The sequence below is a fragment of the Dendropsophus ebraccatus genome, chromosome 3 (genome assembly GCF_027789765.1).
Source record: "Dendropsophus ebraccatus isolate aDenEbr1 chromosome 3, aDenEbr1.pat, whole genome shotgun sequence".
Lineage (NCBI taxonomy): Eukaryota > Metazoa > Chordata > Amphibia > Anura > Hylidae > Dendropsophus > Dendropsophus ebraccatus.
Window position 1 is genome coordinate 10,642,590 of NC_091456.1, and position 144,179 is coordinate 10,786,768.

Genomic DNA, 144,179 nt, shown 5'->3' on the forward strand with positions numbered 1-144,179 from the left:
CGGTATATACATGTATGTGGGGCCCCTACACCCCGGTATATACATGTATGTGGGGCCCCTACACCCCGGTATATACATGTATGTGGGGCCCTTACACCCCGGTATATACATGTATGTGTGGCCGGGCCCCGGTATATCTGTGTGTGGGGCCCCTACACCCCGGTATATCTGTGTGTGGGGCCCCTACACCCCGGTATATACATGTATGTGTGGCCGGGCACCGGTATATCTGTGTGTGGGGCCCCTACACCCCGGTATATACATGTATGTGTGGCCGGGCCCCGGTATATCTGTGTGTGGGGCCCCTACACCCCGGTATATACATGTATGTGTGGCCGGGCCCCGGTATATCTGTGTGTGGGGCCCCTACACCCCGGTATATCTGTGTGTGGGGCCCCTACACCCCCGTATACACCTGCACACCGCAGTCACCACCAACTCTCTGAAAGTTTTGAGCGAAGTACACTCATATGAGCAGGTGGGCGTGTCTGCATTGACCACGTGATGCTACTGGCAGCCAATGGCGTGCGTCCGTCTCGCTCCCTCAGCTGCCGCCTGTAGGGAAGGGTGAGAGCTCGCGCAGTGCCGGCGGCGTGCGGACGGGTGACGGGTCCCGGTGCTCATGGACTAATCTACAGCAAACATGACCCAACAACCCAACGGGACCGTCAGTAATGGCATCCGGGAGCCGGACAAGAAGGGCGACAGCAAGGCCAAGAAGGAGGTCAAGATCGTCATCGTGGGAGATGGAGGCTGCGGCAAAACTTCTCTGCTCATGGTCTATGCCAAGGGCTCCTTCCCTGAGGTGAGTGCCGCACAGTGTGACCTGTTACCTGGACTCTAGAAGACGCAGTGTTGTGTAGGGTGTAGTGCACACTGAGAGAAAGACGCAGCTGACAGATACAGGATGTGTGTGGTGTCTGTATACAGGGGGAGTATATATATATCCTACCATTATACAGGGGGAGTATATATATATATATATATATATATATATATCTATCTATATATATATATATATATATATATATATATATATATATATATATATATATATATATATATATATATATCCTACCATTATACAGGGGGAGTATATATATATATATATATATATATATATATATATATATATATATATATATCCTACCATTATACAGGGGGAGTATATATATATATATATATATATATATCTATCTATCTATCTATCTATCTATCTATCTATATATATATATATATCCTACCATTATACAGGGGGAGTATATATATATATATATATATATATATATATATATATATATATATATATATATATATATCCTACCATTATACAGGGGGAGTATATATATATATATCCTACCATTATACAGGGGGAGTATATATATATATATCCTACCATTATACAGGGGGAGTATATATATATATATATATATCCTACCATTATACGGTGTGTGTGTGTGGTGTCTGTATATGAATATACATGTACATCTGTGAGTATATATCCTACCATTATACAGGGGGAGTATATATATATATATATATATATATATATATATATATATATATATCCTACCATTATACAGGGGGAGTATATATATATATCCTACCATTATACAGGGAGAGTGTGTATATATATATATCCTACCATTATACGGTGTGTGTGTGGTGTCTGTATATGAGTATACATGTACATCTGTGAGTATATATCCTACCATCATACCACTCTATGAGGAGACTCCGGGTGTGTATAGTGTCTGTATACAGGGGAAGTTTATATCCCACCATTCTACCTCTCTATAAGGAGACATAGGGTGTGTATGGTGTCTGTATACATGTATATATCCCACCATTATATCTCTCTATAAGAAGACTCTGGTTTCCGGCTTTCTTGCAGTCTTCTTGTCATTCTTCTTCTTCTTTGTTGGAGGGTTTTAGAGGGTCACGTGACTGGGTGCTTCCTTTATACCAGGGCAAGAAGTAGTCACCCTAAAAGTGGCGACCAGTGGTCTGTTTCCTATTGATATCGCACATTGCCAGGCTGGAGATTCAGGGCTGGTAACGCTGTCCCCCCCCCCCCCCCCCCTTCCTTATCCTGTGGCATCTCCAGCTGTTCCAGAACCACAGCCCCCATCATGGGTGTAGTAGTTGTAGAATAGCAGCAGAGCCCAAAGGGAGGCATGCTGGGATGTGTAGTTTTGCCACAGGTTGAAGAATAAGCACTATCCTAGTAAAGGAGTAGATCAGAGATGGGGAACCTTCAGACCCCCAACGGTTGCAAAACTACAATTCCCATCGTGTTTTGTAACAGCTGGGGGGTCTGAGTTTGACAGCCCTGAGATAGATGCTTCACACACCCACTGCTGTATTTTCGTATGATTGCCAGAAGCCCGGTACATAGAGAGACTGCTAGGGCTAGTGTTAGACAAAGCTGTCAAAATGTTCAGGTTTGGCAACATTATCCAAACACAAACCCTTAGCATTTGATCCCCCGTGGCTGGAGAAGTTGGATGCCACCCCCCCTAGGATTGGCAGGAAAATAGAAGTACAACCTGTGGCGGCATCCAACTTCTGCAGCCGCCCGGAATCAAGTGCTGAGGGTTTGTGTTTGGATATTGTTGCCAAACCTGAACAATTTCAATAAGGGGTCTTAAAGGTGTACTCCGCGTGGGAGGGCTTTCTTTTTCTAGGGCCGGGGAGGGGGTAGAAAACAACGACATCAACTCAAAAGATGCTATCTACCAACAAGCTGGAATTTTCCCACTCCTCGGCTGAACGCTCACACTAAGGGCACTATTACACGCAACCATAATCGGCCCTATCCGGCCGATTATTGTTCTGTATAATAAACACAACCATCAGCCGATGATCGTTGATATAGGTTTGGACCTATAATTGTCGGCCACCAACCACGCACTGCTACGTGTAATAGCGGTGCGCGGGCAGCGATTTGCAAAGTAAATACATTACCTATCCATGGTCCAGGGCTCCTCCCCGGGTCCCGCGCGCTGCAGTTTCAAAGCGGCCTACCTTAGCCGACAGGCCACTTAGCCAATCACAGGCTGGGACCGTTGTTCCTGGCTTTGGCTTCAAATCTTTGGCAGATAATCTGTCGCTGCCAGACAAGTTAAAGGGGTTCTCCAGTGCTACAAAAACATGGCCACTTTCTTTCAGAGACAACACGACTCTTGTCTCCAGTTCAGGTGCTGTCTCCGGCAGAAAGTGGCCATATTTTTGTAGTGCTGGATAACCCCTTTAATCTCAGAAGTGGAGGTGAGGTTGTTCAGCCGGGGACCAGAGATGGCGTCGGAGGACACTGGGGGAGGGCAAAAAGGTAAGAATAGACTTTTTATGTTCACCCTAAGGGCAGTAACATATTAAAAGTTTAAAATCAGCAGAATACCCCTTTAAGCCTGTGTGTTTCCATATCTTCATGGTTTATGAACAAATTAAGGTTTTCCAGCTTATACATTTACATGTCTCCATATTCAGATACCAGTTATCACCTCTAGCAGACATACAGGAACACTGGGAGCTTATAGAGAATCCCACTTGTTGATCCTATCCTAATTCCCATCAGTATAGAATACAATAGAAGAACTGACACCAGAATAAACTTATTGATTCATTGCTGCTGCTTTTTTTCCCCAAGACCATTGTACTTGGAACATAAGATCTATATGATAACCTTGTTCTTAATTGAACGTATTAAGCTCTTTTTTTTTTTTTTGGACTATCCCTATTAAAATTAACAGATTCAGAAACTGCAATCCTTAAAGTGACACTGTCACCCCCTTTTTGCATTGTGACATCTCTACACAGGTGTAAAGGGTAAGTTTTTAGCGTTTTTCATACCTTATTTCATATCATACGTCATGGTGCTTGTTCAAGTAAAAAGTGTCCTTTTGTCAACTGCTCCGCTGGCCCCGCCCCCTTGACGTCATTAGTTGGCCAACGTGAAGGGGGTGGGGTCTAGACCTTTTGGCCAGTCTGTTCCAATGGCCGGTGAGGGGCGGGGCCAACTGTGGCATTGTGGGCGGGGCTAAGTGGCGCTAAAGCCGCAATGCCACGCCCATTTAACGCAATCTGCAGTTGATAAAAGATGACTTTTTACTTGAACAAGCACCATGACGTATGATATAAAATAAGGTATGAAAAACGCTAAATTTACCCATTACAACCGTGTAGAGATGTCAGAATGCAAAAAGGAGGTGACAGTGTCACTTTAAATATTGCACTCATAAATAAACACATTAATTGGTGCCCATGTATTAACTGTAGAAGCCCTGCTGGTCTAAAGGAACAGTGTCATAGAAGGGCGGGGGGTTTTCTCACACTGGGGGCGGGCCGGTCTGCCTCCAATGCTTCTTTTTTCCATGTAAAAAACTTAACGCGAATGTACTGCTGGTACATTTGTTTGGGGCGAATGGGGTGAAATTCTGCGGCGAAACTCTCCGCTTGCTTCAGTGTCAGACCGCATCTCTATGGGAGGGCTCGCGTGCCTCCGCTCAAAGAATTGACATGTCAATGAGCAGAGGCGCGCGAGCCCTCCCATAGAGATGCGGTCTGACACTGAAGCAAACGGAGAGGGTTCTGCCATGGAATTCCGCCCCATTGTTTATTTATTTATTTTTATTTATATTATAGGAAAAGGGGGTGATTCAGACTTTTAATAGGGGAGGGGATTATTTATTAAACTTTTTTTTTTTTTTCTTTTTTTTTTTTACCACAAACTTTAACTTTTAGTCCCTCTGTGGGACATTTATTACTGCTCTGATCTTTCATAGAGATCAGTGTGGTATGATTGATTAGATCATTGCTGTATTACCCTGGGCTGCTACAGACCAGATCTATGGATTACCGAGCGGGGATCATCGTCATTCTGACGCTGAGGCCCAGATCGGTAAGAAGAAGAGATCTCCCTTTCCGCGATCGCATCACGGAGGGTAGATTCCACACACACACTAGACACCAGGGACAGGGGGACACAAGCCATTTAAAGAAGCAGTTCACAAAAAACTACGCCTGATTCGGACGATTATCGCTCTGTGGAATAGAGAGAACGATAAGCCAATGATCGTGTCATCGGCTGGTCGTTCATTTAGGTTCAGACCTAAAATCATCGTTCACCACCAGCGCATCGCTACAGTGGAATAGCGGTGCGCGCCGGCGACCGACTATCTCAGCAGCATCATACATTACCTGTCCGGGCTGCAGGTCTTCTTCCTCCCGGTCCCGCACAGCAGCAGCTTCGGAGCGGGGCTGTCTGAACTGACAGACTGTTTAGCCAATCCCTGGCCAGAACCGCCGCTGAGTGGTCTGTCAGTTCAGACAGCCCCGCTCCGAAGCTGCTGAGGCGCAGGACCGGGAGGAAGAAGACCTGCAGCCCGGACAGGTAATGTATGAAACAAGGGCTGCAAGGACATCGGTAACAATGCCCCTGCAGCCCTCGCTAACTATCATTGGGGCCGTGGAATAGGCCCAGTAAACGAGCGCCGATCTGTGATCGTTGATGAGCCCTGCTCGGCCCGTGCAATAGGACCCTTAGATTAGAAAAAAACTGCTGATATCTCCCTGCAGCCGCCCACCTCATCTTGCTGTTCTTGTTTTCTTTGTAGGTCCCGCTTTTTTGGAGGACTTAAAGGGAACCAGTCATCATGAAAATGCTTTCTAGGCTATTGCCATCATGTTATAGAGCAGGAGGAGCTGAGCAGATTAATATATATCTCTATTGGAAAATATTTAGTATAACATGTAATTTATAGACTGAAATCTTCTGTTCTTTCCAAGCTAAAGAGTCCAGGCCACTGAGTGACTCCGCCCACTAGACTCCTTAACACAATGAGCAGGGATTTCACTCAACATGTTACAAGTTATACTAAATCTTTTCCTGCAAAGATATATATAAATCTGCTCAGCTCCTCCTGCTGTATATCATGATGGCGATAAATTAGATAGTTTTGTTTTGGTGACCGGTTCGCTTTAAATCCAAACAAAATATGTAAATGAGCTCATTAGGAGCACTAGAGGCGTTCCTCGGCTCCAAAGTGCCTCTTTAGACCGGCATGCTTCTGCATAATTGAATATGTATAGGTAGGTGTGACCTAAGAAGGTAGTGGGCGGGCTGAGAAACGCCCCAAGTTATTAAAGGGGTAGTGAGGTGGTAAGCAATTATTCACAAAATAACACACATTACAAAGTTATACAACTTTGTAGTGTATGTTATGTTAGTGAATGGCCCCCTTCCCTGTGTCCCCCCCCCCCCCCTGAAAGTGTAGTGCTCTATACATTGTCACAAGATAGCGGACGGGGGTCGACGCAAATCAGGTGAGTATAGAGCACCACACTTCCAGGTCTAGTGTGGGTGGGGGGAACACGGGGAAGGGGGCCATTCACTAACATAACATACATTATAAAGTTGTATAACTTTGTAATGTGAGTTATTTAGTGAATAATTGCTTACCGCCGCACTACCTTTAACTCAAGTCATGCATACATAAATTTTTTTTTTTTTTTTTTTTTTTTAAAGTATAGCGCTGTTGGGCAGCACTACATGTATAACTGCCCCTTCCTCCCACAGTATTCAGAGACATAGGTGTCCTATATGATGTATATAAGAAGGGAGAGGAATACAGGCAGTATGCGGCTTTATACGTAGTGTCTGGGTGATGGGCTGGAGCGGTCAGAGGGCATGGCCGCATATTCTGTGTGTGGGGTCTCGTCAGTCTGTGGTTTCCTCTGATGCTCGGGTCATTCTGCATCCTGTTAACTTGGCCAACAGACGTAGTGTCTAAGGCTGAGAATTCAGATCATGAGACTCGCCAAGATGGAGACCAAGCAGTCGCTGTGTACTTCTCAGCTAAATGTTGTAACTAGGGATGAGGGAATTTACAGTGCTGGCAAAGCAAATCTCTTCGCTGCGCTCATCTGTCTTCTTTTGAACTCCGTGCCGCTCTGATCCGGGTGCATGGGAAAGCTGGATACAATCCAGGCACCCGGATTGAAGTGGCATGAAGTTCAAAAGCAGCTGTCTCCTCTATCTATCTCTCTTGAAAAGATGGTGTGAAGGCTACTTTTCCTATCCCTTCCTAACATAATACGTAGAAGGAGTGATGATATATAATATAAGGGGCTATGTTTTCATTCTAGTCAATCATAGATGTAGAACAGAGAACATAATGGCAGTGATTGGACCAGACCCATTAATTTTAATAGGTCCTGTTGTGTTATAGTGTTGCACTATTCATAATCGACAGAATCTGTAACACAGGCTTCTCCTCCAAGCCTTATGGTACTTTTACACGGAGCGATAATTCGCACGATTAACGATTTTGAATGAACAATGTTTTTTTCATAACGATCGGCGTTTACACGGAATGATACATCGTACGAAAAAATCGTTTTGCGATCACTTAAGCCTATCTCACACATAGGTGAATTCGTTGAAAGAATATTTACACGGAATGATCTGCGATTTTTTTGCAAACGATCAACGACGATTTGAGAAGTTGTTAAAAGATCAAAATGAACGATTTCTCGCTCGTCGCTTGATCCGTTCGCTGCGTTTACATGTACGATTATCGATCGAATTAGACCGTTATCGTGCAAATTCGAACGATAAATCGTTCCGTTTAAAACCACCATTAGAATGAACAATGTTTTTTTTTCATAACTATCAGCGTTTACACGGAACGATACAGCGCAAGGAAAAATCGTTTTGCGATCGCTTAAGCCTATAGGTGAAATCGTTGAAAGACTGTTTACACTGAACGATCTGCAAATTTTTTGCGAACGATCAAGGAAGATTTGAAAACTTGTTGAAAAATCAAAATGAACGATTTCTCGCTCATCCCTTGATCGTTCGCTGCATTTACACGTACGATTATCGTTTGAATTCGTTATCGTACAAATTCGAACAATAAATCTTTCCATGTAAAAGGACCATTAGGGCCCTATTCCATGGGACAATTATCGTTCGGATAATCGTTAAATCGCTCGGAACCAAGCGATAATTGTTCGGTTGAAAAGCAGTTAACGATTAAACGACAAACGAGAAATTGTTCGCTCGATAAGAACTGGATCTATTGTTATCCTTGCTCGTTCGCATGGAATAAGTCGTCGTTCCGTTGTTCACAGTAGCGACAAACACAATAGAGACGACAAGACGACCGCAAGAACGATCATAAGTAAAGATCCTCGTTCCGTGTAAATAGATGAACGATTTCAGGTCGTTTGAGATTGTTTATTGTTAACGATTATGCGATTGATAATCGTCCCGTGGAATAGCGCCCTTAGAGAACATTCACATGTCCGCCAATTTGCGGACGTTATGGACGGGGAAGGAATGTCATGGATTTGTTCCCTGCCCGCCATGATGTGTCAGGATCAGCCGACAGCGGGGAAACTGTTTGATTCAGAGCCGCGGCAATTCAATGAGCTTCCCCGCTGCCGGCATGATACTGCATGCCGGGCAGGGCACAAATTCCCTGTAAGTAACGTCCGCAAATTTGCAGACGTGTGAATGCCCCCTAAACACCAGGCTGGGTGGTCACATGAAATATTTTAGGTGCATTGACCTTTGAGAATTCAGCCTCGTGGGCTCCCATCACCTACATAAACAGAGGATTACCCTGTGGATTTTGTGCATGCCCTGCGTACTCTCCCGGCCGTTCAGCCAACTTTTATTTTATTACATGCTATAACTTCACCCATAGTTTCTAAAATTCCTCCATCTGGTAGCTGCAGTGATATTATAGTGCACATTGCATGACATGCAAAGAGTTAAACAGGGCACGGCCTCTTACTAGCTGTAAGGCACTGCCGAACACTTACAGAATTACTGGTATTTGGGAGAAGACTGCAATTTAGCCGTCCTCTTTTCCATCCCCAGGAATGTGGTAAATATACATCTCCAGCGGTGTAGGTTTAGCGTCACGCTACATTCTGCACATGTCACGCTGCAGGTTGGTCAGAGGCGTGTGCACCCAGACATTGGGTACAGAGACTCCGAGACCCAGGGCACAGAGCTCCCAGCTGGTCAGGATGGCAGAGGAGGCTTCTGTGCTCAGGGTTATTATGTGCCATGTACGTTATGTACTAGGCGACTGCTCCGGCTTTCATATTTCGCAGCGGGGCAGATAATTGTGGGTTCCTTTTCGTGTCAGCTGGAGCCGCAAATATAATCCTTTCCTCTGACTCCGCGGCTCGCTTTTCATTCCACGTGTGTGGGTTCGCCTTTCCTGAATGCACAGTACTGTGTTTGAGGATTACATAAATGCTAACATATGCTTTTTATTTGTATAATAAAAATTTTCTCTATTTAAAGAAGTACTCCGTCGAAAATCTTTATCTTTCAAATCAACTTGTTTTAGAACGTTATATAGATTTCTAATTTCTTTCTATTTAAAAATCTCCAGTCTTCCATTACTTATCAGCTGCTGTATGTCCTGCAGGAAGTGGTGTATTCTCTCCAGTGTGACACAGTGCTCTCTGCTGCCACCTCTGTCCAGAGCAGCAGCAGCAAATCCCCATAGAAAACCTCTCCTGCTCTGGAACAGACGCTGGAATACGCCTTTAGGGTGCGTTCACACCTACAGGATCTGCAGCAGATTTGATGCTGTGTTCAGTTACTTAAATGAAATCTGCTGCAGAAAATCCGCTGCAGATCCTGTAGGTGTGAACGCACCATTAACAAAAATAAATGCAGGTAGGTTTCAGGGTTATCTAATACACAGCCTTTGGCTGTCCAAGCATGATGGTATTTGTAGTTTTGCAACAGCTGGAGGGCCGGAAGTTTGACACCCCTGATGTAGTAAATCAGTAGGACCATTGGTGGCTGGGTGTCGCAACTGCAAAACGATGAGTAAGACAAGGGATGTTTGAGCCTGCCGCCTTTCTGATAATGCAGGCTCATTGTCTGAGAACAATACAGGCTGGTGTCTGACATATTTGCATGCACACCTACTCACATACATTATGGTTTCAGACCATTAGGAAGCAAAGTGCAACGTTGGTAGAGATAAGATTCTTACCGCACCTTTTACTCGCTTTTTCCCCCCCTTGGGTGATGGAGCTTTCAGTATCTTATACTAATAAGAATTTTAAGAATGCAAATGTTTGAGTTCTCATTGTCCTATTGTCTGGTGGAGTCACTTCACCTCTATACACCGCGGCTCAGGAAGCAGGTTGTTGTTGTTGTTGGTATATTCTGCATACTGCACTGGAGTTGTGCGGCCGGTTTGAGTGACAAGAACTTTTATTTGAGAATACAAATAATGAACTTTCCGACTTGCAGGTCTTGTTGTACGACCCAAATAAGCTGCTGATGCTTCTAATAGTGGACTTGGTAAGTGCTGTAATGGAGGATGGACAGTTTGACAGTGTGTGTTAGCACTTGCCAGGCCCATCCTGTGATCTACTGTAGTTTCCCATAGATTGTTCTACTTCTCAGTGACACTGAAAGGACTTTTTGAACATGTGGGGATTTTTATTTTTTTTTATTTTTTTTTTGTCTTTATTAAATTGTCGCTGTCATAACTTTTTTAAAATCTAAATCAGCAGAGATGTGATACAAAGCAAGTTAACAATTTTTGCATTTTTATTTAATTTTTTTTTTTTTTTTTTTTTTAGTTCTCATGCTTTATTACAAAGCTAGAATATGCAAAAAAGGGGTCCGTGGAGCCTCAGTTACGAGTCTCAAAACATGGGAATAGCCAGATATCCTTCTCTCCAGAGAAGGAAGCCCATTGCCAAGGGGTGCCTCCTAGTGGGGAGAGCACCAAACCACCCTGATACGTAGTCTCTCAGGTCCTCACTCTGTTGCGAGCTTTGGGACCTAAATAGGGAAACACCAGGGTGGCCCCTGCGAGTCAAAGTCTAACTCTGTGGCGAGTATAACGACATAAGACAAGGGTTACCAAGGCTAGGCATCCATCCACAGACTGCAGTTTTGGGGTATTTGCCCCTTGTCAGTGTGGAGTAGGATTCTGGCTACCGGGGGCAATGAAAAATAGACCAACAAAACACAACAATCATTGCCCCAGTAGCCAGAATCCTACTCCACACTGACAAGGGGCAAATACCCCAAAACTGCAGTCTGTGGATGGATGCCTAGCCTTGGTAACCCTTGTCTTATGTCTTTATACTCGCCACAGAGTTAGACTTTGACTCACAGGGGCCACCCTGGTGTTTCCCTATTTAGGTCCCAAAGCTCGCAACAGAGTGAGGACCTGAGGGACTACGTATCAGGGTGGTTTGGTGCTCTCCCCACTAGGAGGCACCCCTTAGCGATGGGCTTCCTTCTCTGGAGAGAGGGATATCTGCCTATTCCCGTGTTTTGAGACTCGTAACTGAGGCTCCACGGACCCCTTTTTTGCATATTCAAATTTTGTATGGGACACTCAATGGAGACTCGTAAAGGAGTACTCCATTGGAATTTTTCACTGTTTTCCCTGAGTTCAGTGATTGTTGTGTTTTGTTGGTTTATTACAAAGCTATACTTGTATCCAGGTCCAGTCTCCTAAAGGCTGCTATATAACAGCAATACTTACTGTATCCAGGTCCAGTCTCCTGAAGGCAGCTATATAACAGCAATACTTACTGTATCCAGGTCCAGTCTCCTGAAGGCAGCTATATCGAAAAACAGTTTAAATCTTTGTGGTACTGTACTTAAAGAGAAGTCCCACCATAGTTAAAAAGATGATGTGCGAACTTAATAAGAGCATACTTACCCATCACCTTGTCCCCGCAGCTCTGATTTACCGATTCCTGCCAGCTGCTGGTCTTCTGGTGGTAATGTCGCAGGTGGGTGAGCTGGCGACATAACATCCCCAGCTGCTGGCAGAGAATGACGTCTGGGACCTTACAGCGGCGGGTGAGAGCAGCCCAGTGGGGACTGGTAAGTATAATTACTTTATTACGTTCCCGCACTCCCCCCATTTTTATTTTTTATTTTTTTTAAAAACTTTAACAGACTGGCACAGCGCCGGGATGCCAGTGCTGCGGTCCTCTTTTTGAACTGCTGCCTGGTTCCCACTCATGGTGCCAGTGTATTACCGAGCACCGGCTGGGCATGAAGCACTGGGGGTGGGCCTGCCGGCCCCTAGTATGATTATCTCCCCTCCCCTCTGTGACGCGGCTCCATTGATTCTAATGGAGCCGCATCACAGAGGGGAGGGGCTTTAGTCACACTGAGGGCCCCCCCACAGTGCTTCATGCCCAGCCGGTGCTCGGTAATAGACTGGCACCGTGCCTGGGGACCACAGCAGGTGCACCCACATGTTGGTACCGGTCTGTTTATGTTAAAACAAAACAAAAAAGAAGCGATAAACTAGTTCACTATTTGCCTTTATCTACTTGCATATAACTGGGTCAGTTTCAGACGTTCACCGAAATAATGTGAACTAACTTTGGCCGTGAAAATCCAAACATCAGATAGATTATTCTTCCTTATTTTTGCCTCCTGGACATATTCTTGGCATAGAAATCTTCCCTTCCCTGCCAGTGATTGTTGTATATCAGATGCAGAGGCATTGCTTTAGTATTGTGTATGGAAGCTTTGGTGGTGAGAGGTGACACTGCATCTGACATGACCGATATCTTCAATGTCATCGACTGTCGTAATAATACAGTAGAATCTGAGGAGGAAGCGAGCTGTTCCTTCCCCTTAACTTAGACATTGGCAATGATCTATCAGTACTCGTTCTAGCTAGAAAACACACACACACACATATATATATATATATATATATATATATATATATATATATATATATATATATATATATATATATATAATATGTATAGGCAAAGAGGACTACTGAATCTTCAGCTCTATGCTGGCACTATAGGTTACATTACTTTTGTGTGATATTAGTTTTACATAGTTCTCTTCTAACACCTAATGCCACAAAGTATAGGGAACTTCCTGTGACTGCGGGTTGCAGAGCTGTGACCACAGACATTAGCTCTTCATATGCCGCCTGCACAGATGTGTACAGAGATGCTTGTACTGTATGTAGGCAGCCGCTCTGCTCGCCTTCCCACGCCCTAGACAATATTTGTAGAGCAACCAGAAATGTCAGTAAAGAAATTTAGAGGTACTCCGGCAAAAAAAAAAAAAGAAGTTCTAATCGACTGGTGTCAGAAAAGTTACACAGATTTGTAATTTATATATATTTAAAGCGAATGTACCATCAGGTACATTTGCTTTAATTTGACCGGCGGATAGATCGGCGCTGGCGCAAGGAAGCCGGTGCCACGGTCCATTTTTTGAACCACGGCCAGGTTCTTGTGTACGGAGCCGTTCTATCCACGGGTAGCGGGCTGGGGCTGAAGCACTGGAGGCGGTCCAGCCCACCCCCCGGTAGGAGGAAACCCCCGCCTCTCTATGATGCGGCTCCATTGATTCTAACGCAGGCAATTCTTCCCACTGGGGGCGGGCCAGCCCCGCCTCCAGTGCTTAAGCCCCGGCGCGGTACCTGTGGATAGAACGGCACGTACACAGGAACCGGGCTGTGGTTCAAAAAATGGACCGTGGCACTGGCTTTCCCGCGCCAATCTATCCGTGGGTCAAATTAAAGCGAATGTACCATCATGTCTTCCAGTACTTATCAGCTGCTGTATGTCCTGTAGAAGGTGGTTTATTCTCTCCAGTCTGGCACAGTGCTCTCTGCTTCCACCTTTGACCATGTCAGGAACTGTCCAGAGCAGAAGAGGTTTTCTATGGGGATTTGCTGCTGCTCTGGAAAGTTCCTGACATGGACAGAGGTGGCAGCAGAGACCACTGTGTCAGACTGGAGAGAATACACCACTTCCTGCAGGACATACAGCAGCTGATAATTACGGGAAGACTATAGATTTTTTTTAATTGAAGTAAATTCTGAATCTGTGTAACTTTCTGACACCAGTTAATTTAAAAGAAAAAAAAATAGCCGGAGTACCCCTTTAAGGCAGTATCATAGCAGTTAGTGGGAGTATTCCCTGATCAGTAAGCAGCTTCTATCTGGCTATTTCTCATGCTGTTGGTTGAGTCCCCAGTCTTGGCTTTCACCGGCTGCGGCTTTGACCTAATTGCTAGCGCCTGCTTGGTCAGATGGGAATTAAACTAACGAAATTTCTCCATTGAAGGTTTTTTCACACAAAGCTTATTCTGTCTTCTCCTCAGAAGTGGCAGCGGAAGCGCTGGTGGCCTTTAGAGTTGGTTTCTTTGTCAGTGCCGTTGGCTCGTGGTGTCTTGTACATGACTGCAGTAAGGGCAATCTGTCGGTGTGAGCGTTGCTTATGAGCCTTCCAATTATTTGTACAGCATTATGGAAATGTCTTGTTTGTTCCGCTGAATGTTTCCTGGACTGAACGTTCCCTGTGCCTCCGGTCTGGTTCTCATCATGTCAGACAAAAGCACCCCGAGTCTACCATCCAGTGCCCACTTTAATGTATTACTGTTGCTGCCTTATATTGTTGCGCACACAGGTCACACCACAATGGGAGAATGGTAGGATGTATGTGTAACAGAGCAGCTTCAGAAGCGTTTTGTTCTCTTAATCTTTTCTTTTAAATCAACTACTGCCTGAGATTTGTAATTTACTTCTATTAAAAAAAAAATCTTCAGTCTTCCAGTACTTATCAGCTGCTGTATGTCCAGCAGGAAGTGGTGTATTTTCTCCAGTCTGACACAGTGCTCTCTGCTGCCACCTCTGTCCATGTCAGGAACTGTCCAGAGCAGGAGAGGTTTTCTATGGGGATTTGCTCCTGCTCTGGACAGTTCCTGACATGGACAGAGGTGGCAGCAGAGAGCACTGTGTCAGACCTGAAAGAATGCACCTGCAGCTGATAGATAGTATAACAGGTGATGATTCCAGCACTCCAAAGATATTAAAATTCTAAAATTCTTCTTTAAATATCCATGTTAGAAGCAAAAATAGTGCAGCTTATGTTGTCTATGCAGATATACTCGTTTCGCACATGCGTGCTTAGTTATGATCAAGATTAAACACGCAAGCGCGAAACATGTTGATCTGCATAGACAACATGAACTGTACTATTTTTTGCTTCTAACATGGATATTTAATAAAGAATTTTAGAATTTTAATATCTTTGGAGTGCTGGAATCATCACCTGTTACACTAAATCTGTGGAATCCGTTCACCCTCTCTGAATATACTGTACCTCCTGCCATCTAAGAGGTGAGCTGACTGCAATGTACTTTATCTCTGTTAGTGGAAGTAGTAAATGATTTGAATTTTTTTTTTTTTTTTTTTTGTGAACTATCCCTTTAACAGAAAAAAAGACACCAGTTTTTCTTGTTTGGAAACTTTTGCTGTATATGTTAAATAGCGTTGGGAGCTGAACCTGTGCTGTAGATTTAGAAAAAAGAGGGAAACAAGCCAAGAGAATGTAAAAAGTCAAAAATAATAATAATTGCGTTTCAGCCTCATAAATTCATTTTCTTTCTCGCCTTCTCTCTTTACCTGCGATAGAAGATAGAAGAACCTAGGTATGCTCGGTGGAGAATAAATAGAAGAAATACCTAAGGAAATATTTCACACAAGTTTTTGTGTAGGAGGGAAAAATATAAACTGCTCGGTGGAGAATGAGTAGATTTTATTATTTTTTTTTTTTCCCTCCTACACCAAAACGCTGTGTAGAAGGTGTTGCGGGAGGTTCCCCGATCAGTATCAAGACCTTCTTCTTCTCTCCGGCGTACTTGAAAGGACTTGAAAACCTTCTCTTCAGTCCAAAACAAACCTAGAAATGTTACGTGTGTGTTTGCTTATAGAAGAACAAAACAACACGGGAATCGGCAAGTGTTGGAGCGTCTTGTCTGCTTAGGCTCAGTTCACACCAGCGTTTTACCGCTCGACCCGGCTCCATTTCTCTTTTCCATTTTGATAATCGAGAAACTGGACTTAGCCGATCTGTCAAACTCCCCATTCATTTCAATAGATATTTGTGTTCAGTTTGCATGAAATCTTTTAAATTTTTTTGGAAATGATGAAATGAATGGAAAGTACACAACATTTTTTTGTTTGTTTTTTACATTTATAGGGTTTATTCCCACGTCCGGTATTTTATGGATGCTATGGACAGGGAAGCCCTATAGTGGAGTGTCATTACAATGCCTGTCGAGGAAGCATTACACTACAGTGCTTCCCCATCCTTAAAATATGGGATGCAGTATTAAAGAGGAACTCCACGGAAAATATTTTTCTTTCATACAACAGGTTTCAAAAAGTGATGTAGATTTGTAATTTACTTCTATTTAAAAATCTCAAGTCTTCCCATTCTTATCAGCTGCAGAATTTGTTGTTGTATTTTCAGTGTGACACATTGCTCTCTGTCCGAGACAGGAAGTCGCCCATCCTCTTGCTGCCGATGCGCCGTTCCCGTTCGCAGCAGCCGGCTGTCAGCTTAAGCTTAAAAACTGGGTACATCACGTACCCGACTCCACCAGCTGAAACGCCACGGCCTGGCTGTGCAATCGCCGACTCAGCCAGTCACTGATTGGTTGGTCGGGCATTTAGCTGGGGTCGTGATATCGCAGCTTGTCTCGCTGCAGGACCCTGGCTGCTGTTAACCAGACCCAGAACCAGCGCATTGGAGACATAAGAACGGGTGAGCTCAGTTCTTTATTATTTTCCTGCCCCCACCAGCCTGCCGTTTTTGTCCTTCCATGGGACTTCTCCTTTAGGGTGCGTTCACACATACAGGATCTGCAGCAGATTTGATGCTCTGTTCAGTTATTTAGATCAAATCTGCTGTGATACGATGTGTGTGAAGCTACCCTTGAAGTGATCCTATCGCCCCATTTCTGTATGGGGGCTTCCCTACACGGCTGTAAAGCCTAAATTCTGCAGTTTTCATATCTTGCTTTACTATAGATTTCATGTTGCGTGGTCCTGTGAAAAATGCTTTTAATTGCCGTTTGATTGTGCTACCTGAGCGGAGCTTCATGGCCGTAGTGCCACTTAGCCCCGCCCATAACGCACCACAGGCTTTGCCCCTCCGTGACGTCATCGATGTGTAGGCCCTGCCCCCTCGGCCATTGGAACAGGCCAGCCTAGAGGTCTAGGCCCCACCCTCTCTAGGTCGGCCCATTCCAATGGCCACTGAAGGGTGGGGATTAGGGGGTTGACATCACAGAGGGGTGGGGCCTGTGGCACTGATGTGGGTGAGGCTAAGTGGTGCTATGGCTGTAAAGCCCCGCCCAGGTAGCGCAATCCAACAGCGTTAAAAAGCAGATTTCAGTGGACCAAGCACCAAGAAATCTATAATGAAAACTGCTGAATTTAGGCTTTACAGCTGTGTAGAGAGAGCGAGACGGTGACAATGTTGCTTTAAGGCCTCGTGCACATGGCCGATCTATGGCTCAGGTTTGTATTGTCCTATGAAGGTGTATGAAGCCTTTACAGTACCTTCCCCTGTCTGATTTCATACAGAGACGTACATATTTTATGTATCAGATAGACAAATAAATGGCTTCATATATAAGTGTGTGTGTATGTATGTATGTATGTATGTATGTATGTATATATATATATATTATATTATATTATATATATATATATATATATATATATATATATAATATAATATAATCTATATAAAATATTAGCTGAAGCAAGGGAAATAACCAGGAATATTCCGGAATAATACATGTGTATGACCTACAGCTCTAGAAGGTGCAACGCCCTAAAGCCGCTGGGCTGTTAGAAAAGCTGCTAATGCGTAACCTGTCACTTGACATGGACACAACAACATGAAAACACGTCTTGGTAGTAATCATATTTTCTCCAGTAACTTGATATTTGGTTTGGCCTAGAAACACATTGATTGAGTTAGTGTGTGCGGAATGGAGACAAACGCTGCTATTCTCTAAGGGTGCCTTCACACAGAGAGATTTATCTGACAGATTTTTGAAGCCAAAGCCAGGAACAGACGCTAAACAGAGATCAGGTCATAAAGGAAAGACTGAGATTTCGCCTCTTTTCAAATCCATCCTTGGCTTTGGCTTCAAAAAACTGTCAGATAAATCTCTTTGTAAAGGCACTGTAAGCAATGTCCAGTACCTGCTGTGCACAAGGCTTTGGGTGTCACAGCATTCAACTGTATGAGAATCCTGAGGATGCCCATACAGGTTAAAGGGACGCAAGCAGGTGGCTTAAACTTTGATACTGACCCCCGTGCTCATGTCCCCGATTGGCAGCTGCAGGTAGACAGAACATACTGTTTTTAGATTACCTGCCTATGGGCTGTCTCTCCTCTTGTAGATTAGCTACAGAAGAAAGAGTTAGTTATTTTAAGCTTTATTATTCCTACTTACTGCTTTCATGTTTTTTGTTTTTTGTTTTTTTTTTTTGTTTTTAAATGTTAATTTAATATATTTTAATATATTTTGTTGTTTTTTAACAGCAATATGCCCCATCTGTCTTTGAAAAGTACACCACAAGCATCACAATTGGAAACAAGGAAATCTGTCTGCACTTGTACGATACAGCAGGTAACTATTGTTTTTTTTAATTTTATCTTTCAGACTTATAGTATTTCATAGAATAAAAAAGGAAATTAACTTTTACAATATCCAACATCCCTTGTTTACACCTATTCATACCCTAAAGAGAGAGTTTATACTATAAGGATATGTTCACACAACGTATTATAAAAAGAACGGCCATTGTTTTCACTTTACACCATGGCCGTTATTTTCATAATAAAATGATTTGCATTGAAGTCAATGCAAAAAACAGCCGTTAATGAAACAGTTTATTAAACAACAGAGAAGCGCTTCATTATCTCTGCAATCCGCTTATCAGTCGGCTGCCTTATAACTGACTGACGCTCCTTCCCGGGTGCTCTGAAAACCAGGATCCAGTCCTAGGAAACTGGGAGAAGTTTCCCAGGACTGGACCTAGCTTTTCCCAGCACCCGGGAAGGAGCGGTAGTCTGTGATAAGGCAGCCGACTGATAAGCGGATTGCAGAGATAATGAAGCGCTTCTCCAAATTTTTTTTTTTTTTTTTTGCTGTAGATTCGCTTATCTCTATGCGCAACCCTCATCAAGCTGCCATTTTCCCTTACTCTATAGTTATAGTTGATTGTGGTGAAGATGCCTGCCTCTGCTTCAGGATAAATTCACACGGGCGGATCCGCAGCGGATTTTAAGCTGCGAATTCACAGCACAATCCGCTGCGGATCCTATGGTAATGAGTTTCAATGAGGATACATACTCGCAGCGGGATTTACTGCTAGTATGTATGTGACAGCGCCATTAACCACCACCTGCCGGGGCATACTTTACCTCTTCCCTGCTCCGGCTTGCTTCGGGGGCTTCTGCGTTTTCACGTCCCGTTCAGCCAATAAGTGCATTGCCCCGCCGCAGCCACTGATTGGCTGAACGGGACATGAAGACGCGGGAGCCCCTGAAGCAAGCCGGAGCAGGGAAGAGGTAAAGTATGCTCCCGGCAGGTGGTGGTTAATGGCGCTGTCACATACTTACTAGCAGCGGGATGTAAATCCCGCTGCATGTATCCTCATTGAAAGTCATTGCCATATGATCCGCAGTATAAAATCTGCTGCGGGTCCGCCTGTGTAAATTTACCCTTATGCTACTAATAGTTCATAAAGAATTAAGCTAATTACAAAGTGACCCTTCCCTGACTGCCTACTGAGCTGGTGCCACCGCTGGTTAGATAGTAGTAAACACATTCAGAACATACCTTGTGTTGCCTATTTCTATTTTATTTTTTTTGTCTGTACGCTTTTCACTCCTGTTGTAAAAAATGTTATCTATGTTCCTCAAGTCAGGATGATTACAACAATAGGCAACTTTATTAACTTTAATTTTATTTGACTGCTTTAACCCTTTAAGGACGGGGCCAATTTTTGCTTTTGCACTTTCGTGTTTTTCAAAGGCCGTGGTACTTTCATTTTTTGACCCACATGAGCCCTTTATTTTTTGTGCCACTAATTGTACTTTGCAATATCTTTTGCATTAAATATGCAGCGAAACCGGAAAAATTACTTGCGTGGTGAAATGAGAGAATTTTTATATATATACAGGGTTTTGTGTTTACGATGTTCTTCCTATGAAAAACTGACATGTTATCTATGTTCCTCAGGTTGATACAATTACAATGATGCAGCTGCATTTAACTGTCTTAATTGGTGATCGTCTGCGCCCGTTAATAGCCGCAGGAGTGGACACATGTCGTACGGGTATGGCATGTGTCCTTAAGGGGTTAAAAAAAAATAAATGCTGCAATTTTAAACAGATTTTTTTTATTACCGTCCTAAGGCCTTGTTTACACTATGTATTTTTTTTTTTATTAAACAATGGACGTTGTTGTTAATGGCAACAATGGCTGTTGGTAAATCACAGCGGCCGATTGTATTTACCCCTATGGAAACCCGGCCGGAGTGTATACACACTGTATACACTGCGGCCGAGATTCCATGCGGCCGCACAGAAAACATGTCGCATGACTATTTTTTGCGCCTGCTATTCATTGAATAGTGGACGCACAAAATAGACTGCGCAGACAATGTAAAGTGCAGCTCCCAGCCGTACTTTATATTATCTGCTATGACTTATTGGAGTGTGGGAACGCTTGAATGTGCCCATATTCCAGTTAAAAAGATGTGATGTTAACCTGGCCAGTACTGCTGTAGCGGCCGGGTTGAACATCTCAGACAGCGGCCGTTCTGTGACAGGGCCTTAAACGGCTGCTGTTATGCCATGTGTGAACATGGCCCTTATAACGCTTTTATTTTTTGATCTAAAGGGGTATTTGAGGTAGTTTTTTGTGCAATGACCTGCACTTTTTATCGGTAGCTTGCTTCTTTTGTATATGCGACTTTTTGGTCACTTTTACTCCGATTTATCTGGATGTGACAGCGGCGTGGTACAGAGAGGGCTCACGATGTCTGACGGACATGCCTCTATCTACTTAGGACTGATTATCTGACATTATCCTGGAAGGACCAATACCAAGTTTAGGGGTGAGTTCCATCTGGTGTAGCAGCTCCTAGTGGGTAGTTAGGGCTAAACAGGAATACCCCCCTCCTGCAATTGGGCCGTATCCTATTATTTTATTGTTTCTGTTTATATATACTCTTCTATGGTGGTTTTTTTCACATGTGAATACACCTATTACTTGGACCATACTAAGTCTGTCTACCACGCATGTCATTCCTTGAAGTATTCTATGTTTGTACTAGACAAGTGGAGACATTTTCTCCTATCATTGTTTCTATATCCACCTACAAAGAATGTGTGTGTGTTATGGAGCCATAGACGGTGGCAGTATGCCGAAATGTGGTGGTAATGTAGCAAGGAACAGACCTGTTTTGTAAAGAGGCGCAGAGTTTAATATAAGATATACAGATATATACATTGCTGTGAAGATGTGTCAAGAATGTGTAACCTAAGGGAGCCTGCTGTCTCTAATATACAGCAGCACTGGTGGCCGGGGTTCTGCAGAAGCTCAAAATTCATCAAACGTGTCTCCTCCTCAATTTCAAAATAGGGTCAATAATCACCTACGACTTTCCACCCTACTGCCAGAAAAATGCTAAAGAAACCTCCACCACCTCCTAACTACAATAGCTGGAACTACCAGAAAATATACATTTGTTCTTGTTGGTCATTAATGTGCGTTGATCTGATGCCGATTTTAAAAAAATAAAACAAACAGAAAATATATACATAGTTCGATAGTCGTTGGTTACGAATGAGGAATTACAGCGAACGATTAACAATGATTTTAGGTTCAGCTCAAAAGATGCCATCAACGACGCACAAACGATTTTTTGCCCGTTGTCTGCATTCACATGAAACTATTATAATCAAACTTTGAATGAGCAACTATTTTTCACACAATAATCATCCCGTGTAATTGTAAAATAATAATAAACATTATCACCCTGATTCTTTTATTTCTTAATTTCACTTTTTGTACATTGTTATGGGGGCGGCCAGATCGCCTGTGCTGCTAACAGCATTAAGTGACATGCTTTACAGCAAGACTCATGGACATAGACGACAATAGACAGACTCTGCCCCTTTGAGATGAATGTGAAACATTACTGAGCACGCTCTGTGACATGTGAAGAGGTCATTCCACAGAGAGCTGCTACTGTCTCCTCTATCTACTGGTGTCACATGACGCTGCATCGCTGTACAGATCACTTTACAGCAGCCTCCTCTTATCACCACAGACACAACAGAAAGTCAGCTTAGTTTTAGCCCTAGTGGTGAGAATGAGAACTGCAAGATATCAAGATTAATTTATGATATAGATTTGAAAATAAAAAATGTACAAAAATTATTTAAAAATGTTAACATAAAAACATAAATTAAGCAATAGGTCATTTTCTGATGACACTGTCCCTTTAATGTTCTGATTGGTGAGCCATGTTGGTAATTGAGGGATATTGAGCTCTCATCAGTCCCAACAAACTAGGGGTGTAGGGAAGTGGAGAATACTGGAATGAAGCAGTGTATTCACATTACCATATAGTACCAGCACTACAGACTAGAGAGCAGTTTCAGTGCTGCTTCTTGGATATTTATTACTACATTTGGTTGTCTGTGTAAGGGTACTATTACACGGAACGATAATCGGCCCTATCCGGCCAATTATCGTTCTGTGTAATAAAAACAATGATCAGCCGATGATCGTTGACATCGGCTAATCGTTGATATAATTGTCGGCCACCGACCGCGCACCGCTACGTGTAATATCGGTGCGCAGCCGGCGACTGACAATTTGCAAAAGAATACATTACCTATCCATGGTCTAGAGCTCCTCCTGCTCCTCTTCTCCCCTGGGTCCCGCGCGCTGCAGCTTCAGAGCGGCCTGTCTTAGCTGACAGGCCGCTCAGCCAATCACAGGCTGGGAACACCGCAGGCAGAGATTGGCTGAGTGGCCTGTCAGCTAAGACAGACCGCTCTGAAGCTGCAGCGTGCGGGACCCAGGGGAGAAGAGGAGCAGGAGGAGCCCTGGACACGGCATAGGTAATGTATACTACCAGTTTAGCAAGGGCTGCAAAGACATCGGTAAAGATGTCCCTGCAGCCCTTGTTAAACGATTATCAGGCCGTGTAATAGGCCCAGTAAACGAGCACCGATCGGCGCTCGTTTACATTTATTATCGGGCCTCTATCGCCCCATCTAATAGTACCCTAAGTAATGTTATATTCATGTAGCCGACTGTCAGCGTCGTATTTCCTGCTGATCTTTACTTTCTGACTAGACTCGTCTGGTTGCTACTTCTGGCAAGATATTTCCTGGAATTAGAGGATATAACAATACAGGCACTATAACTAGCAAGTGTGTGTGTGTGTGTATAGAGTAACTTGGTTTAAGAGCTCACAGTTTTGAAAAATTATGACTTGGTTTATAAGCATTGCTGCTCCCTGTACTGGGGGGGGGGAAATGTGAGTGGGGGAGGGGCAGGGTCTGCATAGTGGGGTCTACAGCCCTGTACTCTGACCCAGGAAGTCTCCCTCACCTTCCAAATTATAGCAGATTCACTTCAGGCTGGGGCTTACATCAGAGGACAGGACTGTGGAGGTAATCTCTCCATAGCTGTAACCCCTCTCTCCCCGGACAGAGTGCTGCATGTATGTGCCCACATCTGCCCTGCTCATTCCTTCCTGCTCCCTGTCCGCCCCTTGTGTTTCCCATCCTCTCCATTACTGTACAGTAACTTATAATATCACAGATTCTGCTTTTTTTATAATAAATAACATATAATATATATATGTTATATATGTTATGAATATGAACGGGATGATTATAGTCTACAGTCTGAAATGTACGCTTAGCCCATATCTCTATGCGGTAAAGCCTACATGGATTACCAGACAGATGTTACCGTTCTGTACATTTTATTTTCTACGTCTGTTTTAAGCTTCTCATAGTTTACCTTGAATGGGAAAAAATAATCCGGTACAGTAAATGGGTCTCATCAGGAACATGGCTAAAGTAAAACTGTCCAGAACAACCACAAAGGCTTAGAATGCTAAAGAAAAGGGCTAGCTGCCGAACCAGAGAAGAGTGTGAAACTGTTGCCGGTGATGAGATGGTCACCGCTCAGACGTCATATTAGCTGGGCTGTCGGATGTGCGAATGATCACTATAGGTTCCAGTAGGTTCTTCCTATGTCTTCCTATACTCATACATCTTCCTATGTGTAATGATTCAGTAAGGCTAGGTTCACATCATGATTTTGCAATCCATCTTACGGTATCCGTTTTGCAAAACGTACAGAAAAACGTAATGAGCCATATTTTTGTGTACGTTTCAAAATGGATCCCTTATGTTTTTTTTTTTCTATAATGTAAGTCAGTGGAAAACAGATGGCAGACAACAGCATCTGTTTTAACCATCCGTTTTTGCATTGTTTTTTTTTTTCATAGAGCGGATACATTTTCCTCTTCCCGTCAGTAATCTGTATATATACGTTCCTACTGCACATACCCTGTGCAATAGGAATGTATAAATACGTTCCTGTACTGACTGGGTTATTGATGTGAGCAGGAGCGCTGCAGGGATAGCGATGCTGCTCACATCAGTGTCTGGGGCCGAAGGTAATGAGAATCAGCTGCGATCCCGCAGCTGCGTCTAATTAACCCCTTAAACGCTGTAATCTACAGCGATCGCGGCGTTTAAGGTGCTCAGTGATAGATCAAGCATCTGTCACTGAGTGATCAGGACCCCCGCAGCCGTGCTGGGGGGATCCTGATCGCATGTGCTGACAGGCGGGGGTAAGCTCCTTACCTCTGTCCTGTCGGATCGGCGATCTATGTGTAGAGTCTGCTCTCAGGCAGGCTCTATACATAGATCGCCGATAACACTGATCTATGCTATGCCATAGCATAGCATAGATCAGTATATGCAATCTAATGGTTGCATATTTTACTGTGAATAAAAGTGTAAAAAAAAAAAAGTACTAAAAAAGTTTTATAAAAGTATTAAAAAAACCTAACCCCCCCCCCCCAATAAAAGTTTAAAAGACCCCCTTGCCCATTATAAAAATAAAAAAGAAAATAAACATATTACATATCGTAGTGTGCGAAATTGTCCGATCTATTAAAATATAACATTATTGTTCCCGCACAGTGAACGGTGTAAACAGGGAAAAACGCTCCAGGATTGCTGATTTTATTAAGTTATATATCACAAAAATTTATAAAAACAATCAGAATTTTTCTGTGACACCAATATGAAATGAAAAAAAACTAGAGATCATGGCGCAAAAAATGACACCTCAACCCATGGGCCCAGTAGGTGGAAAAATAAAAGCTCTATGGCTCTTAGAAGGCGAAGAGGAACATTGCATTAATCTGACCCGGACTTTTGTGCATCAAAGGGCTCTGTCTTGAAGGGGTTAAACAGATAGCAAAATCGTGATGTGAACCAGGCCTAATACACAGGTTATTTGGAAATCTAAGCTCCCCACCAGGCACCGTGCAGATGGAACATTACAACCACCATACTATAGTTCATACTTTAGGTTAGATATTGCTTTGTGGTGTTGTAGTTACTATGTAACAGCTCTAACACTAGTATATCTGCTTATTTTACACCACGAGGTAACCTTACATGTGGAATCCCTCTGAGGCTGACAGCACACAGACCGACATTACATAGCAGTATGCATCTGCTTCTGCTACAGGAAGTATATGGTCAGCGTGATGCGTGTGGCAAGTTCTTGCAAAATGTTCATTGCAACTCCTGTAAATAGTGAAGAATCCGCTTTACACTGTGAGGCCAGCATAGGCGGATTAATACATATAATGGTTCAATAAAGCATAAATACCATCTTGTATAGGACTGGACACTATATGTAATCTTCAAATTTGCTATGACTTTCGATTTTCTTCTATCTCTCAGGACTTCCGGTGATCTTGGATAGAAAAGTGCTGAACCAGCACTGTGCCCCATCTTTGGTTTTCCATACAGTGACCATCCTGGCAGCCTGTTAGGGAGGAAACTGCAACACTGCTCCATTGAAGTATATGGGAATATGCTGTAGTCCAGAGCTCGGCTAATTCCATCGACCCCCATAGACCAGGGATGGGGAACTTTCGGCCGTCCAGCTGTTTCAAAACTACAATTCCCATCATGCCTGGACAGCCAAAGCTTCGCTTTGGCTGTCCAGGCATGATGGGAATTGTAGTTTTGCAACAGCTGGAGGGCAAAAGGTTCCCCATCCCTGCCATAGAGCTTGAATAGAGCAGCATATTTCATGCTTGACTGCTACCCTATAAACTTTCGTGAGCTCTAGACATACTCTTCTAGTAGCCGTTGGTCCCAGTAGTGATGCTATACAGCCTCCACAGTTGGGTAGTACATGTGTATACCTTGACATTCTATCAGAAAGGTATTCTGATATACACCATGGCCATAGGCTTTATAAGGCCAGTTGTAGTCTGCTTGTGAGTGTTTGGTCTGTCTCACACAGATGTAGGTTTTCTCAATGGGACATAAATGTCGTAGACTGCTTTTATTACCAGCAGAAGCTTCTCGGACACAGATCAGACAGGTTTGACTGCCCATGCTGACCCCTGTCTGCTGGCGCAAGTCTAGTAAACTAGGGAAGAAGGCGCTGGTCTAGTGAATAATTTTTATTTTTATTTTTGCAAATTTCTGAGCAAAAATACTGTGTGTGAACATAGCCTTAAGCCGTTTCTTTGTATATCTTTGTATACCGATCCTTAGGCAGATCATTCAGGCTGCCCTTTGAAGTCGGTGGCGGTCTGCTGCGACCACTCCTATGGCTAGTAGCGATGTGCTGCAGACCATCGCCTTTAACATAGTCCTAAGACCACGATCAGCTGATATTGTGCATGTTGGCTGATCGTTCCCATTCAACATGTGCTATTACACTAAACGATTCTCGTACTGAATAGTCGGTAATTGTCCAAGTAATGCTGCGTTTACACGGAACGATTGTCGTTCGAATTTGCACGAAACGATCGAATTCGAACAATAATCGTACAAGTAAACGATCAAACGACGAGCGAGAAATTGTTCATTTTGATCTTCGAACATGTTCTCAAATCGTCGTTTCGCAAAAAATTCGCAAATCGTTCCATGTAAACAGTCGTTCACCGATTTTACCTATGTGCGAGATAGGCTTAAGCGATCGCAAAACGAATTTTCCATACGATATATCGTTCTGTCTAAACGCTGATCGTTATAAAAAAAAACATCGTTACTTTGAAATCAATAATCGTACTGCGGAAATCAGGATATGCGTTTTTTCTTGGATTATTGCCATCTTTTTCTCCTCATTGTGACATAACTCGCCATGGCCGTACGATTGGTTATGAGGATTTTGATGGGAATGGATCATTGTATTATATGGATTATGATCTGTTGTGTTGTAGTGGTAATTGTATATAATACAGCAGTGTTACATGACAAAGGAGCCACCACCCTTTCCTATATTCCCCATGCTGCGTCTTAAGGAGGAGCTGGTCTGCATATTTACAACCTCTCATGTACGTGCCTTGTCACAGATTTACGGACTTTCATTAGACACTTAGAAAAAGCGTGCGTCTTCTTTTCCGTAGTAATCGTGATGCAGATGAATCAGTTCCTCAAGGTTGTCTTCCTGTTCCTTTATGTAGGTGTGAAATCTGTATTAGCCACCAACAAAGTAGTAAAAGGTGGTGGGAAAGGTCTCACTCCCGAGGTGCCGCCTGCAGCTACACCGCCTACAAGGAATGCATGTCAGCAGAAACACGGCGAGCGCATGTCCAGCAATCCAGCCTGTCATCACCTGACTGTAATGGAGATGTCATGCTTCCTGGTAGAGAAAAGCAAAATATATCCCCTCAATTAGGAAAGAATTTTATTTTTCATGGCTACATATGGATACACAGTATGAAGAAAAGTATTGGGACATACTACTTTAAAGGGAACCTGTAGTCAAACAACCACAAAAATTCCACACCCCGACATTTGCATTAAAGTGTCACTGTCGTTTGAATTTTTATTTTTATTTTTTGTAGAAATCAATAGTACAGGTAATTTTAAGAAACTTTGTAATTGGGTTTATTAGCTGAAAAAAGCATTTTTATCATGAAAAAGCAGTTTGAAGCTCTACCCCCCCTGTCTTCATTGTTCTCTTTGGAGAGGGGAGGGGTTGAGGGAGATGAGGCACCAAAACAGGACAACAAAGAGTTAATTTACAGCTACATCACCGGGCTATCTCATCTGAAGTCAGTACTGACCTCTGAATAGCGGCTTTCACACAGGTCCCACTGTGTAATCCTTTGTTCTCTGCTGGCAACTAATCTCCCTCCTCCCCTCTCCATAGGTTACACAGGGCCCGACTGATGTAAGAGAGTTGCGATTTCCTGATAATGAGCAGTAAATGAGAGAGAGGAAGGGGGGGGGGGATCTGGGTAAAGTATTTCTGAATGCAGATAATGGCAGATTTGTCTAATAAACCCAATTACAAAGTTTCTTAAAATCACCTGGACTATTGATTTCTGCAAAAAAAAACAGTGACACTTCGCTGTCATGATCGTATTTCAAAATGTTGGAAGACCACGATTGTGCGTGTCAGCTGATCATGGTCTTTTAACGTGCGCTATTACACCTAACAATTATCGGATGTTTAATAGTTCGGTGTAATAGGACCTTTAATCTGGAAAAGTCTTATCTACATTCCTGCCAGACGAATCCATGTATATGGCATGGGTTTCTATCACAAAGCACAATGCCAAGCTTCACGTACACTGGTATAAAGCACACTGTTAGTACTGGACTCTGGAGTAGTGGACATGAATCACTTTTCTCTCGGTTTGGTGGGAACATTACCAGTACTACAGTCATAGCCAAAAGTTTTGAGAATGATACAAATATTAATTTTTACAAAGTCTACTGCTTCAGGTTTCAAAATGGCAATTTGCATATACTCCAGAATGTTATAAAGAGTCATCAGCTTAACAGCAATTACTTGCAAAGTCAATATTTGCCTAGAAAATGAACTTTATCCCCCAAAACACATTTCAACATCATTGCAGCCCTGCCTTAAAAGGACCAGCTAACATTGTTTCAGTGATTGCTCCATTAACACAGGTGTGGGTGTTGGTGAGGACAGGGCTGGAGATCAATCTGTCATGATTAAGTAAGAATGACACCACTGGACACTTTAAAAGGAGGCTGGTGCTTGGCATCATTGTTTCTCTTCTGTTAACCATGGTTATCTCTAAAGAAACACGTGCAGCCATCATTGCACTGCACAAAAATGTCCTAACAGGGAAGAGTATCGCAGCTAGAAAGATTGCACCTCAGTCAACAATCTATCGCATCATCAAGAACTTCAAGGAAAGAGGTTCCATTGTTGCCAAAAAGGCTCCAGGGCACCCAAGAAAGACCAGCAAGCGCCAGGACCGTCTCATAAAAATGTTTCAGCTGCGGGATCAGGCTACCAGCAGTGCAGAGCTTGCTCAGGAATGGCAGCAGGCAGGTGTGAGTGCACCTGCACTGTGAGACTGTGGAGACTCTTGGAGCAAGGCCTGGTCTCAAGGAGGGCAGCAAAGAAGCCACTTCTCTCCAGAAAAAACATCAGGGACAGACTGATATTCTGCAAAAGGTACAGGGAGAAGACTGCTGAGGACTGGGGTAAAGTCAAAACAGCTTGAGAAGACGAGGTGTCTCATGCCAACTGTAAAGCATCCTGAAACCATTAATGTGTGGGGTTGCTTCTCCGCCAAGGGAATCGGCTCTCTCACAGTCTTGCCTAAAAACACAGCCATGAATAAAGAATGGTACCAGAATGTCCTCCAAGAGCAACTTCTCCCAACCGTCCAAGAGCAGTTTGGAGATCAACAATGCCTTTTCCAGCATGATGGAGCACCTTGCCATAAAGCAAAGGTGATAACTAAATGGCTCAGGGAACAAAACATAGAGATTTTGGGTCCATGGCCCGGAAACCCCCCAGATCTTAATCTTATTGAGAACTTGTGGTCAATCATCAAGAGACGGGTGGACAGACAAAAAACAACAAATTCTGACAAAATGCAAGCATTGATTGTGCAAGAATGGACTGCTATCAGTCAGGATTTGGCCCAGAAGTTGATTGAGAGCAGCCGGGGAGAATTGCAGAGGTCCTGAAGAAGGATCAACACTGCAAATATTGACTCCCTGCAGTAACTCATTCTTACTGTCAATATAAGCTTTTGTTACTCATAATATGATTGCAATTATATTTCTGTAAGTGATAAAAACATCTGACAAACACACATAAAAACCAGAGGGCAGCAGATCATGTGAAAATATAATATTTGTGTCATTCTCAAAACTTTTGGCCATGACTGTATTGTACCAATGGATGGCCAACTCCATGTTAATGCCTACGGATCCAAAAGCCCCTCTTGGTTTACAGTGTAGGTGTCTCAATACTTTTACACATGGTGTGTATGACCTGGATGCAGAAACGTCCTAGTTTTCATCTAGGCACAATCTTTTTTTTTTTTTTTTTTTTTTCTTCTCCCCACCATATTTTCACTTCACTAACTTGTTGTTATTCAGACTGTAAGTGTTTGGGTATAAGTAGTGCTTAAAATTCCTCTACATCTGTGAAGCAAGAACCTTGAAGGACACTGTGCACCAGAGTTGTAATTACACAAGCCCAGTCAGGGTGGGGGGATATGTAACCTGCCATTAGCCGTGAACTATGCTGAAGGCCGTGTGGGTGCACAAAGGACACCACCTGGAACAAAATTTTTGCAAATAGTCATTTAGCAAACTGGCCTCCTCCTGATATGCCGCTTATTCCCTCCCGTTGTTAAATGAAAAAAAAAATCCCTCAACTTATAATGGCCTCAAGATATAATATTTTTAACATACAATGTTCCTTTTTAGACCATCATAATTTGAGACCAGACACAACAGACGGTAAGGATCTGCGGCACATGTAAAAAACTAAATGATGACCAATGAAAGTGACCATTTTGCTGGTAAAATACCAGTATTTGTGAAGTGCAAGCACTGGTTGGCAGTTGAGTATACCCTCCCTACAGTACAATGTGATACTACATGTCCTGTACTGCTGTGTGTGGTATCTCCTCTCTACAATATAGTGTGATACTACATGTCCTGTACTGCTGTATGTGTCTAGTATCTCCTCTCTACAGTATAGTGTGATACTACAAATACCAGACACACACAGCAGTACAGGACTTGTAGGATCACACTATACTGTAGAGAGGAGATACCAGACACACACAGCAGTACAGGACATGTAGTATCACACTTTACTGTAGAGAGGAGATACCAGACACACACAGCAGTACAGGAAATATAGTATCACACTGTACTGTAGAGAGGAGATACCAGACACACACAGCAGTACAGGAAATATAGTATCACACTATACTGTAGAGAGGAGATACCAGACACATACAGCAGTACAGGACATGTAGGATCACACTATACTGTAGAGAGGAGATACCAGACACACACAGCAGTACAGGACATGTAGGATCACACTATACTGTAGGGAGGAGATACCAGACACACACAGCAGTACAGGACATGTAGGATCACACTATACTGTAGGGAGGAGATACCAGACACACAGCAGTACAGGACATGTAGGATCACACTATACTGTAGGGAGGAGATACCAGACACACACAGCAGTACAGGACATGTAGGATCACACTATACTGTAGGGAGGAGATACCAGACACACACAGCAGTACAGGACATGTAGGATCACACTATACTGTAGAGAGGAGATACCAGACACACACAGCAGTACAGGACATGTAGTATCACACTGTACTGTAGAGAGGAGACACACACAGCAGTACAGGACATGTAGTATCACACTATACTGTAGGTAGGAGATACTAGACACACACAGCAGTACAGGACATGTAGGATCACACTATACTGTAGAGAGGAGATACCAGACACACACAGCAGTACAGGACATGTAGGATCACACTATACTGTAGAGAGGAGATACCAGACACACACAGCAGTACAGGACATGTAGGATCACACTATACTGTAGGGAGGAGATACCAGACACACACAGCAGTACAGGACATGTAGGATCACACTATACTGTAGAGAGGAGATACCAGACACACACAGCAGTACAGGACATGTAGTATCACACTGTACTGTAGAGAGGAGACACACACAGCAGTACAGGACATGTAGTATCACACTATACTGTAGGTAGGAGATACTAGACACACACAGAAGTACAGGACATGTAGTATCTCCTCCCTACAGTATAGTGTGATACTATGTGTCCTGTACTGCTGTGTGTGTCTGGTATCTCCTCTCTATAGTACAGTATGATACTACATGTCCTGTACTGCTGTGTGTGTCTAGTATCTTCTTTATACTGTATAGTGTGATACTACATTTCCTGTACTGCTGTGTGTCTGGTATCTCCTCTCTACAGTATAGTGTGATACTACATGTCCTGTACTGCTGTATGTGTCTGGTATCTCCTCTCTACAGTATAGTGTGATACTACATGTCCTGTACTGCTGTGTGTGTCTGATATCAGCTTTCTACAGTATAGTGTGATACTACATGTCCTGTACTGCTGTGTGTCTGGTATCTCCTCTCTACAATATAGTGTGATACTACATGTCCTGTACTGCTGTATGTGTCTAGTATCTCCTCTACAGTATAGTGTGATACTACATGTCCTGTACTGCTCTTTACCTGTGCCAGGATGAGTTGCTCTTTTGGGCACCAGGTGAGGGCGGCTTCATTTTATTTTTCTGTGAGCCTGTGTGATCTGTACAGAACCCTGAAAATGCTCCCCCTGCTCAAACCAGCACATGTCCAGGCCCATTTGAAGGTAGTCGGTGACCATGTAGATGATCCAGAGGAAGCATGAGAGGTTATGTGGTCTGATGAGACCTTTTTCGTATCAACTCTTGCCATGTTTGGAGGCAGAAGGATGAGTACAAACCCAAAAACCAGGTCCAAACCATATAGCATGGAGATGGATACATCATACTTTGGGGGGAGCTGAAAGTCAGTGTCCCCCAGTGACAGCCCCGCACTTAATCCCTGCTGCAGTGTCTGCAAACCTGGTCAAGAATTACAGGAAACGTACAGATGCCTTTATGCTTTACACTCACGCTGTAAACCACTCAAACGAAAAAACAAACTTATTACTCATCAGTTTTTACGACAAAGACCAGCATCTTCCCAGGACCTTGCTTTTAGTGTGGATTAGTCCTATGTATAACCTTCAGAGTTAGGCTAGGGTCATGCTGCTTTTTTGCTGTCCATTTAATGTACAGTGGTACCTTGGTTTAAGAGCGTTATGCAAGAAGAGCTCACAGTTTTTCAAAATTGTAACTTAGTTTAAGAGCTCCTTGTACTGGGCGAAAGGCGGAGTGGGGGAGGGGCATGGTCTGCATAGTGGTGTCTACAGCTCTGTACCCTAACCCAGGAAGTCTCCATCATCTTCCAAATCATGGCAGATCCACTTCTTTTCTAATTCATGCTCCCTGCAGTCTTTGTCAACCCTTGTTTTTCACATCCTCTCCCTTCCTGCTATAATGTGCCTGCACTCACACTCGGCTATACACACTGCTGCTATAATGTACCTGCACTCACACTCGGCTATACACACTGCTGCTATAATGGGCCTGCACTCACACTCGGCTATACACACTGCTGCTATAATGTGCCTGCACTCACTCTGCTATACACCCTGCTGCTATAATGTGCCTGCACTCATACTCTGCTATACACACTGCTGCTATAATGTGCCTGCACTCACACTCGGCTATACACACTGCTGCTATAATGTGCCTGCACTCACACTCGGCTATACACACTGCTGCTATAATGTGCCTGCACTCACACTCTGCTATACACACTGCTGCTATAATGGGCCTGCACTCACACGCGGCTATACACACTGCTGCTATAATGGGCCTGCACTCACACTCGGCTATACACACTGCTGCTATAATGTGCCTGCACTCACACTCTGCTCTACACACTGCTGCTATAATGTGCCTGCACTCACTCGGCTATACACCCTGCTGCTGTAATGTGCCTTCACTCACACTCGGCTATACACACTGCTGCTATAATGTGCCTGCACTCACACTCAGCTATACACACTGCTGCTATAATGTACAGTAACTAATAATATATTCAGCTGTTTCTCATTGTTTGTTTCATCTGTTCTACATGTTGTTCAGAATAAAAATCATATTTGGGACGTTTGCAACCAATTGCCTGCAAGTCAGTGATTTCTTATCGGAAAATTTGCTTTGTTTTAAGAGTGGATTTAGATTACAAGCGCAGTCTTGGAAACCATATGTGGAGTCAGAAAAGAATATTCCCTTTTTAGTATAGGGCAATTTACTGTGTTGAGTGATAAACTTTGTACAGTGCTGTAGAATATGTTGGTGCTATATAAATAGCACCCCCCTCCCCCCAATCAGCCATATCAACTATGTAAAGGGGAATTCTGGCCAAAATGAAGCAGGGGCTGCAGGCAGGTGCAGGGGGGAACAAAATAAAGAAGCTCTACTGTCCCGTCCCCTGCCCCCCACAGGGCCGCATCACAGGCTCACTGACCGCCACCGGATATAATTGTCTCCTGGGTTCTGGTGCCGCCACAGCCGGGAAGAAAATTCACGACCAGGCTGATGGATCACCCACTCAACCAGTCAGTAACTGCACAGGTATCCCTCCCAGTGACTGGCTGAGCGGGCGATCCATCAGCCTGGTCGTGACGTCTTTGGAGCCGATCGTTCGTTCTCATACCAATTGTTATTTTCGTGCTCACACACGAGCTTCAGAACAAGCGAAAAGAGAACAAAAAAGAACATTGATGTATTCTGCCTTATGGGCCTATCTTATATACTATATCTGTTACACAGCAATAAAATACCCAGGTCCTAATGAGAGAGTCCATTATAGACCTCTTCTGTGCACTGGTATATCATTGAGTTGTGTGCAGGGAGAGCCGCCTGCACTGTGCAATGTCTTATCAGCCGTCTTCTCTTCTGTTACAGGACAGGAAGATTACGACAGACTACGTCCTCTTTCTTATCAAGATGTAAATTTGGTTTTAATCTGCTTTGATGTTACAAATCCTACAAGTTTCGACAATGTTTTAATAAAGGTAAGGCTCCAGACCACCGCCTCTTAGGCCAGTGTGCAGATGTTATGGCCGTTCTTCTGCAGCAGGGACACTCCAGACAAGGACTTATAACGAGAACTCCTAAACATTGTCAAAGATTGGGGGGGGGAGGGGGGGGTCTGCTTAATTTCCAGGAACAGCGCCCCTTGTGTCTATAGGTTGTCCGATATTGCAGCTTAGCCTCTATTAGATTAGAGTCTGTGATTGAAACCAGTACTTAAAGGGAACCTGACAGGAGATGTATCCGGAACAAACCATAGGAAACCGAGCAGCTGAGACCGGCTCCCTGACTAGAAGCAACTGTGACTAATGGTCCTTCTACACGGAACGATTTATCGTTCGAATTTGCACGATAACTATCGAATTCGAACGATAATCGTACGTGTAAACGCAGCGAACGATCAAGCGACGATCTTTCAACATGTTCTCAAATAATCATTGATCGTTTTCAAAAATTTTGCAGATCATTCAGTGTAAACATTCTTTCAACGATTTCACCTATGTGTGAGAGAGGCTTAAGCGATCGCAAAACGATTTTTCCGTACGATGTATCTATCCGTCTAAACGCTGATCGTTATATAAAAAACATTGTTCAGTCAAAATCGTTAATCGTGCGATCGGGCGAATTATCGCTCCGTGTAAAAGTACCATTAGGGTACTATTACACGGAACGATAATTGGTCCGATTCGGCCGATTATCGCTCCATGTAATAAATACAACGATCAGCCGATGACAACGATGATTGGCTGATCGTTGATATAGGTTTGGACCTATTTTCGTCGGGCGCCGACCGCGCCCCGTTACGCGTTATAGCGGTGTGCGGCCGGCGACTGACGATATACATTACCTATCCACGTTCCAGGGCTGCTCCTGCGGTCTTCTCCCCGGGTCCTGTGCGCTCTGGTTTAAGAGTGGCCTGTCAGCTGACAGCCTGATCAGCCAATCACAGGCCGCGGCGGTCAGCTGATAGGCCACTCTGAAGTTAGAGTGTGCGAGACTCGGGGAGAAGCGGACCGCAGCAGCAGCCCTGGAACGTGGATAGGTAATGTATATAGTTAAGCAAGGGCTGCAAGGACATCGGTAACGATGTCCCTGCAGCCCTTGTTTAACGATTATCGGGCCGTGTAATAGGTCCAGTAAACGAGTGACGATCTAGCAGATAGCTGCTTGTTTACAGGTATTATCAAACCCCCATCAGCCCGTGTAATACCAGGGTAAGGGTCCATTTACACAGACAGATTATCTGCCAAAGATTTGAAGCCAAAGATTTGAATCTTTCAAATCAACTGGTACCCCAGATTTGTAATTTACTTATCTTAGAAAATACCCAGTCTTCCAGTACTTATCAGCTGCTGTATGTCCTGCAGGAAGTGGTGTATCCTTCCTAATCGCACACAGTGCTCTCTGCTGCCACCTCTGTCCATGTCAGGAACTTTCCAGAGCAGTAGAAAATCCCCATAGAAAAGCTTTTTTGCCCTCCAGACTGGAAAGCATACACCACATCCTTCAGGATATACAGCAGCTGATAAGTACTGGAAGATTTGAGATGTTTAAATAGAAATAAATTACAAATCTCTAGCACCAGTTGATATAAAATAAAATAAAAAAAATTGGTCAACAACCCCTTTAATAGTGCATACCCGGTAAGATATTAGTGGCTGCCCTCTTGACAATCAGGAAATGAGGTAGAATATAGATATACTATGGCCCTATACAACTAGGTGAAATACAAATGGTTTATTTTTAGATAACTTACAGAAGAAAGATCCTCAAGGGTTATCACTAATTGTATAGCTGCAAGAATATTCTGCTTATCATGGTACATGGTGATAAGTAGCAGGAAGAATATAGGGTGTGTATGGAGACTTTGGTATGGTATGCAGACTGCTAGAAGCACAAGGGTCAGACACTGCACGCTATCTATATTAAGCATACCGATATAAATGGATGACTGAATTATTTTAACTAGCGCTGGGCGATTAATCAAATTTGATTAATTTTCCCAGAATTTTAGAATCGATTTGATTTTTTGTGAAAATTGTAAATTCGATTTTCACAAAAAAAAAATCATTGCGGCGCGGGGCAGACGGCTGAACAGTCTGGAGAGGGGTGGTGAAGAGACGGTGTGCGGCTGGCATACGGGGAGTCCCGAGAGATGCAGCACGGGCGTCCTACAGGAGCTGCTGACCTGCCCCTGCCCCTTACACACAGCGTCCTGCTCCCCGGTCTGTGGAGGAGACAGCAGGGACTGCAGGGTGATCACTGTGGGTCCTGGAGCTGTATAGCGGGATCGGATCCCGCTGTACAGCTCCAGTAATTGCCCTATCCTGCATTCCCTGCTGCCTCCTCCAGAGACTGGGGAACCTGTGTGCCGGGATGAGAGGAGGAGGGCTATGTGCACTCCTGCCCCAGTCACCCCCAGTCTGCCCCAGTCACCCTCTCAGTCACCCCCAGTCTGCCCCAGTCACAGGGGGAGCACTGGTCAGTAGGATGCTGTTCATACTGCTTGTACAGACTGGCTGTTCAAGCAAGAGGAACGCCGGTGGTAGAAACTGGTGGTAGAAAGTTTTATATAGACCCGCTGCAGTTGGGAGTTATAGCCATGAAACACACCTGCCTCTGCATGCTTTACAACAGGCCGCCTAATGGCAGGAGTTGGCTCGATTATATTTCCATGGAGCCTGACTTCTGTAATCAGTCAGATTGTTGCCACACACTTTCTTAAAGTGACACTGTCCCCCCCTTTGTGCATTCTGACATCTCTACACAGGTGTTAAGGGTAAATTTAGCGTTTTTCATACCTTATTTCATATCCTACGTCATGGTTTGTTCAATTAAAAAGTGTCCTTTTATCAACTGCAGATTGTATTAAGTGGGCGTGGCCTCACAGCAGTATCACCACTTAGCCCCACCCCCTTGACGCCCATTGGTTGGCCGAAGTTAAAGGGGGTGGGGTCTACACCTTTCAGCCAGCCTGTTCCAATGGCCGGGGAGGGGTTGGGGCCAACGGTGCCGTTGTGGGCGGGACTAAGTGGTGCTAATGCCACAAGGCCACGCCCACTTAATACAATCTGCAGTTGATAAAAGGACACTTTTTTACTTGAACAAACACCATGACGTATGATATGAAATAAGGTATGAAAACCGCTAAATTTACCCTTTACACCTGTGTAGAGATGTCAGAATGCACAAAGGGGGGGACAGTGTCACTTTAACAATGGCAATTTTCATTTTTTGCGCTTTCGCTTTTTCTACTTTGTTTAAAAGGCCATTGCGCTTGCATTTTTTCACCCAGAGACCAACATGAGCCCTTATTTTTGCAATACCAATTGAACTTTGCAATGACAGGCATTATTTTTCCATAAAATTTGCTGCGAAACGGGAAAAAAATCATTTGCGCTGTCAAATTGAAAAAAAAAAGGAATTTGTTCTCATTTCAGGAAGTTTCGTATTTACGCCGTTCGCCTTATGGTAAAACTGACTTGTTATGCATGTTCCTCAAGTTTTTCCGATTACAACGATATGTAACATGTATAACTTTTATATTTGACGGCTTTAAAAAAATTAAAACCTTTTTATATAAACTAAATGTGTTTAAAATCGCTCCATTCCCAGGCTTATAGCGCTTTTATCCTTTGGTCTATGGGGCTGTGTCAGGTGTCATTTTTTGCGCCATGATGTGTTCTTTCTATCGGTACCTTTTTTGCACATATGCGACTTTTTGATCACTTTTTATTGTTTTCTTTATTTGATGCAACCAAAAATGCACAATTTTGCAGTTTGGAATTTTATTGCGCTCACACCATTTACTGTGCGAGATCAGGAGTGTGATGATTTAATAGTTCGGACAATTACGCACGCGGCGATACTAAATATGTTTGTATGTTTGTTTATTTATATTTATAAAATTGGGCTTTTATTAGGGGAGGGGATTTTTATTAATAAAACCACCATTGTAATCAGTTATACATTGCTTTGGCCTGCTGCAGGCCATAGCAATGTATTGCTGAGCCGGGATCAGCGTCATTGCAACGCTGAGGCCCGGCCCGGCCCGAAGCATGGACTCACCCCCCCCCCCCTTCCTCTTCCCTCGCGGGGGGGGGGGAGGAGGAGGAGGAGGAGGGGGGGAGGAGATCCGTCCCACTAGACACCAGGGACATGAAGTATAAAGCATTTCAGTGCAGCTGTGAGGTTTGACAGCTGCAATGAAATGCTTAATTAGCCGTCGTGGCGACAGGACCCGCGCTGGCTAATAGAGGCGGGACCCCTCTCTGAACTCCCCCTGCACCACCAGGTACGTCATGGGATGCTAAGGGGTTTAACTCATGATTGTAGTGAGTTTTAGGAATGGGTTCTGGTGTTATCCTAAAGTATAACTTTCAAAACCTAAATCAGCAAGGGATGTGATATAAAGCAAATTTGATATTTACATTTTTTCTTCTTTGTTATAAAGCATGAGAACTAAGCTATACTTGCTTGTATCCAGGTCCAGTCTCCTGAAGCTTTTTAGTCTTGTGTTGGTTGAAAAAAAGAGACTAAGCACATGAAGTCCCAGTCAGTACAGAGAGTCCCGGCTCAATATGTCCATCAATCACATGACTGCCTTTTCTGTGAGCGCAGATGACCTGGGAAACATGGGACTTCCTTTGCTTGGTCTCTTCTTTATTTTACTTTTTTTCTCAAAGACCACAGGACTACAAAGCTTCAGGAGACTGGACCTGGATACAGTGAGTATAGCTGTTATATAGCAGCCTTCAGGAGACTGGACCTGGATACAGTAAGTACAGCCGTTATATAGCTGCCTTCAGGAGACTGGACCTGGATACAGTAAGTATAGCTGCCTTCAGGAGACTGGACCTGGATACAGTAAGTATAGCTGTTATATAGCAGCCTTCAGGAGACTGGACCTGGATACAGTAAGTATAGCTGTTATATAGCTGCCTTCAGGAGACTGGACCTGGATACAGTAAGTATAGCTGTTAATTAGCTGCCTTCAGGAGACTGGACCTGGATACAGTAAGTATAGCTGTTATATAGCAGCCTTCAGGAGACTGGACCTGGATACAGTAAGTACAGCCGTTATATAGCTGCCTTCAGGAGACTGGACCTGGATACAGTAAGTATAGCTGCCTTCAGGAGACTGGACCTGGATACAGTAAGTATAGCTGTTATATAGCAGCCTTCAGGAGACTGGACCTGGATACAGTAAGTATAGCTGTTATATAGCTGCCTTCAGGAGACTGGACCTGGATACAGTAAGTATAGCTGTTATATAGCTGCCTTCAGGAGACTGGACCTGGATACAGTAAGTACATCTGTTATATAATAGCCTTCATGAGACTGGACCTGGATACAGTAAGTACATCTGTTATATAATAGCCTTCAGGAGACTGGACCTGGATACAGTAAGTACAGCTGTTATATAGCTGCCTTCAGAGGACTGGGCCTGGATACAGTAAGTATAGCTGTTATATAGCTGCCTTCAGGGGACTGGACCTGGATACAGTAAGTATAGCTGTTATATAGCTGCCTTCAGGGGACTGGACCTGGATACAGTAAGTATCGCTGTTATATAGCTGCCATCAGGTGACTGGACCTGGATACAGTAAGTATAGCTTTGATATAAAGCATGAGAACTAAAAGAAAATGACTGTTAATTGCAAGACCGCTTTATATCACATCCCCTGATGATTGAAAGATTTTGAACTTTCTGACAACGGACACTTTAACTAATGACACGTCTGTCAAGGTGAGACAAACCTCTTTGATTGATACATGTATGCTGCTGTATGAATAACATTCCCTGAGGCTGCACATTACTGGATGAGGTTGTATCACTATATCATGTTGCCCCATCTGGGAGTGATGGCTTCCTGGCGTCCATCTACCTTTTTAAAGGCAAGGTGAAGGACATGTCAAATGGTAATACAAACGACACTACTGCTTTATGGTAGTCAGACTCAAGATTTAGGAATGATGGAATATGTCCTGTGTCTCGCAGTGGTTTCCTGAAGTAAATCACTTCTGTCGCGGAGTGCCCATTGTGCTGATTGGATGTAAGACAGACCTGCGTATGGATAAAGAGCGATTGCGCAAGCTGAAGACATCACAACAGGAACCAATCACATATTTCCAGGTAATACTCTATGGCGTTCTCACCTGTACCTGTAATACATGGATTAGGAACACTTCATGATGATACAGTTGTAGGATAAAGTAATTAAACCCTTAAGAACTGTCTGAATCCAACACTAATATAATGTATCTGATTGTTATCCAAGTGTGTAGACTCTGTACAATCTAATAGCAGGCAAACAGTGGCATCATTAATCTCTTATCGAGCACAGTGAGTAAACATCCACAGTGCATAGAGAAAGAAAGTGAAATCTTACATCTAATAACCTGTAGGTCACCCTGTGACAAAACTTACCATTGCCAATGTGCTTAACCTTGCAGACAAATTGTGGACAATATTTTGAAAGTCCTTAAGTCAATTTTTTCCTCACATCTCTTGAGACCTTTAAGGGGTTATCAATCGTTAAAAAAACATGGACACTTTCTTCCAGAGACAGCACCACTCTTGTCTCCAGTTAGGCTGTAGGTTGTGCTATTCAGTTCTATTGAAATAAATGAAGCTTAATTGCAAACTGCACATGAACTGGAGACAAGAGTTGTGTTGTCTCTGGAAGCCTTCCTCTTGAGGATGGAACGCATGGGGGCTCTTCTCCATCCACCCCTTTGAGGGCTGGTCTATGTGATATAGCATTATTCTTTAAAGGAGAAGTCCAGCGAAAATTTTTATTAAAGTATTGTATTTACCCACAAAAGTTATAAAAATCCCCAATATACACGTACTACGGGAAATTCTTATATAGTGCTTTTTTTCCCTGCACTTACTACTGCATCAAGGCTTCACTTCCTGGATAACATGGCGATGTCACTTCCTGGATAACATGGCGATGTCACTTCCTGGATAACATGGCGATGTCACTTCCTGGATAACATGGTGACGTCACGATCTGACTCCCAGAGCTGTGCAGGCTGTGGCTGCTGGAGAGGATGATGGCAGAGGGATGCTCAGTGTCCCCCTGCCATCATTCTCTCCAGCAGCCGCAGCTCGCACAGCTCTGGGAGTCGGGGCGTGACGTGACCATGGTATCCGGGAAGTGACGTGACCATGGTATCCGGGAAGTGACGTGACCATGGTATCCGGGAAGTGACGTGAAGCCTTGATGCAGTAGTAAGTGCAGGGAAAAAAGCACTTTATAAGCATTTCCCGTAATAAGTGTATATTGGGGATTTGTATAACTTTTTGGGGCAATACAATACTTTAAAGGGGTACTCCTTAATTTCTCCACAATTGTGTACAAAACTAGCGAACGTGTGAATGTAGCCTTAGTTTTTGCAAACATGGCTACTTATGACCAATACTAACATAAAGCATGAACAAACACTTTAACTGGGTTCACACTATGTATATTTGAGGCTGTATTTGGTCCTCATGTCAGGTCCTCATAGCAACCAAAACCAGGAGTGGATTGAAAACAAGAAAGGCTCTGTTCACATAATGTTGTAATTGAGTGGATGGCCGCCATTTAACAGTAAATAACGGCCATTATTTCAATATAACAGCCGTTGTTTTAAAATAACAGCACATATTTGCCATTAAATGGCGGCCATCCACTCAATTACAACATTATGTGAACAGAGCCTTTCTGTGTTTTCAATCCACTCCTTGTTTTGATTGCTATACAGCCTCAAACATACAGCCTCAAATATACATAGTGTGAACCCAGCCTAAAGGGGTACTCCAGCGGTGGGGCACTTTTTTGCTGGTACCGGGGAGGAGGTGGCTGAGGGAAAAGTCATCCACTCACCTCTCTGGTTCCAGCGGCGGGTCCTGCATTGCGGCGCTCCGGTTCCCGGGCGCTTCCGGGTGTCTGACGCGGGCCTGAGACGTGACGTCTCAGGTCCGCTCAGCCAGTCGATAAAGGAGGCGAGATATGTTTCAAGTCCGGTCAGATCCCGCCTCTGTCACTGACTGGCTGAGCAGACCTGAGACGTATCGTCTCAGGCCCGCGTCAGACACCAGGAAGCAACCGGGGACCAGAGCGCTGCGATGTGGGACCTGCTGCTGGAACCGGGGAGGTGAGTGGACATCTTTTCCCTCAGCCACCTCCTCCCCGGTCCCCCCCCCCTGCTGGAGTACCCCTTTAACAAACTTTTTTTTTTTACCAGATTTCTCCTTTAACTATATACTTTTTTATATTTCGTGATTCTCCTAATTTCTCATTATTTATAATTTTGCATTTTGCCTTCTCATTACTTTGAGAAAAAAGAAAATATTAGTTTTTTGCACCTGCATATTCCTTTTGTGATCTTTTCACATATAATATTGGTGTAGTACTATTGCACTATGCTTGGTATCATGTTACTAGGGTGACCTATAGGGAGCTCCTTATTTATTTCTCTGTTGGGGTGGTTGGTGCACGTTGAACCATAAAAGGCTCTGTACATGGATTCTGTTTGGTTTTTAGTGTGTTGACATGTCTTTGTATTGGGTGGTAACTAGAGATGAGTGAACCTGGAGCATGCTGGAGTCCTTCCGACCCCGAACGTTCGGCATTTGATTAGCGGTGGCTGCTGAAGTTGGATAAAGCCCTAAGGCTATGTGGAAATCATGGATATAGTCATTGGCTGTATCCATGTTTTCCAGACAACCTTAGAGCTTTATCCAAGATCAGCAGCCACCGCTAATCAAATACCGAAAGTTCGGATTCGGACGGATTCGAACCCGGTTCGCTCATCTCTAGTGGTAATGCTTAATAAAGGTTATCTGTATACTTTTAAATTTATTTCTGAGGTGCAGTCTGTTATTCCAAGCTCTGCTTCTTATTCTTCCTGTGCGGTGTCTTTGAGCTTAGGGCCTAGCACTCGCATGTTTTGAATATTGTGGTGCCTGCAAGGTTTTCTGTTAATAGCTATAGCGCGCTGAGGATGAGGGTAAGTTTCTTACTTCCATCCTGTGTACCGTTTACGTTTGACTCCTAATCGCACGGAAACCGTGACAAGGATGGAGGAAAGAAGCTGCCCTTCCTCCACCTGCGCTGTAGGGAGATATCACCAAGTTAGGCTCCCTATAAGCAGCGGTCAGTTGCAGGCTCTCATGGCCGGGGCTGTAATATTATTTTTCTCCCATGTATGTGTATGTAACTTACTACAAATATCTGGTAGAAAGAATTTGCAACTTGCGGTTTCCTGTAGTAATTGCAGCAACCAGCCGCTTGTGTCGCTTCAAGACGAGAAGAGAACTGAATCCCGACCCTTTATACAGCACTCGCACTGGATTATGGGAGTTAAAATCTCTTTAATTTTTCTAAGCTCTCTTATCTACAGTGTGTGCTGTAAAACACATAAAAAATTATCATATAATAATGTAGAAATCCCAAACCTTGCCAGCCAATAGCACGAGTGAGATATAAAAAATATATTACACTAAATTAATATAAAAATACTGACTTTTTTTTGTGTTCACATGTGATGTGAACATGGTCTTATTATAAAGCTTAAAGGGTTTGCGCACCAAAAAATTTTTTCTTTCAAATTAACTGGTGTCAGAAAGTGCTGTAGATTTGTAGTTAATTTTTATATAAAAAAAAAAAATCTCAAGTCTTCCAGTAATCCACTAATCAGCTGCTGTTTGTCCTGCAGGAAGTGGTGTTCTCTCTCCAGTCTGACACAGCGCTCTCTGCTGCCACCTCTGTCCATGTCAGGAACTGTCCAGAGCAGGAGAGGTTTTCTATCGGGATTTGCTGCTGCTCTGGACAGTTCCTGACATGGACAGAGGTGGCAGCAGAGAGTGCTGTGTCAGACTGGAGAGAATGCACCACTTCCTGCAGGACATACAGCAGCTGAGAATACTGGAAGACTGGAGATTTTTTTTATAGAAGTAAATGACAAATCTCTGGCACTTTCTGCACAAGTTGATTTGAAAGATTTTTTTTTTTTGTGAACTACCCCTTTAAGTCAGATTTTTCAGTTTATTAAAATCTGGGAGTTCAGGGAGGGTTTACTGCCATAGTTATAGAACAATGGCTGCCTTGATAGGAACATGTATGAGCACTATAACAGGTAAGCACACTCTTCACCTGAGGTAACATGATGATTTACCCAGATAGAGGATGCATAGGATGTGAAGGAAATGTCATGGGTGCGTCATAAATGAGGTCGTCGCAGACTTTGTGCTGGATGCTAAACTCCTAAGAATGTAGAGAATAATTTCTGCTAATGTGTGAGGAAGGTTATTGTCATAAATTCTACAGATTTATTTGCTAAATTTTAAGGGAGAACTATGACCCTATGGTGTGTGTATATGTATGTGTGTGTGTGTGTGTGTGTGTGTGTGTGTGTATATGTATATATATATGTGTATATATAATATAAATATAGGCAATCTGTCAGAACTGGATGATGTATTCATGCAGGGAGACTCACCGACCCGGTTTACATTAGTGGCCGGTGGCTCTTCATGTAGGTATACATCGGCAGCTGGTCTAAGGGGGAGACAAATTGTGATGTGATACTCCAGAGAGAAAAAAATAACTGGTGTCAGAAAGTTATACAGATTTGTACATTACTCCTATTTAAACATCTCCAGCCTTCCAGTACTTATCAGCTGCTGTATGTCCTGCAGAAAGTGGTGTATTCTTTCCAGTCTGACACAGTGCTCTCTGCTGCCACCTCTGTCCATGTCAGGAACTGTCCAGAGCAGCAGAAAATCCCCAAAGAAAACCTCTCCTGCTCTGGACAGTTCCTGACATGGACAGAGGTGGCAGCAGAGATCACTGTGTCAGACTGGAGAGAATACACCACTTCCTGCAGGACATACAGCAGCTGATAAGTACTGGAAGACTTGAGATTTAAGAAGTAATTTACAAATTTATATAATTCACTGACACCAGTTGATTCCCCCCCCCCCCCCCCCCCCCCTTCATTACAGAATCCCTTTAAGTCCACAAATGACAGTTGCATGCATTGGTGGTGGTAAAGCACACAAGGAATAAGATCTTATGGGCTTGATTCAGCTGCCCCAACCTGAAGTATGGAAAATTAGATCAGTTTCACAGAAGTGTAACACTGGCACAAAGCCTGACCACAGGGCTAATGCATCTTGTGTCTGTAATGAATTATGATGCAGGGAGATCCTTAACAGCTAGAGCTCTTTGCTACTGAACTGACAAGGCTGTGTCAGTACAGTTGCATAGATCTTTAGCTGTGTCATTGCTTACTGAATTATAATGAATTATGATGTAGGGAGTTTCTTAAAGTGGCTTTCCAATTAAAACTTGTTCCCTATGCTTAGGAAGAGATCACTAGATCAGCCCCTCGTTTTGATAACAGCTGTGGGTACAACACATGACCCGCAGCTCTGTTCACGGAAGTCAGCTCCTCCACAATCTCTTCCTGTGGATAAGGGGACAACTGAGTTTTAATCAGAGTACCCCTTTAAGAGTTGAAACGTTCAGTCCGTTGTATACGGTCAGCTTACGGATCGCATATTTTAGACATGTGAATGTGGCCTAAGTCTTCCATTGGCAAAGCAGTGCAAGCACACATAAAGAATTATCACATCATAGACCATGACTGATGGACAGGAGCGAACCTCGAGTATGCTGTGGTTGGATGCAACGCTAAGGCTGCCTGGAAGACGGTGATACAGCCATAGGCCATAGGCCGTATTCCAGTTTTCCAGGACTCCCCAGGGCTGCATTTAACTACTTCAGCCACCGCTAATCAAATGCCTCAAGTTCGAAGGTCACTCATCTCTACTGATAACCATTTTTCTCAGAAAATAATAAAAATATATATTTTCTGTCTTGGACAGTCACATATATTGAATGAACAACCATGGTGACGTCTCTCTTTCTATTTTTAAAGGGTGAAGCCACATGTAAGAGTATACAAGCGGAGGAGTACCTGGAGTGTTCAGCAAAGTTTCAGGAGAACGTGGAGAATGTTTTTAGAGAAGCCACAATGATCGCTCTGAATGGTATGAAAAAGGAGCAGAGGATGAGGAGGAAAAAGAAGAGCTGCCTGCTCCTCTAAGCCGCTGGCTCATGGCGGACTTACACAATGTTTTACTGTCTGGACTGCGCTTTATAATGGACCTGGACTGTTTTATTGTATATAGAGACCATTTTACTTGTACTTTGGCTGATTCTAAAATTATGTATGTGGAATCGCTCTCTACTCGGACTGTGAAGTCGCTTTCCACCATCAACGTGAACTCCATGCCAGAGCTTACTATTTATCTCGATGGACAAGAAAAAAAAAAATACATGATCAGGTAGTTCTCTAGCACAACAGCCATAATGCATCAGTTCTCAGCTTGGGATGCTGGTGTTACGATTTTTTAGGTGTACCACAACTCCCAGAAAAGTATGGTTCACAGTAAGGGTATGTTCACACTACGGAATGTGCGCAGAGATGTCAGATTCCACCGTGCGGCCTCCACTTAAATTTCCACCCGTCTCATAGACTCAGATATTTCCCGGTGAATTACGCCGTCCGCCCGAAGAATGGACATCCGGCTTGAAGTCTGTGTGGATTCCGTAGTGTGAACATAACCTTATGAAGGCTTCAGCTTGTTACAGAGAGAAAATAAAAATTGTCTTTATGTGACGCTAGAATGAGCACCTTGAAGATGAGGGCACTTTAAGATCAGAGGTTGTGGATATCTAATAAATGTGCATAGGCGTTTTTAATTTTTTGTTTTTAAATTAAGTATAAAATACCGCCCTGCCAGTCATGTGGTGCAATGCTTGAAGCCAGAACCTGGTGCTGAAAAAAATTGCTATGAAAACTAAAGGCGAGTGTGGTGGATCTTCTGCTACTTATTAAGATGATACGTTATTAGAGATAAGCAAATTTATAGTAAGGAAGCGCTTCTTCATTATCTCTGTAGTCCGCTCATCAGCCGGCTGCCTTATAGCTCACTGCCGCTCCTCCCCGGGTGCTGGGAAAAGCTGGATCCAGTCCTTAGAAACTTCTCAGTTACCCAGGACTGGATCCAGCTTTTCCCAGCATCGGGGGTGGAGCGGCACAATGGCAGCAGCTGATGAGCCGATTGCAGAGATAACAAGCGGTTTTGCTTTATTATTGTAAATTTGCTCATCTTTACTATTAACATGGCAAAAATGCTTTTTTTTCCCTCTCTCTCTCTCTTCAATTGGTAATGCTACCAAGCTTCACAGTCTGTAATAAATGAGGGAGTCCAAATTCACTGACTCATTACTTGATGCTTCAAGCGTAAGGACACTGTTACGTGCCGTGTCTAGTGCATCTGTTAAAGGGGTATTCTGATTGGGCAATGCCCTGGGAGGGTGAAAAGTTACATCCACTTACCTCCCTGGCCAGGGGCTGGCTGGCAAATTTTAGCCTGGGGGGCAAGCACACAGCACTGGCCCATGAGTAGCCGCCTCGCGGCCCATCCTTCAAGGACCACTCTAGGCCCTCACTTATTACGCTCCCCACATCAGTGCAGGGAAGGTAGATGCCACCCACTCCAATACTTTCTCCAGTAGCACTGTTCTCACACTTCGGATAACACATTCAGCCCTTCCAGTCATTTGTAAACAGGGAATTCCTACTGCTCGCTGTGACGGGGTCGGGGATCTCTTTACTGTATAAGTATATGGGATGGCTCAGCGCTGACCCGGAACCATCCCATAGACTTACATTGACAAGGTGACTTCTGGCCCCTTCACACAGAGCAGTAGGAATTCCCTGTCACAAATGACCAGAAGGGAAGGAGACGTTACCCGAATTGTTGGAACATCGCCGCTGGCAGAAGTACAGGTCCGGGGTGCCATCTACCGTCCCTGCACTGATGTGGGGAGGGTAATAATAGGTAAGGGCTGGAGTGTTACTTAAAGGGAACCAATTAGCACAATTGTGGTGATATGGTTTTCAGCTGCACAGTATAGATATACTATGCAGCTCCCCGAGGCTACCAGCCACTGAGTATAAGATGGTGGGAAAGCTGGGTGACCTCCATCTTACTGAGTATAAGATTGTGGGAAAGCTGGGTGACCATAATATACTGAGTATAAAATGGTGGGAAAGCTGGGTGACCATATTATACTGAGTGAAAGATATTGGGGAAGCTGGGTGACCTCCATTTTACTGACTACAAGATGCTGGGAAAGCTGGGTGACCTCCAACATACTGACTACTATATAATATGCTCCAAAATACCCTACAAAATGTGTATATTGTTCTGTATGAGTGTATATTGTTCTGTATGAGTGCGTATTGTTCTGTATGGGTGTATATTGCACTGTATGGTTCTGTATGGGTGTATATTGCACTGTATGGTTCTGTATGGGTGTATATTGTACTGTATGGTTCTGTATGGGTGTGTATTGTTCTGTATGGGTGTATATTGCACTGTATAGTTCTGTATGGGTGTGTATTGTTCTGTATGGGTGTATATTGCACTGTATAGTTCTGTATGGGTGTATATTGTTCTGTATGAGTGCGTATTGTTCTGTATGGGTGTATATTGCACTGTATGGTTCTGTATGGGTGTATATTGTACTGTATGGTTCTGTATGGGTGTATATTGTTCTGTATGGGTGTATATTGCACTGTATGGTTCTGTATGGGTGTATATTGCACTGTATGGTTCTGTATGGGTGTATATTGTTCTGTATGGGTGTATATTGCACTGTATGGTTCTGTATGGGTGTATATTGTACTGTATGGTTCTGTATGGGTGTGTATTGTTCTGTATGGGTGTATATTGCACTGTATGGTTCTGTATGGGTGTATATTGTTCTGTATGGTTCTGTATGGGTGTGTATTGTTCTGTATGGGTGTATATTGCACTGTATGGTTCTGTATGGGTGTATATTGTACTGTATGGTTCTGTATGGGTGTATATTGTTCTGTATGGGTATATATTGCACTGTATGGTTCTGTATGGGTGTATATTGCACTGTATGGTTCTGTATGGGTGTATATTGTTCTGTATGGGTGTATATTGCACTGTATGGTTCTGTATGGGTGTATATTGTACTGTATGGTTCTGTATGGGTGTGTATTGTTCTGTATGGGTGTATATTGCACTGTATGGTTCTGTATGGGTGTATATTGTTCTGTATGGTTCTGTATGGGTGTGTATTGTTCTGTATGGGTGTATATTGCACTGTATGGTTCTGTATGGGTGTATATTGTTCTGTATGGGTGTGTATTGTTCTGTATGGGTGTATATTGCACTGTATGGTTCTGTATGGGTGCGTATTGTTCTGTATGGGTGTATATTGTTCTGTATGGGTGTATATTGTTCTGTACAGGTGTATATTGTTCTGTATGGGTGCGTATTGTTCTGTATGGGTGTATATTGTTCTGTATGGGTGTATATTGTTCTGTATGAGTGTATATTGTTCTGTATGGGTGTATATTGTTCTGTATAGGTGTATATTGTTCTGTATGGGTGTATATTGTTCTGTATGGTTCTGTACAGGTGTATATTGTTCTGTATAGGTGTATATTGTTCTGTATGGGTGTATATTGTTCTGTATGGGTGTATATTGTTCTGTATGGGTGTATATTGTTCTGTATGGTTCTGTACAGGTGTATATTGTTCTGTATAGGTGTATATTGTTCTGTATGGGTGTATATTGTTCTGTATGGGTGTATATTGTTCTGTATAGGTGTATATTGTTCTGTATGGTTCTGTACAGGTGTATATTGTTCTGTATAGGTGTATATTGTTCTGTATGGGTGTATATTGTTCTGTATGGGTGTATATTGTTCTGTATGGGTCTGTACAGGTGTATATTGTTCTGTATAGGTGTATATTGTTCTGTATTGTTCTGTACAGGTGTATATTGTTCTGTATGGGTGTATATTGTACTGTATGTTCTGTATGGGTGTATATGGTTCTGTATGAGTGTAAATTGTTCTGTATGGGTGTATATTGTTCTGTATGGGTGTATATTGTTCTGTATAGGTGTATATTGTTCTGTATTGTTCTGTATGAGTGCGTATTGTTCTGTATGGGTGCGTATTGTTCTGTATGGGTGCGTATTGTTCTGTATGGGTGCGTATTGTTCTGTATGGGTGCGTATTGTTCTGTATGGGTGCGTATTGTTCTGTATGGTGCGTATTGTTCTGTATGGGTGCGTATTGTTCTGTATGGGTGCGTATTGTTCTGTATGGGTGCGTATTGTTCTGTATGGGTGCGTATTGTTCTGTATAGGTGTATATTGTTCTGTATGGTTCTGTATGAGTGCGTATTGTTCTGTATGGGTGTATATTGTTCTGTATGAGTGCGGATTGTTCTGTATGGGTGTATATTGCACTGTATGGTTCTGTATGGGTGTGTATTGTTCTGTATGGGTGCGTATTGTTCTGTATGGGTGCGTATTGTTCTGTATGGGTGCGTATTGTTCTGTATGGGTGCGTATTGTTCTGTATGGGTGCGTATTGTTCTGTATGGGTGCGTATTGTTCTGTATGGGTGCGTATTGTTCTGTATGGGTGCGTATTGTTCTGTATGGGTGCGTATTGTTCTGTATGGGTGCGTATTGTTCTGTATAGGTGTGTATTGTTCTGTATAGGTGTATATTGTTCTGTATTGTTCTGTATGAGTGCGTATTGTTCTGTATGGGTGCGTATTGTTCTGTATGGGTGCGTATTGTTCTGTATGGGTGCGTATTGTTCTGTATGGGTGCGTATTGTTCTGTATGGGTGCGTATTGTTCTGTATGGGTGCGTATTGTTCTGTATGGGTGCGTATTGTTCTGTATGGGTGCGTATTGTTCTGTATGGGTGCGTATTGTTCTGTATGGGTGCGTATTGTTCTGTATAGGTGTATATTGTTCTGTATGGTTCTGTATGAGTGCGTATTGGTCTGTATGGGTGTATATTGTTCTGTATGAGTGCGTATTGTTCTGTATGGGTGTATATTGTTCTGTATGAGTGCGTATTGGTCTGTATGGGTGTATATTGTTCTGTATGGGTGCGTATTGTTCTGTATGGGTGTATATTGTTCTGTATGGGTGTATATTGTTCTGTATGGGTGCGTATTCTGTATGGGTGCGTATTGTTCTGTATGGTTCTGTATGACCGTATATTGTTCTCTATGAGTGTGTATCATTCTGTGTGTGGGGGCACAGCAGTCTGAAATGTGTGTGGGGGGGGGGGGGAGGGGGGGGGGGGGGGGGGGGGGGGGGGGCAAAGCAGCCTGAAAAGGGGGGGGGGGACCGCAGCCTGAAGGGGGGGCACAGCAGCCTGAAAGGGGGGGGAGGGGCACAGCAGCCTGAAAGGGGGGGGGGGAGGGGCACAGCAGCCTGAAGGGGGGACACAGCAGCCTGAAAGGGGGGGGGAGGCAAAGCAGCCTGAAGGGGAGAACACAGCAGTCTGGGGGGAAGGCTCACACAGCAGCCTTAGGAGGTACATATCAACTACAGGTGCAGAGGGGCAATGCAGCCTGTGGAAGAGGGTGCAGCTATAGGGGGTAAAGGGCAGCAGCTACAGGGGTTGGGGGAACAGATGCTAGTGTGTGTGTTTGCCTCTGTCAGCCCAGCTCAGCAGACAGCCCTCTCCTCTCTGTCCCGACCTCCCTCCTGTCTACAACCCGAAGTACCTGCATTTATAGCTGCTGAGCAGAGAGCAGGACACGAGGGGGATGGTCAGGGAGCAGGAGCCTGGAGCTGGAGGTTAGCAGCAGCCTCCTCCTCTCCACACTGTGTAATACCGGATGCCCCGGGCCCGGCGGAACATGGGACGTTACACTGGGGGGGGGGCTTACCGGGGGCGGGGAGCAGCTTCAGCTGCCACTAGCGTCACAGAGCGGCCCTGCAGCACAGGCAGAGAGGAGAGCGCTGGGGCGGTAAGCAGCCTCAGTGCGGCCCTGTAATGTACTGGGGAAGACCGGCCCGGGGGGCAGATGCCACCCTGCCCCCCGGCCCAGCCCGCCCCTGTCCCTGGCTCCAGCGCTGCCACCTGTACTCCACTAAACCGGTCCCCCAATGTGCAGCCTCTTCCTGGTCTTAAAGCGACTCTGTACCCACAATCTGACCCCCTCCCCCTCCAAACCACTTGTACCGTCAGATAGCTGCTTTTAATCCCAGATCTGTCCTGGGGTCTGTTTGGCAGGTGATGCAGTTATTGTCCTAAAAAACAACTTTTTAAAATTGCAGCCCTGTGTCAAATTGGCGTTGCCTAAAGTACACATGTCTGAGGATTGCACCGCCTCTTCGTCCCTCCTCCCCGCCCTCTTCATCATTAGGAATGTTCCAGGCAGGATTTTTCCAATTCCATCACCTGTATGAACACTGCACAGGTGTAGTGTTCTGACAAGTGATGAATAGAAAAAATTCTGCCCAGTGGCATTCCTAATGATGAAGAGGGCGGGGAGGAGGGGCGGAGGGGTGGTGCAAGCCCAATGCACAGACACTTTACACCACGCCAATTTGACACTGGGCTGCAATTTTAAAAGTTGTTTTTTAGGACAATAACTGCATCACCTGCGGAACGGATCATGGATTACAAGCAGCTATCCGAAGGTACAAGTGGTTTGGGGGGGGGGGGGGGGGGGTCAGATTGTGGGTACAGAGTCGCTTTAAGTTGCAATGTCGTTAGCCCGCCCAGCCATTCAGTGGTAGGACACCGCTCCATCTGATGAATGGCTGAGTGTTCTGCTCCATACATTCCACTGCTCCGATTCCCTGGCCACTTCCAGGAGATGAGACGTGATGTCTTGGGCATTCAGCAGCAGCAGAGGTGGGACACTGCTACAGGTGCTGAGTGGTAGACATGAGCGAATCTACAGCAGCAACAAAGCAAAGCTCTTCGTTCCTTTGTGCCTTCTGCGGGCTTTGAAATCTGCTTCGCTTCTCCCTGGATGCTGAGAAACCTGGAAGAAGCGGCACTGAGTGGAGCAGACTTTGAAGTCTGATGAGCAGAATGCAGATAGGAGCTTCACTTCGCTCCTACTGTAGATTTACTTATCTCTACTGAATGGCTCAGCCACTATGTCAGACCAGGAAGCTGCTGGGGACTGTAGCAGTGTGATGCTGGAGCGGTAAGTGGATGTCCTTGTTTTCATCCATCCCCTCCCTGGTGATACTGAAAAGTGTCCTTCCATCCAAAGTACTTCTATAATAAATGAAGATAGGGCACACTTGTTGCTGTGAGCAAGTTTCCAAGTAAAACAGGAGGTAAGATGATTGTGAGAAGTGGATGTTGCTGAATTTGAGGAGAGAAGAACCAAGCTTTAACTGGTAAGTATTCGGAAAAGCACATGGTATTTTTCTTTATAATGTGGACTCTGCATCAGAAGTTGCGGCATGCCCAAGGAGATGCCACATATTGACCAATATTAAGTAAACCCTCTGATTTCAATGCTTCCCTGAAAGACCCCTAACACCGTATCTCATACACGTCCACGGACCTTTAATGTACCTCCTACAAATCAGGAGGAAATGTATGGTATAGGAGCTGCTACTACAATTCACACTGATCTTACCTGTTTAACATGCTGTGTCAGTACACTAGCGAGAACTTGTAAACTTTTTAGGAGCTCCTGCCATCATAATAAGTCATGATGCTGGGAGCTGCCAGGTCCAGTCCACAGAACACCATGGACACGCGTGAATGACTCCTTAGTACAGGGACGTAGAACCATGGGCCCTCCAGCTGTTGCAAAACTACAATTCCCATCATGTCTGGACAGCCAAAGCTTTGGGCTGTCCAGGAATGATGGGAATTGAAGTTTTGCAACAGCTGGAGGGCTGATAGTTCTCTGACTTCATAGTTTTACCTAGGGGAGGTTATCTATGTCTACCATTTACTGTTCAGTGGATATGTAAACGATCGAAGGACTGTAGGTTAAGTTGCATAAGACTAAAAAAAAATGCAACTTAAAGTATTTAAAGGGGTATTCCCCCCAAGAGCTAAAACAATGTAATGCTCCCAAACCTAGCTGGCCTTACTCACCATGTCCCCCGAGTATTTTGAGCCGTCTCCCGTCTTTCTAGCTGCTGCCGTTCCTGAGTTACAAGTTTTTCTAAAAGCCGATCTATATCCAAGATAGGAAACTACATTTCCCATCATGCAATGCTTATGCCTGATGATAGTGAAGTAGCAGAGCTGAGACAATGAAGGAGATGATGACAGTGAAGCAGAGCTGAGATGGCGGTGTCGGTGTAGCAAGGCTGAGTTGGAAGTGACGTTGTAGCAGAGGGCGATTGCGGGGGGCGGAGCTTGCCGCGGGTGAGTGCGGAGGCTATGCTGCGGGTGAGTGAGGGATGCCATGGGTGATGGGGGGGCTGTGTGCTGCGGGTGAGTGCTGGATGGTGTGCCGGTAGGGTCTGGACACGGGGTGAGCTCTGGGCTGGGGGGGACCGGGTGGCTGCTGTTAGAGAGGGATGCTGTCACAGCTGCGCTGATCACTGTCTCCCCTCTGTAACAGCAGCCGCCCCATCAGTGTTCTCAGTCACTTCACTGTGCTGGGACTGAGGACATGTGATGCCGACACGGAGGGTGGGGGCCAGGAGCAGGGAGCGTGTCGGTGTGGACTGAGGTCTGATGATTCTATGCAATCCGTGGGGGTGAATGCAGCTGGATAACAGCAAAATTGTGCAGAATCCATAATAACTCTATATTGGAAAGATGAAAAGCTACGGGTGGGCAGCTTATTAATGCAAAAATAATTTTGGGGGGAATACCCCTTTAAGTGTAAGACCTTTTAAATAATAATAAAAAAAAAAAAGTTGTTACAAAAATAAAAATTTCAATTTCCTGGAGTCTGTAGGCAGCACAGAACACAGGGTTACTATAAGAGTATATTCACACGGACGGGCTCGCAGCGAGATTCTCGCTGCGAGCCCGGCAGGTCCTGGCAGTTCCCATACACTACATACTTGCTGCGGTCTAAACGACCGCAGCGAGTATGTAATTATACCGCCCTTAACCCCTTCTGCTCCCCCGCTGTAAGCAGCATACTTTACCTGTCCTCGCTGCACGGGTCCGGCGTCCTGCTCTCCCGCCCGGCCAATCAGTGGCTGCGGCTGGGCAACACACTGATTGGCCGGACAGGAGAGCAGGACGCCGGACCCGTGCAGCAAGGACAGGTAAAGTATGTTTACAGCGGGGGAGCTGGGCAGGAGCAGAAGGGGTTAAGGGCGGTATAATTACATACTCGCTGCGGTCGTTTAGACCGCAGCAAGTATGTAGTGTATGGGAACTGCCAGGACCTGCCGGGCTCGCAGCGAGAATCTCGCTGCGAGCCCACCCGTGTGAATATACTCTTATAGAAAGTGTCTTTGTTGCCCATAGCAGCAGTCATAGCTTTCACTTGGGATCCTGTAATTCTTTACATACTTGCCATGGCTGGGCTTGTTACACATGGACACCTCCATCATCTATGGCGTCTGAGTTGATGTGTTGTGATTGACCTTCTGAATGACGCTGCCTGTTTTTTTGATTGACAGGTTGATGATGACAGCATTGATGATCTGGGAGAGGTGAAGAAGTAACATGGTGCCTGTAATGTCCTAGACTATATAGCCAAAGTGAGAGAGGATTCTCCGAGCTTTGTGTGTCCTCGGTACCACCTTGTTCCACCACTGTAGAACGCTACTTTTTGTTTTCTCGCGGCGAGCCCGCCCGTGTGAATATACCCTTATACAGTATCCACTTTGGTTTTCCTGTTCATACTATGGCAGCACAACACATGGGACTTCAAAACAGGACTCTACTTGGGTGGGAAAAATCAAACCAACTAGAGCACCCTGAGAAGAGAAATAAAATACACTGGTTCCTGGTCTGAAGATCGGCTTTATAGGGTGGTTAGGGTACATTTACACAGAAACATCTGACATATTATCTGCCAAAGATTTGAAGCCAAAGCCAGGAAGAGACTATAAACAGAGATCAGGGCATAAAGGAAAGCCTGAGATTTCTCCTCTTTTCAAATCCATTCCTGGCTTTGGCTTCATATTTTTGGCAGATAATCTTTCTGTGTAAATGGATTCTTAGGGTCCATTTACACAGAAAGATTTAAAGCCAAAGCCAGAAACAGACTATAAACAGAGATTAGGTCATAAAGGAAAGCCTGAGATTTATCCTCTATTTGAATCCATTCCTGGCTTTGGCTTCAAATCTTTGGCAGATAAATGTAAATGGTCCCTGTCTGTACCTAGGGAGCTTTAAAGGGGCTATTCGGTCAGGGAAAATATATGGTGAATCATCCACCCTCTAGAACTGTGCTTCTCAATTCCAGTCCTCAGGCCTCACCAACAGGTCATGTTTTGAGGATATCCCATACAAAGAACACCTGTGATAATACCTGATGCACTGAGCTAATTATTTCACCTGTGACATACTAAGGAAACCTTCAAAACATCACCTGTTGGTGAGGCCTGAGGACTGGAATTGAGAAGCACTGCTCTAGAACACTAACAATTCCTTCCTTCATTCCTTCATTATCTTATCTGTCTCCTTCCCTGATTTTTGAGGTGCTGCTTTCTGCTGAAGACACATAAAACTGTATGGGACCACCACCACCATTTACACGGAACAATTATTGGCCCGATCGTACGATTAACGATGTCGGAGTAACGATTTTTTTTTTTATAACGATCAGCGTTTAGACGGTACGATATATTGTACGGAAAAATCACTTTGCGATTGTTTTGCGATCTCGCGTCCACAGCCCGATCCTACGGTCGACCGCAGCCCCCTGCGCCGACCCGATAGCCATCCCCGACGCTCTCGCCTCGGCCACGAGTATATGTTACCTGCTCCGCGTAGCAGGTCTTCGAAATCCCCGGCTCCCACGAGTATATGTTACCTGCTCCGCGTAGCAGGTCTTCGAAATCCCCGGCTCCCCTCTTCAGTGCATTGATTGGCTGAAGAGGTGAGCCGGGAATTTCGAACGGCTCCTCTTCAGTCAATCAGTGCTGCCGTGCATTGATTGGCTGAAGAGGAGCCGTTTGAAATTCCCAGCTCCCCTCTTCAGCCAATCAGTGCTGAAGAGGAACCGTTTGAAATTCCCGGTTCTCCTCTTCAGCAAATCAATGCACTGAAGAGGGGAGCCGGGGATTTCGAAGATCTGCTACGCGGAGCAGGTAACATATGCTCGTGGCCTGGGCAGCGGGGGCGATCGGAGCGGCGGCGATCGCGGTGGCGGTGGGCGATCGGGGCAGCGCAGGGGGCTGCAGATGAGATGAGATGGGGCTGGGCGGCGGGCAGCGAGACTTTTGCGCAACGACTGTTTACACGGAACGATCTGCGAATTTTTTACGAAGGACGATTTAAGAACAAGATAAAAGATCAAAGTGAACGATTTCTCGCTCGTCGTTCGATCGTTTGCTGTGTTTACACGTACAATTATCGTTCGAATTCGATCGTTATCGTGCAAATTCGAACGATAATCGTTCTGTGTAAACCCAGCATTAAGTAAATCTTAATCTTGTAAAACAGAACAGAAAAAAGGAGGGTGATCAAGGCTTCAATATTCTCTAAGGCCAAAGCTAGATCATAGTCTTAAAGGGGTTATATAGGATAAGTTAAACAGAGGTGACTTCTTCCAAAAACAGATGATAAAAAAAAAATCCAATTTCTATGAAGAACAGCACCATAACTACCCTCTGGTTGGGTAAAGTATTGCAGCTCAGTTCAATAAAATGAAAGGAGCTAAGTACTACCCCACACACAACCTGAGTGCAGATGTAGCAATGCTTTAGAAGAAATTTGAAATTTATTTTATATACAGTGGATAGGTTAGGTAGCTGTTATGACTTAGGGAAAAGTGAAAGCTGGTTTTATATACAGCCAACCCCAGGATTTATACACCTTAGTACATGGGTCTCCAAACTGCGGCCCTCCAGCTGTTGCAAAACCACAATTCCCATCATGCCTGGACAGCCAAAGCTTTGGATTTGGCTGCCCAGGCATGATGGAAAATGTAGTATTGCAACAGTTGGAGGGCCGCAGTTTAGAGACCCATGCCTTAGTAGGAAAGGTGTTTAAAAAAAAAAAAAAAAAAAAAAAAAAAAAAGCAGACCTATGCATACGTTACTATGATAAAAAGTAACAAGGGGGAGGCAATTGCTAAGTAGATGGACAGATGAGATGCTATAGAAATACGGATAAGTTTCTTAATTTTTTTTTTTTTTAGGATGCGTTCACATGTACAGGATCCGCAGCAGATATAAAGTTGCAGATTTACTTTGAGTCTAATCTGGGCCATCAAATCTGCGGCAGATCCTGTACGTGCGAACGCACCCTTAGAGTTCTTTGAAATTATTTTCTCTAGGGATTTTTTTTTTTCTTTCAAATCAACTGATGTCAAAGTTATATAGATTAGCAATTTACTGCAGCAGCAAATCCCCATGGAAAACCTCTCCAGCTCTGGACAGTTCCTGACATGAACAGAGCACTGTGTCAGACTGGAAAGAATACACCACTTCCTGCAGGGCATACAGCAGCTCATAAGTAGTGGAAGACTTGACATTTTTTAATAGAAGTAAATTACATATCCGTATAACTTTCTGAAACCAGTTGATTTGAAAGAAAAGGTTTTTTTTGTTTTTACTGGGAGTACCCCTTTAAATGTTCAGCTCCTACCCCGCAAATAGCTGCAGCCAGCCTCAGGTCTGCATATAGTATAGTTCAGACAACCTACTCTATTACGACACCTTAGAATTCCCGACACGTAAGAAATCACGGTATCATTTTTAATTTATTAACCATTTTCCTAGTCATAACCCACACATTATCAACAACATGAACACGTATCGTACGCCTCTGTAAACAGTATCGCTGAGTACACAGCCTGGGTGAAGGCCATCTCCCTTTTCACATTAGTTCAGTTGTCAAGTATTTAAAGCGCGAATTGCTTCAATTAAAGAAAAAAATTAAAACGTATGCACAAGTGGCCGTCACTCTGCACGGCCGACCACCTGAACAAAGGCCAGGACGTCCCTTGAAGTGGTTGTACTCGCTTGGCATGCCTCCAACACCTCTCCAGATAATGACGCCAAATACTGTCAGTTCTGTGCAGAAACCTTGCAAGTAGCCTATGATTCGAGTGGTTGGATCCATCTTGCAGTCCCTCGTGGCGTGTTGGGGGTCATCACACTGCTGTAGAAGCTTAGGGTATGATGGACGTATTAAAGCACTAGTGTCTCTCCCAGAGAGAAGTGGGGAGCAGCATGAGAGTTTATGGGTACGGGCTGGCAGAGATCTGGCAGCCCACAGGTCATTGCTTTTCATTTGTAGTGTATTTCATTAGTTATGTAACAGTCAAAAAGTCCTTAAACATCAAGGTTTCTTCTCCTTGTTTTTCTGAAACTTGGCGTGGACGACCTTTAATGTTGTCAGGAAGTTACCCAGGAAAAGTACCAGAAAAGTGAGGGCCAGCACGAAAACCTGTCCATAAGCAGAAAACAATAGAGAACGTTATACGGGATGTCATTCCAGATCAGCCGACAACTTACCCAACCTTCAGATCACTCTTAGGGTGGGTTCAGACTACGGAACTCTCGCGCCTCTCCCGCCGCCTGTACGCGTGACTTTCCATCGGCTCCATAGACTCCATTTTATGGGCCGGCTAATTGCGCCGAAAGAATTGTGACGTTAATTCTTTCGGCGGAATGCGGAATCAGCCAGCCCATAGAATGGTGTCTATGGAGCCAGCGGAAAGGCGCACGGCTGTGAGCGCGTACAGGCGACGGAATTCCGCGAAATTTATCCACGAGAGTTCCGTAGTCTGACCCACCCTAATTCTAAGCAATGGATGTCGCTGAAATCATTTAAAGGCCTTAAAGGGGTATTCCCATCTTAACTAATATAGTAATGCTTGTAGGACATTATTAAGCAAACTTGCCTCCTTCTGCTAATAGGCTGCCCCTTTCCCTTACATTGTTGACAGCTCGTTGTCTAGGTTACAGACCACCACTCTGCTCTAAAGGCAGGTCTGGCTGCATATATAGTTATGGTATTATTTATATATATATATATATATATATATATATATATATATATATATATATATATTATACAATATATACGCACAAACTGGTGTGTAACCTAGACAACAAGCTGTCAACAATGGGAGGGAAAGAGTGGATATATTAAGTTTACCTATATTAGATAAGATGGGAATACCCCTTTAAGGCTTATGACAACGTGTGCCATCTGTAACAGAGAAAACAGGTCATGCAGCATTGTAACCATTACATAAGTGATTGTACTGAGAATCCCCAATAAAGTCTACTTAACCCCTTCATGACCGAGGTCATTGGTGCCCGGATGTCCGGGTCAAATTGAGCCGATGTTCCTCCCCGCCTTCTAAGAGCCATAGCGCTATTTTTCCACCTAAATGGCTGGTGGGGGGGGGGGTCATTTGTGTGCCATGACCTCTAGTTTTTATTGGTATCACATTGGTGTAAGAGAAAAACTTTGACCGCTTTCTATAATTTTTTTTCCGATACCTAATTTAAAAAAGAAACTGCTTTTCGTTTATGCCGTGTGGGAACAAAATTGTTATATTTTAATAGATCGGTCAATTCCGCATGCTATGGTATATAAGTTTATTTTTTTTATGTTTTTCTTTGTATAATGGGAAAGGAGGTAATTTATGTTTTATAAGGATTTAAAAAAAAAATGTTCAAAAACTTTTTTTTCAGCATTTTAAAAGTCCTCTTAGGGGACTTATATATGGAATGCTCAGATTGCATATGCTGATTAATGCTATGTCACAGCAAAGCACTGATCAGTACTAATTGGCGATCTGTGTATACAGATTTTGCACAGATCACCAATCCGTCAGGATGGAGGCAGGTGTTTTACCCCAGCAGCCATGGAACATATAAAGCCATGTGGCTGATATAAAGGTGTTAAAGAGGATATCCGGCTATTTAAATTGGTTGCGAGTATGTTAAACAAACAAACAGTAAAACAAGCTATACTTACCTCTCTGCACTCCCCCAGTGTCCCCCTAATGACCCTATTCCACCAACAGATCTGACGACAGATTATCTTTCAAAGATTTGAAGCCAAACCCAGGAACAGACTATAATCAGAGAACAGGTCATAAAGGAAAGACTGGATTTCTCCTCTTTTCAAATCCACTCCTGGGTTTGGCTTCAAATCTTTGAAAGATAATCTGTCGTCAGATCTGTTGGTGGAATAGGGCCTTTAGGGTCTCCAATATCTCCCCTTAAGAATACCGGCATCCACTTACAAGACGGACTCGTCTCAGGGAGGACAGTCTCCTCAGCCAGTCTTGGGGGTTTGCAGAAGACCCGTAGGAGGATCCTGGGGAATAGTGAGAAGTATAGGGTCTTTTTTTGTTTTTTCACATACTTGCAACCATACAGCCATTGTCTTACATAGCCGGATAATCCCTTTAAATCCTTATTGCTAAATACTGAATTAGTGGACAAAACAGCAGCAAACTCCAGTGGTGTCTTCCATGTACTGTACAGGTATGTGGAATTCTTATTAACACCATAGAAATATGTCATCGACTTAGTATGAAAGCCCAATTCTTATAGTTATTCATCCAGGTAAGGTGATGCATTGGCAGACACACCTGGTCGTAGGTTTCACTCACTGTAGTGGTGTCATCCCGAGTGTTTGTACTAGCTAGGTGTGCCCCGAGTACTCATAATCTGGAGACCCTGCCGTCTCCGCCCTTGATAAACTCAGCAGACGCCCGATTTGCAGCCGCACAACCAGGCGGGGTGATTCATGGTCCTCGGTGTTAAATTCATGGAACCTCTAATGGTATCCAACAGCTAAATGAGGGTTTTATGAAGTGGGATGAATCAGAGTCCTCACACCTCGCACCTTTGATAATCAATAGACTCCCTCAGTGTTTATTGTGGCTTTCCGAGACAAACCGTGAATCACAATTGATTTAATAGATAAAAAAAAATAAAAGCTGCTACAAGAATAAGCTCGGCTATACATAGAAACGTAGAAGATTGTCAGCAGAAAAATCCCCCCTGCTCCATCTAGTCGCCCTATTAGTATTCCCCTTCTTATTATCTTAGGATAGATATATGTATATACCAGGCAGGTTACATTCTGTTATTGTAGATTTACCCACCACCTCTGCTGAAAGTTTCCTCCAAGCATCTACTACTCTTTCAGTAAAGTCATATTTTCTCACGTTTCTACTATTTATTCATAAATTAAGGGACATCCTGAGTCTCTCTTATAGGGACATTTGTCAAGCTGTGCTATAGTAAAATTCTCTGTCACCCATAACAACCAAGTGCAGAATGTCCGTGACACATATCCTTACATAACGACCAAGAATGAATAGGGAGCAAATATCTCCATGATTAAGATTATGTACTGATACAATAAAACTGCTTATACCATCAGCATTTTTTTTTTAGAGGAGAAAAATAGCCCTTAAAGTGATGTGTTTTCTTACTTTCGTCTTTAAAGTGGTGTTTTAACTTTCAATAACAAAGATATACTTACTTGTATCCAGGCAGCTTTATAGTCATGAAAAAAAATGCAGGAAGTCTCGGTCACCCGTGCTCACAGAAAAGGAAGTCATGTGATTGATGGACACTTTGAGCCGGGACTCTCTGTACTGGCCGGGACTTCATGTGCTTAGTCTCTTTTTTTCAACCAGCACAAGACTAAAAAGCTTTAGGAGACTGGACCTGGATACACTAAGTATAACTGTTATATAGCTGCCTTCAGGAGACTGGACCTGGATACAGTACGTATAGCTGTTATATAGCTGCCTTCAGAAGACTGGACCTGCATACAGTAAGTATAGCTGTTATATAGCTGCCTTCAGAAGACTGGACCTGCATACAGTAAGTATAGCTGTTATATAGCTGCCTTCAGGAGACTGGGCCTGGATACAGTAAGTATAGCTGTTATATAGCTGCCGTCAGGAGAATGGACCTGGATACAGTAAGTATAGCTGTTATATAGCTGCCTTCAGGAGACTGGACCTGGATACAGTAAGTATAGCTGTTATATAGCTGCCTTCAGAAGACTGGACCTGCATACAGTAAGTATAGCTGTTATATAGCTGCCTTCAGAAGACTGGACCTGCATACAGTAAGTATAGCTGTTATATAGCAGCCTTCAGGAGACTGGACCTGGATACAGTAAGTATATAGTTATATAGCAGCCTTCAGGAGACTGGACCTGGATACAGTAAGTATAGCTGATATATAGCTGCCTTCAGGAGACTGGACCTGGATACAGTAAGTATAGCTGTTATATAGCAGCCTTCAGGAGACTGGACCTGGATACAGTAAGTATAGCTGTTATATAGCTGCCTTCAGGAGACTGGACCTGGATACAGTAAGTATAGCTGTTATATAGCAGCCTTCAGGAGACTGGACCTGGATACAGTAAGTATAGCTTTGTTTTACAGCATGATAACAAAAATAAAAAAAATATATATAAACTGCAAACTTGCTATACATCACATCTCCTGCTAATTTAGATTTTAAAAGTTACAACTGGTAAGAGAAGTGATAATATGGAAGAAAAATCCCTGAATCTCCTCTATCTAGAGGTGGAGAGAAGATACTACCAGACTGAGATCTCTCCTCCTATCACTTACCGCTCTCACCTCCCCATTACAGAGAGGCAAAAACTAGGAAGTAAAACTTCCCTCAAATAACAATGAGAGCATTCTCCTGTCTACCATATTCATATGTTGAATGAGATTTTTACATTACCTGCCACTCTTTGCACGCTTCATGTCTAGACAGTTCAAATAGTGTGATCGAATTATGCAGCTGCCAAAACTAGAGGGAAAAAAGTACAAAATAACCAATTACAACTCAACAATACAAAACCAATACAACAACCAGAGCCCATGAAAAAGGCTGTGTGTGGCTCAGTGCTGCCTCCTGCTGGACAAATAAGTATAAGGAATAAATTTATTCACTAATTCAAATATCTGTCACTTTTGCATATGGGTAATTGAATATTAGTGATAATGAATAGTTTACTTTCCCTAAAAACAAGAAAGCCTTACATAACGTAGTTAGCTAGAACGTCCGGGCAGCCCATAGCATACAGCAGCGTCTGCTGTCAACGCTCCTATTCCACGGAGCGACGGCAGCAGATCGCTGCTATTCTGGTCGTTTGTCTTTCAACATGTTTCACATATGTAAAATATGAAGCAGTGAACAGAAAGCCATACCTATATTGTTAGAGGGTATGTATATATTATTTGATTTTTAAAATTATTAAAATGTATTAAAATATTAAAATATAGGTAATAAAGTTCCAATAATCGGTTTAAAAATAGTGTGAGCGGGAGCAATGCACAAAATCGGAAAATAAACCTTGACAAGGTCTCCCTGACCTTCTACCTAAGGAGGGACGTAGGGATTGTTTACACCAATGCTCCCGCGCATGGAGCCAAAAAGTCAGGGGAATACACGGACATGGTCTGTTCTCGGCTTGTAGAGAATCACTGCACCTCCTGACTCCTCTCAAAAACAGGTTAGAAAATCTAAAGTGTAACATTACTTAAGAGTTAAAATAAATAAATAAATAATAAGAAAAAGAACTTACATGACCAAAAAAGAGGAAGGGAAGTAGAAATGTGAGTCCTCTCCACATCCAAGACTGGAACCCTTCTGAAATAGGAAGAAAAAGTGACAACATTAATCAATATTTCTATCCCAGGCCTATGACCGGTTCGCGGGACTGTACTGACACAGGTGTGTGATTGTGTCAGTACAGTCACGCAAACATTTAATATATACTATAATACTACACAATGCCAGGAGGTCTGCAATTCCACCGTGTGGCTTGAAGGTCCGCATGAGGCCTAAAAGGTTGACATTTTCAAAATATAAATTAAGGCTGGGTTCACACTGCACTTTTTTACAGTCAGGTTTTTTTCATCTATTTTTGCAAAAAAAAAACAGATTTTTCCATTGTCTTCCATTATTTTTTTAAAAAAAGGATCAAAATGTATCCTTTTCTTTCTTTTTTTTTTCTTTTTTAAGCATTGACCACGTTTTTGTGCAAGTTAAAAAAACAAAACAAAACTGGCATCTCTGTCCATATCAGAAAACCTTTCCTGCTCTGGACAGTTCCTGACATGGACAGAGGTGGCAGCAGAGAGCACTGTGTCAGACTAGAAATAATACACCACTTCCTGCGGGACATACAGCAACTGATAAGTACTGGAAGACTGGAGTTTTTTTTCATATAGAAGTAAATTACAAATCTATATAACTTTCTGACACCGGTTAGTTTGAAAGAAAAACATTTTCGCTGGAGTACCCCTTTGTGGCTGTCAGTTTACAGCGGTGCTATCTTATGACTGACGTCACCTGGCTTCCTTGTTTTACATAAAGCCGAGACAAGTACATTCAGCTTAACTGAAAACAATCTTCTCTCCACTCCACTTACCTACTGTTAGGTCTAAATGGTTTCTCTCTCCTAGTGCACGTAATCTGTACAGACACCCACTCTGATAGTAGTATTGAAGAAATTGTACACAACCTACAGAAAACAGAGAATAGAAGAATTATTACCTTAAAGGGAATGTGTCGCCTAAATTTTTTGATTAGTCAGATACAAAAACTTGTACTTTTATTCTAATCTGTTTCCAATTTCTGACAAATTTTTATTTATTCCCCTTTTTGTACATTGTTATGGGGGCAGCCATCTTGCCTGAGCTGTTTTTAACAGCATTTAGTGACATGCTTTACAGCAAGACTCATGGACACAGACAACAATAGACAGACTCTGTCCCCTTAGATAAATGTGAGACATTACTGAGCGTGCTCTGTGACCTTTAAAGAGGTCATTCCACAGAGAGCTGCTATTGTCTCCTCTATCTACTGGTGTCACATGGCTCTGCAATGCTGTACAGATCACTTTACAGCAGCCTCCTCTTATCACCACAGACACAACAGGAAGTCTCAGCTTAGTTTTATCCCCTGTGGTGAGAATGAAAATTGCAAGAGCTCAGAATTATTTTAAAATATAGATAGATAAAATGGAAAATGAGAAGAAAAAAAAAAGTCACCACAAAAATCTTAAAAAATATGTTTACCATAAAAATATTATTTACAGAATAAGTCATTTTCTGATCACACATTCCCTTTAAAGAGGTATATCCAGATAAAATAACTTATGCCTTATCCACAGGATTGAAGATAAGTGCCAGATTGCAGGGGACAAACACTTAGGGTCCCACTCTGCACTGCCGTTACATTAAGGGGGACATTTATGAAAACTAGTACAACGGTCTTAAAATAGGCCCCGCCCCCAATTGCCTTGTCAGATTCACTAAGAGGCGCCTGACCTGCGCCTGTGCATGTAGGGGTCTTTAGCAAATACCTGTGATCTTCATAAAGTAACAACTCATTGTGCCATTCCTGTTATCTCTACTAGAAATGTAGGAATAAAAACTGACAACTGGGAGTTCCCGCCGACCTGGTCGCTAGTTGTTAATTTATTCATCTATTTCTGTTAAAAATGTGAATAACAGGATTATAAGGAAATATTTTCTAGGTTTTGTATCCTGGGGTATGGAATGATTTACTACAGCCAGACAGATGAGGAGAGGCCGGCTCCTCTATACATCCCAACATATACCATAATCCTAACGGCTTCCCATCTGGTTACATCTATAATACACACAGACATGTACCAATACTTTACTTACTTTGATATATCGAAAATGCAAGAAACTGATTGCGGAACATCTGATACATGAGTCCATTGGGCCTATGGAGAGAGAGGGAACAGTAACATTATAGACTACTTACACACAACTATTTATACTATCACACTAGATGATATGTCGGCCAGTGCGGCTGCTGATCAGCCCAGGAGATCGTGTAGGCTCCATCCTGTGTATGAGGCTACCTTACCATGATGGGATGGTACGTACTACTTGCAAATGGCAACCAAGAGCCTCATTATTTTTATGGAGATTTTAGAGATGTTGATATCTGTATTGGATTTGTGTCTTGTCGTCGGTGAGCTGTTGCATTTTGAGTCTTTACACGGCGCGACAAAATGAATGGCCAGGCTGCACAAACGATCCTTGTATTGTTAATGCAGCCATGGAAGCTGGCAGCATGGATACACATATATATGTGGTGTCAGTTTCCAGATCACGCAGCAGTACATACTTAACTGGACTGGAGAGCCGGAAAACAGGATGCCTGATCTCAGCACCAGCACGCTAGGCAAGTATGTACTGCTGTGTGATCTATACATATACTGTACATATCCGTGCTGTCAGTTTCCCTTTATTGCTACCGGCCTCATATGCCCTATTCACACAGCAAGATGTGCAGCCAATAACAATAAATTTTGAAACATGTTCTAAACAGATGATCAGCCGAGGATTTGGCAGTTTCCCGATCCTCAGCAGATCTCTGTCACTTACACGACTGCAGGAAAATTTCGGGCAACCCTCCTGGCCAATAATCAGCCCTTAAAGTGACACTGTCCCCCCCTTTGTGCATTCTGACATCTCTACACAGGTGTAAAGGGTAAATTTAGCGGTTTTCATACCTTATTTTATACATCATGGTGCTTGTTCAAGTAAAAAGTCATCTTTTATCATCTGCAGATTGTTCTCTGGTGTCCGCAGTGTCACATGTTACGCAGGTAGAGGAGATTATATATATACAGGAAAGCACAGGCTATTGTTCTCTGGTGTCAGCAGTGTCACATGTTATGCAGGTAGAGGAGATATATATATACACAGGAAAGCACAGGCTATTGTTCTCTGGTGTCAGCAGTGTCACATGTTATGCAGGTAGAGGAGATATATATATACAGGAAAGCACAGGCTATTGTTCTCTGGTGTCAGCAGTGTCACATGTTACGCAGGTAGAATATGGAGAATATGTGAGATGTGCCGGAAAACAAGTCCAACCCATGGCGGCCGCACATTACAACTAACAGGACTCCTTGAGGTCTTGGTGCCAGGTACCAGAGAAGTCTGTGGAGCCCATGGTTTGATGGCCCAAAGGGGGACCTACACTATACCAGGCTGGATGATCAGTATATAGAACACTCAATACGGTTCCTGTTCACACAGAGTTTAATGGACTTACCATGTTAGCATCACCCCAGATAGAAATGTGGATACATAATGGTGAGAAACCCACCAGCCTTTTATCCTGTGGAAGTAAAGAATGCAAAAGGAAACGTCAGGTAACAGCGATGCTTCTCATCCAAAACGTACAGAGAACGCATCATCAGAAAACAACCTACTGACTGCATCCATTTTTTTTATGTTAAAGAGATAAATAAATAATTCTTTAAAATCAATTATTGTCAAAACTGCCAGAGATTTATAAAATCTCCAGTCGTCCAGAACTTATCAGCTGCTGTATGTCCTGCAGGAAGTGGTGTATTTTCTCCAGTCTGACACAGTGATCTCTGCTGCCACCTCAGTCCATGTCAGAAACTGTCCAGAGCAGGAGAGGTTTTCTATGGGGATTTGCTGCTGTTCTGGACAGTTCCTGACATGGACAGAGGTGGCAGCAGAGAGCACTGTGTCAGACTGAAAATAATACACCACTTCCTGCAGGACACACAGCAGCTGATAAGTACTGGAAGACTGGAGATTTTTTTAATAGAAGTAAATTACAAATCTCTGGCACAAGTTGATTTGAAAGAAAAAAAAATTGGTGAACTACCCTCTTAACTTTTTTTAAGGAAAATTGTCAGCAGGTTAAAAGCATCAAACCTGCTGATATGTCCCTATAGTCCATAGGGCACTAAGGATAAAGCAAAGTTTCTTACAGTCATCCTCTGCGCAGTTTTCGTGTACTTTGTGGTTTAATCCATATGCTAATGAAGCAGTTTGGTGCACTGGGTACGGCACTACCACCCTCAGGGCACTGATCTGACCCAGCTGGCCCCTTCTCCTTCTAATGAATATTGGGGCGGCAGATGAAAATTCGTAAGCAGGGGTGGATGGGTGCACTCAGGGTGGTAGCCACGTCCCCGATGCACCACATCACTTAAATAGCATATGGATTAAACTACAAAGGACACAAAAATGGTGCAGGGGATGACTGTAAGAAACTTACCTTCATTCACAGCACCTGGCAATGCTTTATCTTCCTTCAATCCTGTCATCTTTTCACACTGGTCACCTTCTTCTTGTTTTGTAGAGATCACTCCACAGCAAGCGTCTCCTTACACTCACATATAGGATTACAATGGAAGCTACCACCTCTGTTATAAAGATTTATGCAGATAACACAGGATCCAACACTGACAACAGTCAGGTCACAGAGCATGCCTAGAACACTCTCCCATAGATGTGAATTTATGTGGTTTATATCAGTACCTCACATGTATGTACAATATGTACGTGTATATATTTATCTTTTTGATCATGTTTTATAAAATTTTCTGGGATGAGAAGTGACCAAAAATCTGCATCTTTGTACGTTGGCGGCTTTTTGCACTTATGCTATTTACTGTGCAAGATCGGGATTGTAATATTTTTATAGATTGGGCTATTCAACATGCAGTGATACGAAATATGTTTATTGTATTTTTTTGTTGTTTTCTTTTAATTGGAAAGGGGTGGATTTAAACTTATTATGGTTTGATTTTTTATTTAGTTATTAAAAAAAAAAACTACTATGAGCAATACACTGAGTGCTCATAGGGACCAATGCAACACATTTGTACTACATTGATCATGATTCAGATGATGGCAGTCAGTGGCAATTGCCGATCTCAGCAGAGGCCTTGGATTGTATGTAGAACAAATCGGCTTGCCGCAATCTCACAGTGGAGAGCCAATCTGGGTCTCTGCCCCACCGATGACGCTTACCGGGGCTCATCTGGTCTAAAGGTCCTTACACATTTTTTACTGAGCAGTGGGTTTGGCCAAAAGAAGTATAAAGTGTATATACTTTGCTTTGTTCACACTTGGATAATTAAACTAGCGTTTTTAGTGAGCAGCTCATCCCTGTTCCCCAGCCCCGGCCTCTTGGATGTGCTGTATTCTTACAGAGACATTCTCCATCAGTGTGATCAGTAACCATCTGCGCAATGCAGGGACTGCAACCTATACCTTGCAATGAGGTCTCCTTACTGGACGAATGGTCCATGAACTCACCTTGATCCATTGCTGATGAGGATACTTTCCCGTATGGTCAGCGTGCAGTAGTACCAAACCAGTAAGAAGTTGAACACTTCATCTGTTACTCTAAGAAGCAAAGATTATAGCAGTATATGATCACTGGATGTTTGGATGTACAATAGTAGTGTGAGTAGATGTAACCAGAGCCAGCAATTCACATTATGCAAGTTCTTTCAGTACAGGTTTGGCAATGAATTACTATTGATTATAAGGAGGAGGATGAGGATAGTGAGGAGGAGGATGAGGATAGTGAGGAGGATGATGATGCTGTCCCCCTTGTCACACGTGTATATAAATCTATTTGGAGATTCTTACAGATCATTTATAACTACACTGCGTCTATTACTATCTAGTATGCCTGTACATTAGTAATGACATTGGGCTTAACATCAGCTATGAAGACACTTTTACACCTTTTTTTAACGTTAAAAAAAAGTGTCATGGAAAATGACAGCAAAGATATGTATATATCCGTGCTTTCTGTTTCCAGATCACACAGCAGTACATACTTACCATCAGCACTGCTGTGTGATCCAGCAACTCCTGTACTGCTGCCGCTGTAACTACAAGCCACCACCTCGCCTTCCCCCGAATGACTGACAGCTGGAGGAGGCAGGATGGCAGCCAGAAGACACAGAGGCAGCAGGACAGGAGCCGACAGTGTCGGATCACACAGCAGCGCTTATGGTAAGTATGCACTGCCTGTGTAATCTGGAAACAGACATCACAGATATATATATTCGTGCTGTCAGTTTCCCTTCGCTATCAGGCGCACATCTCTTTACACACAATGTTGTGCTGCTGATAGCGAAAGATTTTAAAGCTTACTCAAAAGATGCGAACAGCCGAGGATCTGGCATTTTCCCGCTCCTTGGCTGATCACTGTCTATTTCACACAGGCCGATTATCCACCACACGAGCATTTGTAGCAACTCTCCTGACAGATAATCGGCCAGTGTAAAAGGCCCTTTAGACACTTGATCAGTTGAAGTGATCAAAACTGCTTAAAGTGTACCTGTCCGTAGAGCCGCTGCCGGATCGGTGGTGAATTCCACTCTGCTGCTGGACGTTCAGGTCTCCATGGCAGCAAACAGGCATGAGAGTAATGTAATGTGCGACCCCCATTGGATCAGAATGAGGGGGGAGGAGTTGCGCATTAAGGTCTCAAGCGCCCAAACGATGGCCGGCAGCGGCTCTACTAACAGGTACACTTCAATACATTTTAACAAAGGGAAGTTTTAGTTGTAGGTCTGCATTCATGACCTTGTAACATTGGTGGCTAGAAATAAGGCAAAAACGTTGCTGATCAACTCCTTGTAGAATTTTTCTATACTTCCTATTTCACTTCTTAAAGGGGCAAAGTTTGCTGAACAAAGACCCTAAATGCTACACATTCCTTCATATTAGGAAATACCCAGGATCTATTCTACTGTGGAATTTTACATTTATTTTTATAGTTTTTTTCCTTTATAATCACTCAGAACAGATGAGAATAGAATGCTTTAGGTCAGGGGTCAGGAGCCTTGGCTCTCCAGCTGTTGCAAAACTACAACTCCCATCATGCATGGACAGCCAAAGCTAAATCTTTGGCTGTCCAGGCATGATGGGAGTTGTGGTTTTGCAACAGTTGTAGGGCTGAAGGTTCCCCATCCCTGGTTTAGGTAAACTTTTCTATACAAGAAGATTTCTCACCTGTAATGAAGTATAAATCTACAAGCAATGGCTCCGAGTAATAAAATAATTGTCAAGTAAAGCTTGAATTTTTCATATTCATCCTTGTAAGCAAACCTGAAAGCCAAAAGAGATTCAAAATATTGATGGTTATAAATTTGGAAAAAACAATAAAATATTATTTAAAAAATACAAAAACAAAATGCCTCAAATTGTCATTTCCCTGAAATATATCTGGAGAGTCAATTCTCACTTTACACTCTAGATTTCTACAGGAGAGAACTGAGGCCATGGCTAAAAATGGTTGTTGGGCAGCAACTACAGACGTCCCTGACCCGATCGCCTGATAGCAAAATCGGCGCCATCTAACCTCAGTAACACAGAGCTACATATAAGCATGGTTTTTAGGGAGTTTCCCATAAGGCAAGCACAGGATCCGATGTGGACGCCTGCAGCGATATGAAAACGAACAGACATCTGGGACAAGGACCGCGCTATATAAGATACATGGAAGGACCAGAAAGGAGTCAAACAATGGAGAACAAGTTCATTGGTGAAGATACATACATGCGGATAGAAGTGCAGACGTGTACTTACTTGGCTTGATTGCTAAGAAGAGTGACATTCACATTCCCAAGTACGAGGTTTAGATATAAACTGAAAGAGAAGAGAGAAGTAGCCGGTTATATCCCTCAGCTACAGACAAAGGATCTGTCATATAACCCGACCAACCTCATATAGGAGATATCCATAAGCGATGAGTGAAGACGAGCATGACGCATTTATTTACTACAGAGGTATGGATGCCGCCCTAGGGAGACATGGATACAGCCTATGGCTATGTTCACACTCCGTAAAATAACGGCCGTTGTTATTACCGACTGGACTTTTGCAACCAAAACTACGGCCGTAGAATTACGATCGTACGGGCTAGACGTGAAACTACGGCCATTGTTTAATTTTGATTCCTAGCATGTTTATAAGCGGGATGAAAAAGGTCATTTACTTTAAATACTGCGCCCAGCCCGAGAAACCACTCAGAAATTTTTTTACATCAAAATCAAGTTTAATTCGGCAGATATAAATTTTACGTTCGCGGCCGCATTGAAATCCACGGCCGTTGTTGCAGTATTACCGGCCGGAAATATTTGACATGTTCATTTTTCACGGGGCCGTATAAAAAAAACGGCCGTTATCTGATACGTAGTGTGCATTCAACGACCGTAGGTACATTGCATTGCAGTCATTATAGGGAACCTCAAAACAACGGTGGTAGTTTTGCGCCGCGGACAACGGTCGCTATTTTACGTAGTGTGAACATAGCCTATGACTGTATCCATGTTTTCAGTGCAGCCTTATGTCTCCTTCATACCTTTGTGGCTCTAGATTTCCGGACAGATTCCGGACAGAGCTGTCTGGAATTCTGGATGCCCCCTATAGAATTCCGGAAAAATCCTGGAGGGTATCCATGCCCCATGAACCCCTATGAGTCTGAAAACTTCCCTGGATGCCATGATAAGACGTGTGGGTATCCATAGGAAACACGGCTGCCATGTGGCATAGGGGATTAGAGGTTATACTGACAAGACTTATACCGCTCTCTTCTGGCGCCCTCTATTTACCATCCATATACAGGATTTTCTGCTACTAAACAGACGGCACCCACCAGAAGCATAATACAAATGTCTAGATAAACTATTAGGCCGTATACGTATTTAAATACTGAAAAACACAAAATTCTGCACTACTAATAGAGAAGTTATGTCTGTAATGTGGCCGAAGTGTCAGTTTTGCTATTTTTCTATTTCTGTTCATCACTGACAACCCTTCACATTGCAGATATAAAAAATGTACAAAGTAATCTGGATTTATGTACAATATGCAATAATAATATACTATACCATAAAACAGGTTATTAAATAAACATTTATTAAAGGGGAACTCCGGTAACCCCCAGCCTGGAGTACCCCTTTAAAAAGTACAGTGATATCAATTGCTTCACAGACTAATACTGTACTAAGTTTGTATACAACACATTTTCAATATGGATCCAGGCCCTGTTATATATTAGTATTTTACTTCTAATAAAAAATCTTCAGTTTTTCAGTACTTATAAGCTGCTGTATGTCCTGCAGGAAGTGGTGTATTCTTTCCAGTCTGACACAGTGCTCTCTGCTGCCACCTCTGTCCATGTCAGGAACTGTCCAGAGCAGGAGAGGTTTTCTATGGGGATTTGCTGCTGCTCTGGACAGTTCCTGACATGGACAGAGGTGGCAGCAGAGAGCACTGTGTCAGACTGGAGAGAATACACCACTTCCTGCAGGACATACAGCAGCTGATAAGTACTGAAAGGCTGGAAACAGAAGTAAATTCCAATCAGTATAGCTTTGTAACTCCAGTTGATTTGAAAGAAAAAAATGTTTTAAGGCCTTTAATAAGACCTTGGCTGCACAACAGTCTAACATAAAGAAATAAAATTTAGAACAGGGCCTGCGCCACCTCTAACCACGTTTTATTTCATCTATTATTTTCTATTTTAATGAAACTGCGATTTTCTCCTAAATGACTTTGCTGCTACAAACACCATTGTGCAAAGGTCACCTTCCCAGTACGGCTCTAGCCTGGCGAGTTACACAGCCAGGAATAATGAACAGGACGCTACTTTGTGCTCTTTGTCTTCACTACAAACATTTCTACACACTGCACAAAAAAAAAAGTTTTCCATCTCACAACTATTACCGAGCCAGCATGGCCCCTAACCAGCTGCATTCCCATTCACTCAATGGTCACAACCTATAGTTTAGCTTCCTGGTGGAGCAGGTTCAGTGGCAGCATTAGGAGTTATAGTGTAGCTGTCATGGCTGCCGGATCAGCAGAGATTTTACTGGAAGTTCGGATCTCTATGGATATAAACAGGTGATGAGACTGTAAAGCGGTCAGTAAAATCCCACTCTCCGCCGCTCCAAACTTACCCATTTTTCTTTGGTAAATAGGCCTCCATATCAAAGAAGACATTGTGCCTCTCTTTTATGGTGCTGTCTATTTGTTGGATGAGGTCGGATTCTCCGAGGCTTGCCGACTGTTTGTGTCTTAATGGGAGAAAAAAAAAAAGTTAACATGGAAGTCGATGAAATGCATAACATAAAAAAAGAAGAAGAAAGAGGCTGAAGACAAAAATGGTGATCTGAAAAGTACTAAAAAGAAGAAGAAAAAAAAAAACTAAATAAAAACACAAGATACTTCACCGGCAATAGTAGATCATGCTAAACCCTTAGTATCCACCAATGCATCTTGGTCACTAAGGTAATTTGGTCGTATAAAACCCTTCACATTGCCTTATTGTAACCTTCTAATCTCTCCCTATAGTGCACAGGATGCCCCCATTGCAAGGGAAGGGCCTGATCGGTGCACTTGGGGGGTTCTGTGCACCAATCTGGGCCACCCCTTCTAACCACTATCAGTGAAGTGGGCTATTGGGATTGGTGCACTGGGGGTGGTAGCCCCGCCTCTTGTAATTAGTGAAAGCAAAGTGGGCAGCCCGATTAATGCACTGAGGGTGATAACCCCGCCCCCAGGGGGGGGGACAGGCAAGAGAGGTGGGGAAAGGCCTGGCGCGTCACAAACACGGGGCGGGGGTGGCGTTGTGAGGACACACCAGAGAGGCGGCGTGGTCCCGCTGGGGGGTGGGGGGTGTTTCAGGAGGTGGCGCATGCGCAATGACTGCTAATACTGTGCGGGCGGATCGGGAGGCAGGGGGAGACACGGACAGCCACACCAAACAGGCACTATCGCTCTAGGCCACGCCTCTTTGGCACGACTACAGCCCGAATAAACTATCAATTTCGGCCTCTGGAAAGCGACACCAGCATGGATAGACATACCAGCAAAAAGAACTTCTCATCAGCTAAAAGAAGGTATAAGTAGTTGGCGGGGGTCACAAAGTGAGTACAGCGTCGCTTTAAATTAATAACATGGAAATGGCGCAGAGGATGAAGATAAGAAACTTACCCTCACTCTCAGTGCCCCTGTTTTTTTTTTTAAAGGAGTTATCCAGCGCTACTAAAACATGGCCACTTTCTTCCACAGACAGCACCGCTCTTGTCTCCAGTTTGCGTGCAGGTTTTGCAACTCAGGTCCATTGAAGTGAATGGAGCTTAATTGCAAACCGCACCTGATCTGGAGATGAGAGGCGCTGTCTCTGAAAGAAAGCGGCCATGTCATTGTAGCGCTGGATAACTCCTTTAAGTATGATGCCCAAAATGTCCATCCTACAAAACAGGTAATGATTCCTTCCACGGCAGCAGCTGACGCCTCTATACAAGCTGTAACTGTATCGGAGCAGCTATGTACTTGTGTTCCTCAGGGGAATTCATTTTACAAGTATCAACACGATGAATAAGGATGCAACCAGCGCTCTGCCTGCACCGCAGTATAAATAACTAATTGTCACACCTTTAATTACAATAGCAGCTATATAGTATATTTCCAAATGGAAAAATTATAACTTGTTACCAGGCACACAAAGCACTGACTTAAAGGGGTATTTCACTCAAACAAAACTTTCCATACTTGTTATCTATTCTGTCTCCTTCCCCCAGTTCTTAGCTGCTTTCTGCTGAAGACCCAAAAATCTGTGTGTGAGCTTTTCGCTCTGTCTCCCCTCCTCCCTTCTGGGACGGCTGATGTAAACAAATCCCTGGCAGGCTTTATCTGCCACATTGTAGCTTTTTTCTAATGCTGGGAGGGATAATCACAGTGAGTTCATTACAAAGAAGCTACAATGATGTAGATATAGCCAGTCAGGGACTTGTTTACATCAGGTGTCTCAGAAGGGAGGAGGGGGAGAAGAGAGAAAAGCTCACACACAGATTTTTGAGTCTTTAGCAGAAAGCAGCAGCTCAGAACTGGGAGAAGGAGACTGAATAGATTATAACAAGTATGGAAGAAATTGTTAGTCTCACTAGGGGCAGCAACATATCAAAAGTAATGTTTAAGCGGAATACACCTTTAATCATAAGATTTGATTATCAGTAAATGGCCCAAACACTATTTAGTTGTTTTTGCTTTTAGATTTACATTTATACTTTTATATCTCATGTAAAATATATCAAGCACTATACATGAACTGAGCGTTTTCTGAACTTTCCATAAAAATCTTACATACAGCCCATGACCTTACATTTTCAGGCTGCTTTTCAAATCCGCCAGGCGCCGCTTATGCTTGCTTATGTAGCCGCTGCAGACACTTTGGAGAGTGGTCAGTTCTTCCAACTTCTGTTTGTAGACTTTGTGCGTTTCCTACAAAAAGAAAATAGATATATCAAAGGAGTCGATCAGGTGTCAAAAGCGGCGGCCTATGCTTATCCTCAGCGGAGCGGGCCAATAGCTGCAACAGAACTCTACCGATAAGAAAAAACGGTGCGGCACTCACAGCATGGACTAAAGACTGCGGCGCTCACCCAGCATCACAGCCTCTGCCAGACATTAACAGATCTAATACTGACAGCTTATCTAGATAACCTTTAGACTATGCTCACACAATGCGGCTTTAACACTTTTTGGGGATTTTTTTTTTTTTCATCAGAGAAAAAAAAAAGTTGGTGCAGGCTTTATCTGCAACCTTGTATCTTCCTTGTATTCCTAGGAGGGTTATTCTGAGGTCAAGTTGCTGATGAACACATAGTGATTATCCCTCCGTTACAAAGTTAAAGACAGGGACTTGTTCATATGAACTGTTTCAGAAAGGAGTAGAGAGGAGGTGAAGATGGAGAGAAAAGCTCAAACACAGATTTTTGTGTCTTCAGCAGAAAGCAGCAGCTCAGAACTGGGGGAAGAAAACTGAATAGATAATAACAAGTATGAAAGGAATTGTTAGTCTCATGTTTGAGCGGAATACCCCTTTAAATAGACAGATACTAATAATCATCATGTTCTTTATTAGCGGCTGTCTATTTAACCTTCCTCTGATATGTTCCTGAAGTGATGTGTATCTTTTACCTTAATTTACACAATTGTTGTTAAAAAAATAAAATCTTTTTTTGCAGTTACTTAGGGCAGGGAAAAAACAGTCACTGGGGAAATGCAGCAATATTTGAGTTAACACGGCCTTAAAGGGGTAGTTAACAAAAAAATAATGCTCTGTTGCCAGAAAGTGACAAAGATTTGTAATTTACTTCTGTTAAAAAAAATCTGAAGTCTTCCAGTACTTATTGGCTGCTGTATGTCCTGCAGGAAGTGGTGTATTCTTTCCAGTCTGGAGAGTAAGAGAGGTTTTCTATGGGGAGTTGCTGCTGCTCTGGACAGTTCCTGACATGGACAGAGGTGGCAGCAGAGAGCGCCGTGTCAGACTGGAAAGAATACACCACTTTCTGCAGGACATACAGCAGCTGATAAGTCCTAGAAGACTGGAGATTTTTTAATAAAAGTAAATTACAAATCTCTGTCATTTTTTGGCATCAGTTAATTTTAAATATTTTTTTTTTGTAAACTATCCCTTTAAGGGCAAGGGCTGCACGGACATCGCTATTGATGTATAACGTCACTTTGTTCATGCTATAATTTCATATTGTTAAAATGATAAAAAGCAAGGCAAATCAATAAATAAATAAGGAAGCTGCCGCTTTATATGATCCTGTCCTGTAGGATCTTCCTTTTACAAAGAATCTCACCGGACAGGATCCCATCCCGTTCTTGGCACTGACTGATCCGGTCTGACTGCGCTCGGCCTTATTAGTTTCTCTTTTGAAATATTTTGCCTTCAAGGCTTCACACTAGACCAGGGGTAGGGAACCTTTGGCTCTCCAGCTGTTGCAAAACTACAACTCCTATCATGCCTGGACAGCCAAAGCTAAAGCTTTGGCTGTCCAGGCACGATGGGAGTTGTAGTTTTGCAACAGCTGAAGGGCCGAAGGTTCCCCATCCCTGGTCTATACAAACACCGTATCTAAGCTTGTACAGTTTAACCTGAGCAGAATGACCCGTTCACAAAGGTCTAAATCCTGCTCAAAGTACGGACAGCCGTTATCTGTAATCTATACAATGGCGCTGGACTCTGAAGCGTGTGTGTGTGTATATTTTTTTTTTTTTTTTTTTAATTATTATTTTTTTTTTCAAGGATAAAAGTAACAACTAGCACATCCCTCAAAACAGAATAAAGTCGGACACATAACATAATGGTTGGCCAAAACGTTCGCAGTTTCAGCCAACCATCACCTGTAAGTTATGGGCGACCATGGGAGCGTGATCTGCCAGGCTGGATTTTCTTGGCTGATCACAGCTGAGAAGAAACAATGTTTGGCGTGGCAGACCAAATCACTCATTTACCAAGTTACTTTGGTATTTTTAATTTGTTTTTGCAGTGATTTGTTCCTATAGATATTAGTAAATTACTTCTATTTAAAAATCTCCAGTCTTCCAGTACTTATCTGCTGCTGTATGTCCTGCAGGAAGTAGTGTATTCTCTCCAGTCTGACACAGTGCTCTCTGCTACCACCTCTGTCCATGTCAGGAACTGTCCAGAGCAGCAGCAAATCCCTATAGAAAACCTTTACTGCTCTGGACAGTTCCTGACATGGACAGAGGTGGCAGCAGAGAACAGTGTGTCAGACTGGAGAGAATACACCACTTCCTGCAGAGCTTACAGCAGATGATAAATACTGGAAATTTTGTAATAGAATACCCCTATATAGTCTATGGCACGCCATTTTTACAGTGGATTATCAATGTAGTGACATAGCATTGTAAAAACTAAGACACTGTACTGCTTCTATAACAAAACAAAAAAACAATAGGAGGAGGTGGACGCTCTCCATGGGTGCTGTCATAGGGCGAGAAGGGAAAAACAAAAAGTCAGCCATACTTACCTGTCCGCGCTCCCCCAGATACCAATCTGTGACAGCCAATCACTGAGCTGTCCCACAGCAGCCACCAATTGGCTGAGCAAGCCATCATTGAGCTCTGTTTTTCTCTGGCCTCTTAAAGGAGAAATCCAGCCTATTAACTCACCTCTCTTCGTGCCTCTTCAGGGCCGAATTGCCACTCTGGGACCCCCTGGCGCTGCTCAGGTCACTGATCGGCTGAGCTGGCTGTCCATCAGCTGGGACAAGCATTACCCCACCCCCCCATCCCGGAGTCATGACGTCATCACAACTTGGGGGTATAATGCCTTCCGGCGGGGGTCCCGAGACCAGACTGGTCCTGCCGCTCACCGCCAGCATGGGGAGAGGTAAGAGATGCTTCATTGTCACTCTCTCCCCTGTCACCTGTTAAGGGTACAAACACACAGGGCGGATCCGCAGCGAGACCCGCGGCGGATCCCTGCCCTGTACACTATATGGGCAGACAAACTTGCAGCAGGATGGACATCCCACTGCAAATTTGTCAGCAGCCCTCCCCGTTAACCCCCCGCCGCCGGAGCGTACACTTCACCGGGTTCCCCCGGCAGGTCCTGCTCAGCCAATCAGTGTGCTGCCCCACCGCAGCGCACTGATTGGCTGATCGGGACATGAAGACATCGGGAGCCCCGAAGCAAGCCGGAGCGGGGACCCAGTGAAGTATACGCTCCGGCGGCGGGGGGGGGTTAATGGGGCGGGCTGCTGACAAACTCGCAGCGGGATGTCCATCCTGCTGCAAGTTTGTCTGCCCATATAGTGTACAGGGCAGAGATCCGCAGCGGGTCACGCTGCGGATCCTCCCAGTGTGTTTGTACCCTAAAAGTTAGATGAAACCAGACTTTAAAGGGGTTCTCCAAGTTTTCTTGCAAAAGCAGCACCCCCCCATCTTCGGGTTAATGTGGAATTTCAACTCTGCTCCATTATCTTCAATGGAGCTAAGCTACAAAACTAAAAACAAGAAAGAGCACTGCTATGTCAGACCTGAAAGAATACACCGCTTCCTGCAGGACATACAGCAGCTGTTAAGGACACAACATTTTTAAATAGAAGTAAATTACAAGTCTATATAACTTCCTGACACCAGTCGATCGGAAATTTAAAAAAACATTTTCGTCAGAGTACCCCTTTAACTCCTAAGTGTATGACGCAATTTGGGTCAGATCTCTGAGAGGATATCGCTGCTCCGGTACTTTTTCTGATGCAATGACATGCGGCCGTAGCTGTACACTCCGTGAGCTCGGACTATAATATTGTAGGTCAGGTAATCGCTACAGCCAGTCATTCCCAAGTACTTCCAGTCCTTCTTGTTCAGAGGAATCACAACAATTCCAAGCCTGGGGGCGGCCATTAGCGGCCGCATAGCTCCGATACATCGGACATCTCTATATACACAAGAGATCTCCGGGATCAGCTGTGCAAGATATAAGCCCCCTGCATCACCCACGTCTCGCGCTCCAAGCCAAAAACCAGGGGGGAATATTTATCAAACATGGCGTAACGTGAAACCGGCTCAGTCGCCCCTAGCAACCAATCAGATTCCGCTTTTCTTTCCTCACAGACTCTTTTGAAAATCAAAGGTGGAATCTGATGGTGGTGAGCCAGTGTCACATCATACACCATGGGGGAGATTTATCAAACATGGTGTAAGGTAAAACTGGCTCAGTCGCCCCTAGCAACCAATCAGAGTCCACCGTTTACAAAAGAGTCTGTAAGGAAAGAAAAGTGAAATCTGATTGGTTGCTAGGGGAAACTGAGCCAGTTTCACTTTACACCAGGTTGATAAATCTCCCCCTATGTTACTAGTGGGGAGAGGGCTCAGATACTGAATATAACAGGAATACCCGGCCGACCTCCCACCACTAAACTGCAGTGACGTCTCTGCTCGTATACGGACATTCACGGACAGCAAAGTCACTCGCTGTAATGATCGGCTTATTTTCTGCAGAGTTTTCATATTGTCAGGCTATTAACTAAATAAATATTCTAATCTGGAATGAATGAGACGGCCGCACTCTGTCCCCGCAGCTCAGGACTAATGATGATCCCCACATCTGTCTCTGTTATCAACATAATAGGAGACACACCGCACTGTAAGGGCCCTATTCCACGGGATGATTATCGTTCAGATAATCGCTAACGATAAATGATCTTGAATGACCACTATGAAATCGTTCACCAATGATCGTCACATGATCGTTCTTGGGGTCGTTTAGTCATCGCTATTGCGTTCGTTGCTACTGCGAACAACGTCTTATTCCATGCGAACGAGCAACGATAGAAATAGGTCCAGGTTTTACTAAGCGATCAACGATAGAAGGGCGACCTTGGAAGACAGCTTACACGGGCTGTAGGTGGAGAGGAGAGCAGACACAAGGCAGTTTGCACATGGGAATAACAAAGGCTGTGAAGACAAATAGAGCGCAAACAAGCAAAAAGAAGCAACATTTATAATAAAGAACTAGGGAGAACTTTTTTTTCCACTATAATTAAGTACAAAGTAAGAATAAGAAGCATGATTCTCAAAGAGCGTCCATAGCAAATACATTAGGCGACCCTTTTAAAGGCAATTTTGTCTGCTCTTCTGCTGTCACTATTACAGCCTCACCCTACACAGGCAGGTATCACACACTGTGTGACTAATTATATATATATATATTCACATATACACACACACACATAAAAAGCGACAATTACAATAACAGCGTCAGCAGTATGGAAGGAACATGAGTAACAGCCGACACATTCATAATAAAGAAGTATACATTACACAAAGAAAGAAAGGAAGGAAGGAAGGAAGGAAGGAAGGAAGGAAGGAAGGAAGGAAGGAAGGAAGGAAGGAAGGAAGGAAGGAAGGAAGGAAGGAAGGAAGGAAGGAAGGAAGGAAGGAAGGAAGGAAGGAAGGAAGGAAGGAAGGAAGGAAGGAAGGAAGGAAGGAAGGAAGGAAGGAAGGAAGGAAGGAAGGAAGGAAGGAAGGAAGGAAGGAAGGAAGGAAGGAAGGAAGGAAGGAAGGAAGGAAGGAAGGAAGGAAGGAAGGAAGGAAGGAAGGAAGGAAGGAAGGAAGGAAGGAAGGAAGGAAGGAAGGAAGGAAGGAAGGAAGGAAGGAAGGAAGGAAGGAAGGAAGGAAGGAAGGAAGGAAGGAAGGAAGGAAGGAAGGAAGGAAGGAAGGAAGGAAGGAAGGAAGGAAGGAAGGAAGGAAGGAAGGAAAGAAAGAAAGAAAGAAAGAAAGGAAAGAAAGGAAAGAATATATATCTATATTGCTGAGACGTGTCTGCTGGTTGTCAAAGATTGGTTGTTGAGGGGTTAAAGATTTTACTTGAAAGCCATAACAAAACAAAAAAAGAAGGACTTAGAACTGTAACCTGAGCGTCCTGTTACATCATGTTACATCACTGGCGGCTTCTGGCCACCAGCCGCTCATTGTTTCCTCTGTGTCTGGCACTCATCTCTGGATAGCAGAAAACCTCAGATAAGGCTGGGTTCACACTGCGTTTTTGCCATCAGTTTAACATAAACGTTTTATGAAAGAAAACAGATGCAATTGTGTGTCATCCGTTTTTCCATTGACTGCCATCATAAAAAAAAAAAGAATCGAAACGGATGCGTTTTTTTGTTGTTTTTTTTTAACGGTCACAAAAGTAATGTTGACTACGTTTTTCTGTCCGTTAAAAGTAACCAATTATAAATGGACACATTGAGCGGATTGCAAAAACGCAGTGTGAACCCAGCCTAAGTTATCGATATAGAAGAAAAAAAAAACGATATAAATGTGAAGAGCCACAGTCATCCTTCTTTTACGCCTTGGACAAATCTGACTCCAGCTCTACAAAAACATGGCCACTTTTCTCCCTCTCTTGTCTCCAGGTCAGGTGTGGTTTGCAATTAAGCTCCATTTACTTCAATGGAACTGAGTTTGAAACCCCACCCAAACTGGAGACAAGAGAGGGGGAAAAGTGGCCATGTTTTTGTAGCGCTGGAGTACCCCTTTAATTGTAGAGGTGTTATGGTGCGTTTACACAGAGCGATAATTCGCGCAATTGATCGATTAACGATATTGAAGCAACAGTTTGGTTTTTAGAGCGATCAGCGTTTAGACAAAGTGAAAAATCGTTTAAAAAATCGTTATTGCGATCGTTTTAAGATCATTTAAGCCCATCTCACACATAGGGTGAATCGGTGAAAGACTGTTTACACGAATTTACAAGGTTATTTTATTGTTTTACAAACATAATAGACATGTATATATTTATTTTAACTTGTTTTGGAAAACCCCTAACTCCTGATATGTTGCTGCCCATGGTGAGACTAACAATTTCTTCCATACTTATTATCTATTCAGTCTCCTTCCCCCAGTTCTCAGCTGCTGCTTTCTGCTAAGGACACACAAATCTGTGTGTGAGCTTTTCTCTGTCTCCCCCTCCTCCCTTCTGAGACAGCTGATGTAAACAAGTTCCTGGCTGGCTTTATCTGCAACATTGTAGCTTCTTTGTTACGCTGGGATGGATCATCACAGTGAGTTCATTAGCAACTTGACCACAGAATAAACCTCCCAGTATTACAAAGAAGCTACAATGTTGCAGATACAGCCTGCCAGGGGCTCGTTTACATCAGCCGTCTCAGAAGGAAGGGGGAGGAGGGGGAGACAGAGAAAAAACTCACACACAGTTTTTTGTGTCTTTAGCAGAAAGCAGCAGCTGAGAACTGGGGGAAGGAGACTGAACAGATAATAAGTATGGAAGGAATTGTTAGTCTCACCATGGGCAGCAACATATCACAAGTTGTGTGTGAGTGGAATACCCCTCTAAGCACTGACATTGCTCTGCTGCATCACAGGAGAACAATAATCGCAATGTCCAAGCCTACAACCTCCAACACGGATGTGAATGAGGTGTAATATGGAGGTTAGTGCCCTGTTCACACCTAACTTGGGGATTTTGTTGCAGTTTTGAGCAAAAACCCTGCACATCACATTACTGCAGGATCTTTTATGCAGCTGACGGCATTTTATTTTACCCAACCCCCGATACCTAGCTTGGGTTTCCTCAACCTGTGGCTCTCCTGCTGAAGCAGAACTCCCAGCATGCCCTGAGAGACAAAGGCTGTCGTTTTGCAACAGTTAGAAAGCCACAAAGCAAATCCGATCTCCTCAATGAGCGGTGGCACTATGATGTGTAACACAAAGCAACAACCGCTCAATACAGAGGTCATATAAAGAAGAACTCTAAATAATTTCTACATAATAATATATTTATATATATATATACATATACATAAATATAAATTATATATAATATTGTGTCATCCTGGCATGGTGAATAGTACTAACAACTGGTAATAGTCTATAGTGCTGGATTTACTGACAACTAGTAATATGCCATAGTGCTGGATTTACTGACAACTAGTAATAGTCCATAGTGCCTGATTTACTGACAACTAGTAATATGCCATAGTGCCGGATTTACTGACAACTAGTAATAGTCCATAGTGCCGGATTTACTGACAACTAGTAATAGTCCATAGTGCCGGATTTACTGACAACTAGTAATAGTCCATAGTGCCGGATTTACTGACAACTAGTAATAGTCCATAGTGCCGGATTTACTGACAACTAGTAATAGTCCATAGTGCCGGATTTACTGACAACTAGTAATAGTCCATAGTGCCTGATTTACTGACAACTAGTAATAGTCCATAGTGCCGGATTTACTAACAACTAGTAATAGTCCATTGTGCCGGATTTACTGACTGGTAATAGTCCATAATAAGGGGTTAATAGATCTGCTGGATCTGATGGATCTGCTGATCTCTCCACCTCTGGGCAGTCTCCTCCAGCACAATGTGATGTCTGGGCATCAGTCCATGTTGAGGTCCCTGTTCCCCCGGGCAGTGCTCTAATCCTGGGGCACAGAGGTCTCCTTGAGGATTCCAGCACCGCACACAGGAGTAAAGCACCGCACATAAGACGCGTAGTGTGCACCAGGACAAAAGCGTCACAGCGCGGTCTGCGGCATTCAGCATGGACCCCCCTCCTCCCCGCTCTCCGGGCCTCCTCACCTGCAGCTGCCGGAATTCCTTCTCCAGCTCTCCCCATTCCTCCTGGCACTTGTGCAGGGACATGTCGGGAGAAGAGCCGCGTCCCGGCCTCCGCAGCCACGCTCGCACCTGACGTCAGCTCTCCAGCTCCAGACAGAGGGGCGGGGCCTGCGCATGCGCACTGGAGCCTCTCCGCCGCCGCTGCGCCCTGGGAGGCGGGAGCGTGTAGGGTGATGGTCCCGGGGATCCGGTCACCGGCCGCCTGATACGTGTGTGTGGCCGCCGGGAGATCGTGCACGAGTGTGACGTGACCGGATCATTGTTACTCATATTCACGGCCACATACTTTATGGAAGCTGCGGGTCTGGGCCTGCGCAGAGAGGAGCCGGGAGCTGGGCCCTAGGGCCACACCAGCCTGCAGCGGAGGAGAAGCCTGAGCCAGGCCCGAGGACGGTGAGTGTATATATATATATGTGTGTGTATATATGTATATATATATATATATATATATATATATATATATATATATATGTGTGTGTCAGTCAGCAGGGTCTCACTGGAAGGAGGGGCCCCATAGCCTGGAGTAAGGGAGCTGAGGAGGGGCCCCATAGCCTGGAGTAAGGGAGCTGAGGAGGGGCCCCATAGCCTGGAGTAAGGGAGCTGAGGAGGGGCCCCATAGCCTGGAGTAAGGGAGCTGAGGAGGGGCCCCATAGCCTGGAGTAAGGGGGCTGAGGAGGGGCCCCATAGCCTGGAGTAAGGGAGCTGAGGAGGGGCCCCATAGCCTGGAGTAAGGGAGCTGAGGAGGGGCCCCATAGCCTGGAGTAAGGGAGCTGAGGAGGGGCCCCATAGCCTGGAGTAAGGGAGCTGAGGAGGGGCCCCATAGCCTGGAGTAAGGGAGCTGAGGAGGGGCCCCATAGCCTGGAGTAAGGGGGCTGAGGAGGGGCCCCATAGCCTGGAGTAAGGGGACTGAGGAGGGGCCCCCATAGCCTGGAGTAAGGGGACTGAGGAGGGGCCCCATAGCCTGGAGTAAGGGGACTGAGGAGGGGCCCCATAGCCTGGAGTAAGGGGACTGAGGAGGGGCCCCCATAGCCTGGAGTAAGGGGACTGAGGAGGGGCCCCATAGCCTGGAGTAAGGGGACTGAGGAGGGGCCCCATAGCCTGGAGAAAGGGAGCTGAGGAGGGCCTCCATAGACAATCACTGGCCTCTGTGCTGTAAGGTATAGTCTTTCTTATTTTGTATATATGCAGCAAGGACTGCACAGACATCTGCACTAATGATATATACACAGCCCTTGCAGCACGAGCACCCATCTAGCAGATTTAGGATTTTATTAGCTGTTTTGTTACTAACCTGTCTGCAGCATGTGGATCTAGCTGAAGGTGGTGTGCTGTGTGGGCTGGGAGGCCTACTTATAAAACATTGCAGTAGTCAAGCGTTGAGGATATAAAGACATGTATGAGTGTCTTCTGGCGGATTGAGGTGTTTATTCTTTTAAAACTCTTTTAGTTTCATGAACATCAGATTGTACAAACATCCAATATAGCAAAGAGAAGCATGTACCGATTAAAATAAAGGGGTACTCTGGCCAGGAAGGCCCGGGAGGGGGTGATATAAGCAACAACATCTACTTACCTCCCTGATTCCATTGTTGGGTCCTGTATTGCTGTGCTCCGGTCCCTGGCCACTTCCTGGTCTATGATGCAGCTTGAGACGTGACGTTTCATGCCCGCTCAGCTATTCAGTGGCTGTAGCGGGGTCCCCCCTCTGCGGCTGCGTCCTAGACCAGGAAGCAGACGGAGACCGGAGCTGCACAATGTAGGACCCAACACTGGAACCGAGGAGGTAAGCGGACACCGTAGCTTTCATACACCCCCTCCTGGACCATAGTGAAAAAAGCTCTCCCGTCCAGAGTACCCCTTTATATAAGGAGGCAGAAGTTGGTTCATACAATTAGGGCAGCGCAAACACAGACAATACTTTTGTATTTTCTAACTTGGGGGATGAAACAGAACAGCGCTAGTATTTCTAATGGCGGTAAGTCAGGGAATTAGTAAATTACAAATCTTTATCTGTGTACTAGAAGCAGCCGGGACAATGAGCAATACCCCATAGGAAATGGGAAATATTACCTGTTAGCTAGAGATGAGCGAACCTGGAGCATGCTGGAGTCGATCCGAACCCGAACTTTCGGCATTTGATTAGCGGTGGCTGCTGAACTTGGATAAAGCCCTAAGGCTATGTGGAAATCATGGATATAGTCATTGGATGTATCCATGTTTTCCAGACAACCTTAGAGCTTTATCCAAGTTCAGCAGCCCCAGCTAATCAAGTACCGAACGTTTGGGTTCGGATCGACTTGAACCTGATTCGCTCATCTCTACTGTTAGCATATTCCTAACCATTTTCTTTTCTCTCTTTTCAGGCAATACAAAGATGCCAGTCTGTTGGATCACTGGCTGTAAATTTACCCCGGGACGGATGCACAATGGCCACGAGATCAAACTGCACTCTTTTCCCAATTCATTTCAAAGAATAAAGGAGTGGCTTCTACAACTGGGGCAAAACTTCAACGACATTGACAACATCGCCCGACAAATTCTGGAAAGCAAGCAAAGGAAATCCAACAAGTATCGCTTTTGCTCTCGCCACTTTTCCGACGACAGTTTTATCGTAAACCTCTGCGGCCGGACGCTACGCCCGAATGCCGTACCCACCATCTTTGAAAGCGCGCCGCATACGTCTGAAAAGATACACGAAGAACTGTCTTTAAGAAAGACTTTCAGAAGAAAGAGAAAAGAGAAACCAACGCATGAACCCGGCATGCTCCGCACACTCCCGACTCAAGATCCAGTTAAAGAGAGAACATTGGATAAAGCGAATTTACTTTCCACGATCTCATCGCAGAATCCAGGGAAAGAGACAACGTCCAATGAACCTGATTTGGGTGATAAGGTACCGTCATCCCTGATACCTCCAGAGGCCATCAAAACGGAAGAGGACTATGACTTTGCATCGTACACATCCACCGAGAATTCAATAGAAAGCTCCGATATCATCACCAGGATTATAAAAACAGAACCTTATCAGGATGCAAAAACGGAATCTTATCAGGATGCTGAAACGCAAACCGATTTCACCTTCGAAAATTCCACCATTCACTTATCAAGCCAAAACACGATGGTGGGCAACCCTGCCGTTGCTTCATGCGCTCCACCATACCTCGCCCTCCAGAACCCGATCCTGGTACTAAACTGTTTTATTAACGCTCCCAGTAACCCTTCTTAGAAGACTCCAGCTAGACTCCCATACTGCCACTCAAGGATATTGTATGCCCTCAGATAAGTGACATTTTGTAAGGTTTTCTAGAAATGCTTTACATGTTCTTCACATCCGTTACACTGAACAATAAGTATGTATATAAGTTTTGGTAGCACAATGTGCAAAGCTTTGATTCTTCCTACAAATAATCTTGTAAAGCGCATATTGTGTCTCTGCAGGGAATGAGCACACTGCCGCCTTGTCAGGTCCTGAATTTATAAGCCCTCATATACAAAGTATATGCACCCGACAAGCAACATGGTGTGTCTGTAACATTTAAAGAAGAAATCTGGCGAAAATTTTTATTAAAGTATTGTACTGCCCCCTAAAAGCTATACAAATCACCAATTTACACTTATTACAGGAAATGCGCTTACTACTGCATCAAGGCTTCACTTCCTGGATAACATGGTGATGTCACTTCCTGGATAACACGGGGACGCCACTTCCTGGATAACACGGTGATGTCAATCCTGGATAACACGGTGATGTCAATCCTGGATAACACAGTGATGCCACTTCCTGGATAACATGGCGATGCCACTTCCTGGATAACATGGCGATGCCACTTCCTGGATAACGTGGTGATGTCACTTCCTGGATAACATGGTGATGCCACTTCCTGGATAACATGGCGATGCCACTTCCTGGATAACATGGTGATGTCACGACCCGACTCCCAGAGCTGTGCGGGCTGCTGGAGAGGATGATGGCAGAGGGATGCTTAGTGTCCCTCCAGTGACCTGTGTCCCTCTGCCATCATCCTCTCCAGCAGTCACAGCCCGCACAGCTCTGGGAGTCGGGTCGTGACATCACCATGTTATCCAGGAAGTGGCATCGCCATGTTATCCAGGAAGTGGCATCGCCATGTTATCCAGGAAGTGGCATCGCCATGTTATCCAGGAAGTGGCATCGCCATGTTATCCAGGAAGTGGCATCGCCATGTTATCCAGGAAGTGGCATCGCCATGTTATCCAGGAAGTGGCATCGCCATGTTATCCAGGAAGTGGCATCGCCATGTTATCCAGGAAGTGGCATCGCCATGTTATCCAGGAAGTGGCATCGCCATGTTATCCAGGAAGTGGCATCGCCATGTTATCCAGGAAGTGACATCACCATGTTATCAAGGAAGTGAAGCCTTGATGCAGTAGTAAGTGCAGGGGAAAAAGTGCTTTGTAAGCATTTCCCGTAATAAGTGTATATTGGTGATTTGTATAACTTTTAGGGGGCAATACAATACTTTAATAAAAACTTTTGCCAGACTTCTCCTTTAAGGAGAATCTCTTCTTACTTTGTACCAAAGAGGTGTCTGGTCTCACAGGGCAATATGTATAACTATTACTGTGCTTCCTTGTCCCATATTGATATAACTGTAGTACAGGGGTAGGGAACCTTTGGCTGTGCAGGCATGATGGGAGTTGTGGTTTTGCAACAGCTGGAGAGCCGAGGTTCCCTACCGCTTCTCTAGTATCTTGCTCCTATCATACGCCGAGACCACTTCCTTTCACACCTACTTTGAGTAACTGATGCACATAAGCAGGGGCTTCCTCCCATTTATGGGGGTCTCTAGACTAGTATACAGCCTGACCTCAGACAACTGCTGGGTAATGTTTCTGTATCCTTTTTCTGATCAGTTGTATGACCCCATTCTTATAGGTGTTACAAGTTATCCGTCATCCTCAGGATAAGGGATAACTGACGGGAGGGGGGGATAATTGACATGTGTGACCCCTTCAGCCTTCAGTCCTGAGAATGCGGACCTGAGTCTCCTGTCGGCACAGAGCAGTGGTAGTGTGTGTGTACACCACCTCTCTATTCTGATAGATTTGGGTCCCTGTTCTCAAGATCCATAGGGAGAACCTGTTACCACTTCTGACCAGTTTGTTTTAGAAAATATCTGTATTTCCCATGAAATAACAATTGCAAATCATCTTTTATTACAGCTCTGCGATGTGCCACTCCCCTGGTATTTTTTCTAGTAATGTATAACTAAATAGCTAACTGGGTGTAACCTGTAGGGGTTGGTCCCTACACAGTCCGACTCTGTCAGCTCTGATTGGCTGCTGTCAGACAGTGTACGGACACCCTCCAAGTTAGTAACACCCAGTTGGTTATTGAGTCATAGTAATAATAGAGGAGCCGCACATCATGCGGCTATAAAATAGATGATCCAGGATTATTGTTTCATGGACTTCACATTTTTTTGCTAAAACAAACAGGCAAGGAATGGTGACGGGTCCTGTTTAAAAGGTTTAGTGAACAGAAAAAAATAACTTTTCCTCTCTCCCTGCTGCTCCATCTTTGACTTGGAGACATCACTGAAGCATAACTTCCTCCTGATTGGAAGGTCAAGTTATCGCATACAGACAAACCCCAGGTGGTGGCTAGTGGCTGCGCAGCATTGTGCGACCATTGGTGTAGAGCAGGCATGTCCAAAGTCCGGCCGGAGGGCCATTTGCGGCCCGCGTTCCGAACTTTTACGGCCCCCCTGGTATCCAGCTTGCTATTATCTGCCTGTGTTATAAAGCATATAGCATGTAGCATGTAAAATGGTCGGCCCTCGCACATGTTCACATCATAAAATTTGGCACTCTTCGAAAAAAGTTTGGACATGCCTGGTGTAGAGGAACCCTTATGCAGTGATCGTCATAGAGTGCTTGGGGTGCGTTCACACTACGGAATTCTCACGGATTCCGCCGCTCGCTACCACTTGAGACTCTGCCCATCCCATAGACTCTGTTCTATGCTCGCGCAGATTCCGCCATCTTCCCAACGAATGCTTTGGGCAGACGGTGAAATCTGCTCAAGCATAGAAAGGAATCTATGGGACGGGCGGAGAGTCTGGTGGGGGTGAGCGACGGAATCTGCAAGAATTCCATAGTGTGAACGCACCACTACACCTCTAAGTAGGTAGGAAATTCTATTAAATAGGACTAAATAGGACCAACCTGGTAGTGGAGCGGCAGGGAGAGATTAAAGGTAATACCTCCTTTTCTGTTCCCTGGGCCAACCCTTCAGTGAGGTTCAGTACCCATGCTGCCCTTCTATGCTTTATAGGTGGCCGTATAGGTGAAATATTACCCACTTATGGGGGATTTAGCATTCCCAATGGCAGCACAGAGCGGCTACATTACTTAGTATTCTTTAACAAGCTCCATTTTGTGCAAACATTTTTGCGCATAGTATGTGTGTACTACTTTTTTTGTTTTGTTTTTTTTTTTTTTGCAGAATATTTGCACCATTTTGCCACATGTGTCCATGAAATAATAAAATAAATATCCATGAGAAGAAAAAAAAAAATAGGGTCCTTCAAACCAAGTAGGAACTTACTCAGTTTAGTTTTTTGACAGTTTTTTTTCTGAGATCAGATTCCAGGTGATCTATTACTTGTGAGCTAAGAAGCGTACTGCAATGGCACAAGGTCCCTGATGTTCCCCCAAGGAAGATGTATTATCTGAGAAACTGGAACGTGCCCGGTTTAAAGGGGTATTTCAAGAAAAAAATAACTTCTCCACTATGTGCAGGATAGGGAACAAGTAAAAGCATCACAGGGGTCTGACCTTTGTACCTCCTGGTGATCTCAATATCGGCCCCCCGGCTTCTTTGTTATGAGTAGAGCCGTAGGTACAGCACGTGACTGGCGGCTCTATTCATTCCTATGGAGGTACCGGAAAGAGCAGAGTATGCCGAAAGAGCATTCTACTCTCTGCGACGGCTCCATAGGAATGAATAAATTGCGGGTCATGTGCCGTACCCGCACCTTGGTTTACTCTAAATAGGTTTAATGACCGTGGGCTTGGCTGTTAACCTACTAGTACTCGGTCCTTTGAATGATATATTTACAGGATAGTGTTACTGTTCAGTTTGTAACTTCTTCTTATTGCGAATGGAATATGATTCCAGCGACCCACTGTTTTGTTCTGATGTTATTTTATTGTAAAAAGTCAATAAAAAAAAAATGTTGTTTAAAAAAAAAATTAAAAAATAACTTCTCAGACTCTACTCTACTCTACTTTTACTAACCAGGATGTGTGATTGAACCGTCTCTAAGGGCGCCTTTACACAGACAGATTTATCTGACAGATCATTGAAGCCAAAGCCAAAAATCTGTCAGGTAAATCTCTGTGTAAAAGGACTCTAAAAGGTATGGGCACTTTTACTCATCCCTGATCCCTTGATTTTTTTATTTTAATAAATATTCTATAAAATTGCATTCGCCTCTGAGAAATGAATGTGATTGGTTGCTATGAACAGCTTTTCCTTTGCACAAGTATTGATAAATCTCCTGTTAGTATATAGGGGCATATGTAAACTGGGAAGTTTAAGAACGGATCAGCGGTAAATAATCAGTTAAAAACATACAATGAAAACCAAATACCAGCCCCCCTCCTCTTCTTCTTTTTTTTTTTTTTTTTTTTGTTTTAGGGTGCTTTACTGCGTTCACACGTACAGGATCCGCAGCAGATTTGATGCTGTGTTTAGTTTAGTTACATTGATACCTGCACCTTGAAATCTGCTGCGGATCCTGTACATGTGAACGCACCCTTGAAGGGGCTGTTAAACAAAAACTGACTCTCATCCGGGGGATAATGGAGTTCATACTACACTGGGAAACTGCTGCAGGGGGTGTATCAGAAAGGCATAAAAAAAGACTTCATAGTATATTACTATGTCCTAGGAGTGAGATGTGGAGAGATTTCCATTTGGTTAACATGTTGTTACCCACATATACTATTGCGCACAGTCCCCACATGCTCCCTTGCGTTCTTTGAAAATCCTCACGTCTTCAACCTGGACCGGAACTTTTTCATTTTCACCTTCTATCTCCTCTCTGTACTTTCACACATCTTACTAGCTCTGTGCAGCACTAGAACAGAGTAGGGGGATCAGGAACTGTGGGGCTCTAACGGTGCGTTTACACAGACAGATTTGTGACAGATTTTTTAAACCAAAGCCAGGAATGGATTTTAGAAGAGGAGAAATCTCATTTTTTCCTTTATGACATGTTTATAGTCTGTTCCTGGCTTTGGCTTCAATAATCTGTCTGTGTAAATGCACCATTTGAGCCTTGCAGTTACCCCCCAAAAATGTTGGTGGCAGCAGAGAGGGCCGCTTACTTCAACAGAAGTATATACATACATTTTAAAATTACCACAAACATTTTTTTCATTTTGTTCAGTCTTCAGAGTATCCCTTTAACAATATAAAACACACCACCAATAAGGTTTAAAGGGAACCAATCACACAAAAATTGGCTATAAAGCTAAGGAAACGTGCTGGTAGATCAGCCAGTACGCTTCCTAACTATCCCTCCGTCCCCTGTACATAGAGCCCGCAAAGTTAGTTTATTAGTCTCCCGGGCTCCATGCAAATTACCATGTAAGTAGTCCCGGTGGGCGGGTGTCTTCTTCAAGTAGTCTGTGTCCTGGGCCGGCTCCAGCGCTGTAATCACTCCCTTCTGGGCGTGTGTAGAAAGCGCCCCATGGTGACGTCATTAGGGGGGGCTGGCATTGCACGTCGGCCTGGCCTGCGCGGCGTAGTACAGCAGTGGCTTCACCCACAGTACCCACAGCTAAAGGCCCTATTCCACCAACAGATCTGATGACAGATTATCTGCCAAAGATTTGAAGCCAAACCCAGGATTGGATTTGAAAAGAGGAGAGATCTCAGTCTTTCCTTTATGACCTGTTCTCTGTTTATAGTCTGTTCCTGGGTTTGGCTTCAAATCTTTGGCAGATAATCTGTCGTCAGATCTGTTGGTGGAATAGGGCCTTTAGCTGTGGGTACTGTGGGTGAAGCCACTGCTGTACTACGCCGCGCAGGCCAGGCCGACGTGCAATGCCGGCCCCCCCTAATGACGTCACCATGGGGCGCATTCTACACACGCCCAGAGGGGCGTGATTACAGCGCTGGAGCCGGACCAGGAGACGGACTACTTGAAGAAGACACCCGCCCACCGTGACTACTTACATGGTAATTTGCATAGAGCCCGGAAGACTAATAAACTAACTTTGCGGGCTCTATGTACAGGGGACGGAGGGATAGTTAGGAAGCGTACTGGCTGATCTACCAGCAGCACGTTTCCTTAGCTTTATAGCCAATTTTTGTGTGATTGGTTCCCTTTAAAAACAAAGTGCTATGAAAATGCTTGAAATTCAGGATATATTTTTACAAACATTATTGCACTGGAGACGCTGAGGAGGAAGGTATAGATGTATGCATGTTACCTTCCTTCTTGGTGCGGTGCAATTTGCTTCATGGTCTGGTAAGACTGTTAGGACCGCTGCCCGCCCTCATAGCGCTGATCTATGAGGGGCTGGCAGTTCTCCTAAAAGTCTCACCAGACCATGGAGCAAACTACTATTTGTACCAGACCGGCACCGAGGAGGAAGGTAAGAGATGTCTCTTCCTCCTCAGCGTCTGGTATAGAATTATGCCTCTTTATTTCCCATTAGATCACATAATGTTAAGCCATACAATCCCCATCACTGACCCCCAGGACCTGGTTGTGCACTAAGCAGTAATGTCGAGTGGTAGAGTCATTGAGTGGAATTTATGTTTACCAATCACGTCATTGATCACTATTCCAAAATAACAATTGATTATCAGCGACAGGTTTACCATTGAAATTTTCCTTTATTAACGTTAGTCAAAAACAAGTGTTACATAATAATAGATAACTGTGCCTTTAAAGGAGTAATCCTACCTCAACCTGGCCCTATAGAAAATGTATGGAGCACAGGTGCGGTGCACGCGCCATTCATTGTGCAGATGATTGTTCTCGGGATCAGAGGGGTCCCAGCAGTCGGATCCCCAGCATTCAGCTTGTTCTCCCTATGGTATGAATAGGTAACAAGCTAAAATGGAAATTCCCCATTAAGGAGGTGTATTCAGGCCTAGGGATCGGAGGGGTTCCAGCAGTCGGACCCCCAGCCTTCAGCTTATTATCTTCTATCCTATTATGAGCCGTATTACACAGCCCTTTCATTTGCTGTAAGCAATAACCGATCTACTATATTGGTGCTCGCTTACAGTGCCTATTACACAGTTCAATGATTGTGCAGTAAGGGCTGTATATACTGTATATTGTGCTGTGTATATAAAAAAAAATTATAATAAAGTATATACATTAAATTCTTCATGTGGGGGGAGGATAACAAACAAGTGAACTCCCCCCTCCTTGTGCCTTGCAGCGCAGATTCAGGGTCCCGTTTACAGCAGCCGGGGTCCTGCGGCTCTGCTAGTTGCAACGACACAACCCCAGCTGAGTGATTTGCCTGCTCAGCCAACCAGTGACTGGGGCGGGACACCACCCCAGCCACTGGCTAAGGGTGCGTTCACACAGACAGATTTATCTGACAGATTTTTGAAGCCAAAGCCAGGAACAGACTATAAACAGGAAAGAGGTCACACCGAGAATCCTACTCTTCTCAAATCCTTTCTTGGCTTAGGCTTCCAGAATCTGTCAGATAAATCTCCCCGTGTGAAGGCACCACAAGAGGGCAATCGCTCAGCTGGGCTGTGATGTTGCAGCTGAAGATGTCAGCCGGCTGCTGTGAACAGGACCCTGGAGTGGCCCAATGCAGACACGAGGACGGGTAAGTTCAGTTTTCGCACCCACCCCCGCGTGCCGATTTTAGTGTTTGTTGGACTTCCTCTTTAAGAGATGGCTTTGGTGGCTGCAGTGAGCCCGGAACTGGCAGGAGGGAGCGTGGAGAGGTAAGTAAAACTTTATTATTCTTATATATACATTCATCATCTGCCTACTATCCACCTCCTATTACACGGAGCAATGTGTGGTCAGCGACCAATGGTTTTTAAGCATGCCGAAATGCCATTGTCTTTATGACATGGGGTGATATGTGCCCCATTCTACCTGATTGGGCAGATAACCCCCCCCCCTTGTGATATTATAGGACCCTATGAATAGGTAACAAGATGAGATGGGAATTCCCCATGAAGGAGGTGTATTCAGGCCTAGGGATCGGTGGAGTCTCCAGCATTCAGCTTAGGATCTGCTATCCTATGAGATGGAGGCATATTCAGGCCTAGTGTAGCATGATCTGTCCATACAGCCCTGATAGTAAGCTATCGATGGGAGTAATGTCAGTAAGCACTTGTTGATGGCTTCGTACATCTGCACAATAAACCAGGGCAAAGTTTACCACTAAAGATAAGCGACTTTACACTACAAAGTGAATCGCTTCCTCGGCTTATATGCCAGCTGCCCTTGATCTCTGTGCCGCTCCACCCCGGGTGCCTGGAAAAGCTGGATCCAGTCCTGGGAATTTGGGAGAAGTTTTCCAGAACTGGATCCAGCTTTTCCAGGCACCCGGGGTGGAGCAGCACAGAGATTAAAGGCGTATAAGCCTAAGGGTACGTTCACACGGTCAGGATCTGCAGCAGATTTGAATCTGCAGCAGATCCGCAGCAGATTTTATGGCCCAGAATTGATTTGCTCTGAATCTGCAGCTTCAAATCTGCACCATCAAATCTGCTGCAGATTCTGGACATGTGAACGCACCCTAAGGGTAGCTTCACATGTACCTTATCGCAGTTGATTTTCTGCTGCGGATCTGCAGCAGATTTGACTAAATGAATGAACACAGCATCAAATCTGCTGCGGATCTGCAGCAGATTTAACAGTGCGGATTTGATGCTGTGTTCATTCATTTAGTCAAATCTGCTGTGGATCAGCAGCAGAAAATCCACTGCGATACGGTACGTGTGAAGCTACCCTAACGAACAAGCAATTCACTTTATAATGTAAATTTGCTTCTGTATTTTTCCCAGCACATAGTCCATAGACCATCAGCTCGGATATAGCTCATAGTTCCATCCCGCAGTATAGCGTAGTGCTTCAATGTCTGTATAAAGTCCTTACTCCATGCATTTTATCATCTTACATAACCGTCCGGATCCTGACAAGCTTCTTCTTTCATGCTCCTTAATGAGGAGTTTATCCAGAAGCTCCTGGAGCCGCCGTTGTGTTGTTTTACATCCAGGACTTCAGCTTAGATAGTGGAAATCTTACCCCGACACATTCTTTCACCCAGGCTAAAAATATGCAATCATGATATAAGATATGACAAGCTGCTTTCCCCAGTCCTCCTGCTAGACGAGTAATTTTCCACTGAAGAGCGTCAGACGTTCTGGGCTCCAGGATTCCTGAGGAACAGCTAAAGCCGTGGGGGGGGGGTTATAGTTCGGCGGCTTTATGTGTCCATATATAATGTGATCTCATGGAGTCAATGGAACCATTCCTTACATGCTGGAAATAAACCACAACACCTGAAACCTACCTATTGTATCACAGCGAATGTCTCTGTCACTGAATTACTATGGAGAGAGTGACACCTGCAGGTCTTATCACATTAAAGAGAAACAATCAGGTCGCTTTCAAAATACATAAGAGTCGGGCCTAGACTTCGCTGCAACCTTTGGAGCACTATAGATTGGTTAAAGGGGTATTCCACTTCCACGTGTTGAAACATTCCCCCCTCCTGTAGACTAACAATTTGTTCCATATTGTTGTTATCTATTCATTCTCCTTCCCCCAGTTCTTAGCTGCTGCTTTCTGCTGAAGACACAAAAATCTGTGTGTGAGCCTTTCTCTCTGTCTCCCCCTCCCTTCTAAGACAGTTGATGCAAAAAAAAAAAAAAAAAAATCAGGTTAAAAAAGTTGCAGATAGAGCTGGCCAGGGAGCCCTCTCAGAAGGGAGGAGAAGGAGACAGAGAGAAATGCTCACACACAGGTTTTTGTGTCTTCAGCAGTAAGCAGCAGCTCAGAACTGGGGGAAGGAGATTAAATAGATAACAACAAATATGGAAGGAATTGTTAGTCTCCGGCAGGGGGGATGATTTAATATGTATTTTACCTGAGCTGAATACCCCTTTAAAATAGTGAGATTTACAGAATTAGGCCGCATGCTATGGAGCATATTGATACATGACTCACAATGCCGGCCCACAGCTTTGCGCTTTGTAGCATCTGTATGTGCACATGGCATGTGACCTTAGAGGCTGAAGCTGGATAGTAGTGCTTCCATACTGTAGCGCCCTGGCCTTAGGTGCCTTTGCATAGCAGTCACTGCATTTGGTTCAGTATTTGGCATCAGTATTTGTACGCCAATACGGGGCGTACAACATGAGAGAGACGCCTACTGTAATATGCTGCGTAATGTTATAGGTGCAACTATATAAACATTCCCTCTCCCTTCCTTGCTTGTCTCTACATTATAATGGCCCATTCATACTCTGTTATGTCAATATGTTGGCAGCATCTGCCAAGCCAGCATGCCAATGTATACTGTAGCACAGTCCTATTGGGCACACTGAGTTTAAAGGGGAACTGCAGGGATGATTTTTTTTTTTCCTTTTAAACCAACCGGTGTCAGAAAGTTATATAGATTTGTAATTTACTTCTGTTTAAAACTATCCAGTGTTCCAGTTCTTATCAGCTGCTGTATGTCCTGAAGGAAGTGGTGTATTCTTTCCAGCCTGTTTGCCCCTCTGTCCATGTCAGGAACTGTCCAAAGCAGAAGCAAATCCCCATAGAAAACCTCTCCAGCTCTGGACAGTTCCTGACATGGACAGAGGTGGCAGCAGAGATCACTGTGTCAGACTGGAAAGAATGCACCACTTCCTGCAGGACTTACAGCAGCTGATAAGTACTGGAAGACTGGAAACTATTAAATATTCCACAGGTGTCAAACTTGCGGCCCTCCAGCTGTTGCAAAACTACAACTCCCAGTATGCCTGGACAGCCAAAGCTTTAGCTTTGGCTGTCCAGGCATGATGGGAGTCGTAGTTTTGCAATAGCTCGAGGCCCACGAGTTTGTCACCCCTGTAAATTTGTTCCATTATAAATTGTCACCGTTCTGAAGGACAAATCTCTAATAAAGCGGCCATTCAGAGTATATGGTTATATTCCAATGATTTCCAATCTGTGGGCCCAGAAGACCATCGAATCCTCTGCATGGATTTGGATTTAAGAATGGGTTCTCTGTAACACCATCATGTTCTTTATAATGAAGTTGAATAAGGAATAAGGTATTGAGGCATGTCCCCCACCCCCTAGGCGTGACACAGGCTTGAGGCCTGGCCGTCATGGTGTACTGTTGCCATGGTTCCCTTTGCCATTGTTGTGTTGTGTGGAGCTGCTCATTGCACGCTACATAATCTTGTGTTCCTGCTCTTTGCTGGTCAGATACTTCCAATAAGGATTCCCTGAAGGAGGTCTGTATGATTTTTAAGTCTATAGATTATCGATTAATGGAGCTGGAGCAAATAACATGTATTTCTATGGGATGGTGTCTAGTTCTATTGTAGCACAGGAAGACGAGAATAGGTCAGTCATCTGTAATGGCGTTTTAGGCGTCTTGGAGGGGGAGCGCTGACTAACTTCTAAAACAGGCATGGCGAACCTTCTGCCCTCCAGCTGCTGCAAAACTACAATTCCCATCATGCCTGGACAGACAAAGCTAAAGCTATCCAGGCATGATGGGAATTGTAGTTTTGCAACAGCTGGAGGGCAGAAGGTTCCCCATGCCTGTTCTAAAGCCTAAAAAGAAAATGGGATCAGAGTTCTGCAGTAAGACGATTCCGTCAGTCACTTTTGCTACTAGTTTCACCAGTTTTACAAGTTTTTAGCTGTTTTCTAAAATGTCTTTTCTCAAATGTCTCCAGTTTTTGAATATTTGCAGTAGTTGTTCCTGTGTAAGGGTGGGTACACACTACGGAATTCTCGCGGATAAACTCAGCGGAATTTCGTCGGCTGTCCGCACGTCTTTCCGCCGGCTCCATAGACACCATTCTATGGGCTGACGTATTCCGCTATCCGCCGAATGAAGTGACATGGAGTTTATCCGCGAGAATTCCGTAGTGTGAACCCACCCTAAAACATTATGCTACTATAGGCTGCATTCACACTTTCCATAAAATTGTCCGTGATTGTGGGGCCTTTAAATCATATAAGTCTATTCAGACGATCCACGCCGCAGGAAAAAAATAGGACATGTCATAACTCGAATCACGGCACAGATTAGCCAGTAGTAGTCTATGGGTTTGTGTTGTCACATCCGTGAGGTCCGTGAAAAACGTGGATCAAATCAAAGCAAACTAGTCCATTTTTTTTTTCTACCACATCAACATCTTATGTGGATGCGGATACGGATAATCCAGGATAAAATTACGAACCAAACTGCACAGATCATGGAGTAAAAATAGCGGACCGGGAAAAACACTGAACATATGAATAACGCATTAGGGTTCTATTAGATGAAGCGATTTTTCATTTTCTCCGATTGACGATAAACGATTGCAAACAATCTGAAATCAGTGGCCATGAGGGTGCGTTCACACGTACAGGATCTGCAGCCGATTTGATGGCGCAGATTTGATACTGTGTTCAGTCATTTAATTACATTGATATCTGCGCCATCAAATCAGCTGCGGATCCTATATGTGTGAACATACTCTTATACATGGAATCATAGTTGTTAATAACATTCATTTTACACTCCTAGGCCTGGTTCACACTACGTAAAAAACACGGCCATATTTCATACTAACAGCCGTATTTGCGCAAACAACGGGCATTATTTTGCATATAATGGCCGTTGCTTGCGCAAATACGGCCGTTGTTATGAAATACGGCCGTGTTTTTTACGTAGCGTGAACATAGCCTTATATACGAACGACCGTAATATTGAGCAAATGATGTGTACATACACTGAAAGATTAGCAAAGGACTATGGATGATTTTATGGTCGTCTCAATAGATTCGATCAACGATATATGAACAAATTTTTGTTAGCCATTTGATCGTTGCTGCATATACTGTACACCGAAATATGAACGATTTTTTTGCACAATAATCTTTCCATCTTAGTATCCAATCAGACTAAGCGATTTTTTTGTTTGCTCCGATTAACAATAAACAATTGCAAAAGATCTGAAATTATTCACCATAATGCACGGAACGATAGTGGTTAATTACGATTGTAATAAAAGGGGCACCCCAGCAATAAAAAAAAAAAATAATTCAAAAGCAACTGGTGTCAGAAAGTTAAATAGAGATGTAATTTACTTTCATTGAAAAATCTAGTCTTCCAGTACTTATCAGCTGCTGTATGTTCTGCAGGAAGTGGTGTATTTTTCCCAGTCTGACACAGTGCTCTCTGCTGCCACCTCTGTCCAGAGCAGGAGAGGTTTTCTATGGGGACTTGCTGCTGCTCTGGACAGTTCCTGACATGGACAGAGGTGGCAGCAGAGAGCACTGTGTCAGACTGGAAAGTATACACCACTTCCTGTAGGACATACAGCAGCTGATAAGTAATGGAAGACTTGAGATTTTTAAATAGAAGTAAATTACAAATCTATATAACCTTCTGAAACCAGTTGATTTGAAAGAAAAATAAAAATCGATGAAGTACCCCTTTAACTACAGGAAAACTGTAAGTAATGTTGTTCAACTGACCCAAATTGGGCTGTTCACCAAGCTTGCCCCCCCCACCCCCCCAACCCACTGTAACTATAGCGGCACTAACTTAAAGAGCACCTGTCACCCCCCGTGCCGGGGTGACAGGCTCCCGACCCCCTGTTAGATCCAGCTATACTCACGTGATCCCGCCGGGTGCCGCTTCCTGAGACGGTCGGGTCACGAAGATATCAGCGCCCGAAGCCCGGCGCGCGCGCTGACAGATGAGTCCGATGCCCATAGAGAATGACGGAGCATCAGACTCCCCATTCATTCTCTATGGGCATCTGACTCTGCTGTCAGCGCGCGCGCCGGACTTCGGATGCTGATATCTCCGTGACCCGGCCGGCTCAGGAAGCAGGACCCGGCGGGATCACGTGAGTATAGGGGGCTCTAACGGGGGGTCGGGAGCCTGTCACCCCGGCACGGGGGTGACAGGTCTCCTTTAAGTCTTTTAACTCCATAATGCAGCCTGTAAAGGACCTGTGGTGACATCATTGTCACATGATAAGGTCCTTCAATATATTCTGTAATGTTACTGCATTGTCTCCTGAATGCAGTTTTGCCCTAATTTGCACAAAATTGCGGTAAAAAGCCCCTCAGGAGCTCAGGGCCCTGGGCTACAGCCCCAAACGGACCTATTATAATCCACTACTGCATGTGATGTGATTTCAGGTGCTGATGCCTTTTGTAAAATACCCCAAGAGCATTGAACCACCATGGAAGGACTGGGACAGAAAAGCCCAGAAGTCCGGTCTGAGACATACAGTGTACAGTGTCAATGGGGATCAATACACAGGAGAGTGGCTGAACAACAAAAAGCATGGTAAGTCTAGAAATGTGGACTCTAGTCCCAGGGGTGCATGAAAAACCAATGGAAAAGGCAATAAGCAATTACCAATAACATCTCATTACAGCTTTTACATTTAAAGGGGTAGTCCAGCGAAAATATTTTTCTTTCAAATCAACTGATATCAGAAAATTATATAGCTTTATAATTTACTTCTATTAAAAAATCTCAAGTCTTCCCATACTTATTAGCTGCTGTATGTCCTGCAGGAAATGTTGTTTTATTTTCAGTCTGACACAGCGCTCTCTGCTGCCACCTCTGGCAGGAGAGGTTCTCTATGAGGATTCATAGAAAACCGAGACAGAGTTCCTGTCTCGGCCAGAGCTTTTGAAGCCGTTTTAATTCAGTATTGTTAAGCTGAAGTGAATGGGATAATGAAGGAGAAGTGTTATCCTGGTTTCATACACGGCAGTTTTTCAGCCAAAGCCAGAGGTGGATTCAAATGATCTGGGAAATATACAGGGAGGAGTTGTACTTCTCTTTCCTGTTGGATCCTCTTCTGGTTTTGGCACAAAAACTGTGCTGGAAATATTCCCCAAAGATTTCTGTGTGTGATACCAGCCTAAAGTTCTGATTATTACTTACAAGCATTCCTAGGAACACTCATTCACCTGATAATCAGTCTGAGTAAAAGGGCCGGGGATCGTCAGACGAGTGAGCAAACTCCTCCTCTTTTGCTGATTTGATCTTTTGTATGGCCATTTAAATGAATTGTTATCGTTAAACAATCAATAACAATGAATTTAAATGGCCGCACAAATGATACAATGATCGTTCATGCGACCAAGCCACTCCATTAGTCATGCCATGTAAAGGCTCACTTATCTCGCTAATTTCTGGTCATACATGGCATACAGATCAGGCTGTTTAAAATGGCCCTAGTCCTTCTTTTATGTTTTTTTTCATTCCTTTTTAATCCACATCTGGCCTTGGCCGGAAAAATTACACATAAAAGTGTGTGAACACCGACATATATTCTACAAATTAACTGGTAGCAAAGTGCATGAATATCAGCTTGGTGGGCATAGACATTTAGGGGGAGATTTATCAAACATGGTGTAAAGTGAAACTGGCTCAGTTGCCCCTAGCAACCAATCAGATTCCACCTTTCATTTTCCAAAGAATCTGTGAGGAATGAAAGGTGGAATCTGATTGGTTGCTGGGGCAACTGGGCCAGTTTCACTTTACACCATGTTTGATAAATCTTAATTGATAAATGTTCCTCTCTTTCTTGAATTGTGGTATTTCAGGCAAAGGCATCTTTACATGGAAAAGCACCAAGTCCATTTACGAAGGAGAATGGAAAAATGGAAAAAGAAGTGGTTTCGGGACATACAGTGAGCGAGAGCCCAACACGGGAGAATACGTCAAGGTTTATTCTGGAGGCTGGAAGAACGACAAAAAACATGTATGTTGCTTCTAGACAAACAAGGCTCTGGCACCTGGGCAAAACGTCTTCTATTCAGCTGTATAGGCATGTCTAGTAGTCGACACTCACCTAAAGTAGCCTCAGAGTTTTTTGTTTTTTTTTAAGGGCAGTGGGGAGAGCACTTTTACGCCTTCTTTTGGCAAGACCAAATCTTCAATCAGACTGCACCTGTGATCATGTACCTGTCTACCTAAGGGGGCATTCACACGCTTAGTAAATATAGACAATGTGCTACAGAATGGAGGTCAGAGTTCCCGGCATCATGATTCATGATGATGCTTGAAGCTCCGAAACAGTTTAAATCTTTGTGCTGTTGTGCTGATACAGAGGTATTTTACTCAGACATAAATGTTGATATGTTGCTCTCCATGGTGAGACTAACAATTCCTGCCATACTTTTTATCTATTCAGCCTCCTTCCCCCAGTTCTGAGCTGCTGCTTTCTGCTAAAGACACAAAAATCTGTATGTGAGCCTTTCTTTCTGTCTCCCCCTCCTTTCCGAGATGGTTAATATAATGTCCCTGGCAGGTTTTATCTGCAACATTGTAGCTTCTTTGTAATGCTGGGAGGGTAAAGGAGGTTGTTTGGGCAAAATGAACTTGTCCCCTGATTGTATTCATGAAAAAGAAGCCAGGGGCATAATACGGAGATCAGCAGAGGGCACAGAGGTCAGATCCCCCCCGTGGATAAGAGACAAGTTAAAGGGGTAGTGTAGCGCTAAAAAATTATTCACAGAATAACACACATTATAAAGTTATACAACTTTGTAATGTATGTTATGTATGTGAATCGCCCCCTTCCCGTGTCCCACCACCCCCGCCCGTGTACCCGGAAGTGTGGTGCATTATACATACCTGATCCGTGTCGCGCATGTCCGCCATCTTGTGCCAAACGTCATCTTCAGCCGGCCGGCCGAATCGCTGCCGCCGTCCTTCCTCTGCCGCGTCATAACTGTGCTCAGCCGCGATTGGCTGAGCACAGTTATGCTCAGCCAATCGCGGCTGAGCAGCTGATGACATGGCAGAGGAAGGACGGCGGCAGCGATTCGGACGGCCGAAGATGACGTTTGGCACAAGATGGCGGACATGCGCGACACGGATCAGGTAATGTATAATGCACCAACACTTCCGGGTACACGGCCGGGGGTGGTGGGACACGGGAAGGGGGCCATTCACATACATAACATACATTACAAAGTTGTATAACTTTATAATGTGTGTTATTCTGTGAATAATTTTTTAGCGCTACACTACCACTTTAATTTTTCCTGGACAAACTCTTTAATCTGAGGTCAAGTTGCCGAACTATTGCTCCTGGCATTACAAAGTTGCAGATAGGCACTTGTTTACATCAGCCGTCTCAGAAGGGAGGGGGGAGGAGGGAGAGACAGAGATAAAAGCTCACACACATATATTTGTGTCTTCAGCAGTAAGCAGCAGCTCAGAACTGAAGGAAGGAGACTGAATAGATTATAACAAGTATGGAAGGAATTGTTAGTCTCACCATGGGCAGCAATATATGAAAATTTATGTTTGAGCAGAGTACCCCTTTAAGTAATTTTGTACTGCCTCAGTTTGGGGTTAATTCTTATTATATATTCAGAAGAGCTGCAACTATACGACATATGGTGACAGGTGAATTGCTTTATCTGTACAGGGTTACGGGACACATTTCTTCACAGATAAAGAATATTATGAAGGTGACTGGGAGGCCGGAGAGAGAAGTGGCTGGGGTCGAATGTACTTCGCTAATGGAGATATCTATGAAGGAGAATGGCGAGAAGATAAATACTGCGGCCAAGGGATGTTACGGTTAGGTACATCACACTGATATCATTATACATCATTATGATCTGCTATGTAATGTGCAATCATTTATTAGACTGGAGCAGGGGGTTAGAGGTTCTTAGCCTTGTATAACCCACAGACCCATCTGACAGACTCCAAACAATGGTTTCCATTGTAAAGTAAAGGAAATGCTAAATCTCTGTGACTTTGATCTTTTAATTTTTTTTTACAAGTTTTTTTCAACCATTTTAAAGAGAATGTGTGATCAGAAAATAACTTATTGTATAAATGTTTTCATGTTAAACATTTTTTTTTACATTTTTGGTGACATTTTTTCAAATTTCTCATTTTTCTATCTATATTATAAAATCATCCTGATATCTTGCAGTTTTCATTCTCACCACTGGGGCTAAAACTAAGCTGAGACTTCCTGTTGTGTCTGTGGTGATAAGAGGAGGCTGCTGTAAAGTGATCTCTACAGCATTGCAGTGTCATGTGACACCAGTAGGTAGAGGAGACAATAGCAGCTCCCTGTGGAATGACCTCTTTACAGGTCACAGAGCCCCTTGATGTTTCACATTTATCTCAAGGGGACAGAGTCTGTCTGTTGTTGTCTATGTCCTTGAGTCTTGCTGTAAAGCATGTCACTAAATGATGTAAAGAACAGCTCAGGCAAGATGGCCACCCCCATAGCAATGTACAAAAAGGGAAATAAATTAAAATTAAAGTCAGAAAATAGGATCAAATTAGAATAAAAGAACAAGTTTCAGTATCTGACTCTAATCAGTAAAAGAAAATTGAGGTGACACATTCCCTTTAAGCCATAATCATCAACATTAACAGAAATAAACACTAGAAAAAGTTCCCTCTGTTTGTAATGAATCTATATAATATAGGGGTTTCACTTTTTGAATTTAATTACCTTTTTTAAATTCTTTTTTAATGATATTCTAATTTAAGATGCACTTGTATATTTACAAAGTAACCAGCGTTAAAGGGGTACTTCGGTGAAAATCTTTTTTTTCTATAAAATCAACCGGTTTCAGAAAGTTTTATAGATTTGTACTTTCCTTCTATTAAGAAATCTTCAGTCTCCAGCCAGAGATTTGCAATTTACTTCTATTAAAAAAAAAAAAAAAATCTCGAATCTTCCAGTACTTATCAGCTGCTGTATGTCCTGCAGGAAATAGTATTCCTTACAGCCTGGAGAGGTAAAGAGGCTTTCAAGTACAAGTTCATTACAAGTCTATATAACTTTCAGAAACCAATTTAATTGAAATGATTGAAAAGATTTTTGCTGGCATACCCCTTTAAGGAACAGCTGGCAGTGAGTATCATTTCAGGATCGGTTTGTCTGCGGTGCTGCAGGTTTCCCCTGTGTAGACAGGGACAAGGACAATGGTTTCCCACATATCCTGATATTCTCTTATTTACAGCAAATGAAAATCGCTTTGAAGGTTCCTGGAAAGGAGGGAAGAAGCACGGCCCCGGGAAGTTTTTTTACCTTGACAAAGGCCAAATGTATGAAGGAATATGGGTAGAAGATATTCCAAAGTGTGGAACTATGGTAGATTTTGGCCGAGCAGAAGCGCCGTCCCCAACAAAATATCCTATTCCGGAGGTAAAAATCAGAATTTCAGACAAATAAGAAAATAGCTTTATATGGAATAACAATATAATGATGGATGGAGAAAAACATGTCCGGCACTCACCAGACCTTGATAGCAGGCTCTTAGTTCGTGCAGATCACATCGCAGGGAGGGGGGTGGAAAAGGTAACGGGTGCTCAACGTGCCTCCTGTGATGACAGCTGTTTCAGGCGTATAGCCTATCTTCTGACCAGTCTTCCAGTGATGTCACTGACCAAATGCCCCAATATTGATTTTTTTGGATCGGTCCACTGAGGGCGGCAGTCCTGCTCCTAGTGCACCAAACCACATAATTTGCTTAGCGGATAAAATACAAATTTCCCACAGACGCAGGCACTGAGGATCAAGGTAAGAAATTTACATTCCTGTGGAAAAATAACAACATAGCAGCAGGTCGGAGGCTTCTAACCTGCTGTTAGTTTCCCTTTAAGAAAAAAATGTACTTTGGAAAGTAGCAATAGCTTGTACAATGGTATGTAAAAAAAAAAAAAAAAGTATGCTTAAAGTGCATGCATATTACTTCCTCTTAAATGCAAGAGCTTGAGCAAAACCTATTCCTTTTGTAATTTCTGTCAAGCCATCGTTGCTTTTTAATGTAAACGCATTGCACACTAGATTTTTTTTTCTGACCCGCTATGTAAAAGTGTTGTCTAAAACACCATCTGCTTCCTCCAGTCTATGGTGCATCCTGTTTCTACCGCTACATGAAATGCTTAGAAGGAATCCCACCCACTTTCTGTGGCTCTCCGTTCGGAAAAAGTCATTTGAAGTGATTATGGGACATTTAAAAGGAAATTGGCCATGTAAATAAAAATTATCATGTTTGGGTCTATCAATTAGATTAGTGGAGTGTAACTTTACAGGGAATCTGTCAGTAGGTATATGGTGCATAAAAAGAGGGCAGCATAAACTAGTGACAGAAATGCTGAACAGATCAGTGTATTACTTACATCATTCTGTTCAGCCGTTCTCCTAATATGCAGGAGAATAGGATTCCTGCCACCCCCCTCCCCCCAGCTGCCGATTGACAGTCGCCGCCTATACACAGAATGGATAGATAACTGCCAATCAGCAACTGGTGTGCAGAGTTTTCTGCTTCTCATGAATATCCAGGACTACTGAGCTCATGCACATAATGGAGAGGACTACTTATTGTCCATGTTATTCAGGAGGGGATCTCTGGATCAGCGGCACAGAACAATGTAAGTGATCCATCATTCTGTTCAGCTTCTCTGTCACTACTTTATGTCACCCTGAGATAGGATGACATAAACCTACTGACGAGGTGCGTAGGCTGCAAAAACAAAAAAAAAATAGTTTTGTATGTTATTTCCTGCATAGCTTCTTATATTCATTACTTTTTCACATAGCAACTCAGCCTAATCTTTAGGTCAATCTGTGAAACCGGTTGTGACAGGGAATCATATGGCCCAATTGTGGTGAAGTCGTCCTTCCTCTTTTCTGTCGTCAGTATACTGAGTTGTCAGGAAGCAAATCTATAGGAACAAGATTGTGTCAGATAAATCAGATTCTGCAGTTTGTGTGTTTTTTTTTTTTAACCGTTTTTGTATCATGTAGAGTGGCGCACAAACTAATAGAAAGTATATGGGTCCCAGCATCACTAACCCCCGTCCCTCTGAGGATACTGGGCAAAACTCATCACAGCATTTAGTGGAGACTTTTATTGCTCTGACATCATGGGATGTTTGGGAAGATACAAGATTAGGCCATGTTCACATGGCGTAAGACCCTGGCCGGGTCACAGAATGGCCGGTGTCAGAGATCATCACTGCCCATATCTGAATCCCCCACTGCTCACAATGAAGGGTGCGGCTGGAGCCGCACGCTCCATTGTGAGCACTGACAGGTTCTCTGTGGCCGCTATTCAATGAAAATGTTTTATGCCAAGACATATTGGTTATTGTTTATATTTTTGAAAGTCTATATTTGTATGTTTATAAGTGAAAAATTTAATAAACAATCTATATAAAAAAAAAAATGGCAGCTCTATGGAATCAGGGTAGCAAATTATATATATATTTTTTTTTTATTTTTTTATTTTTACATGTCCCCTATTCTTAATATACATATAACCAACTCCTACCCTTTGTTCCCCTCCCCAGGTTAAAGTAGCAGACCCTGAAGGGGTTCTTGAAGCAGCTCGGACAGCATTCCTCGAAAGGGAAAAATGACACTAAAAGCCATTGTCAAGTCATGTGCCATCTGTACATTGTTGTAGTAATACAATCCAATTGTCATATCAAGGCCAAAAAATATATCCAGATTTGCTTGCAAAGAGTAACACAAACTGGTAATAGATTTAAAATTTTATATTATTATTATATTAAAAGTTAAAAAGGATAACAAGCTTATTGGTGGGGTACGACCTCTGGGACCCCAGCCTTTTGGAGATGAAACTACCTCAATATCTGACTGTTTAATTTCTCTTTGTTAAAGGGGAACTCTGTTGGCTTTATTTTTTCTTTCAGAAAGTTATATAGATTTGTATTTTACTTCTATTTAAAAAATCTCAAGTCTTCTAGTACTTATCAGCTGCTGTATGTCCTGCAGGAAGTGGTGTATTCTTTCCAGTCTGACACAGTGCTCTCTGCTGCCGCCTCTGTCCATGTCAGGAACTGTCCAGAATAGAGGAGGTTTTCTGTGGGGATTTGCTACTAATCTAGACAGTTCCTTACACGGACAGAGGTGGCGGCAGAGAGCACCAAGGCAGACTGGAAAGGGCATCACATACAGCAGCTGATAAGTACTGGAAGAAAGGAGATTTTTGAATACAAGTAAATTACAGATCTATATAAATTCCTGGCACTAGTTAATATAAAATAAAAAAAATTCCGCTGGAGTACCCCTTTAACTATGCATTGTTATAGTGACCACTTTTCATATTTATGTTGTGTGCTGATCACAGGAAACAAAGACCTGTCCCTGGAGATTAATGTCCATCAATAGACATTTTCCTTCCCTTAATACAGACGCATATAGAAGTATACAGCATACATTCTGGGTAGAGTAAGGCCTCTTTCCCACATCCGCTTACTTGGTCTATATTTGAGGACCGCACGAAGACAGAATAAGGACCTATTCATTTCTATGGCCCTATACATGTTACGGGTCTTTGGGCAGAATCCGTGCCACAATAAACAAGCTCTTATACAGGGCACATTTGGGGCAAGGATCCCCTATATGAAGGGGTCTGTGTAAATGCAGATGACCGCGGGTACACACCTGTAGTGATGGCTGTGAACAGAAATACAGATGTGTGAATGAGGCCTAAATCCATAAGAAAGGGGTAGGGAACCTTGGCTCTTCAGCTTTTACAAAACTACAACTCCCATCATGCCCAGACAGCCAAAGCGTTAGCCAAGCATGATGGGAGTTGTAGTTTTGCAAAAGCTGGAGAGCCAAGGTTCCCTACCCCTGCCATAAGATATATGTCATATCTACGATGGGTACTAGGCCCAGAAGGCAGCTATTCACAGAACCGTCTACATTAGCATCTTATAGAAACAAAACCACACGCAGCACGGCCACAGTTCACCCAGCCTCCCTTTTATTTCAAGCCTCTGATATAGAAATAATCCTTAGTAAATAAAAAGACAATCTGCAGCTTTATTTCTTACAGTGATTTTCACATGGTGTGCTCATCTCATATATATCGCTCCAAACAGAAACACATACAGTACGCAGAAAAACAAGAGCGTGATGGGCGGAGAAGGTAGACACTTAGATCCATGTTCCCTTTTCAGTAAGGAGGTTTTGGGTTTAATAAAAAATATCTGCCACGGTGCAGGGACTGAAAAAAAACAAAACAAAAAAAACTTTGCATACAATCACAGGCCTCAGTGGTCACGTGCAACAACAAGTGCATGCAACCACTAAGGCTGGTGGTTGCAACGTTCCCAGGTAGAGTGATGCAACCAGGACACTTCTGCTTGAGACTATGGAGAAGAGATGGAGCTGGATTGGGAGCAACTGAAAAAGTCTACTTTAAAAAAAAAAAAAAAATTACAATCCCATTACAATTATTGCACCTTGGATTTTTTTTAATTTTTTTTATTAATCCCCGGAAAACCCCTCAACATTTTCTAAGCACGTCACAATTACTAGAGTGAAACATTATAACATCTTGAATACACCAGTATATACCAGTGGATATTTTTGCATTAACCATTGCACACCTCATAATGTAAGATTTGTGAAACTAAATATATATAATATATATATACAAATTTATATATATTTTAAAAAATTATGTGACCGTTTTAAAAAAGGAAACTATAGCCAAACCTATAGCCATGCATTTACCTACCATTGTGTGGTTATATATTTATTTTTTTATGTACATCTCTGTGTGTATATAGCTAAGGGTTTTAATGGCCATAAAATAACTATTTAAGGTCTAATATCTTTATGGATACGGTTCCCTTAAAGTATATTGCGATTACATAGGCCTGTTAGCAGCTCTCTGGGCAGGATGAAAATTTAGTATAGGCATTAACTGAACTGTGTGCCGTCCTACAAAAAACGAGCATAAGTATAGCAAATATTATCACTCCATTGTGAATGACATCACTACAGACAAGTTGTCTCAGCAGAAGCAGGAACCACCAGTGAACGGGCGATATTAAAATAGCAGTTGCAGGAGGATGGGGCAGGTAAGTGATTTTTATTTTTTCTATTTAATTGAGCCATATGTAAAAAAAAACAACAAAAAACCCACAATGTTATGTCACTTACCTGTCCTGCTCCACTACCAGTTTCTGCAAAACATCTGCAGATGTGCTGTGCAGACAGCCGATGTGCACGACCACTTGGCAAAGATAGAGGATGGGCATTTCCTGTCTGTATGACACATCGGTGGATGATTTGCAGTAGACACCAGGATGGCCTGGCAACCAGCAGCAGCGTTTGACAGGTAGGCATACATTGTCTGTTATGTTCCCAGCAGCATCTTGACCATGACCAATAACCAAACAATCCCTTTAAGCTTTCTTTATTGCGTCAGTGTGTATTTTTATAATACATCAAAATTGCCATAAGGTCTTCTCTGGGTATGAGCTAACCTCACTAAATCCTGCCCAATACCATTTTATTACACATATACTGTCAGACTGGGTTCACACTGCGTTTTTGTAGTGTTTAATGGATGCTTACTTTTTTTTAAACCATATTTTATTGAAAGGATACTCCTATATATGTACAATGTGGTGATACAAATGTTTTACATGTATTTTCCATTTGCAATGTAAAAATAAACACCTGTCATATCTACATGTTTTGCCTCCTTTCCATAGAACAATTTTACTATGTTACATAACAGAATTATTTGCATTGCTGCATTTTATGGCTGGGTTCACACACAGTATTTTTGCTCAGTATTTTAGTCCTCATTTTGCAACCAAAACCAGGAGTGGATTGAAAACACAGAAAGGCTATGTTCACACACTGTTGAAATTTAGTGTGTTTTCAATCCACTCCTGGTTTGAGGACCAAAATACTGAGCAAAAATACTGTGTGTGAACCCAGCCTATATCTGCATATTATGTCTACTTTCTGGAACTACAAACACCGGCTGTATGTATGTGGGGCAGAAACAAAAAACAAAACAGAAAGAAGAAATTCCTTCTAATAATACCAAACGATCAGCACCGCTCCTCCGTCACACAGCTTTATGCCCGCACAATTCTTAGGTCATTTTCACCTTTAGGTGAATTAACTGTCGGCTTGTATCCAGCACCTGTTTTCCCCCATAAAACAGATATGTTAAACGAACTGCAAAAACACAGCGTGAACCCAGCCTTAGGGACAGTTCACACAGAGTAAAGCTGGTGGAACTCTCCACAGTGAAATCCTTCCAGCCTCCGTGTCATACAGGCAGTCTATGAGACGGCTCGCACACCTTCTCTCTCCGCTCAGAAGAATGTCAATTCTCCCAAGTGGAGAGGCGCACAACCCTCCCATAGACTGGCTGTATGACATGGAGGCTGACGGGATTCCACAGTGGAGAGTTCCGCCATGGAATTCTGCCAGTTTTACTGCGTCTGAACTGGCCCTTAAAGAAAACATCAGAATACACTGGTGGTATAAACTATGAAACTATAACACTTTTTTTCAATATTTTTTATCTTTTAAAGATTACAAATTCCATTATTTTGAATTTCCAACCTTAGAAACCGGTTATTCCTGGAGTGACCACTACATACATGACACAGAGAGACTTCCTGTTAATGTTACTGACAATAGTGCAGCTTAGCACAGGAACTGTGATTTCTTGCAGTATGTAAGGCACCATTCACTTCTCTTCCCACAGTGTTTTCTTACTTTCTCTGGATACACGGGTCTCAAGAGGAAATAAACTTTGGTAACTTATTATAGATGGGTGGGGGCTTTTCCATCACCTAAACAGAGCTGCACGAGAATGGGAAATATACTAATATCTCTTAAGAAAACTAGAAGGTCAAGTTTACATAATACTTAGCCCTTTATACTCTGTAAAGTCTTGATTGAGTGGAGTTAAAGCTTTTCTTGCACAATACCTGGTCACGATTTTGCTATCTGTTTAATGTTTCCGTTTTATAAAAAAAAAAAAAATGTGGATAAAATGGATTTTTAAAAAAACATTTTGTAGCACAAAAATTTGGTTGACTGTTTTTCTGTACATTCAAATGGAAACATTCCAATATGATACAGTGAGACGGATAGCAAAATCATAATATGAAGCAAGCCTAAGCATTAGAAAGTGTGTGCCGCACCATTGTTCTTATAATATGGACACCCAAATCACATAGGTAGCACCCGGACCGCCAACTGGACGTCCAGGTCCAGATCCCAAAGGATTTCATGTCCCTAAAATAAACAGAAGTGCGAGTGTAGGCTACCACAATAAAGCTTCCCCAAAGCAAATGACGGCCACATCTGCGCTATAGTTTCCCTTTTTAATCATAACAATCTTGGCACAATGATTTCACATCATTATACAAATTTTTTTTTTTTTAGCCAAAACCACTTTCTGCAATTTAATTACGAAATCCGAATATAAAATTTTTTTTTTTCAAAAAGTGATTTTTGAAGAAAAAGAGGCTATACCTGTAGTTATTGCCATAACCGGGCAGAATGCGTTAGAATTTTTAAAAGACATTACTGCAGCTGGGTGCGCCAATAAAAGAGATAATACTAATGTATAAAGTCATTATTCGTCCACAAAACAGGTCAAACACGTATACAGCATCTTTGCCGATGCATGGGAGGCACTTCAGACAACGTGGTAAACGTACGCAAAAGATTATAAATGTGCGAAAAAGGCTGTAAAAAATAACGCTGATAGGGACCAACTAGAAGGAGTCTCTGCATATATACATAAAACACTCTAAACGTTAAATAGTCAAAGCAATCCAGTGGCTCACACACATGGTTATTGTGGCATGCAAAAAAAAACAAAAAAAAAACTTTCGGCTAACTTTCCTGCATGCAACTGAAGACTTCCAGTGACACCGACAAGCAAAGCAGCCAAACAGGCGGTGCTCACCCCGAGAAGGGGGCATAAGACAGCTGTATTCTTCCTAACAATCATACACATGGGAACAATCCAGGCAAGCATGCTGCGGTGTAATGCAACAGTGAAAAGTGTATTCCTCCGAGCTGCTCAAAAAAGGTCTAAAGTGGGACTGGTCCACAGCGTCTCAAAACCATTAATAAAAAAAATTAAAATTAACAATTACAATGAAGAAGAGTTCCAAGCAGCTGGACGTGGACCTGCAAAAATCCACATTCTGCCCTGAGAGAGCTAGATCTTAGGCAAACTGAGAATGCATAGATATTCCCTCCCTTTTCACGCTGGAAGATGTTCTTTAAGAACCGAAAAAGCTCTAGATTTGATTTCGAAACTCCAAAAAAAAGTGCATTCTTAGTATTAAAAGAATTAGCCCTTCCTGAGCGGCAACTCAGCCCCTCTTCTCACACATCCAAAACATCATAAGACACAAGCAATGAACCCTTCGTAACATCTAGGGGTAATGAGCGGGGGATTGGACAGAGTCTTCTCTGTGGTCCAATTGGTCCTGAAGTTGGGCCAGTTCAGCGAGTTCGTTCAACTCTTGGAACTGTCGATCTGTTTTGTGACCGACGAGCGACCTATAAAAATGAACGGCAAATACTATAAAAATTAATCCGAATGGCACCATGATGCTGGTTGACGCTATTGCCGCTTCCGTCCCGGGACTGAGGTAGGTGTCGTTGACTAATGACTTGGGACTGTTCACTGGTAGAAATTTTACCCAACAAAGCAGCACGACCTCGGCGAGGAAGAGAAGAGTTCCGATGACGGTGGAGAAGGCCCACGCCAACTCAATGTAACAGTGCATCCTTTCGTGAGGAGATTCCTTAACAGAGTTGAGATTGTGGACGTTGCTCACAGCTTCAATGTTCGGTAGAATGCAGGTGCTGATCATGAGTGCAAATAGGTGTACAGCAACCAACACAGTAGTACAGGCGCTAAAAGTTATGAGGAGGCCATTGGGATATTCGTGAGTCGCATCGAGCTGGACTTCAACCATTGCAACCTAAGAAGAGAAGGAAAGAGGGAAGAGTTACAAAAATAGGTCCATAAATGAAGGGGAAACAGATCCCAACATTAAAGAGGTTGTCCCGCATAAACTAACTTGTCCCCTATGTACATGGAGATCAGCGGGGGGTATGGAAGTCAGAACCCCCCGCAATATCTTACTTGTCCCACGTTTAAGGCGGATAACCTCTTTACTGTTTACATCCAGTTTTATTTTTAGATTTAACCTAAATATTTGAAGGGGTTATCCAACACTAACACATTTCTAACATGTTGCTGACATATAAGAAAATATAACAAACATGTTATGCTTACCTCTCTGCGCTCCCCCGGTGTCCTGTTGTGGTGTTGCTGGTGAAACAGGCTCTTCTCAGGAGTGACAGCCTGCTCAGCCAATCACTGGCCACGGCGCTGTCCAGTCTTAATCACAGATTGGCTGAACGGGGTGTCACTCCGGCGGCTACAAACAGTGGAGCACACCAGCAGCACTGCACAGGATACAGGAGGAGGGCAGAGAGGTAAGTATAACATGTTTGTTATGTTTTCTTACATGGCAGCAACATGTTAAAAAATGTGCAAGCGCCAGATAAGCCCTTTAAGAGTTGTTGGTGAAATTTTTTTCTATTATTATCTATATTTTACAATAATCCTGGAATCTTGCAGCTTTCAGTCTGTGCACTAGACCTAAAACTAAGCTGATGTGTACAGATCACGTCATCCTCACAGACAGGAGGACAGTGACAGCTGACACCAGTATATATAGAACCCATGTCCATGGAGCTTGCTGTAAAACATTCACCTCTTCACATATCCGTGTGCAGTCCGCGGTATATATGGCCCCTGTGCTGGCTGCATATCAGAGGCTGTATGTGTATAATGGGTTGCACACGGTTGTGTGAAAAGGGCCCGAATGTTGTCAAGATGACTGCCCCATAATAATTCAGTCTAACAGTACCTATCAGCTGCTGTACGTCCTGCAGGATGCACATTAGGTGTGACAGGTGTATACCCATTCATAACGTTGTTCGCATGCTCAGTGTTCTTTACGTACATGCTGGAAAAGAGATCCGTTTCAGAACATCCACTGGTAACCCATAACAAGAGTGCAGCTTATTCCAGCTATTTGGGAGATTTCTAGTCATATTCAAGGGATTAGGAAGGCATTACTGAGCGACTTAGAGGAACATAACCATGGAGATGTCAGACTTATCAAAGCAGGAAAACTAATTAGCTTTATTTTACAACAATCCCCTGCTTTATGGTAATGGTGTTTACGCAGTACGCTGGATAAATCAAGGAGAACGCCGTCTACCTGCCCTTTAAAGGGGTTGTTCACCAAAATTATTTTTCTTTCAAATCAACTGGTGCCAGAGATTTGTAATTTACTTCTATTAAAAAAAAATCTCCAGTCTTCCAGTACTTATCAGCTGCTGTATGTCCTGTAGGTGTATTCTTTTCAGTGTGACATAGTGCTTTCTGCTCAGAGCAGTAGCAAACCCTTTTAGAAAACCTCTCCTGGTCTGGACAGTTCCTGACATGGACAGAGGTGGCAGCAGAGAGCATTGTGTCAGACTGGAAATAATACACCACCTTCTGCAGGGCATACAGGAGCTGATAAGTACTGGAAGACTTTTTTAATAAAAGTAAATTACGAATCTCTGGCACCAACTAATGTGAAAGAGGAAAAAAAATTGGTGACCAACCCCTTTAATAGTCTTTATCTGAACAATCTTCAATCCTTCACATGCAGCTTTCAGTGTGTGTGTATATATATATATATATATATATATATATATATATATATATATATATATATATATTATATGTATATATGGGAAAGTAAGTAATAACCTCCAAGGTTTACAAGCGGCCAGGATGAACACAAATCATTTCAGGATTTTCTTTTTAATTAAGAAATTCCTCGTCCCATTGAGCGACGTTAGTTTAATGTCAGGAACCAACGTGAAGTCTAAAGCCAGTAACGCCCCGCGCTCGGACAATCGCCCATTTATCACTAACTTCACGGAAAGCGAATACAAACAGAGCAGGACAGGATGTGATCCTATTCTGACACGCTCGGGTCTAAGGAAACACCAAGGGTGGGAACGTGTCAATTCTAGGCAGATATCCGAGCTGTCACCAGCAGCGAGCCCCTGCAACCATGTGACGTCCAATTCACTTTCTGTACAACAATGCAATGGGCAGAATCCAGAGGATACGGAAAAATAAAAATGATGAAAATTACATTTTCTAAAATTATTTTTCAGTGCATGTTGCATAACCCCAAGCAACCTATGAGAATGAGACGCCCGTACAGCTACTTGCACAGTCCGACCCCCACCTCCCAATATAGCTCGGAAGGATCAGGTTTTAGCATCAAGTCAAACGCAGGCAAAAGACTCTCTCCCTTTCTGTAGGCAAATCCCAGAAGCCAGGCAGTCGGTGCACCCAGATATCTGTAGCTGCCCCCTCATTTATTGGGTTGTTTTCCATCAATGCATCAGTACTTAAAGGGGTATTTCCATCTCAGCTTGTTAGGGTGCATTCACACTGACGAATAGGCGAGGACTTTAAAGCGGAATCCGGACGTGTATTATGCTTAAATTTTGGCCTGTAGAAAAATTGTCATGTCAATTATTTGGGCGGATTCCGATAGAGAAATGCCGTAGAAGTCATTGGGGCTTTAAATTTCCACTTTCCGCTTCTATTCCACCAGAGCTGAAGGGGAGGAAATTTCAAGCAGAAAACTTTCCTCTACAATTCCTCACCTGTGATTGCTGGAGGTCTGACCGCTAGGACCCCCACAATAGACACAATTATTATTTGGTTCCCTTTTATCCGTTCACTGTACGATCAAACTTTTTAGGCCAGTACAATTACATCTAATTTATATATAGTGGATTTTTTTTGCTTTATAAGATGCACCCCTGATTTACACAACTAAAAACAGGGTCACACACACCCGGCCACTGCCGCACGCGTCATACACTTTAAGAAGCCCTTTTCACAGTCATGTGACTAATCATATAAGTGTGACATCACACAAGGTCCTGCAGGTCCTTTAGTTCTCAATGTGGGTAAGTTCCTATGGCGCTTCACATGTAGGAATCTGAGAGTGTTGCACAGGATGGGGGGGGGGGGGAAACAGATCAACCAGTGCCCGACCATTAGGGAAGCAGCTAGGGTGGTCTGACACTCTTGGGCCGCCCTGTCTTCAAGCTATAAGGGGAGGGGGTTTCATCACACTGGGGGCCAATGGGCGAGGTTTTCTATGGGGATTTGCTACTACTCTGGACAGTTCCTGACATGGACAGAGGTGGCAGCAGAGAGCACTGTGTCAGACTGGAGAGAATACATCACTTCCTGCAGGACATAAAGCAGCTGATAAGTACTGGAAGACTGGAGATTTTCTAATAGAAATAAAATACAAACCTATAGAACTTTCTGACACTAGTTGATCTGTTTTTGGTGAAAAACCCCTTTAACAGTGGAGATAAGCATGCTTGGGTTGCCCTCATCTCTAGTTAAAGGGGTACTCCAGCGGGGGGGGCATTTTTTTTCCTGGGATCGGGGAGGAGGTGACGTCCACTCACCTCCCGGGTTCCAGCGGCGGGTCCTGCATCGCGGCGCTCTGGTCCCCGGCCGCTTTCTGGTGTCTGACGCGGGCCCGAGACGTGACAGAGGCGGGATCTGAGCGGACTTGAAACGGATCCCGCCTCTGTCACTGACTGGCTGAGTGGACCTGAGACGTCACATCTCAGGCCCGCGTCAGACACCAGGAAGCGGCCGGGGACCGGAGCGCCGCGATGCGGGACCCGCCGCTGGTACATGATCAATAAATAGGAAAAAAAAACGGCCTTAGCAACCAGAATAAAGCTGCTGTTGTACAATTTGCCGTCCCTATGAAACAAACAGGTATACAGTACATTACTACACACCACCCCCGTATTATTATTAAATCTTGATGGGTAAATCTTGTGATGAAAGCCGGAGCTAAACGGCACCGCGGCAATGTCCTAATCTATTAATACTTGGATTTCATAATCCTGAAGTATGCCGAGGCTTAGCTGCAAGAAGCGGGGCCAGGACGCCCGGCAAGTGTGCACACGGCTTCTATACACTCCTGCTGGGAGAACAATAGGAACCGGGAAGCTCTGGAAAGATGGAAACCCTAAAAACAGTCAAACATGTACAAAATGATTCTATCTGGTAAAATCGATAGGTATTTTTGGCCTAGTACCAATGTCTTTTGTACGGCATATAAAGTTACATTATGGATGAGGCCTATATACATACACACATACTGGGGTTGGGGTTTCTTCCCACTTAGGGTCGGGCCGCCTCCAGTGCTTCAGCCTGGGCCTGGTGGTACAGTCACTTCAAGGGGTTGTTCACCAAAAACATTTTTTTTTTTTTTATTTATTTCAAATCAACTGGTCCCAGCAAGTGCCAGAGATTTGTATTTACTTCTATTAAAAAATCTCCTGCAGCAAGTGGAGTATGGCATTATAAACTATGGTACATTTACTGTTACCATGACCAGCGGACTTCCTAAAGAACCAAGGGGCTCGCTCATAGAGAATCTGAAGAATCCTGGTGACTGGTCCTCCCTTACCTGTGATGCATGCTGGGACTTAGTGACTGCTTTTGTAAAATACTGCAGGGCCGTCTGCATTCTCTATTTTATAAAATCTATTTATTTATTTCGAATCAACTGGTGGAAGTGCCTGAGATTTGTAATTTAATTCTATTTAAAAATCTCTAGTCTTATAGTACTTATCAGCTGCTGTATGTCCTGCAGGAAGTGGTGTATTCTTTTCAGTCTGACACAGTGCTCTCTGCTGCCACCTCTGTCCATGTCAGGAACTGTCCAGAGCAGGAGAGGTTTTCTATGGGGATTTGCTGCTGCTCTGGACAGTTACTGACATGGACAGAGGTGGCAGCAGAGAGCACTGTGTCAGACAAAAGAATACACCACTTCCTGTAGGACATACAGCAGCTGATAAGTACTGGAAGACTAGAGATTTTTAAATTGAATTTTAAATTACAAATCTATATAACTTTATGGCAACAGCTGATTTAGAAAGAAAAAAAAAACTGGTGTACCCCTTTAAGTCTTTTTGCTACTGTACTGACACTATGCATGTCCCTTTGATGAATGACGGTGCTAGAAGTTCCAAAGTCCGGTCTGTAGCGCATCGTCCGTGCATGGACTGTAATTATGGAAACGTGTGAATGCCCCAGCGTACAGAGATAGACTACTACTACTGCAGCACATTCACCTGTATCACTGGTTTTTGATTGTTTTGTGATAATCATGGAGAAAATAATAGGCGAAAAAACATACAATATATAAACTGTATACAATATGGTGTATGCTACTGCCCAGCAAACGTGGCTGATCTCAACAAAGTTACACAGACAGAGCGCACCACCACCCAGCAATATTGTGTCTGTACGACTAGAAAAAAATAGATGAAGGGATCCTTGCATCCCGAAAGCTGACAATTCTAACAATTTTTTGTTGGCCAATAAAGGTAATCACTCCTAAAATACTTTGATCACAAGTGCATGCTGGGACTTAGGGTACCTTTAGACTGAGAGATTTATCTGACAGATTTTTGAAGCCAAAGCCAGGAATGGATTTGAAAACAGGAAAAATCTCAGTCTTTCCTTAATGACCTGTTCTCTGTTTATAGTCTGTTCCTGGCTTTGGCTTCCAAAATCTGTCAGATAAATCTGTGTAAAGGCACCCTTAGTGACTGCTTTAGTAATACACTGCTAGGCCATCGGAATTTTCTATTTTATTAAAGGGGTTGTTTATTTCTTTCATATCAACACGTCCCAGCAAGTGCCAGAGATTTGTGATTTACTTCTATTAAAAAAATCTCCAGTCTTCCAGTACTTATCAGTTGCTGTATGCCCTGCAGAGTGCTGCCACCTCTGTCCATATCAGCATCTGTCCAGTGCAAATCCCTAAAGAAAACCTCTCCTGCTCTTTAAACTGGAAAGAATACATCACATCCTGCAGGACATACAGCAGCTGATAAGTACTGGAAGACTTGAGATTTGAGATTGGTGATTTGGCAGGGAACACAGGACTGGATTAATGCTCACAGTATTTGGGGCTTTTTTTTTTTTTAATGGTGCGTTCACACCTACAGGATCTGCAGCTGATTTTCTGCAGAAGATTTCATTTAAATAACTGAACACAGCATCAAATCTGCTGCAGATCCTGTAGGTGTGAACGCACCCTTAAGCAGTAAAACACGTATTTACAGCTTAAAAAGTCCCTAAAGTCAATGAAAATACAGCTGGTAACTCGGTAACTTTGTGAAGAGCCGGAATTACCTCACCGGGGTGCGAAATCACCAGATGTCCCATAGACTTAGGGCCCTATTCCACGGGACGATTATCGCTCGCATAATCGTTAACGATAATCGATCCGAACGACCGCTATTACGAAAGACCTGAAATGGTTCACCCATTTACATGGAACGATAATCGTTACTTATGATCGTTCTTGCGGTCGTCTTGTCGTCACTATTGCGAACGACGTCTTATTCAATGCGAACGATTTGCGAACGAGCGATGATAAAAATAGGTCCAGGTCTTATTAAACGATAAACGATTTTAAACGAACGATAATCATTTAGATTGGAACGACTTAACGATAATCGTCCCGTGGAATAGGGCCCTTACATTGCAGTTCAAGATCCCAAGTGCCGGGATGATAAAAGAAATAACGTGCTCTTACCTCCCCCGACTCCAGCGCTGGCGGCTGCATACCATCGCTCCGGTCCCCGGCTGTGCGGTTCGCTCAGTCAGTCAACGGCCGTCAGACTGCCTGAGCTGACCGCAGACATCACGACCTGCTTAGACCAGGAAGCAACCGGGGACCGGAGCGGCAGTACGCGGCCGCCAGCGCAGGAGCGGGGGAAGTAAGAGCAGGTTAGTTCTATTATCCTCCCCAGCACTTGTTAAAGAAAATTTAAAAAATTCCATTTTTTTTTTTTTGCTGTTCCCATCCCAGAAAACAGCTGGTGCGCACATCTTCAACCCCAAAATCCTGACCAGATAGTGAGCACGTACACAGCCTTCTATCTAACCCTCTGTAAGAATACAATAGAATATTGTACAATAGACAATAGAACGGACTGCTACTATGTTATTCTGTACAACAAAAAAACATTAAAGTGTGATCCTACGACACATTAAAGGGGTACTCCGGCAAAAATATTTTTCTGAGCACTAGACTGGAGAGAAGACACCACTTCGTGCAGAACATACAGCAGATGATAAGTACGGGAAGATGAAGATTTTTTAAATAGAAGTAATCTGTATAACTTGGATTGGAAAGAAAAAGATTTCTGCAGGAGTTCCCCTTTAATACTATACTGCGATGTGATCGGCCAGCACACGGACACTGACGTACTATCACCCCCACTAGTGTCAGTACAGGTACACAAATCTTCACTGTATATCAGCAGAGACCCCACTCCTAAACCACGGGGAGGGAACCTTAACTCGCCAGCTGGTGCAAAACTACAGCTCCCAGCATGCCTGGGTGATGAGAGCTAAAGCTTTGGCTGTCCAGGCATGCTGGGAGTTGTAGTTTTGCCTTAGATGCCCGGTGGGTTCCTCACATGGACGGGCTGCAGACCCCCCCCCCCTCACCTAGCGGAATGTTCTGGGCGTCCTTCATGATCACCAATATATAAAGCATCTATATATCCTCCTATATGCAGCAGGCAGCAGCCAGAGCGCAGTACAAAGTGACAGCCAGAAATCAATGGGATCCGCTGACATAAGTGTGAACAGAGCCCCAGACCGCAACCGCCGTGTAACACAAGCGGAAACCGATAGCAGCCCTGCGGTTCCGGCACGGTGTGAACAGGCTCATAGACTGGAGGAAGCCGCGTGCGTCTCTTACCATGGCGAATCCGGAGAGCAGCGCCGAGGTGCGGCTGGAGGCTTTGAGCTTGGCCCGGCTCAGGTAGAGCTTCCTCCAGGACAGCGCCTGCATCGAGTGCTCGTTCAGACTCATGAGCTCCGCGTAGCTGCGGCTTATCCACTCCGGGTAGGACAACCCCTCCTCCTCCTGCTTCACCTCCTGCTGCGGCTGCGGGCGGGATCTCTGTGGTAGGGCACTGCGCTCCGGGAACATTTGCCCTCAGCCTAGTAGAACGCGCCCATCCGCCTCATGGTCCGCACCGGGAAACGTCAGAGCTTCCTGGGAAGACGAGTAGAGCGAGCGCCGCTGCAGGCCTCCACCAGAGAGGGCGTCACCCGCCGTGTCCCTCACAGCAAACTGACCGCTCACTTCTGCCAACCAGCTCTGCTGCTGCTGCCGAGGCTACTTCCGCCAACCAGCGGCGACGTGTGCGCATCACTCAGCAACTTCCCTCATTACTTCCTGAAGGAAAGTGTACTTCTGGTCCTCCTGCGCCCTCTGCTGGTTGGAGGTTGGTGTTGTGGTTCTAGAGAGAAAAAATGACAAGTTACCTGTTGTTTTGACTTCAGGTGTCAATGGGAAATAGTGTTTGCTGCGTTTACACGTAACGATTATTGGCCCGATCGTACGATTAGCGATGTCGGATTTACGATTTTTTTTTAATAACGATCAGCGTTTAGACGGTACGATATATCGTACGAAAATTCGCACTGCGATCGTTTAAGCCTATCTCACACATTGGTTAAATCGGCGAAGGACTGTTCACACGGAACGATTTGCGAATTTTTTGCGTACAATGAACGACGATTTGCTGACCTGATGAAAGATGACGATGTAAGATTTATCGTGCGTCGTTCGATCGTTCGCTGCGTTTACACGTACGATTATCGTTCCAATTCAACCGTTATCACGCAAATTCGCACGATAATCGTTACGTGTAAACGCAGCATAAAGGTGGGTTCTATTTCACTTCTTTCGGCAGATAGCGGAATACGCCGGCCCATAGAATGGTGTCTATGGAGCCGGCGGAAAGGCGCGCGGCCGTGCGCGCAGACATACTGCAGAATTTCGCGGACATTATCCACGAGAATTCCTCAGTATGAACCCACCCTAATGGTCCGTTTACACTAAGCGATAATTCGCCCAATCGATCCTTTAACGATCTTGCAGCAACGATTTGGTTTTTATAACGATCAGCGTTTAGACGAATAAAATCGTAAGACAAATAGTTTGAAAAATCGTAAGATCGCTTAAGCCCATCGCACACATAGGGTGAATCTTTCAAAGACTGTTTACACGAAGCGATCTTCAAATTTTTAGCGATCGACCAACGATGATTTGAGAAAATGTTGAAAGATCACAATGAACGATCTCTCGCTCGTCACTTGATCGTTCGCTGTGTTTACGCGAGCCGATTATGGCTCAAATGCGATCGTTACCCCGAAAATTCGAACGTAATCGTTCCATGTAAACGCAGCATTACATTCACACCTGCTGTATACATTACCTGTCTGCTTCTCCACCTGCGGCGTTGTTTGGCCTAAGTCAGTATTCTGTAAACACACAAATGCTGCGTTTACATAAAGCGATAATTCGCCCAATCGATCTTTTAGTGATTTTAAAGCAACAATTTGGTTTTTATAACGATCAGCGTTTAGACGGAAAAAAACGTTAGAGAAATCGCTATTGCGATAGTTTTTAAGATCGCTTAAGCCCATCTCACACATCTGTCAAAGACTGTTTACACGAAGCGATCTGAAAATTTTTAGCAAACGACCAACGACAATTTGAGAACATGTTGAAAGATCACAATGAATTGTTCCTCGCTCGTCGCTTAAACGTTTGCTGTGTTTACACGGTACGATTATCGCTCAAATTTTCGCGATAGCAATGGCATTTGAGCGATAATCGGCTCGTGTAAACACAGCGAACGATCAAGCGACGAGCGATAAATCGTTCATTATGATCTTTCATCAATGTTCTCAAATCATCGTTGGTCGTTTGCTAAAAATTCGCAGTCGCTTTGTGTAAACAGTCTTTCACCAATTCACCCCGTGTGAGATAGGCTTAAAGGGAACCTGTCACCCCCCGTGCCGGGGTGACAGGCTCCCGACCCCCTGTTAGAGCCCCCTATACTCACCTAATCCCGCCGGGTCCCGCTTCTGGATCCGGTCGGTTGATGGAGACAGGGGCGTAGCTAATGTCTCTTGGGCCCTGGTGCAAGAGGTCAACTTGGGCCCCCCCCCCCCTTACCACATACTGACTAACACAACCGCTGCTACTGAATAAAATCCTCTGTACATAGACCAATATCACCTCATCCAGTCATATAGAGGTGGCCCCAGCTCTACACAGGCTCTATACACCATATACATTACAGTACAAATATATCAGGTGACTCACAGGGGACGTCTTCTCTGATCGGAGTTCTTCCCTTTTCATCTTCTCCATCTGCCCAGGGCCATTATGAGAACTTTTTGGAGCCACGAATCCACAGAATCTGCCAGACAAACATATTAGGCTCCTCACACTGACACCATCCTCATCTCTCTACAAACTGCACATCTGTATTGGCCCCTTTACACCCTCATTTAGTGGGTAGCCTGACTCTATGTGACTCCCTTATAGTACATATCCCCCTATTGTATACACCCCCTGTGTAGTCCACCTTATAGATGGCCCCCCAATGTTTCCCCCTTATAGATGGCCCCCTGTGTTGTCCCTATTATAGATGCCCCCCATGTTATCCCCCATATAGATTGCCCCCATGTTATCAACCATATAGATGCCCCCCATTTTATCCCCCTTACAGATGCCCCCCATGTTGTCCCCTCCTCCTGCCCCTCCATCATCATACTACTACCCCTTTCATCCTCCTGCCCCTCCATCATCATACTACAACCACCTCCACCATAATACTACTACCCCTTCATCCTCCTGCCCTTTCATCATCATACCACTTCACCCCTCATCCTCCTCTTGTTCCATCATCATCATACCACTTCACCCCTCATCCTCCTCTTGTTCCATCATCATCATACCACTACATCCTCATCATCCTCTTGTTCCATCATCATCATACCACTACATCCTCATCATCCTCTTGTTCCTTCATCATACCACTACACCCCTCATCATCCTCTTGTTTCTTCATCATACCACTACACCCCTCATCATCCTCTTGTTTCATCATCATACCACTACACCCCCCATCATTCTCTTGTTCCATCATCATCATCATCATCATACCACTACATCCTCATCATCTTCTTGTTCCATCATCATACCACTACACCCCCATCATCTTCTTGTTCCATCATCATACCACTACACCCCCCATCATCCTCTTGTTCCATCATCATCATACCACTACATCCTCATCATCCTCTTGTTCCATCATCATGCCACTACACCCCTCATCATCCTCTTGTTCCATCATCATGCCACTACACCCCCCATCATCCTCTTGTTCCATCATCATCATCATCATCATACCACTACATCCTCATCATCTTCTTGTTCCATCATCATACCACTACACCCCTCATCATCTTCTTGTTCCATCATACCACTACACCCCTCATCATCCTCTTGTTCCTTCATCATCATACCACTACACCCCCATCATCCTCTTGTTCCATCATCATCATACCACTACACCCCCATCATCCTCTTGTTCCATCATCATACCACTACACCCCTCATCCTCCTCTTGTTCCATCATCATCATACCACTACATTCCCATCATCCTCTTGTTCCATCATCATCATACCACTACACCCCTCATCATCCTCTTGTTCCATCATCATACCACTACACCCCCATCATCCTCTTGTTCCATCATCATCATCATACCACTACACCCCTCATCATCCTCTTGTTCCATCATCATCATCATCATACCACTACACCCCATCATCCTCTTGTTCCTTCATCATCATCATCATCATCATCATACCACTACACCCCTCATCTTCCTCTTGTTCCATCATCATCATCATCATACTACTACACCCCCATCATCCTCTTGTTCCTTCATCATCAAACCACTACATCCTCATCATCCTCTTGTTCCATCATCATACCACTACACCCCATCATCCTCTTGTTCCTTCATCATCATCACCATCATACCACTACACCCCTCATCATCCTCTTGTTCCATCATCATACTACTACACCCCTCATCATCCTCTTGTTCCTTCATCATCATACCACTACACCCCATCATCCTCTTGTTCCTTCATCATCATCATCATCATACTACTACACCCCTCATCATTCTCTTGTTCCATCATCATCATACCACTACACCCCTCATCATCCTCTTGTTCCATCATCATCATACCACTACATCCCCATCATCCTCTTGTTCCTTCATCATCATCATCATCATACTACTACACCCCCATCATCCTCTTGTTCCATCATCATACCACTACACCCCTCATCCTCCTCTTGTTCCATCATCATCATACCACTACATTCCCATCATCCTCTTGTTCCATCATCATCATACCACTACACCCCTCATCATCCTCTTGTTCCATCATCATACCACTACACCCCCATCATCCTCTTGTTCCATCATCATCATCATCATACCACTACACCCCTCATCATCCTCTTGTTCCATCATCATACCACTACACCCCTCATCATCCTCTTGTTCCATCATCATCATCATACCACTACACCCCATCATCCTCTTGTTCCTTCATCATCATCCTCATCATACCACTACACCCCCATCATCCTCTTGTTCCTTCATCATCATACCACTACATCCTCATCATCCTCTTGTTCCATCATCATACCACTACACCCCATCATCCTCTTGTTCCATCATCATCATACCACTACACCCCTCATCATCCTCTTGTTCCATCATCATACCACTACACCCCCATCATCCTCTTGTTCCATCATCATACCACTACACCCCCATCATCCTCTTGTTCCATCATCATACCACTACACCCCATCATCCTCTTGTTCCATCATCATCATACCACTACATCCTCATCATCCTCTTGTTCCTTCATCATACCACTACATTCCCATCACCCTCTTGTTCCTTCATCATCATCATACCACTACATCCCCATCATCCTCTTGTTCCATCATCATACCACTACATTCCCATCATCCTCTTGTTCCATCATCATACCACTACACCCCCATCATCCTCTTGTTCCATCATCATCATACCACTACACCCCCATCATCCTCTTGTTCCATTATCATACCACTACACCCCCCATCATCCTCCTGTTCCATCATCATATCACTACACCCCCATCATCCCCTTAAAAACAAAAAAATCTATACTCACCTGCATGATTTCTGTAGCCCCCAGGTCACACGCGCTGGCGGGCTTCCCCCGGCGGGAGGCGGGGCTTAGCGCGGAGGGGGCGGAGCTTCGCGGGACCTGTTTTTTTTTCTTAACATGATGCTCCCTGCGCTGGAAGTACTATAATGTTTCATATTACAGAAACCTAGGGACACATGTAAGTCTATGGAAGCAGCACAGGTGCATGGAGATGATATAGATGATGTCTCCAGGCGGTTGGGTCACCCAGTCAATAGACAGCTAACCCGCCCCTAGAGAGGAGATCACATGTTCCTTGATTACAAAGGGAGGGGGGAACAGGTAGCTGAGCGGGGTCAGAGTGGACCCAGAGTAGAGGATTTTACTCATCGAGAGCGGATAAGAACGAGAAAAAAAACAGAGAAAGGGTGTAAGATAGGTTATATATGTATATTAGACATAGGACGGTATTGGGAAGGGGGATCGTTGAGAATATTGTTATTGTTACATGGAAATCCCCTTTAAAAGAAACAAAAATCAACCCCAGTGGTGGGTGTACCCCAACAACATGTCACTGTCTCAATAACTTGTCATGTGCCCTAGATCATCAATAAAAGCTTGACAAGGACATCTCCTTGTTCTGGGGTACAGAGTTACGAGCCTCCACACAGCAAGTCAGCTGATCTCATAGGTTTTCTATGGGATTTAGGTCTGGAGAAAGAGAAGTGTGCTCCACGTGAAATGTGAGGTCCTCGGGTCTCCAACAGCCGCTCCATGTGAGGTCCTCGGGTCTCCAGCAGCCACTCCACGTGAGGTCCTCGGGTCTCCAGCAGCCACTCCTCGTGAAGTCCTCGGGTCTCCAGCAGCCGCTCCACGTGAAGTCCTCGGGTCTCCAGCAGCCGCTCCTCGTGAAGTCCTCGGGTCTCCAGCAGCCGCTCCACGTGAGGTCCTCGGGTCTCCAACAGCCGCTTCATGTGAGGTCCTCGAGTCTCCAGCAGCCGCTCCATGTGAGGTCCTCGGGTCTCCAGCAGCCATTCCCTAATACTGTGACCCAGATGAGCTGGAGTATTGTCCTCCATGAAGATGATATTAGGTAGCTGTGTTGTTCATGCAAAGACACAATGGCTGGATTACCAATGTTATTCATGTAGTATGGGCTGTCGCTGTATCATTCACTAAGTGTAGGGCAGTTCTGTATTGACTAGACACACCTGTACTGTACACTGTAACAGCACCACCACTAGACACATCTACCTACACTGTAATACCACCACCACCACCACCACTAAACACACATGCATTGAATACTGTAATACCACCACCACTAGACACACCTGTCCTGTACACTGTAACACCCCCACCACTAGACACACCTGTCCTGTACACTGTAACACCACCACTAGACGCACCTGCCCCATACACTGTGGTGTCCCACCAGGGGTGTTACTGGTATGTTACACCCCTCGCAAAAGTCTGTACTTCAGGTAATGTAGTAGTACCTAAGTTTTATCACAAGATGTCACTACTGTATGTAACTGCACTTGTGTTTTACACAGCTGCAGGTAACCAAAGGGTTATTGTTTATTGTGATCTGTACACCAATGAAGTCCTTCTCTTCTTCTCTACCTATCCCTGAACTTCTTTATTTCTATGCTTTCTTCTCCACCACTCACAGGGGATATTACACCACCTGTAGGAAGTTGTCACATGGGGAGAGGAAGTATACACCCACACTTCGTCAGTAGTCTTAGTCTGGTTGTTGAGCAGAGAGGACGCAAAATAGGTTGGTCCCTGCTGTGGTCCAACTGGGCCCCACTCCAGAACTAGTCTCAGTCAGGTTCCTGTGTAGAGCAGACGCACATGGGAGACTCAGAAAATAGTTTCATGAAAGCAGCACTGCCACACACTATGCAGTGTTAAAGGGAACCATTCACCCCCTGGCCCCCGGCAGAAACTGACATACAGTGACATAAAGGTCAATATACTTACCACATCGCTCCCGGTCCCGTCCCGGATCCCGTTGTTGACACGGAGAAATCGACGATTCTTCTTCTCACGCCCATTATGGTAATGAGCGCCGCCGGGTCCGAAGTCCAGCCTTCTCCCCGCCTCCGACACTTGATTGACGCCGGGTCCTCTTCCTCCTCGTCTTCTTTCTTCTCGCCGGAACCCGCGCAGGCGCCGTGAAAGTCGTTTTCGGCGCATGCACAGTTCACAATTGAAGCCGCTCCGCAGCTTCACTGTTTACTGCGCGTGCGCCGATTGTCTCGAACACGTATCTTGTTTACCGTGCAGGCGCAGAAGAGGTGGCGAGACCATCGCAACAGCGCCTGCACGGGAATTCGTCAGAAGACTGAAGACATCAATCAAGTTCCAGGAGGCGTGGATGGGCGGCGACGAGAAGAGGACCTCATGAATAAGTTGGACTCGTCCGTCGTTTCCTATGGACGTTGGACTCATCTCAGCTCTTTACCATAATGGGTGGGAGAAGAAGAATCAGCGATTTCTCCGTGTCAACAACGGGATCCGGGACGGGACCGGGAGCGATGTGGTAAGTATATTGACCTTTATGTCACTGTATGTCAGTTTTTGCCGGGGGCCACGGGGTGAATGGTTCCCTTCAAGCTACTCAAGGGAGAGGATGAGTCAGAGAAACCCCAGCCCACGCCGAGAACAAGTCTAAAGGTGCAGGATGGTATCCTATAGCAGAGGAACTGATCTGCATAGAGCAAAGTTGCTAGAAGTCTACATACTCAGAGCGCGGGTGTAACCAGAAAACTTTGGCCACTCTGCTCAACTCAGGTAACAAGGTCTGGGGCTTGTGTCACCCTCATAGGACAGGTCACCCGACACTGGTGGGCAAAGGGTGGTAAAAAGAAAAAGGCCGAAACATGGGCACAAGTAAACGTCTACTTTCAAGTCTTCAGTATTCTACTTCTTCTAAAGTTTCGGCAAAGTTCACTTCTACCCTGTGTTGGGACTCTCACGACACACTCCTCTCTACTACTCTGAACCTGCAGTACAGACTCTTTTCCGCTGTTCTGGACTCTTAGCACAAACTCCTCTCTACTACTCTCAGCTCTACTACTCTAAGGGTCCTCAGTACAGCTCCTGTCTTGGTTGAGTCTAAATCCAAGTGGGCTAAAGGACCTGGTCCCTCTGCCCACTTGGAAATAGCTGACTCTAATGTGAAAATGCTAAATCCAAGTGGGCAGAGGGACCAGGTCCTTTAGCCCACTTGGATTTAGCATTTTCACACAGAGTCAGCTATTTCCAAGTGGGTAGAGGGACAAGGTCCTTTAGCCCACTTGGATTTAGCACACCCACATAGTATAAGCTATTTCCAAGTGGGTAGAGGGACCTTAGCATACCCACATAGTATAAGCTATTTCCAAGTGGGCAGAGGGACCTTAGCATTACCACATAGTATAAGCTATTTCCAAGTGGGTAGAGGGACCAGGTCCTTTAGCCAACTTGGATTTAGCATACCCGCATAGTATAAGCTATTTCCAAGTGGGTAGAGGGACCAGGTCCTTTAGCCAACTTGGATTTAGCATACCCACATAGTATAAGCTATTTCCAAGTGGGTAGAGGGACCAGGTCCTTTAGCCCACTTGGATTTAGCATTGTCACATAGTATAAGCTATTTCCAAGTGGGTAGAGGGACCAGGTCCTTTAGCCCACTTGGATTTAGCATTCTCACATAGTATAAGCTATTTCCAAGTGGGTAAAGGGCCCTTAGCATACCCGCATAGTATAAGCTATTTCCAAGTGGGTAGAGGGACCTTAGCATTACCACATAGTATAAGCTACTTTGTAGTGGGTAGAGGGACCAGGTCCTTTAGCCCACTTGGATTTAGCATACCCACATAGTATAAGCTATTTCCAAGTGGGTAAAGGGCCCTTAGCATACCCGCATAGTATAAGCTATTTCCAAGTGGGTAGAGGGACAAGGTCCTTTAGCCCACTTGGATTTAGCACACTCACATAGTATAAGCTATTTCCAAGTGGGTAGAGGGACCTTTGCATACCCGCATAGTATAAGCTATTTCCAAGTGGGTAGAGGGACCTTAGCATTACCACATAGTATAAGCTATTTCCAAGTGGGCAGAGGGACCTTAGCATACCCGCATAGTATAAGCTATTTCCAAGTGGGTAGAGGGACCAGGTCCTTTAGCCCACTTGGATTTAGCATTCTCACATAGTATAAGCTATTTCCAAGTGGGTAAAGGGCCCTTAGCATACCCGCATAGTATAAGCTATTTCCAAGTGGGCAGAGGGACCTTAGCATTACCACATAGTACAAGCTATTTCCAAGTGGGCAGAGGGACCTTAGCATACCCACATAGTATAAGCTATTTCCAAGTGGGTAGAGGGACCTTAGCATACCCACATAGTATAAGCTATTTCCAAGGGGGTAGAGGGACAAGGTCCTTTAGCCAACTTGGATTTAGCATACCCGCATAGTATAAGCTATTTCCAAGTGGGTAGAGAGACCTTAGCATTACCACATAGTATAAGCTATTTCCAAGTGGGCAGAGGGACCTTAGCATACCCACATAGTATAATCTATTTCCAAGTGGGTAGAGGGACCAGGTCCTTTAGCCCACTTGGATTTAGCATTCTCACATAGTATAAGCTATTTCCAAGTGGGTAAAGGGCCCTTAGCATACCCGCATAGTATAATCTATTTCCAAGTGGGTAGAGGGACCAGGTCCTTTAGCCCACTTGGATTTAGCATACCCACATAGTATAAGCTATTTCCAAGTGGGTAAAGGGCCCTTAGCATACCCGCATAGTATAAGCTATTTCCAAGTGGGTAGAGGGACCTTTGCATACCCGCATAGTATAAGCTATTTCCAAGTGGGTAGAGGGACCTTTGCATACCCACATAGTATAAGCTATTTCCAAGTGGGTAGAGGGACCTTTGCATACCCGCATAGTATAAGCTATTTCCAAGTGGGTAGAGGGACAAGGTCCTTTAGCCCACTTGGATTTAGCATTCTCACATAGGATAAGCTATTTCCAAGTGGGTAGAGAGACCTTAGAATACCCACATAATATAAGCTACTTTGTAGTGGGCAGAGGGACCAGGTCCTTTAGCCCACTTGGATTTAGCATACCCGCATAGTATAAGCTATTTCCAAGTGGGCAGAGGGACCTTAGCATACCCATAATACATTAAGCTACTTTCTAGCAGATAGAGGGACCAGGTCCTTTAACCCACTTGAATTTAGCATTAAATCCGTACCGTCCATTCCCTCACTTGAAAATAGCTTACTCAATGTGAGCATGCTAAATCCAAGTGAATCTACGTACCTGGTACACTGAGTAAGCCATTTCCAAGTGAGGGGGATGGACAGGGTACATAGATCCACTTTCCAAGAGAGCAGATGTACCTGGTACGTAGATCCACTTGTATTTAGCATTCTCACACTGAATAAGCTATTTCCAAGTGAATCTACGTACCCTGTCCATCCCCTCACTTGGAAATAGCTTACTTAGTGTGAGAATGCTAAATCCAAGTGGATCTATGTACCTGGTACTTCTGCTCTCTTGTAAAGTGGATCTATGTACCAGGTACATAGATTCACTTGTAAATAGCTTATTCAGTGTGAGAATGCTAAATATAAGTGGATCTATGTACCCAGTAGATACCCTTTCCAAGAGAGCAGATGTATCATGTACATAGATCCACTTGGATTTAGCATACTCACACTGAATAAGCTATTTCCAAGTGGATCTACGTACCTGGTACATCTGATTTCTTGGGAAGCGGATCTATATACCTTGTCCATCCCTTACTTGGAAATAGCTTATTCAGTGTGAGGATGCTAAATCCAAGTGATTAAATGTACCTGGTACATACAGTAGATCCACTTTCCAAGACAGCAGATGTTCCAAGTACGTAGATTCACTTGGATTTAGCATCCTCACACTGGGTAAGCTATTTCCAAGTGGATCTATGTACCCAGTACATCTGCTCTCTTGGAAAGTGGATCTGTGTACCCTGTCCATTCCCTCACTTGGAAATAGCTTACCCAGTGTGAGGATGCTAAATCCAAGTGAATCTATGTACCTGGTACATCTGCTCTCTTATATCTATGTACCTGGTACATCTGCTCTCTTATATCTATGTACCTGGTACATCTGCTCTCTTATATCTATGTACCCGGTACATCTGCTCTCTTATATGTATGTACCCAGTACTTCTGCTCTCTTATAACGTGAATCTATGTACCTGGTACAGCACCTTATAACAGGTGTAATGACTGGGCCTGTACAACACCTTATAGCGGGTGTAATGACTGGGCCTGTACAGGACCCTATAGCGGGTGTAATGACTAGGCCCGTGTGTAAGGATTGGTATAGATTTTATTTTGGATGTTATCTGATCCATGTCTTCTAATGTTCCTTGCATTTACCATAATTCATCCATTCTATGTTCTTTCAGCTACTACTATGCTGTAGTTAGGTGGCTGCTGTTTATGGAAATGGAGGGACCCTACACACCTTTTTTTAAAAAATTAAAATGAAAAGTGGAGGGGCCCCTCCCATTTCCATGACCAGCCAGGTTAAAAAAAAAAAAAAAGCAGCAGCCTAGTTGTACCAGGGTGGGAATGTGCATCTATTTTGGCCCTTCCCACCCTAATAACACCAGCCTGTCACCATCCAGTCCAGGAACACCTTGTCTTATTCTGTAGGACTAGTGGCACCCGATTCTTCACAGGACCAGGTACTGGCGATGGCTTCCACTACTAAGCCTGTAAACGTAGGACCAAAAAAATAAAATCTCTATTTTTAAATTTTTTGGGGGAAGATTCTCGCTTTTTCTCCTTGCAGCGTCAGATACTATTTTAATGACGTGAGAAAGTAACAGTGCTCTCCGTGTCCCCATGTAGTAGACAAGCCTCCTTTGTGCCTTATATCGTATAGGAGATCTTGTTTGTGCCTCCATCAAGGTAGGGTGTAGTAGTGGAGGTATAGTGGTAAGGGGTGTAGTAGTACAGGAACAGATGAGGGGTGCAGTAGTAGTAATAATACAGGAACAGATGAGGGGTGCAGTAGTAGTAATAATACAGGAACAGATGAGGGGTGCAGTAGTAGTAATAATACAGGAACAGATGAGGGGTGCAGTAGTAGTAATAATACAGAAACAGATGAGGGGTGTAATAGTAGTACAGGTATAGATGAGGGGTGTAGTAGTAGTAATAATACAGGAACAGATGAGGGGTGTAATAGTAGTACAGGAACAGATGAGGGGTGCAGTAGTAGTAATAATACAGGAACAGATGAGGGGTGCAGTAGTAGTAATAATACAGGAACAGATGAGGGGTGTAATAGTAGTACAGGTATAGATGAGGGGTGTAGTAGTAGTAATAATACAGAAACAGATGAGGGGTGTAATAGTAGTACAGGAACAGATGAGGGGTGCAGTAGTAGTAATAATACAGGAACAGATGAGGGGTGTAGTAGTAGTAATAATACAGGAACAGATGAGGGGTGTAATAGTAGTACAGGAAAAGATGAGGGGTGTAATAGTAGTACAGGTATAGATGAGGGGTGTAGTAGTAGTAATAATACAGGAACAGATGAGGGGTGTAGTAGTAGTACAGGTATAGATGAGGGGTGTAATAGTAGTACAGGTATAGATGAGGGGTGTAGTAGTAGTAATAATAATACAGGAACAGATGAGGGGTGTAATAGTAGTACAGGTATAGATGAGGGGTGTAGTAGCAGTAATAATACAGGAACAGATGAGGGGTGTAATAGTAGTACAGGTATAGATGAGGGGGTGTAGTAGTAGTAGTAATAATACAGGAACAGATGAGGGGTGTAATAGTAGTACAGGTATAGATGAGGGGCTGGTGCGTAACTAGGAGTCATGATATCCCATAGCAAACAACTTCATGGGGCCCCATGAAACCTTGAAAAGGGGCAGACTGGGGGAGGAGAGCACACACCTGGTTTACTCCTCCTCTCACTCCGGGCACGCACGTTCCCCTCACAGGCAAATATGGAGGCCCCAGGCTCTGGAGCAGGCCACAGGATAGGGTCACTGCGGTTACTGGAAGTGTACAGCAGGAGCGGGGGCGCAGTGCATACCCCGATCCTGTACAGCTCCAGTAATCACAGCGACGCTACCATCTCTGCCCCAGTCACCCTATCCTGCAGTACCTGAGGCCGCCTCTTCCAGAGACTGGGGGCGTGTGCGGCTGGGAGTGCGTATACTCATCCCGCTATGGGGGCAGGTCAACAGGAGGGACAGAGGACACTGCTGGGCGCTCTCCCTCCCCAGGCTCTGCTTCAGCAGCTGAACCCGCCAACAACGCTCCTCCGTCCAATGATTTATTTATTTTTTTTGAAGATCAGTTTAAAAAAAATTAATTAAAAATCAAATCAATTATCAAATTTTGGGTGAATTAATTTGATTTATCGCCCAGCCCTACTGTAAAGTAAACACAAAAAGACAAGACACAAGTTAAAAATATGTTTTATGCAAATAAAAACACGATGAGCATTTTATTAAACCAAAACATCGATCTAGTCCATGGAATACGGAATGCTCTGGATAAAGAGATCTGAAAAAACAAAAAGGAGAGAAAGATACTAGTCTACTACTACTCCCAATACTGCTCTACTATTCCCCCAATACTAGTCTACTACTCCCCATAGTACTCTACTACAATCTCAATACTGCTCTACTATTCCCCCAATACTAGTCTACTACTCCTCCCAATACTAGTCTACTACTCCCCCCAATACTAGTCTACTACTCCCCCCAATACCAGTCTACTACTCCCCCCAATACTAGTCTACTACTCCCCCCCAATACTGCTCTACTACTCCCCCAATACTGCTCTACTACTCCCCCAATACTAGTCTACTACTCCCCCCAATACTGCTCTACTACTCCCTATACTGCTCTACTACTCCCCCCAATACTGCTCTACTACTCCCCCAATACTAGTCTACTACTCCCCCCAATACTAGTCTACTACTCCCCCCAATACTGCCCTACTACTCCTCCCAATACTAGTCTACTACTCCTCCCAATACTGCCCTACTACTCCTCCCAATACTAGTCTACTACTCCCCCCAATACTAGTCTACTACTCCCCCCAATACTAGTCTACTACTCCCCCCAATACTGCTCTACTCCTCCTCCCAATACTAGTCTACTACTCCCCCCAATACTAGTCTACTACTCCTCCCAATACTGCCCTACTACTCCTCCCAATACTGCCCTACTACTCCTCCCAATACTAGTCTACTACAATCTCAATACTGCTCTACTATTCCCTCAATACTGCCCTACTACTCCTCCCAATACTAGTCTACTACTCCCCCCAATACTAGTCTACTACTCCTCCCAATACTAGTCTACTACTCCCCCCAATACTGCTCTACTACTCCCCCCAATACTAGTCTACTACTCCCCCCAATACTAGTCTACTACTCCTCCCAATACTGCTCTACTACTCCCCCCAATACTGCTCTACTACTCCCCCCAATACTAGTCTACTACTCCTCCCAATACTAGTCTACTACTCTCCATAGTACTCTACTACAATCTCAATACTGCTCTACTACTCCCCAAATACTGCTCTACTACAATCTCAATACTGCTCTACTACTCCTCCCAATACTGCTCTACTACTCCCCCCAATACTGCTCTACTACTCCCCCCAATACTGCTCTACTACTCCCCCCAATACTGCTCTACTCCTCCTCCCAATACTAGTCTACTACTCCCCCCAATACTAGTCTACTACTCCCTCCAATACTAGTCTACTACTCCCTCCAATACTAGTCTACTACTCCCCCAATACTGCTCTACTACTCCTCCTCCCAATACTGCTCTACTACTCCTCCCAATACTAGTCTACTACTCCCCCAATACTGCTCTACTACTCCCCCCAATACTGCTCTACTACTCCCCCCAATACTGCTCTACTCCTCCTCCCAATACTAGTCTACTACTCCCCCCAATACTAGTCTACTACTCCCTCCAATACTAGTCTACTACTCCCTCCAATACTAGTCTACTACTCCCCCAATACTGCTCTACTACTCCTCCTCCCAATACTGCTCTACTACTCCTCCCAATACTAGTCTACTACTCCCCCAATACTGCTCTACTAGTCTACTACTCCCTCCAATACTGCTCTACTACTCCCCCAATACTGCTCTACTACTCCCCCCAATACTAGTCTACTACTCCCCCCAATACTAGTCTACTACTCCTCCCATACTGCTCTACTACTCCCCCCAATACTGCTCTACTACTCCCCCCAATACTAGTCTACTACTCCTCCCAATACTAGTCTACTACTCTCCATAGTACTCTACTACAATCTCAATACTGCTCTACTACTCCCCAAATACTGCTCTACTACAATCTCAATACTGCTCTACTACTCCTCCCAATACTGCTCTACTACTCCCCCCAATACTGCTCTACTACTCCCCCCAATACTGCTCTACTACTCCCCCCAATACTGCTCTACTCCTCCTCCCAATACTAGTCTACTACTCCCCCCAATACTAGTCTACTACTCCCCCCAATACTAGCCTACTACTCCCCCCAATACTAGTCTACTACTCCCTCCAATACTAGTCTACTACTCCCTCCAATACTAGTCTACTACTCCCCCAATACTGCTCTACTACTCCTCCTCCCAATACTGCTCTACTACTCCTCCCAATACTAGTCTACTACTCCCCCAATACTGCTCTACTAGTCTACTACTCCCTCCAATACTGCTCTACTACTCCCCCAATACTGCTCTACTACTCCCCCCAATACTAGTCTACTACTCCCCCCAATACTAGTCTACTACTCCTCCCAATACTGCTCTACTACTCCCCCCAATACTGCTCTACTACTCCCCCCAATACTAGTCTACTACTCCTCCCAATACTAGTCTACTACTCTCCATAGTACTCTACTACAATCTCAATACTGCTCTACTACTCCCCAAATACTGCTCTACTACAATCTCAATACTGCTCTACTATTCCCCCAATACTGCCCTACTACTCCTCCCAATACTAGTCTACTACTCCCTCCAATACTAGTCTACTACTCCCTCCAATACTAGTCTACTACTCCCCCAATACTGCTCTACTACTCCTCCTCCCAATACTGCTCTACTACTCCTCCCAATACTAGTCTACTACTCCCCCAATACTGCTCTACTAGTCTACTACTCCCTCCAATACTGCTCTACTACTCCCCCAATACTGCTCTACTACTCCCCCCAATACTAGTCTACTACTCCCTCCAATACTGCTCTACTACTCCTCCCAATACTAGTCTACTACTCCCCCCAATACTAGTCTACTACTCCTCCCAATACTGCTCTACTCCTCCTCCCAATACTAGTCTACTCCTCCCCCAATACTGCTCTACTACTCCCCCAATACTGCTCTACTACTACCCCAATACTGCTCTACTACTCACCCCAATACTGCTCTACTACTCCTCCCAATACTAGTCTACTATTCCTCCCAATACTAGTCTACTACTCCCCCCAATACTAGTCTACTACTCCCCCCAATACTAGTCTACTACTCCCCCCAATACTAGTCTACTACTCCCCCCAATACTAGTCTACTACTCCCCCCAATACTAGTCTACTACTCCCCCCAATACTAGTCTACTACTCCTCCCAATACTGCCCTACTACTCCTCCCAATACTGCTCTACTACTACCAACCCAATACTGCTCTACTACCAACCCAATACTGCTCTACTACTCCCCCCAATACTAGTCTACTACTCCCCCCAATACTAGTCTACTACTCCCCCCAATACTAGTCTACTACTCCCCCCAATACTAGTCTACTACTCCCCCCAATACTAGTCTACTACTCCCCCCAATACTAGTCTACTACTCCCCCCAATACTAGTCTACTACTCCCCCCAATACTAGTCTACTACTCCCCCCAATACCAGTCTACTACTCCCCCCAATACTGCTCTACTACTCCCCCCAATACTAGTCTACTACTCCCTCCAATACTGCTCTACTACTCCCCCAATACTAGTCTACTACTCCCTCCAATACTGCTCTACTACTCCCCCAATACTAGTCTACTACTCCCTCCAATACTGCTCTACTACTCCCCCAATACTAGTCTACTACTCCCCCAATACTCGTCTACTACTCCCCCCAATACTAGTCTACTACTCCCCCAATACTAGTCTACTAGTCCTCCCAATACTGCTCTACTACTGCCCCAATACTGCTCTACTCCTCCTCCCAATACTAGTCTACTCCTCCCCCAATACTGCTCTACTACTCCCCCAATACTGCTCTACTACTCCCCCAATACTGCTCTACTACTCACCCCAATACTGCTCTACTACTCACCCCAATACTAGTCTACTATTCCTCCCAATACTAGTCTACTACTCCCCCCAATACTGCTCTACTACTACCAACCCAATACTGCTCTACTACTCCCCCCAATACTAGTCTACTACTCCCCCCAATACTAGTCTACTGCTTGCACTGCCATTGCTGCTACTATTACCCTCCCCCCCCCCCCACACACACACACTCCTGATATCACAACTACTACAGCCCTTATCTTCTAGTCTAGTTATCTACAAGTACCCTTGAAACCATACCCCCCCCCTTGGAGCCATATATGTTTTAGGGGCCTCCCCTCTGTGCCCCCAATGAGTTTTAGGGTCCCACTATGCCCCCAATCAGTTTTAGCCCCACCCCCTCTGTGCCCCCAGTTTTAGCCCCCACCCCTCTGTGACCCCAATCAGTTTTAGCCCCCTCTCTATGCCCCCAATCAGTTTTAGCCCCCCTTTGTGTCCCTAATCAGTTTTAGCCCCCCGTGCCCTCAGTTTTAGCCCCCCCAATCAAATTTATGCCCTCCT

The 144,179-nt window shown here is 44.0% G+C and overlaps 5 protein-coding genes across 5 annotated transcripts; 3 read left to right on the forward strand and 2 right to left on the reverse strand.

The window, feature by feature from the left end:
* The first annotated feature begins 551 nt into the window (after positions 1–551).
* Positions 552–48,443, forward strand: RHOF (ras homolog family member F, filopodia associated). Its single transcript, XM_069964010.1, has 5 exons — positions 552–805; positions 18,406–18,493; positions 35,037–35,146; positions 41,167–41,301; positions 47,103–48,443. The coding sequence occupies exons 1-5, from the start codon at positions 644–646 to the stop codon at positions 47,268–47,270; spliced, it is 663 nt and encodes a 220-aa protein (XP_069820111.1). The 5' UTR covers positions 552–643; the 3' UTR covers positions 47,271–48,443.
* An 11,458-nt stretch (positions 48,444–59,901) lies between these two features.
* On the reverse strand, positions 59,902–87,096 carry TMEM120B (transmembrane protein 120B). Its single transcript, XM_069960889.1, has 12 exons — positions 86,944–87,096; positions 78,180–78,298; positions 75,973–76,089; positions 73,598–73,657; positions 73,022–73,117; positions 71,306–71,395; positions 69,276–69,341; positions 67,868–67,929; positions 66,604–66,696; positions 65,755–65,819; positions 64,908–64,976; positions 59,902–60,609 (listed from the first exon to the last, which is right to left on the reverse strand). The coding sequence occupies exons 1-12, from the start codon at positions 87,004–87,006 to the stop codon at positions 60,502–60,504; spliced, it is 1,008 nt and encodes a 335-aa protein (XP_069816990.1). The 5' UTR covers positions 87,007–87,096; the 3' UTR covers positions 59,902–60,501.
* On the forward strand, positions 87,095–90,797 carry LOC138785215 (uncharacterized). The gene is made up of 2 exons (XM_069960890.1): positions 87,095–87,375; positions 89,346–90,797. The coding sequence occupies exon 2, from the start codon at positions 89,357–89,359 to the stop codon at positions 90,206–90,208; it is 852 nt and encodes a 283-aa protein (XP_069816991.1). The 5' UTR covers positions 87,095–87,375; positions 89,346–89,356; the 3' UTR covers positions 90,209–90,797.
* Positions 90,798–101,372: 10,575 nt separating this feature from the next.
* MORN3 (MORN repeat containing 3) lies at positions 101,373–112,097 on the forward strand. The gene is made up of 6 exons (XM_069964011.1): positions 101,373–101,479; positions 104,397–104,547; positions 105,822–105,979; positions 107,657–107,816; positions 109,224–109,408; positions 111,559–112,097. Exons 2-6 carry the CDS (start codon positions 104,403–104,405, stop codon positions 111,625–111,627), a joined length of 717 nt encoding a protein of 238 aa, XP_069820112.1. The 5' UTR covers positions 101,373–101,479; positions 104,397–104,402; the 3' UTR covers positions 111,628–112,097.
* A 4,559-nt stretch (positions 112,098–116,656) lies between these two features.
* Positions 116,657–126,355, reverse strand: LOC138785216 (calcium release-activated calcium channel protein 1-like). The gene is made up of 2 exons (XM_069960891.1): positions 125,947–126,355; positions 116,657–118,011 (listed from the first exon to the last, which is right to left on the reverse strand). Exons 1-2 carry the CDS (start codon positions 126,178–126,180, stop codon positions 117,457–117,459), a joined length of 789 nt encoding a protein of 262 aa, XP_069816992.1. The 5' UTR covers positions 126,181–126,355; the 3' UTR covers positions 116,657–117,456.
* Between the last annotated feature and the right edge of the window lie 17,824 nt (positions 126,356–144,179).

Bases quoted from the DNA above. Each gene is read 5' to 3' on its own strand.
- RHOF (XM_069964010.1), top strand. From the start codon at position 644: ATGACCCAACAACCCAACGGGACCGTCAGTAATGGCATCCGGGAGCCG. The intron at 35,147-41,166 runs GTAAGGCTCCAG...TGTGTCTCGCAG, and splicing joins TCGACAATGTTTTAATAAAG to TGGTTTCCTGAAGTAAATCA. The intron at 41,302-47,102 runs GTAATACTCTAT...CTATTTTTAAAG, and splicing joins AACCAATCACATATTTCCAG to GGTGAAGCCACATGTAAGAG.
- TMEM120B (XM_069960889.1), bottom strand. From the start codon at position 87,006: ATGTCCCTGCACAAGTGCCAGGAGGAATGGGGAGAGCTGGAGAAGGAA. The intron at 73,658-75,972 runs GTAAGTTTGGAG...CTTCTCTTTCAG, and splicing joins TATTTACCAAAGAAAAATGG to TTTATATCTAAACCTCGTAC. The intron at 71,396-73,021 runs GTGAGAAATCTT...TTTGCTTCTTAG, and splicing joins AGATTTATACTTCATTACAG to AGTAACAGATGAAGTGTTCA.
- LOC138785215 (XM_069960890.1), top strand. From the start codon at position 89,357: ATGCCAGTCTGTTGGATCACTGGCTGTAAATTTACCCCGGGACGGATG.
- MORN3 (XM_069964011.1), top strand. From the start codon at position 104,403: ATGCCTTTTGTAAAATACCCCAAGAGCATTGAACCACCATGGAAGGAC. The intron at 104,548-105,821 runs GTAAGTCTAGAA...GTGGTATTTCAG, and splicing joins GCTGAACAACAAAAAGCATG to GCAAAGGCATCTTTACATGG. The intron at 109,409-111,558 runs GTAAAAATCAGA...TCCCCTCCCCAG, and splicing joins CAAAATATCCTATTCCGGAG to GTTAAAGTAGCAGACCCTGA.
- LOC138785216 (XM_069960891.1), bottom strand. From the start codon at position 126,180: ATGTTCCCGGAGCGCAGTGCCCTACCACAGAGATCCCGCCCGCAGCCG. The intron at 118,012-125,946 runs GTAAGAGACGCA...TTCTCTTCTTAG, and splicing joins TGCTCTCCGGATTCGCCATG to GTTGCAATGGTTGAAGTCCA.